Genomic DNA, 121,896 nt, shown 5'->3' on the forward strand with positions numbered 1-121,896 from the left:
GACACAATTGAGTAAAAGAGTTAAAACTCAAAACTATAATTATATTTATCTATGTTTACAAGACTCGAATAAGTTCAATTTATAAGCACAAAAATAACTTGTAATTCTACTAGAAAACGGAAACTTAATCTTGATCCCTTAGGGACTGACTCAACAAATAATTAAATAAACATCAGACGAACCAACTATGCTATGACAATTAAATTTAAACACTATAGATTTCAACTCTCATGCAAAGTCTTGGGCCTTGGCCTTGAAATTCTTACAAAACTTGCATATAGTCGATGAGCCATTATAGAGCATGGCCCAGTCTGATGAGACAGACACCACTAGTATTTAATTTTCTGTTTACCTACATCGCTAATACTCAACTCGTCCTCTAAAAACAGAAACTCTTTTTCTTTTTTTTTTCTTTTTTTTTTTTTATCATTTTCTTAAAAATAAAAACTGTCTATTTTCAAAAATTTTTTTCTCTCTAATGAGTTGGGTCCATTGACACATTTTCTTTTAACCTCTCTTACTTTACAAATTTTGCTTTAAAATTCATAGAGGAAGTAATTTATTTCAAATATACTTGATATGTTGTTCTCTCTTGCACCACTAATAACTTACTATTAGTTTCTTTTTTACATACACTAGTTGTAACTTATATCATGTATTACTCGATATATAGTAATATTAATAGGGCTGTGGCACCATTGATCAACTCTATTTCTTAAACTCATCAGTCCTGAGCGTCAAAATCATGGCATCATTTCTCGCCAAAGATGAAATTGAGTGACAGGTCTATCGCGGCCCACTAAAACTGGGCCTGTGCAATGCCCATTATTGAAGACATGTACGTTGAAATCTGGATAGAGGGGGGCTGTATCCATCCAATTTTTACTGCTCCCTCTGACCGCCGTCAGGAATATTATTTATGGACGACACATATTTTAATAAATGTTAAGAAAAGTAGATGGAAAAAAACTAATGGAATATGAGTCTCAATTGCATATATTAATTTTAAATAAAATAAGTGTGGAATGGATTAATGGAATGTGGGACCCTATTACCATTTATGAGAAAAGTTAACCAAAACTCCTATTCGCGGACGGACTAAAATGAAAAAACGGAGCTCCTATTAGCGGACGAGGGAGTACTAGCCACGCGCCGCGCGTCATTTTGTATCGATCGAAAAATCTAATTCAGTTTGTTTTCTTTCCGAGTTCTCTGTTCCGTCCAACTCAGTTCACATTTTGGTGGCATTCCTTCAGTATCGGCTACAAACTCCTGATTTTATTAATTTATTATTCACGACTGTAAATAATACAGAGTGCCGATAGATGGCGGCCTCTCCGCCTTTGTTTTACTCTTTCTCTCCTCGAATTATCAGCCGCCGGCATACCAATTCGGTCAATCCGCCGCCGTCGTCTTCTAGCTCTTGCTCCCCTTCTCCTTATTCTTCTTACTCTAATTTCTCGTCTCGTCGACCAGGGCGTTACTGGAATTGCATCACACATTCCGGTAGCCTCTTCCTCTCTCTAAAACTGTAATGTGTGGACGAGATTTTACAGATTTTCACTATTTTGTGATTTATTTACCGGCGATGGAATTGTAGAATTTCTGGAATTTGGTGATTGACTTGTTTTTTTCTTTACTGTAAAAACCTGGTGCTTAATCTCTTGCAATTTGATTGTGAAACTTGTTTATCTTAGCGGAATCGAGATCACGAATTTTGTGAAAAATATGCAATTTTTAATTATTGATTTTGAAATTTATGCTCTTGTTAGCCTGATGTATCCAAACTGAATTTGTTAATTTTAATTCCATTAACAGACAAAGCCACTTACTTGATTGGGTCACTCAATTATTCATCTGCAAATCTAATCATTAATCAATCATGCTTTGCTTAAACGTCATGTTCTAGCCTAATGGAATTAATCAATGCCTGTACTCCATGTTTGGTCAAATAAGCAAGATACATTCTTTGCTGACTCCATGTCAATGTACTTAATCATACAGCATGATAGCATATCTGCTGCAATTTCACTCGGTTAATTTACATATTGTAGGCTTAAAAGTTATCTGGAATCAACATAGCCTTAAGGCTGAAGCTATGAGTACCACTCAAGGAGATCTTTCTTCTTCAACGGCCATGATAAATTCGGAGGATAAACCCGATCATCTTCTTGTCCTTGTTCATGGAATCATGGGGAGGTATGCTGATTATTGTACATGGATTAAGTGAATACTGATAGCTATCTCGAGAATGTAAAGTAGATAGAAACAAATACTGTATTAAGTTGCACATGATTTTTATGTATGCTGAAGTTTCTGAGTATTGCAGTCCAAATGACTGGACGTATTGTGAAGCAGAATTGAAGAGGCGATTAGGCAAAAAGTTTTTGGTACATGGTATGTTTTCTTTTCTAATTGTTTCACATATATAAAGTCCACTCGATAAACAATAACTTCATTCCAATTTTAGTGTTTGTGTAGTAGTACCATTTTGTTGACATGGGGATGAAACTTTTTTGGAATAAAGAAAATGTATGGGGTAGCATTGCCACATTGTCATACCACTGATGATGCAGCAATATGCTATTTGGAGACTTGGACTATGTCTGAGAAGGTGGCCTTAGTGAAGGGTTTGGGGTTACAATATATGGCCTCATCATGTTTGTGGTATTGATAAAGTTTTCACTTTTTGTGAGTACATGTTCCCAATTTTGTTCTTTCCATACCTTTTGCATTATTCAACACATCATGGAGGTGGGGGTGGGGGTGAGGGTGAGGGTATATTTGAATATTACAATTGGGATAGATTATCCCTTATTGAGAACAATGTGTGGCAATGAATTAGAATAATGAGCCAATTTACAACTGCTAATAGTGCTTACTTTCCATGTATATGGGGATATAGATATACAGGGACTTTTCTTGGGGAACAACTGGAGATTTAATATGCAAAACAAAGCATCTTTTTGTCCTTGAGAATGCATGCAAAAGTCTGTCCGCATTTAATGTAGTACTCCCTCCGTTCCGCGGTAATTAAGTCATTTTGCCATTTCGGTACGTTCCATAGTAGTTGAGTCATTTCCTTTTATAGCAAAAGTCAACGCATTTCTTATCTCTTACTCCCTCCGCCCAAGATATTAGAGCCCTTTCTTTTGGGCACAGGAATTTAGGAGATGTTGTTCAGTGGTGTAAGTGGAGTTGGTAGTGAAGTAAATTTTTACCATAAATAGAAATGGCTCAAAATATGTTGGGACACCCCAAAAAGGAATAAGGGTCTAATATCTTGGTACGGAGGGAGTACTTTACTCTCTCTTAATTTATTCTTTCTTCATCTCTCTACCTTTTTCACTTTTTACTTTATTCTCCCATTATTTAACCCACTTAACACAATTTTTCTTAAATCCCGTGCCGAAAAGAAACGCCTCTACTACCGCGGAACGGAGGGAGTATAATCTTTAAGCTGCACTGTAATTTATTTTTGGTTTTTACTTCCTTTCTATTTGCAGTGAGTTCTTGTAATATGTACACCAAGACTTTCACAGGCATTGATGGTGCTGGTAGACGACTGGCTGATGAAGTAAGTTCTTTGGGTTATGCTCTTTCACACCTCTTTAATACTAGTGTGCATGGGTTGTGAACCACACTCATATGCCTGTGTCAAATGTCCTTCTACTACTCATTATGTAGAATCGTGTCTGAATTGACAACCAAAGTGTTTCTCTCATTTTGCTTTTCCTTTTCTCGAACAGGTCATGGAGGTCGTGAAGAAGGAAGATAGCTTAAAGATGATTTCCTTTCTAGCCCATTCATTTGGTGGATTAATTGCAAGATATGCAACTGCTGTGTTGTATACGCCTAATGTTTTTTCTGATTATCATGATGATACTGCTACAAACTCTGAAACCTCATCTTCCTCAAACGGTGGTTTGATTGCTGGCCTCAAAGCAATTAATTTTATCACTCTGGCAACACCTCATCTCGGAGTAAGAGGAAGAAAACAGGTATATTTTGCTGACTAAAAGATTGACTTGTAAATATATATTCTATTTGTGTTGATTTAAAACTAATAGTTTATAGTTAAGTGTAGAATATTACACAATTAGCTTATACTTGTGATATATAGTCATGTGGGATCTGACCTCCAGACAGTCAATTTTCTCCAATAATTCAGCTTCCATTTCTGTTGGGTGTGTCGTTCTTGGAGAAAATTGCTCCACCGATTGCTCCAATTTTTACTGGGCAAACTGGCAGTCAGCTGTTTCTCACTGATGAAGAGGCCGACAAACCTCCTCTATTATTACGAATGGTCTCAGACTGCGATGAAGGAAAATTTCTGTGAGGGAACTTGTTATGATGTTCTTCTGTTAACTTTTGTCTTGGTGTTCAGCTCTTAAGTTAATTTTTCTGAGTTACATTGCAGGTCTGCACTTGCTGCTTTCAGATGCCGGGTGCTTTATGCAAACGTCTCTTATGACCGTATGCTGATTTCAATTACTATAAATGGTTGTTTTCTGTTGCATTGATTACTCACATTCTTAATGATGTCCAGATATGGTTGGTTGGCGCACATCCTCCGTTAGAAGAGAAGAAGAACTTGTTAAAGTAAATTCACATTTCTTTGTTTTGTATAATTATCTTGATTAGTCAGAATTCTAATTTTGACACTGGCAGCCTACAAATGGGTCATTGGATGGCTACAAACACATTGTTAACGTGGAGCATTGCCCGCCAGTTTTATCCGAGAGCCCTAATTTCCCTTCAGAGGCAGCTGAAGCAAAGGAGGCTGCTCAAAATTATCTGAGCACACAGAACACCGTAGAATATCATGAGATTGTGGAAGGTACAATCCCAATTATGAATGAAAATCCCTACTCTATTAAGGTGTATCACTGTTCATCTTCTAGGAAATGAAAATTGTCTGTTACAGATGAAATGATACGTGGATTACAACGATTGGGATGGATGAAAGTTGATGTCAGCTTTCACTCGATATTCTGGCCGTTCTTTGCACACTTCAATATTCAGGTTAAGTAACAAACCAGCCTCATACATCATCCTACGTCTATGGCAACGATAGCTCTTTAATTTATACCTTTATTGTAATAAACAGGGGAAAAACGAAAGGTTTCATAATGCTGGAGCCGGAGTGGTGGCGCATGTTGCTGACACCATAAAGCAACAAGACTCTTCACCATGTATTGGTGTTAGCCGTTGTATACTCACAAGATGATGGAAATTCCAGTTTTTTCATTAGTTATATCATTCTCTCCCCTCAATGTGTATAAAAATTCTTAGGATACAATAATCTTTTATTGATAGATAACGATTATATTTCCATCCACCAATCAAAGAGAAGAAAGCATGGTTCCACATAATCTTAATTTTGGTATGTGAGGTTCCTATATCTGCTCTTATCAGTTTTTTGCAGCAACAGGAATGCGGAAGACGAAGGATAAAGGAGATGGAGGTGTTAAAAAGCAACTCTTACGAGTCCAAAATATAAGCATAGGTACAGAAACTGCACTCAGTAGCGTTGTTTTAATCACATTACAGAGCAACCAGTTGCGTTTTCGTCGCTGAAAATGGCTGCAGTGTGATTGTCAAGGACGTCCGACCCTGGTGGCTGCTGGTAGTAGCCGTGGTCATGGCCGTTGTAACCATGCTTACGGTAGTTGTAGGTGGAGGTCGTCTCAGCTGTGAAATAACTTGCTGGAGTGCTGTAGCCGTTCGTGTAGGCATAGTTGGCCGGACTCCCGGAGTAGTGGCTGTAGTAGGCGTGGTACTCCGGGTTGTACGGAAACGGCCAGAGCTCTGCCGTCCGGCCGGTCTTCCTTACAGTTTTGAGAACCTTTTTCTGATCTGCCCACCCTGTGACTGTCACCTTTTGCATGTCCATATCTATGTCTATGCTGTCCACACCTAATTCATATATTGCACCTCAATTAGTATATGATGATTCTGAATTTAATAAAGAATAATGTGAAATGGATGAATCAAAATAAATTTGATATGATAGGAATTGGAAGTAGAGGATTTGTACCATCTAATTTTGAAAGGGCTTTTGTTATTTTTCTTTCACATCCGGGACAATCCACGTGCACTCTCATCTCCACAATCTGAAACGACATTATTGATGTAAGATACATATTGAATAATAATATCACAATAATGAATAATGTCATGCATTAATAGCTTTGTCCCCACAATATATATTGTGATAATTGTTAGATAATAACATAACAAAGTTTGAAATATTACTCCAATTAATTTAAGCCTTCTCTTCAACTCTTAATTACATCAATTTCGTGATAAACGTACTCATATGTGACATAACAGTTACTTTTTGTAGAGTATAGATGATTTAGAGGGTATGTTTGGCCGAGATTACAAGTTCCTTAAAATAATTTATAAGATGTTTACGACTTTATAATTTTTGCAAAGTGTTTCAAAATAAGATTTTAACCATCTTTCAAAAATTAAGTTCCTCAACTGATTTTGTCATCATCTTACAAGCACCAATTCTTTTTTATAAACATAACCCTACTATGGACATATGTGTTATTTGTAATAATATTATATAGACACTTTCATTTTCATCTGTCTTTTATTTCCCCACTTTGATTATGATTTTTGTCTGGTTATGGAGCTACTATTAGAAAATAAAAGTATCAATAATTTTTAAACCCAATCACAGTAAAAGCGTTCATCCAAACTAAATTGCATGTAAATTGTTTGTCAAAATCATGACCTCGAAAATTAAATCACACAACATCTACAATGACCATTTTGTCTGTAGCTAGATGACTTAATGTAGAAGTCATATGCCTATGAATGTTACTTGTGTTATTAGTTGGTTGTGTTGCTTTCCATTTTTGTTCATTGTTGAAATAACGTTACGCGGGAAAGCTTGATTAAATTTCCATGAAACTTGCTAATTAGTACTTAATTACTTTATTGCCATTTTTGAAACTGGGAAAATTTTGTGTTCATATATTTCTAACAATGGAAAAAGAATTAATCCTTGATGGCTAAATAATTCATATTCTTTCACTTCTGAGTTTTGAATATAATTGGAATGTCTTGTATTAAGATGGAACACACAAAAAGCCTATGTTCTTATGTTTCATCTTATGCTTATACATATAAATGTATAATGTATTTGAAATGTATATTTAGACCTTGTACAGTTATACTAAACACATATTGATACATAAGATAAACAATGTAAAAAGCAAAAAGTTACCATGCATGCTCATGCACACATGTTCATCAATTCATACACATACATATGTATACACGACGGTACTAGATTGAAGAGAGGGAAACTAACCGACATGGCGAGACTTCACAAGAGATCAATTGGTATCTTCGTTCCCAAAATCTCCGATGTGTTAATATAAACAATGTAAATTATGAGATGATAGATGTTTTTGATAATTTGGCAATGTAAATTGTGAAATGATGTTTTTGATAATTTGGCAAGATCAGGTACACTGCATTTATATATAGCAACAGCTTCCCTAGCTGTAGTGTATATATATGTATGTATGTATATATATGATTAAATTGCAGAGCAAGTAACTTAAATAATGCAAGAAAAACTATTGTAATGCTTCTAATATTCAATTTGATCTGCCTACTGTTTTCCTACTGTTTTCCATCTGCCTACTATTATAATGCTTCTAGTAATAGAGGACCCAAAACATAAAATTACACTGAAATTATTACTAGTATTATTTTGCTTATTGCATATACTTTATTTTACTTTTTTCTATTTTTTGGTAAAAATGTGTATTTTTGACATAGTTTTTGGTGTTACAAAAAAAAATAGAAGAATAAAATGTGTGGTTTAGGTTGGGATGTTAATCTATAAGTCAAATAAACCACGTAAGTTGGGAGCGTCGGGCACTGTTGATGTCTCAACTTATATCGAGCTCTATCACTTATTATTATTAACAAAATATTATTGGGAATAGTTAGGGATGGGTACAATTTGGTCGATGGCCAAACCATCAAATAATGGAATTCAATTTTAAATTAGTTCAATACGTATTTTTTTCTTCTGTGCGTAGTATTATTGTCCATACATACATAGTGTTATTAATTATGTCCATAAAATACTTTTTAGTACAAAAAAAGTAAATGTATTTATCTCAAGATAATTAGGCCAATATTTGGAAAAAATTGTTTGGTTAAAGCTACAAAACCTCAATTAAGATATTTATATCGTTTAAATAATTTGATTAAAATTCTTACATCAGTACTCTAATAAATTAAATGAAGTTATGAAACGCTGATGACGCAATACTAATAAATTAAATGAAAATGTAGTGAAGTTTCGACAAAGTCAGATTGTTAGAAGCATCGGTGCAAATTAACACGGAAATGAGCTCCAGCTAATTGCTTTGAAATGTACACGAAAAATGAGCCCCAGCTAATTGCTTTGCAGTTACGAATATGACTGCTTAAACTTTTAATATTATAGTAGTAATTATATATGAAGACACACAATTTCAGGGTTTATTTTCAAGGCCAGTTGTTCGAAAATGTTTTCAAAAATAGCAACTTGGAATTTTCTGAATACCGACGAGTTAATTACAATGCTTCCCATGGTAGTTACTAGTTATGATTGCCCTCTTATTTTATTATTATTCCTTTTATAATTTCTGTATCCGATTAACTTTTTTACTCCCTCCGTTCCATAGTAATAGAGTCATTTGCCATTTTAGTACGTTCCATAGCAATAGAGTCATTCCCTTTTAAGTAAAAGTCAACATATTTTTCCATATCTACTTTGCTCTCTCTTACTTTTTTCTCTCTTCATCCTTCTACCTTTTTCATTTTCCACTTTATTCTCTCTTTACTTAACTCATCTAACACAATTTTTCTTAATCTCCATGCCAAAAAGAAACGTCTTCATTACTATGGAACGGAGGGAGTAGTTCGCTGCATTATTCCCTTGTTCCAACTCATTTTCCTTTTAGGAACGTCTCACTTAATTCTATCCCTTATTAATTGTCCACTTTTGTCATTTTTGTTGTCCACTATTAATTATCCAATTTTATTTTATTTACCATAAATAGTAAGTAGGTTTAATATTCCACTAACTCATTTCACTTACATTTTATTATAAAACTAATATAAAAAAATGAGACTCGTATTCCACTAACTTTTTCAATTCATTTTTCTTTATATTTCTTAAAATCCGTGCAAGAACCAAAGTGGACAATTAATAAAAGACTAAGAGGGTATTTTCTATTTTAGTATAATCTCTTCTTTATTCTGTATCATGATTTATCCTCACTCTTATCCACTCAACTCAATTCACAAAACAAAACAACACTACATAAAATCTTGTACCGGATAGGAAATGCTTCACTTTATGCGCGGGACGAGGGTGTACTATATATGTACATACTTATGTTGTTACTTAAAACCATTTTATACCAATTTGGACAGTTGCATCAAATTGATACTCTTTATTGAGCAAGAGAAACTTTCATGTTTGATCCATATGCTATAGAAGCCATAATCGAGAAAGATTACACAGTCGAATGAAAATGACGAGCAGCATTGTTGTGCAAAACACTAGTTCTTTTGATATAAACAAAGCTCATCACGTTGGTTTCTCCATTACAGTTTTGTTTCTAATGAGTGAATCCATTGTATAAATTCTGATCAATCAACTACTTCAAAACCCCACAAATCTCAAAACTAAAACAAACAAATCAAGAATGGCAGAAAGGGAAGGAGCAATAGTGAAGAAAGGCCATGAAGAAGGGCTAAAACAGGCGACAGCCCTCCTCGAAGAGTTCGAGCTGCCAGGAGGCCTCCTCCCACTGGCGGATGTGATCGAAGTAGGGTTCGTGAGGAGCAGCGGATACATGTGGATCCAGCAGAAGGCGAAGGTGGAGCACAACTTCAAGATGATAAGCAAGCTCGTGAGCTACGACACGGACATAACCGGGTACGTGGAGAAGAAGCAAATCAAGAAGCTCAAGGGAGTGAAGGCCAAGGAGCTGATTCTATGGCCTCCGGTGAGTCAGATAACTGTTGATGATCCACCCACTGGGAAGATTCACTTCAAGAGCCTTGCCGGTATCACCAAGACTTTCCCGGTCGAGGCGTTTGCTCCTGGCCAGTGATCGGATCAATCTTTGAATGCTTCCTCCTCTTCAACTTTCCTATGTTAATACACCAAATAATGAGCTCTGTTTGGATATGTCACCAAGCTTAAGAAGCATTTACACTATCTCACTGCAAACATGTTACAATGAACTCAAAATAAATGAAATTAGAAGTCGTAAGCAACCAAGCCAGTGCCACCTTGTGGTGAACTAGTAAGCAACATTTCAGCATTCCAAATACCTAAACTATAATTGATGCATTTACGGATTTAAAGATAGTCTAGATGTCTCATTATCAACTACTAAATCATAAAGATAAGTACTAATGTACTATATACAGTAATTAATACTAGTACTAATATATAGATTATCAAATAAATTATGTTTACAATGGCTTAAAAGTTCAAACAGAGGTAGGATTCCAGAAAGGTAAACACTAATTGGTGGAACTAAATTAAGCATTTTTCACATAGAGCGATTATCAGTTCAATAATTATGTTGGAATATAAAATGAGAGAAAAGAGAATAATAATTACAAAATACAAAAATATCTTCCAGTCTAAAAATAAAAGGAATAAAATATATTTTAAAAATTGCAAAAGTTATTTGAATTATCTTTGATTTGATGCGAGCTTCAAAAATATATTTGAATTTTGTGAAGAAAATTGAGTGACAAAAGTTAGTAAAATGTAAAATAAGCATATAAAAAGTGAGAAGTAATTAGATTTTTAAAATCGGATCTCAAAATGCAACATACGATCTTTAAATCATACGTAGAGTATATTAAATCAAAATCTCTATTTCTTTTAATAAATTAATTAAATAAAACATAAAAAATACCCCAAAAATGGGGTCGCTGACGTAAATATTTAAGCAATCGAGATGTTTTGTTTAACTATTCAAGAAACATGGATTTAACAGGTGTTGAAGCAGCGTATGGATCGGATTTGGAAGATACAGAAATCTACAAGACTTCAATCCAACTTTCTTCTCACCTCATCCAAACCCGAGAACGGCACAAACTCCATTAGTCCCAACTGTGTGCCCTAATTTTCTTCTAATTTTTCGCAGCGTTTGGGTATAGAGTTGTGCAAGTCGCAGATCCTTATGCGGCGTAGTTTTACCCCAATTGTCAATACTATTTGATCGATCAAAGCAAAGAGGAGCGTAGGAATTCATGTCGTCCAGTTCGGTGGATGAAGGGAATGAATCAGTTCTTCAATTCGCTCCTTTTCAAAGTGCAGTGGACGAGGGATTTTGGCACAGATTGTCATCACTGAAGCTCAACAAGCTTGGGATTGACGAATCTCCTATTCCTATCACTGGTACACTTTAAATTACACCTGGATTGCTTCCAATTTTCAAGCTTGTTTTGGATTGATTCATGACTTCCACAAATTAAAACTGCGTTGAGATCAGTGCATTGTGCTGTTATTTGTAGGCTGCAATCTCATCGGCATCACTAATTACTTTTAGGTTTATTCATCCAGTTATGTCTCATGGAATGTCATTGTTGCTTTACTGCTAAATTTGTTCTATCCCCTTTCAGGTGTGAATTTAAGTGTTTAGATATGATATTATAATTGTATGGCATCAGTAATGCTAATCAGATTGTAGGTATTAATTAAGGGGATAAAAATATATTGGGCATACAAATAAATCAGGGTTATGCAGTGATAATACTTCACAGGTCCTAGGTTCCCACTGAAATCCCCCCCTGAAAGTGTAGAAAATGTCTAATGTCAGATTGGAAATGTTTGGGCCATTGCTAATCCATTGCATGTTACTAACATTGCTGGTTTTCTTTTATTAGATGCTCCCTAAACTACATGCTTTCACTGTTAACCACTAATAAGCAGTGGTAACTACCTGACTTTTAGAGGTTAATGAGGATACCCTTTTTTCGCAAGCACTGTACTTTGAACTAATTGACTTCTAGGGACTAGGGAGTACCTGTAGCTATTTGAACCATGAAGACGTTTTCACTTCTATTGTAACTCTCATGGCAGGTTTCTATGCCCCTTCTTCACATCGGCAAGTATCCAATCATTTAACTCTTTTCACGGAATCATTACCTCCTGAGTCTAATGAACAATCACTTGAGCCTGTATTAAGTCGTGGGAACAGGAATAGATGTCCAATCCCTGGTATTCTTTACAATACAAACACATTGGAGGGGTTCCAGGCTCTCGACAAACAAAGCCTACTCAAAGCAGAAGCAAAAAAGGTCTAATTTTTATTAATTGTTTTATCTTTTTGACTCGCCTTATGCATAATTTATTGAGGTTGAGGCTTTTCTCTTCTGCTCCAAAGTCCGAACTCATATTTTGTTTGAATTGATCTTTATGACGAAAAATCTGCTTGAATTTGGGTATGTTCTCATTTCCATGTTTTGTGAAATGTCAGATATTGGAGGATATCATATCCGGCAAAGTCCAGGAGGACTGCAGCCTTCTATCAAGATTCCTCGTCATTTCATTTGCTGACTTGAAAAAATGGAGCTTTTATTATTGGTTTGCTTTCCCAGCATTGGTTCTTGACCCTCCAGCAACTGTTGTTAATCTTAAGCCGGCTACTCAATGGTTTAGTAAGAATGAGGTGCTTTAAATATCAAGCTGCTGGTATTACTCTCATCTTTTTGAGATGTTAAGTTTGATATATAAGATAACATTGTGCTTGTAGGTGGAGTCTGTGACGGCTGCTTGTAATGATTGGCGCAATATGTGCTCAACAACTGGTAAATGTCATCCTTAATAATTGTTAGGTAGGTGTCTTTACTTCCACTAAGTAACAGCTAAAGGTAAAGTCTTTTGCAGATATTCCTTTCTTCCTGGTATCCATTCCTTCAAATTCTGCTGCGACTATTAGGCATCTGGCTGAGTTTGAAGCCTGTCAGAGGGATGGTCATAAGGTTTGTCATATGTGTATTGAAAGGATTGTGATAATAAAATATCAACTTAAACCCAATTGCAGAAAAGACATATGTTGTTAATATCGATGTCTTTGCACGAATGAAGCTGAATGACCAATCACCGCTACATAATTGAACCACATGTCCAATTCCCTGCAGATCCTGTTTGGATTTTATGACCCTTGCCATCTTCCAAATAATCCTGGTTGGCCACTTCGAAACTTCTTATGGTATATTTTCAGAAGATGGTGTCTTCCTAAGGTTCATTTTTTCTGCTATCGTGAGAGTCGTGGTTTGGCTGATTTAGAATCATCGTTGGTGGGAGAAGCATCAGTATCAAATTCGCAAGGTAGATCTACCAGAATATCTGTCTTGTTTCAGAAGTTCCGTTTTTTATGCATTCTCATTCGAGCATCTTCATTTAGAGCTGAGAAATCATGAGAACGTGCCAAATGCTGTTGGCTGGGAACTCAATAACAGAGGGAGAAAGGCATCAAGGTGCATTAGTCTTGCCAAGACAATGGATCCAAATAGGTATTCTGCAAAATCTACTACTAGACAATTCAGAACCTCTTCACAGTGTCCAATTGTTAGTTTTACATGGATATTGACAGGTTAGCAGTTGAAGCTGCCGATTTAAACTTAAAGCTTATGAGATGGCGTCAGCTGCCATCACTAAATCTGACTGTCTTGTCATCTACAAGATGCCTTCTTTTAGGTGCAGGTACACTTGGATGCCAGGTTGCTAGGATGCTTATGGTATGGATTTTAGAAATCTATATATCACACAATATTTGTGTCGAGCTCACTTGCCTTTTATACTTTTATTAATTATTTCAGGCATGGGGTGTTAGGAAGATCACATTTGTTGATAGTGGTAGAGTTTCTATGTCTAATCCACTTCGGCAGTCGCTGTATACCTTGGATGATTGTCTGAATGGTGGTGAATTTAAGGCCATAGCAGCTGCTAAAAGTTTATCTAGAATATATCCAGCAGTGGTACATAGTGTTATCTTCTGTATTTCGTTCATGATGTCAATTTCTTCACACAAGGGCACGTTCTTTTTATTGTCTTTCTCACTATTTCATGTGCTATATATATCGCAGGAAACACAATCAGTTGTAATGGCTATTCCTATGCCTGGGCATCCTGTACTGAGCCAAGACGAGAATAGTGTGCTTGAAGACTGCAAACAGTTGCATAACTTAATAGATTCACATGATGTAATATTTTTGCTAACTGATACACGAGAAAGTAGGTGGCTTCCAACTCTTCTTAGTGCCAAAACCAACAAGGTTGATCCTCTTTCCTCCTTGAGTATGATTTTTCTGTAATCATCATCTGAATTCCTGTTATATGTTAGCCAATGAATTATAGTATCTGGTTACTGATTTATGAACTTGTTTGCTTTAAATGTAGATCGCTATTACTGCTGCTCTCGGGTTTGATAGCTTTCTAGTTATGCGCCATGGAGCTGGTCCTTTTAGTTCTTCTCATGAAATAAAGACAGAAGCTGTAAATGATTTATCTGCTGAAATCGCAACCATCTCGCTTGAGGGGGAGAATAGGGGGCAGAGATTGGGTTGTTACTTTTGCAATGACGTTGTTGCTCCAGTTGATGTAAGTATTTTGAAGTTACTGATCTCGGATATCACGCCCCCCACCCCAGCACACACACATCTATGTTTTCCTTTCTTTATTACAGAGAAAACAATCTTAACTGTTCTCGTCTGCTTGGCAGTCAACCTCTAACCGTACATTAGACCAGCAATGTACTGTCACACGTCCAGGACTTGCTCCTATTGCATCTTCTCTCGCAGTTGAGCTTCTCGTAGGTATTCTACATCATCCTTCTGGGTATGTCTATTCTGAACACTTTCTAGCTTTTATCCGTGAGTTCCTTTCCACGTTTTTCCTTATCTTTTCTATTATATCCATTATAGGATATCAGCAAAAGCTGAATTTTCCAGCACAATTGATAATGGCGGCGATCAACCTCTCGGAATTCTGCCCCATCAAGTGCGAGGCTCTCTGTCCCAGTTTTCTCAGATGATCCTCGTCGGCCATGCGTCTGCAAGTTGCACTGCTTGTAGCTCCATTGTAAGATTTATTTCACAGAATATTTGAATATAAGGCATGTAATTTGTTGATTAAGTTAAACATGCGCAGGTTGTGGAGGAGTATGAGAAGAGAGGATTGGATTTTATACTTGAAGCCATCAACCATCCGACGTATTTAGAAGATCTAACCGGACTAACTGAACTGATGAAATCAGCCGGCAAATTTGAAGTGGATTGGGCTGATGAAACTGGCGATGACGATGATGAATTTTCTCTCATTTGAGTTTTAATTAACGTTGGCAATAGAGGTTTGTTTTTATTAATTTCAAAATAAATTGAAAAAAGGATTGGTTTAGTTGAATGCATGTTAATTGCCTTATTCTAAAGGCTAACAACATCGTTTCCTTCTGCATAAATAACGAGTATATTATACATGGGTGTGTCAACATATACTCCCTCCGTCCGCGATTAGGAATCCCGGTCACTTTTGCGCAACTATTTTATAAAAATGATAAAAAATAGTTAAAGTGAAGAAATTATAAAGTAAAAGAGAGAATACTGTTGCTCAACAGTATTCTCTCTCTTACTTTACCATTTCTTCACTTTAACTATCTTTTATGATTTTTATAAAACGGGGGTGCAAAAGTGACCGGGACTCCTAATCGCGGACAGAGGGAGTATCATTTGTGACTATTTTCATTTTATATGTATAAAACCACAGAAACTCATCAAAAAAATAAATACGCTGTAGTAATAAAATAAATACTCTGTATATGGAATTTTAATAATAAAAACAGATAGCTTAGGCTAATACATTAGCACCAGTGGTCTAGTGGTAGAATAGTACCCTGCCACGGTACAGACCCGGGTTCGATTCCCGGCTGGTGCAGTTTTATTTAATTTTGTTTTTGAGAATTTTTTAGAATATTTATAGGCTGGTGCAACAATACGCAATTTTTCAGCTGGTGCAATTTTTCTTTTGTTCAAATAAAATGAATACGCAGGCCGTTATTCTTTGTTAGTTGTTAGACCATCTCCAACAATACATCAAAATTTCTCCAATCGTACACCAAAGGCAAACCCATTTTTGGGTTTTTGAATGGATTAACACCAAATATGGTGGTTTACTCCAAAATTTTGTTAGACAAATACTCAAAAATGGTGTAAATATAAATATGGCGTAAATGATTGAAGTAAAACTATTTTTTGATGTGACATATACTCAAAAATGAGTTTGAGTTTAGCGTAAATGGTCGGAGATTACGTTAGCAAGTTGGAAGTGACCATCTAATTAAGTGGATACAATTAGAAGAAATACTAATCACGTTACTTCTTGAAACAGGCTTAAATCAGATTTGCACCACATAAATTGAAAAGCCCAACACCATTAATTTATGAACTGTTTGGATTCCGTATGATAGAATTTGGAAGTCACGTTATATCCCAGCCAAGTGTTATATGGCATTTGCACGTGTACAAAATTTGGAGCACCATATAATATGGCATCATAGTTTGGGCCAAATATTGCCAACTTCAAATCCAAACACATGATGGCATTGATGGGTATAAAAAAACTTTGCAACTTCTCATCAATTGCTACTCCACGTGGCTGGTAAATGCTAAACTTGCCACCATCCCTTTTGCAAACATGGTGTGACTGTGACAAGTTTAGTTTTTGGGTATTGGTAATGAGGAGCAAGTTTGTAGACGTTTTAATTCAAGTAGAAGATATTTCTCCTCAATTATTCAGTTCAATTTGAAAGATTATATCATATGACTAAATATATTGAATTATTCAGTTCAATTTGAAAGATTATATCATATGACTAAATATATAGTACTATTACTTTCTATATTTAGTTCATAAAATTGAATCTCATAACTTAATTTTAGATAAATAATTATATGATAATAAGTTATAGTCACACCTATCCAATTAAAATAATCTCACAACTTAATCTTAAATTAAATTATGATAATCGTACGGCAACTAAATGGATTAGAGTTTCTTCTATATTGCATTCAATATTCTTTTCGCATAACTTAGATCTTGATCCAATGTTGTTTTTCCTTGAACTTAATTTACATTATTGCTCGATAAATATATCTAGGAGTATTTATTCTTTATTTAATCTTATTACACACTACGTAGGAAAGTCACGTAATTATATACACGATTAAAATTAGACTAACAAATTGTATTTCCATTTTTAAGATTTACGATTTTTTTTTTCCTTATTGCATTTATGAGAATTTAAGGGACCTATATGCAGATTATCTAATAAGAATTGAAAAAATAAATATATGCAGTAATTTATCCAGATTTCGAAGATATGGGAGACCAAACCAGTAGATAGAGCACACGTGTATTGCAATTTTCTATAAAATTTATTAAATGTATTTTATTGAATACAAATATTAAATAGAATCAATATGATGAGTAGTAACGTGGAAAGTTGGCTGGAGAATACGTATATTGATTTTGTTCTCTCAAGTCCAAAACAAAGGCAATACATATATGATTGCACTATAATATTATGAGGTACCAACTATAAATAGACTGGTAAATTAAACCAGACAATTTATGTGAATAATTGAATTTAATAAATTGATGAAAATGTTCACGAATTTCAAATGTAAGAACTCAATATTAAAGTATAATATATTTTAAATAGTAAAATAAGGAGTAATTTTATTTTATTAACAGGTAATCCGAATCTAACCCGACTCAATCTAAATATATCGAGTTCTTATTAGGTCTATTCAATAAGAACTCAAATCCAATAAAATTTGACCAAAGTTTTGCATCATTTGGAAATTTCTCAGCTATACATACCTACGTAGGTATATGAAAGCTGACTATCAAATACATGTAGGTATGTATACATACCTACATGTGTGAGGACAAGCCATCGCACATAGTGGCATATGGAAGCTGACTATCAGACATATTTCTCAGAATTCTGTTGTAACGAAGTAAGTGCAAATAATTTTAACAGATATGGAAAACAAAGTAGAAAAGCACCAGTGGTCTAGTGGTAGAATAGTACCCTGCCACGGTACAGACCCGGGTTCGATTCCCGGCTGGTGCAATAAATTTTTGAATATTTTTAGTAATAATATCCAATGAAAATGGGATTATCCATTGTCCTTTGCAAGCAAACACAAAATAACGATGATGAAAAAGATAAAATATAGATAAAGTTGTATAACCTTTGTGCTTTAATTCTGGCTTTCCTAACTATAACCTGCCAAATTCATGTAAACTTCATATTTGGGTCATTTCCACTAAGAAATTTATATTCACGTTTCCATATACGACCGAATTAAGACCTCGTTTTCCTTCAAAAAGATTAATTGAATTGGGAGGAAGAGCCACCATCTAAGTAGAAGCAAATAGTGGAAATCCTAATCACACCAGCTTAGATATGGACCATATAAATTCAAAGTCCAACGCAATTAATTTTTCATTAATAGAACTAATATTTTAACCATTTCTCTCTCTCTCTCTCTCTCTCTCTCTCTCTCTCTCTCTCTCTCTCTCTCTCTCTCTCTCTCTAACTCTTAGTTAATTTATCAAGTTGATTTTAAAAATTAAAATGCGTATAGTCTATTACCAAGATAATTTTTGGTGAATTATCTCGCAGCAACATTTTATTACATAAAACACGTTGCCATAATCTGTTATTGCATTTTGTGATATAATTGGAAGTTACATTTATTATTACTCCATGTAAAACTCTCACTGTATAGTTGTAATGTTATTAGATACATGTACTAATGTATATTTGTTGGATAATTGTGCATTGTAGTAATTCATTAGATTAGTCAAACAACGTTGAAACATGGAGTATAATTGAAGATGTTGAGATTTATTGACACAAGCATGTGTGTTTAGAGAAGTGGGCGTTATAGAGATTTATATAGGATTAGATGCAAATTTAGAAAGAGCCAAGTGTTGTATGAGAATTGCACGTGTACAAAATTTGAGTGCATGGAGCACACCATATTGTTCCACACATGAACATGTAAATTGATTAATAGTTGGAGCCAAATGCCAATGCCAACTTCAATTACATGATGAATTTAATTAATAAAGCTTTAAAAGTTCTTCATTAATGCAACTCCACATGGGTGGTAAATGGTAATGTTGCCACCGTCATATTTATCATATTTTTCCCTTTCCGATTATGTACGGGAATTCAATTTTCAAGTACGTTTTTTCTATTCTAATTAATATGCATATTTATAAAATAAAAGGAGAAGTTGTGATGCCGAGGATTATTTCTAATGTCGTGACAACAATTTTTAATTCTAATTATTTTCGGATCACTTTTGTGACCAATCTTTATTCTAGTTTATTCAATCTTGTGAAACAACGGAGGTGATCACGTAAATAAATGAAACTTTCCCTTCAGAAAAAGATTAAATAGAAAAAGGAGTGGTATTTTTCTAGGAATGGGAGATGAACTTGAACGGTATACTAACAAATTGTATTTCTTTTTTATGATTATGAATTTAATTTGGTCTGATTGCATTGATGAATTCAGGAGACCTACAAATCGAAATGCAAATTATCTCAAAAGAAATGCAAGTGAAAATAATGCAACACGGTGACTTATCTTGGTTATGAAATGTCCTTTTCTAATTTAGATATGGGAGACCAAACCGCTACATAGAGCACACGTGTCTTGCGATTTTCTATAGAAATTTATTGCCTAATAAATGAATCTTACAGTATTAAATGTTTATATATTACAAAAATAAATAGAATCAGTATGATTAGTGGTAACGTGGAAATTGGCCTGGACAATATATATCTAGATTTTGTTCCCTCAGAGTCCAAATTATAAGGAAACAAGACAACATGATAATAAATTAATAATAGCACTATAATATATCATGTGAAGTCGTTTGATATATGCATTCATCTATATATAGTTGGTAAACACCAGGCAATTCATGTGATTAACTGAATTTGTTTAAAAGATGAAAAGGCCATACCCACTTCTGAAAAATTGATTTTATGTATACATAAATGGGATAAAATAGAGGTAACTAGCCAGTACTCAATCTTCAAGTATTTTAGTAATTTATATCCATAAATTAAGAAGCAAGATTTATAAATCAGGAAGTAATTTTTTTTTTACTTTATATTATATAAATTCATATGATCATAAGCAAATACAAATGACAAAATATTTATAAGCTCTTATTAATTTTATCCCATTGCAGCCTACATGTGTGAGGACAACTGAACAAATAAGCGGTTTTGGTGGAATATGGAACCAGACGATCAAAGCATTACACCACAATAAGCAATTAATGTTGGTTCAGAATTATATTTTAACCATATAAACAAACTAATTCTTAATTAAAATAATAAATTCTGTAGCTTAACAATGGAACCACAAATCAGAGATAGTTTTTCTACTCATAAACAAATACATTCGATAATTATTAGAGGATGTAAAAGATGAATTAATAATCCCAACCGGATCTGTTAGGTATACCTGCGCGATATTGATCAGTATTATATCTTATAATGTAAGACTGTAAGTTTAAAAAAATAAAGTTGCATCCATTAATAAGTAACATTATGTTTAATTAGCCCTTGAGGAATTAAATTACATCAATGATTAGGTCATATCTCACTAATTCAGTGTCCCAAAACGCCAGCCAACTAAAATGCTGGATATCACATGGGCATTTGTGGGAGTTCCAAAATCTTTTATTAATTAAGCCTCCATTAAAATATTTAATAATCCCATTATCTAAATTCGTGAAATTGTACCGGAAAAAAATTAATAAAATTATATTTCTATTCATCCTACGAAAGAGACAGATTGCTTAAGCTGCATGTGCTATCTGCTTCTTTTGTATCTTCTCGCAAAGTCTCTGATTCTCTCTCAACAAAAAAAGTCAGACATAAATGATTATTCAATATTCAAATAATTGGTTAGGCAACTACAAATTCGACACATACTTCTTCAAATACATCATTCTTTTTCCATAACCAGCAAATTAAAAGATTTTTATCTAGCTCGAATTCGGCGGCGGCGGAGGAGGCTATTGTGATTGATACAGAGATGATTACGTGTGAAGAAGCGAAGATTGAAGATCGGGATTGGATGGCGGCGTTGAAGAAGTCGGTGAAGATGCTTCATTTCGGGGGGCGGGAAGAGAAGGAGGCGGCGGCGAGGGAGATGAAGAGGCTCGCGGCGGAAGATGTGAGTCGGCGGAGGACCATGGCGGAGTTCGGCGTTATTCCGCCGCTGGTTGCTATGGTTGGATCGGCGGCGGCGGCGGCGGCGGCGCATCAAAGATTGGCTGTGCAAGTGCTTATTGAACTCGCTAATGCATCTTTCACGTGAGTTTTAAATTTTAATTAATTTGTTTCAATTTCATTTGAAATTGGAGTTTAATTTTGAGGTCTTGGTCATCAATTTGAAAATTATTGTTGTTTTTTAGACGAATTAAATGGGATTAAGCAAATAGTCTCTAATCTAGTTGGATGATTGAATATATTTTATTGCGGGAGGGGCCGAAGCTATACTTATTCTTTATTAGTTGGAAAAATGTTACTCACAAATGGAAATTGCAACCATTATGGAGGCCTACTGCCCATTAATCACTTGTGGGGTGGGTGGAGTGGCCGGTGTCGTAGACGCCAACTGCGGTTTCCGGCAGCGCCACGGCTTCGGAGAAGTCTTCCCCGATATGTAGTAGCGGACACAAATGGAGCTAATTTTTAGAAAAAGAAAATATTTACATTTATTAAAGTTTTATATAAATTGTTATGCAAAAATCTCTATAATGATATGAATCACTTAAAAAATATACTCCCTCCGTCTCTGATTAAGAGTCACACTTTCTCATTTCGATCTGTCCTCAATTAAGAGTCACACTTCATTTTTATCATAAATAATAAGTAGGTCTCACATTCCACTATCTCAATTCACTCACATTTTATTATAAAACCAATATAAAAAAATAGGTCCCACATTCCACTAACTTTTTCAACCAACTTTTCTTTATATTTCTTAAAACTCCGGTCAAAGTTTGATTCTTAATCGAGGACGGATGTATTTAGGAATATAATTTAGAAAACATACTTGCTCTTACCAATTTTTTTCTGCATAATCCCCTGCCGATACGACTATATTCTAGGATTTTTTAATTAAAAGTTAGGTGCCTCAACAATAGGACTTGGACTTTGTTTGGTCGTATGTGGTGCTTGAAATTCTAGTTTTATAGGATGATACAGAGTGGAAATTGAAGTTCTTGGTGTAAGGATATGATTGACCCAGAAAATATAATACTATAACTTACAGGTATAGGTTGAAGATAACGATAGCTAACATCACTTTTAACTTTAGCATATAGTATAATATGTCATGAAGCATATTTTGCGTTTTAATAACTTAACAAGCCTAATAATTCGATCTCTCTTTTCCCCAAGTGGGAGTGGGTGGTCTCTTTTGGTGCGCTGACTCTGCACCAATCTCCACGGCTCAAGGACATTTCAAGTAGCATAATTCAAATTCATGTAAATGATCATAAAATAATGGGTTGCTGATTTTTGGCATGTTTGTTTGAATATGGACAATACAAAACTCTGATTTTCACATTTTTTCAATCTTGTTGACTTATAGTAGTTCTTGAATGACTAACATTTTTTTGTGCTTCTTATTTAGGAACAAGGCTTTAATGGTGGAGGCAGGAATTTTATCAAAATTGCCCAAGAATTTGAGTTTGTTAGAGGAAACAGATAAGAGAGACTTTGCAGAGCTCCTCCTATCTATATCAGGCCTAGCCAACACTCAATTTCCCCTAAACTCATCAAGAATCATTCCAACTGTAGTCTGCATTCTTGAATCAAGTTCAAGCATAGAGACAGAAGAGCTCTGCTTGAGCACATTGCACAACCTCTCTTCGGTTCTAGACAACGCGCCAGCCCTGATCTCAACGGGGATCGTGACCAGCCTAACGAAGCTAGCCTCGGTGAAGGAGACCTCGGAGAAAAGCCTAGCAACCTTAGGCAACTTGGTAGTGACCTCAGCCGGGAGGAAGGCGCTGGAGCAGAACCCCACGGTGCCCGAGGGGCTAATCGAGATCATGACATGGGAGGAGAAGCCCAAGTGCCAGGAGCTCTCTGCCTACATTTTGATGGTCTTGGCTCACCAGAGCTCCCTGCAGAGGCAGAAGATGGCCAAGGCCGGGATCGTGCAGGTGCTTCTAGAAGTGGCGCTGCTGGGGAGCCCGTTGGCGCAGAAGAGAGCGCTGAAGCTGCTGCAGTGGTTCAAGGATGAGCAGCAGACGAGGATGGGGCCACATTCGGGGCCCCTGCAGGTGGGGAGGGTGTCGATGGGATCGCCTCTGAGTGAGGAGGATGCCGAGCAAGGGAAGAGAATGATGACCAAGATTGTGAAACAGAGTTTGTATAAGAACATGGAGACCATCACGCGTCGTGCTAATGGAGCGGCCGGAGATGCTTCCAAGCTCAAGGCTTTGGTGGTTAGCACCAGTTCTAAGAGCTTACCATATTAGAAAATTCAGTCATAGTAGTACTTTTTTTTGGTATATACAAAGGAATGGGTACAACTGGTGGTTGCACCTCTGGTGCAACTACATGTTTGTGATTCTGATTGTAAATCCTGGATGATTTATTTTAATAGTAATAAATTTTTGGTGTATTTTTTAATTTTGATATGTGATTATCCTCTGTTTTAGCCTCAATTAGGCAAACAAGTTTAGAACATATGTGGCTGTGTTTGTGTCTAAGAACAATGCACATTCCAATTCCTCTACAAACTGAGCATCATCTCATCTAAAGGTTGAAAAATCATGTCTTTTAACTTATGAATTGTTAACATCATCTCTATATGGAACTTGTTAATGACATTTAAGCATAGACTCATCTAGACCTTGAAAAATTGTAATCAAGCATAATCTCGTCTCGAGTTTGAAAGATCAAAATTAAGTTTTCGTGTAGAGTTTTACGAGTTATTTCTTATTTCTGAGCATCATCTCGTATGGAGCTTGAAAAATCAAGAATTGATTTACGAGCCTAATCTCGTCATTAGTTTGAAATATTATGCATAAATTCAAAGCATAAGCTCATCTAAAGATTGAAAAATGATAGTAGTAACTAACTTGTGGGAATATTCCATTCTTACAATTAATGCTAAACTTTGGCACAAATCATCTTATTATTTGGAAATATTCACTACCCTTAACCGGTCAAATTCATATACATTTGTGATTTCTTTCCAAATAAAGCATAGAAATGTAGAATGGTGAATGAAATTTGTTTTTGGTGTACATAAAGTCTCAAAATATCATACAGCCGTAAAATAAAACAGCTAAACAAAACGCGCTTGGTTAATTAGCCTCATTATATATTCCCCTTTTTTCTTAGTTGTACAGGTATTTTTCTTCTCAAAAACCACTCAGTTCTTAGTTTGTTAGCCATGGATTTCTAAGATACTCAAGGCCGACGAGAAGGGCAGATCATATCAAAACCGCGGAACTAGGAAACCCATTGACACAGCTCCTCCCAATTAGGAAACCGCGGAAGACCATATCTTCGTGGTGAAACTCTTTTTCAGCTGCCAGAAATGAGAGAAAAAGAGGACGTCCGTTACACACCGCTGCCGGAGAATAAGGAGGGGCATATTACGCCAAAGAAGACGTACGCTTGCGTCCTTGTCAATTGTTGTGATTCGACATCACCGTTACGTCGAAACCAAGAGGGACGACGGAGAGCTGCCAGCGCCGGTACCATGGTGGCAATGAGCAACGGTCGACCTGCTGCCACGGAGGGCGCTGTAATTAGTGCCGTGACAGAGACAGAAGGAGGCATTAAAGTAGACGTTGCAAAAGTTAGTGAAGGAGCAACACAGCTTGAGGCCGTTGGAGGTAAGGTCGGCGGCGAGGAAAGCATCGATCAACACCCACCATCCAGAAGCTACAAAATTGAAGAAAAGGAAATAGGGGTGGCGGCGGATAGGGATCTGGAAAGGGGAGTATTGGAGTTAAATACTCCAAGTTTCTTCAAATTCCATAAACAACCCCTTAATTCCATTATTTCACAAAAGATACCCACCAAAATATTCCTACCCATTTGCTACCTCAAACTGTCCGGATTTTGCACAATACCTCCCAAAACTCAAGCTCTTTTTATTTTGACCCCTGTGAAACTGGATATTTACGGAATTCACCCCAATCTTCCAAAAATTCCAAATTTAAGGAGCTAAAATGTGAAAACCTTGAATTTCAACCCACCATCAAGTGCAAAAATTCCTTTGAAGCCTTGGCTTATTCCTCATCCTCAAACATCGGCCCCAAAGACTATCACTGGATCTTTGATTGTGGGGCAACCGACACAATGTCATTCGATAAATTCGATTTCCTTGACATATCCCAATCAAAAAAATCTTATGTCCAAACAGCCAGTGGGGAATTAGCATAAGTTGAGGGGGCGAGAACTATATCTATATCACCAACCCTTCGCCTCTCAAATTGTCTTTACGTTCCATCTTTGTCCCATAAATTGTTATCTGTGAGTCATGTCACGAAAGAACTTAACTGCAAACTCCTGATACAACCTCGTTTTTGCATGTTACAGGATATCGAGACAGGGACGATAGTTGGGCGTGGCACTGAGCGACATGGTCTGTACTATGTAGATGAGATTGCCCAGCAGAGTACTAGCTGCTAACTCATGGACTGAATGAAAGACAGATTTGGCTTCTACACCGTCGGTTAGGGCACTCATCTATAGGGTATCTCCATCTACTCTTTCCCGAATTTGTTTCGTCTTCACATGTTTTGAATTGTGAAACGTGTGTGTTGGCAAAAAGTCATAGACATTCCTTCAAGTTGAACAATACCAGAGAAAAATCTCCATTTGCTTTAGTTCACTCAGACGTTTGGTTGGTAAAGAATTCGTGGGGAACGAACTGGGGTGAGGCTGGATTTGGAAAGATTCAAAGGGAGAGTGGAATTGTGGAAGGACTCTGCGGCATTGCCAAGCGACCATCCTACCCTATTGCTTAATTACACTACTATCATTATAATTTCAAGCAAAAAAGTGTAACCATATTGTATGAATGCTTCCATTCTCTTCGGCTTATCGCAAGAAGATACTCCTACTATAAATTAAATCCTATATATGTAACCAATGAATTATGAAGTGATCTATCAAATTTGAGAACAACTATTGCTTGCAAATTAAGAATTGAATATTATAACTAATTATTTCGTAGTATATTTTTTACTTACTGAGGTTTACTTTATTATGAAGTAAACCACTAGATATGAAATTAACATTGTGTCATTTTGATCAAAATAGTCCAACTGAACTCAATAAATATGCTACTCCTCTGTTCCACTCTCAATTGAGTCTAACACGAGCTTTCAAAAATGTAAAGAAAAGTTTGGCCGAAAAAAGTTGTGAAACATGATTCTCATTTCTATATAAGTTTTACTACGATAACCCTATTACTACTACTACTATTTATGAAAAAGGTGACAAAATAACCCTTAAGAAATATCCACCAATAAAGCCCCTGAAAAATGAAGAAAAACGTTGGACGAGATCGAGGAAAATAGCATGGTTTTCGAGTTTCTCAATGTGGAAGTCACCTCCATTTCTGTTTAGGTATGATTCTATCATACCATTTGAGCCGTTTTTTCATGCTCACGAAGGTTGGGAAGAAGTGCAATCAATAGTTTTTCCTAATCCCCTCTCGAAAGGAAGAGCATGGAACTCTTTTTCCTTCCCATAGGGACCGGATCTAGCCATGCTTGGTATAAATAACTCACTCTTTGGTCTTCGGCACTTTCAATTACCGGGATGCGTTTTCACAGTGCTTGTGGAAATGCAATTGAAGTAAGTGAAAATGCTAGGTTGCAAGACCATCAAGCTGGCCGTTGATGCATTTGACGAGAAAAACATTTACATTTCAAACATAGCAGAGTCACAAAGTAGTAGACAACTAGAACTGAATCGAGGGAGAATTGTAAGCAAGAAACAAACTAGTGACAAGATCAGGCCCTTTTGCCGCTGCTGGGGTTGGTTTTACTGCAGAGCTTCCATCGGCCTTTGGCACGTCGGATCTTGAGCGCTCTCCCACTGGTGGTGCTCATCCACTTGCGGAAGCCATGCGTTCGAGCCAGCGATTTTCGTGATCTGTTCCTCTTGGTTTGACACGGCAAATATTTGGATGCTCTCACAACTAGCCCACGCCTCTTCTCACTTGCCTTGCCAATGCTACCACTCAGACACAACCCCAATGACAATCCTGGCATTTAAAAACACTTTCAACATATAACAACATGATCCAATTCTTTGAATCCAAAACATCAAATTTTATACTACCTCCGTCTCCCAAAATTTGTCCCACTTTGATCCGATACGGATTTTAAGAAATGTAATGGAAAGTTAGTTGAAAAAGTTAGTGGATTGTGAGTCTTACTTTTATATATTAGTTTTATAATAAAATGTGAGTAGGAATAAGTTAGTGGAATATAAGGTCCACTAGCAAATATGGTAAAAAGTTATATGAGACAAATTTTGGGGGACAGACGGAAATAAAAAAAATGGGACAAATTTTCAGGACGGAGGTAGTAATATTCATTATAAAGTTGGGCTTATAGGAATTACTGTCCTGCTTTGAGATAATGGGCCGAAAATTGGGCTGCTTTTGTATCATTCCTCCATAAAACCATTATTAGTATAACTCAATTTGATTCTGGGATTAAAGGCTTAGAGCTTTAAATTATGTCACTATCTATAATGTACCAAATCGTGCCTACACTGACCAAGTAAAATATAGACCAAAAATTCGAGATTGACTGAGTAGAAAGACATGTTCTTTCAACTTCAAGAATTAAATTTGACGTGTTCATTCCATGACCAATTAGCAACCGCATAATATCCTCAATGTCGTATTATTATAATGCATCGTGACTAAATGAAACATGACTTAATTTTTTTGTTTATTTTAGAAGAAATTATTATGCCCATCTAACAAAATTACAAAACAACAACAAAAAATAAGGTGGCCACACATGAGCAGAACATATTGGGTGGGCTCCGAAACTTTAACTCAATAGTATTGAAATACTAGATTATTTCCGATAATAATAGAATCCGTAGAAAGATTAATTAATCAGCACAGACCAATGTGCTTAGGTGAACTTATATTATTTGTGCATCCCATAAATTTCGTTTGTCACTCACCTTAATAGTTGACTATTGCTCCTTTGTCGCCATATACCAAATAATCTTATCTTGTAATTGAGAAATCACAAGTTCCATCTTCTATCACAAATATCAAACTCATTTTACTACCTAACATGTTGGAGAACACTTTTCAACTGGTTGCAATCAAACTCGATGACAAAATTTAGAATGTGAGTGCCACTTTGATTAAGGAAGCTTCTTGTTTTTACCCGTTTACCTCAAAATTGGACCACCCATATATATATAGATGTTGAAAACGTTGGCCTTATAGACTCTCACATGGCCAATGCCAATAGATTTCGGATGGTTTATGGTCATAATCGTGAGCCCAGTCAAATTCGGATTCGATTCTCAAAGTGTGAGGTGAATGCCAATTGTGCTCGGTATGGTTGAACAACAGCTAGTTGAGGGTTATCATCGATCCAACTTACAGTTAGTTTGTTTTTATGAGTATTTCTTTTTCATTTCTGTTTCAATTGCTTTGTTATTTCTTTCGATTCTAATAGTTAATTAGAGTACCACTAGCATTATTATTTCAAATAATAGAGATTAGAGTAGGTCGAGTCGCGCTATATTTGTCAATTCATAAAATAGTAAACTTTTAGATGGCTTAACTAATCCACTTTCATATGTCCCTCAAATTGTAAATGTAGGTGATGGGTCGAGTCTAATGATCATTTGGTTGAGTCCAAATAATTGATACAGTGCAACTACTCGAGTATCTTACAAAACAAGGCAGTCTTTTTTCTCTTTCTTTTTTAAATTAAGGGTTTCTTATTCGTAATGGAGTCATAAATATTGAATAAATTCTGCACCAAATTACAATCGAAGCTTAACAAAACTCAATCGGTAAAATAAGTTGTGATAAAACCATCTATAAAAACACCCAAGCTGATCACCAAAGTGAAACACTTTCTTGTAATTTAATGGTATTATTCTTTTTCAATTCAAAGAAAAAGGATTGATGATTCAAGAATTAAAATACACACGGAATAACATAAAGAAGTTTTAATAAATATAGAAATTTGTTGGAAAGTTATTAAGAAAATTAATAATTTTTCAAAAAGTATAAACTAGTGGATTAAAATATTTTTGAGGGGGGAAATGTGCATGCATATCAATTTACAAATTGGGACCATAGTTGGCGACAGAACTTGACCTAACTAGCCTATCAGTTTGATTAGCTAGTGCATATGGATAATATTAATACTACTAAGTCGTATTTTCAATTTAATCGGTTCTACTTTTATATTGAAAGCATTGTGGGTGGTCACCAATGGATCAAAATTATTAAAAATAAAAAGGAATAAAGAAAGAATATGTCTACTCTGAAATAGTCAAATATGCTGGCTTTGCTACTGAACATAATTGTTCGTTTAATAATATATTATATTATTTGCATGGAAGATTCATCATGATACATGTGATAGATAGCATAATATAACAAACTTTTGGACAGCTTAGTAGTTTTGATTGATTAGCTGAAGGCGGCGTTAATTAGTGTAGATTAAAGGACAGCCTTAACTTATTTACACTTAATTGTCATTACAGCTACACCGGATGAACTCAACTTAAATTCTCCTACTGTTAGGAATTTATTTTGCCCTTTTTGGGTAACAATTATAATCACCACTTTTGAACTCGCGTCCACTCTCATATACATACAACATTATATATGTAATACATATAACAATGTCTGTTCCATTAAATATAAAATATTTTTTTTAGTCTATAATTTAAATAATATTGTTTTGTGAGTAAAATGGAGAGGTAACTAAGTAAGAGAGAAAAAAACAGAAATAATATTATTTTTAATTTATAAAATATGTTACTTTTAGTGGAGCAATCCAAAGAAAACGTGTTATTTTTAATGAACAGAGGAAATATTTATGTTATATTTGTATTAAATACTCCCTCCGTTTCTTCGTAGTTGAGGCGGAATTTTTCGGCACGGAGTTTTAGAAATGAATGTTGAGTGTGTTAAATAAATAGATAAAAAAGTAAGAGAGAAGATAAAGTATAAAGTGAATAAAGTAGAGGGAATAAAGTAAGAGAGAGTAAAGTAAGAAAGAGGAAAAAGTTACCATATAAGGAAACGACTCAACTATAAAGAAACTTCTCAAAATGGTAAAATGACTAAATTATGAAGAAACGGAGGAAGTAATAAGTTAAGGGATGAGAGATATCATTACAACTTAATTGATTCATTATGGTATCATTTTATATATGAAAATATTCCTCGGTAGTACTATGAGCCTGAACAGTACTATAATAAAATCAATAGATGCATATCTAAGTCGCATAAAAATATACTACTATAGTACTAGTACTATATTCGTATATGTAAACATATATAGTTTTGAAGTCCTGCAATATTTCGCGGTTGATTGAGACTTTTCTTTTCGGAAGACGTTGGTAGTAGTACAAGCTAATATATCATCCCAAATTTGGCAACTGCTAGATATAATTCTATAATTAGAATTTTGGTGTTTACACAATCATAGACAAGGAGAATATTTTTTCCAAACAGCCGAGTATTCAGAAGTCAGAATGAATTAAAGTGTGATGCAAATGATTGACAGATCCCCAAAAATGTATATTTCATTCCTTGTAAAAAAAGTTATATTGGGAAATTGATTAGACTTGATGCACACCTCTAATGATTTCAACACTAAAAGTAATAGTAGAAAATAAACTAAATATATCTTTATTTGGAATCCTGTTAACTGAAATCGTCATTATAAATGATGTTTGGGTTAGATTAAGATATAGAAGCCCAATAATTAGGGTTTACGTCACTGTTAGATTGGTTAATTAAAATGATGGTTTTAATGTAATTCTTCTTTCCGCCACACATATACGATGATCTGTTAACTGCCAGCATTCGAATTGCTAATTTATTTGACACCACAAATAAATGGATTATTGATAAAATAAAAATAACAGAAATAAGTTTAGGCATAAGAAAAATAATAAAAATTAAGTAATCACCATGTGATCAATGAAAGATTCCAAAAATAATAAAGAATAAATAATTTTCACTGCGGCACGTATATTTTATTTAGTTAGAAATTCAACTTTTAAACGTATATATATGTTAAAATATTAATGGATTAGTACATAAACAACCTATAAGAATTTTCTCTTTATGTTAATTTAAGAATTAATAATTATTATGATTCCCTCCATAATTGATAAACTTTAAAATGTAACTATCATCTTCTTCTTTTTTCTGGAATAATCAATGTATCCAATCCAAAATGCAATAATAATACTTATCAAGGTATTGGCGTAATCATATACGTAAACGAGATAAGCGTCAATTAAAAAATAATTACGAAATAATGGACCCAGCTTATGATGTTGAATAGAACAGAACACATGGTGGCATTCCAATAAAGAAGCTACAATATTTGGACAAGTGGGAAAATCTATATGTTGAACTATCTTAGTTTGTTTCCTCCTCAATTTCACTGCCATCCTCTGCAACTTGTCACATTTATTTATTTATATATATTAACTTAAATTTTTGGGTAGCTTATAACTTTATATTTTATATTATATGTATAATGTGTATGGTATGATTGGTGGCGACGAGTCAATAATGAGTCTAATTCTAGGTGCGTTGGGCCATGCTACCCTCTCGCAATCACTACTTCATTAACAGCCACTTTGTTAACCGCATTCCCATCTTTGATTGCTTCAACAAAGATATAGTAGAAAGAATTAATTTTTGGTTGTGTACAAATCCATAAATGTATAATTATTGAATTTAAATAAATATATAAATGTGGGTGTTATTAATGCATAATAAATAACTACAGTATTTATGAATCACTAAACAATCAAATCTAATTGGTATAATTAAGTAGAGATGTCAGTGCAAGCTGATCCGAATAGCCTACTAAACTTAGAGGGTTTAGGACTGTAAATTTTCAACCAGATATAACTACAATCGGTTAGCCTGCACACAATTAGCCCGCTGTTTGAGTGGGCCAGGTGGGTTAGACTTAGATACAACTATAGTCTATCAGTGTTTTTTTACATAATTATCTTTTCTTAATTGAATTGAATTAATCAAATATAAATTACCAAATAATCTAAATATTTTGTCTGCAATATCAATCACATATAATTCATTCACAATAGATACTTCTTATCGACTTTGCATAATCTTACATCTGATGATCATAATATATAGTACTAGTATCACATAATGATCTGGAAAATTGAGTTGTTATATTTATTATTCTGCTATACGTACTTAAAAATATAATGCATTGCTTTGCATGTGTAATATTCTATGATCTCATGATTTTTTATTGATATTGTGTATTCTAATCGATTTCAAATGTTATTGATTTATAAATTTAATGATATACTTTATACTATGTACATCCGTCCTCAAAAAATAGAAATTTTTTAAACGTCATGAGTTTATTGATAAAGTAAGAGAGATAACAAATAAAAAAAAAATGATTGAAGTAAGAGAGGAGAAGAGAAAGGTAGCTAAAATAGTGTTGGTGGATTATGAAGTCTAGACTCTAATATAGAAAAATTCAAAAAGTTCTATTTTTAAGGGACCGTCCAAAATAAAATTAGTTTCTATTCTTAAAAGACAGAAGTAGTATTATGTAATGATCTACTCTCCCACGTTATGAATTATGGGAATCAAAATTATTTATAGAAAAAAAACAAATTGGTGTATCCTCATTTAATCATTAATTTAAAATATTTAACTAAACCAATTAACCAAATACCATCATAACTAATATATATACACATTCAATGACCTAAATATGCTACAAAATGATGATGATGATACATATAATCTAGTCGATTGATTTATTGATCAAATGGATTGGATTTGATATTTAGTTATGCAGGGGAGTGATCAATTGCTAACTCATCATTTAATTGCTAACTACAACTAATTTAAGGCCACATGATTTTAAAAAACGTGTGGTCTACAATTTGCCACGTGTAATTTTCGTTTTTATTAATTAAATAAAAAAAAATTAAAAAAAAAAACGCCAAATTAAGGTTTTGGATGAAAATGTCAATATAGTGTTTCGAAAATATCAACACAATGCTTTGAGAATGTCAACACAATGCTTTAAGAATGTTAACCCATTGCTTATATTGACATTCTACATCTATTATATTGACATATTTTATATTACATGTTGACATTTTCTGCTATACGAAAAAATTAAAAAATTTTGAATTTTTTTTTCAAATTTTGACGTCGAAACATATGCATGTATGATATCATTGGAATTCTTCTGAAATTATCTTTAATTTGGTATATGTTATATGAATTAAAAGTTTTGGGGTTTCTTTTAAAAGTTAATTATAATTAAACATGTAGTTAATTGACATTAATACCCCTAGTGATATTTTTTGGAATTAATACTATGGCTTTATTGACATTTTTCGTTAATCGTATTGACATTTATGGATTAATGATCTAAGCCCTTAATTTAAATATCTAATGGCTATTATTTAGTTGTAGTTAGCAATTAAGTTATGAGTTAGCAATATAACACTCCCCTAGTTATGCATTACAAAAATCATGCTTATGGTGACAGTTATTTTCGGAACTTTTCTTAAAATTGAACACAGTATGACTCAATATCAAACACTGATATATTTTCTGATGACAACTGATTTTCAGTTCTCAAAATTCTTATTTTTAAAAAAAAATTCACTGAAACCGCCCTTCATGCTTATAGTACAAGCCTACAACCCTATATAAATATATATAAATATCATAATTTTTTTGCTAAATTGGATACATAAGATTCTTATCTTAAAAGTACAAACAATATATTACTCCTATAAAAATACAGTCATAAATTTATTATATTGGATACAAACGATTTTTTCATAAAAGAAGACTCTTTTACATCATGAATACAGGGGAGTGATCAATTGCTAACTCATCATTTAATTGCTAACTACAACTAATTTAAGGCCACATGATTTTAGAAAACGTGTGGTCTACAATTTGCCACGTGTAATTTTCGTTTTTATTAATTAAATCGAAAAAAATTAAAAAAAAACGCCAAATTAAGGTTTTGGATAAAAATGTCGATATAGTGTTTCGAAAATATCAACACAATGCTTTGAGAATGTCAACACAATGCTTTAAGAATGTTAACCCATTGCTTATATTGACATTCTACATATATTATATTGACATATTTTATATTACATGTTGACATTTTCTGCTATACGAAAAAATTAAAAAATTTTGAAATTTTTTTCAAATTTTGACGTCGAAACATATGCATGTATGATACCATTGGAATCCTTATGAAATTATCTTTAATTTGGTATATATGTTGTATGAATTAAAAGTTTTGGGGTTTCTTTGAAAAGTTAATTATAATTAAACATGTAGTTAATTGACATTAATACCCCTAGTGATATTTTTTGGAATTAATACTATGGCTTTATTGACGTTTTTCGTTAATCGTATTGACATTTATGGATTAATGATCTAAGCCCTTAATTTAAATATCTAATGGCTATTATTTAGTTGTAGTTATCAATTAAGTTATGAGTTAGCAATATAACACTCCCCCACAAATACATATATATTATATTTGTTATAATTCCTTGGCCCTCTGCCCACCAAAAAGTATGAAAGAAGTTAATTAAGGATGTAGAGGTCACTTATTAGTTTTAATTATTGCGTCGTCCTAACTCATAATATTAAGTTTTATTGGCATTTGGCTTTTCATTTGATGAATTGATAATAATAGGACTACGTACCGCACGCACACTGTTTACAAAGGTAATGGAGTATGCTATGAATTTAATCACACATAAACGGAAAATGAAAAAAGTACACGAACAACTGTTGGTAGATAATGCAATGATAAGAAATCGTATAGTAAAAAAATCACAAATTTAAAATGACTAATAACCGGGAGTAGAAAGCAAAACACAATAAAGAGATCATAACTAATTTAGTCTATAGCTATATTTTAAGATTTTATTCTGAATTAAAGATCTTTCCATTATCTTTAATTTAATTAAGATACATCTGAGATTCTGAAATATTATTCCATGAATTGATTTACTGATTTTCAAGAAAATTTTTTAATTTGATTTTTATTCGTACTAATAATAATCACATGTATAGGGATTAGGGATTGATTCAGTTGAGAACTATCTTAGAATGAGAATCAGTTGAAAACATAAAATATATATTACTCATATAGTTGTTAATTGTTATTAGCTGGCTGCATATTTTGCATAAATGTCATTTGTCAAAAATGTTTATGGGATAATACATGTATCTATAATTAATGTGGATATCATCTATTTTAGTATAATTAATACTTTAAAAACGGAAAGGACAAATTATTAACATATTATACGTAATATTTATACATAAAATCCAGAGCTACTACATCTTAGTTTGATTCAGTTTGATATTCTTATTTTAATATTGTATAAATATGTTGAGACATTTATTATTTATTGATATTTGTAATATTGAGTTGGATAAATATAATACGATTTTCATTATTTAATTTAACTATGGAAAAATATAAGTGCATTATGAACAGTGTATCAACAAATCATTTTTCTAAAAAATAATTACATATAAAAGACGGAAATTGTTACTTCTGACCAAATATATTTATTCTCTTAACAAAATTTTAAAAAAGTCGAAAATTAAAGCTTTTACTATTCAAGAATGAAAAGAGCATATTTCTTTTTTAATATACTTAATAGAATTCCAAGAAAAACAAACGTGAAATAGAATGTTAGAATTGAAAATCCCGTGAGCTGCGCGCCCATGAAATACAAAACAAATTATTATTTTATTTATATTTTTATAGAATGGAGTTACTTATGTTATTAATTTATTATTCATGTTATTAGCATCCAAAAATGTTGAATAGTCTGAGAAAACAAATGTAGAAAAAGACACCTCTGCATCCCCCACTCAGAATACATTACATTCCATCTCGATTTCATCCTCGTTATTGCGCTTAATAAACCATGTGAGTGAACCCACCCCTCTCTCTCTCTCTCTCCCTATATATATAATGAGCTGAGATAGAACAATCAAACAACACACCAACACAATGCTCTCCTCTTTGAATCACCGCCATTCCCTCATCTTGCTTTCAGCGTTGCTCGTTTCGCTGCTGCCACTCCCGGCTGCATCCGAGCTCGTTAACGCTACCCGAAGCAAAGAATTACCCACTTCTTGCAATCTCTTCCATGGAAAATGGGTCCCGGACCCTTCTTACCCGCTCTACCAATCCTCCGGCTGCCCCTTCATCGACCCCGAATTCGACTGCATTAAATACGGCCGACCCGATAAGCAGTTCCTCAAGTTCTCATGGAAGCCCGACTCCTGCAACCTCCCTAGGTACACATCCATCCATCTTTCTGTGGTGTTTTTGGAATAGATTTGAAATCATTCTTTCTAATTAAATCAGGTTTGATGGGGTGGATTTTCTCAAGAGATGGAGTGGGAAGAAGATCATGTTTGTGGGAGACTCGCTGAGTTTGAATCAGTGGCAGTCTCTGGCTTGTATGATCCATGCTGCTTCTCCCAATTCTAAATACAACTACATCAGACAGGGCACCCTCTCTTCTGTTACATTCCAGGTAAAATAAATTTTTTTCTAATTAGTACTATAATCAATGTTAAATCCTCTGTTTTCCATGTTATTAAGCTAAGTCACTCCCTAAGATAAGATTTTTATAGAATTTCTGCTTTTTTTTTTTAATGTTTGACCGTTGTTGTTAGCATCTTTCTTTAGTCACGGATGCTTCACTCAACAATTTAAATGATTGCCTCGCACTTTAACTTTTAAGAGGCAATACTATTAATAATCAAAAGTGGAACACTATTAATGGGATTGTAGCTGAAGAATCATTTTTCTGTTATAACAAATTTACAACAAGCAGTTAGCAGAATCAGATGCTATACTTCTTTAAACAGTCATTCTTAATGGTAATGGATTAATACAAGATTTGGAGAAATGGCTATCCTACAAAGTTTAACAAGCCTTTTTTAAGCTTCTCCTACATGTATCTATAACCTTAGAACTTGGTAAAAACGTGAAAATCGTCAACTGAATAAACTAAATGTATTGAACAAAATAAATGAATGTCCTGTCACATGGGCCACAGTGGCCTAATCTCCAGCTATGTAACAATAAATATTTCTCCGTTGCCAGCCTAAGCCCAAACACCATTTAATACACCTCTGATTTATTGAGTTCTAGTAGCCGCCGCCATAGTGACTATTCTTGATTACTAATTTCAGGATTATGGAGTCACGATACTGCTGTACCGATCCCCATATTTAGTGGACATAACGAGGGAGAAGATAGGGAGAGTGCTGAAGCTGGACTCGATTCAGCAAGGGAACGCGTGGAGAGGAATGGATATGCTAGTGTTCAACACATGGCATTGGTGGACTCACAAAGGAAGCGCTCAATCGTATGAAATGAATCAAGTCTTTTTCGACCACTTTAATCGTGCAGTAGGGAAGGCATGATAACTGATAATATGTGGCTGTGGTTGCAGATGGGACTACATACAGTATGGCTCCACCATGTCAAAAGACATGAACCGCCTCGAGGCCTTTTTCAAAGGGATGACAACGTGGGGACGCTGGGTTGACCTCAACGTCGATCCCACCAAGACCAGAGTGTTCTTCCAAGGGATCTCTCCCACTCACTATCAGTAAGTTGTTAGTTTAGACAATGCAATGTTGAAATTATGGCTGCTAAAAGTGTTGGTTTTTTGTGATGTTGGCAGAGGTAGGGACTGGATGGCGTCGTCAAAGACTTGCAACGGGGAGCAGCAGCCTCTGGAAGGGTCGACGTATCCAGGGGGGACGCCAAAAGAGGTGGAGGTTGTTAAGAGCGTGTTGAGCAAGATGCAGAAGCGCGTTTATTTGTTAGACATTACGTTTCTGTCTCAGTTGAGGAAGGATGCTCATCCATCGGCTTATAGTGGCGATCATGCAGGGGTCGATTGCAGCCATTGGTGCCTTCCCGGGTTGCCGGATACATGGAACCAGCTGCTCTATGCAGCTCTGGTTATGTGATCTGCCCTTTCTTTGTCTGTGTATAATTAATTGTCTTTTTTTTTTTTGTTTTGTTTTAGGGTGACTATAAACCAATTGTGATTAGTTTGATTGAAGCACTAAGGGAGAAGATCATATTCAAATGTAAAAATGTTCACTGATTGAATGAAAAGGAAAGTGTAGTTGTTGTTTTTTGGTTAAGGACCCGTTCGGTTTCCCAGATATGCCCAGTTATGGGCTGAAAACTGAGTAAATTCATGCGTTCAGTGTATATGATAATAAACTTGAAAGCCCAAGCAAATAAGCAGGCCCGCACTATTTGGTTCAATTTTGGCCAGATATAATTCTGCTAAAAAACGTGATATACAAATCTGGTAAGGCAAGTAATGGCTGAATTGTTGACAAAATGACCTATTTACCTCTGCCAAAAATCAAACATCCCCAAATTGGTTACAATTTGTTTCAGATTGCTTTGATTCATTTCAATTTTCATCTCTCTATTCGAAACTTGCCTTTCCTCTACTCTTCTACTTGTTGCGATTTCATGCTCTCTCTCTTCCACCAGAATGTTGCCAGAGCTCGATTTCTCACTTCTGCCGGCAATAGGTGAGCAATAGGATTCTACACCACAGAAACAGAAAAACCTGGTTTTCTAAGCGCCATTGACGGAAAAGAAGCAAACCGAGAGAGAAAGCCACAAAAAAATCGATTTAAATGGCTACGGAGTGATGCATTTACGGCAACGGCGATTACTACGAGGGGCAGTGGAAAAGGAATTTGAGGGGTTTTTTGTCATTTAGCTTCATACAGAGTCCCAAATCTGATGGCAAACAGGATCAGTGAACACCATATTAATTTTAGCTTTGGTGGGCCATACCTACCTCAAATTTGCTCCAAATCTGCTCGAGTAATATATCATGCAAAATGAAATATGTCTAACTGAACGGGTCCTAAATGTTTATTGTTCAGTGTAAACTTGGATATACACTGGAAATAACATAGTCCAACTATATTCACAACTTTAGACCATCTCCGATCATTTACACCAAACTCAAACCCATTTTTGAGTATATATCACTCCAAAACGTAGTTTTACTCCAGTCATTTATACCAAATTCAAAATTTACACCATTTTTTAGTTTTTGTATCACAAAATTTTTGCAGTTACACCATATTTGGTGTTATTTCACAAAAAACACCAAAAATGGGTTTGAGTTTGGTGTATGGTTGGAGAAGATTTCTACACTAAAACTCATTTTTGGAGTATGGTTGGAGATGGTAAATGCAGAAAAACTTGTTGGATAGAGTATAAGATACTACCAATAACAAATTCAAAGTGATGCAGCATACACATATTTTACTAAGGCCAAAATTTTGTAATGGAGAAATTATAGTACAAAAAATCATCATTCTATATGCGTATCCCTGATGTTTCTAAAGTTGAAATGTCAAATCATCACAAGAAATTGAAAAGGGAATCAAACTTAAGAGGATAGCAATTTCAAAATGAACAGCAAACAAAAAAGTAAAAAAGAAAAGAAGTTGAGAGAGAGAGACGCACCCATGCTGATTGTGTCCGACTCCAATTTCAACAAAGAGGAGCTTCATAGAAGAATAGGGAGGAAAGGTAACCGCTTCATCACAACTCTGCTCAATCGCCATGGGACCAATTTCAGATAAAAAAGAGGGAGATTTGAAAGTTAAGGAAGCAAAATCTGGAATTGGGGCTTCACAATGATGACCTCGGTTGCAATTATTGGGCTGAATATACTCGGCAATTAACAACAAAACATCTAAGTTTAGCGTTTTGGGCCGTCTCCCATATTTCAAATTCTAATGGGCCTTTACATGATTCTGAAAACAGATTCAATTCTAGTTTTTGTTTTTAATGCCAACTACTATGTCTGTTTTTCAGCTTTCTCTAACCCTTACATTCAAAGGATCTTGTATATTTTGCTTAATAGTTAAACATGAAGGACGATATCCATGAGAAATTTTTTTAGTTAAGAACTTTGAACATTGAAATTGCTATATTAATATCAGTTGGCATCGCAAAACATACCGGGTCTAATATTGAGTCAGGAATGATATTCAAGAAATTACTTTTTTTTTTTTAATCTGAAACGAACCATCTCCTTATATATCATGCATATCTTTGCTACACTTAAAATATGTCCAGTGTTTGCAGGAATATAAAATTTGTCCAGTGCTTGCAGGAATATTAAATATGTACAACATTTAACAACGAACAAAAAAGTAGAACACTTGAATCCATACTGGAAAAAAGAAATGAAGACCTCAACAAACAATTTCAATAAATTTGACAGACAAGGCATCACTCCAAATTAATTTTATCTTCAAATAAATTTCATTCAAATCATAGTGTTATATTTTAAATAGTTGAAGCTTATACATCAATAAGTTTGCACAAAATTAATGCAGCTGAAACCGCCAATCATATTCACATCCTCACCCTATCTTCAACCCTATTTTACACAAAAAAAATAGCGGCAATCATCTAGTCTACAGACAAACAGCCGACGCACAGGACCTCGAAACATACTTCTGCTGCTGCTGCTGTGTTTGGCACTGCACGTTACTAAGTCGAGCTTTATCCCTCAGCTCCTCAAAAGCCTTCATAGTTTCCACATCAAAACCGCCCGCAAACTAAGAAACACAATTGGAATTAGTACTGATCACTTTGCAATATATGAAGTTCAAAAGATGCAGTAGAAAAATTTAAACAAGAAACAATCAATCACCTGATGTATTCGGAAAGCAAACTTGACACCTTGAACTATGAGCTCTTCTTCTTCGGGGATGCCACCAGCCATTTCAAGCTCCCCCGACACTCTCTTCATGTACTTCATTGCTAATTTCACGGACGCCAGCTTGATCTGCAAACACATTTCATCACAACTGTCAGCCCCTCCTCTGCTATTTAACACAGTAAAACCCGAGCGTAGTAGAACAGTCCAATGTGGTAAAAAGTAAGCTTCTCACATTAGAGTTTCCCAAAAAATGGGATGATACATTGTGGTAAAGCAAACAGAAGCAAGCAAAAAAGTACCCAAGTGACATAAATTCATGGGATAAGGTTAAGGTCAACTTAATGAATATACTAAATTCCAATCAAAAGAGACAAAATAGAGGCACCTTAAAGATTTGAGAGCCCTGCACATGTTCAGTGCTTCTCACGCAGTAGTTGGACAAAACAAAATGAGGCATTCTTTTTCACCTACCATAACTTTAATTTTGTGTATGTCATGATGCTTCCCCATAAATTTCCAGTTGCAAAATAACCTCGTGGGACCACAAATGAACTTCCTATACTAAATTACCAAGTAAAAAATTGATCATTCAACTACCTATATGCATCTTTTTCATTTAATCATTGTTCCTTTGGTTTCTCATGTTTATCAACAGATTCCACTAATAAGGCTTAATTTTCAGAAAAATTTGCAGTTAACAGATATACTCCCTCAAAGCGACACGTTTCTTGTTCAACATTTGATTTTATGCAGTGGTGTTTCCTTTTTTTCAGAAATGCGTCACTTTGAGTGGGATGGAGGTAGTACTAAATATGCAATCAGTGACATGTGAAATGCATGCAATATGTCTGCAGTTGAAGTGAGTTATTGCTAATCCTTAATTGACACAGACCTATTTCCGAAATCCACCTGAGATGGATGAACTTGGACAAGGCCAGTGTATTAATCCATTTGAAGGGATTAATATGAATTAACTAACAAAAGTTATGTCAGTTGTTTCCTATTACAACTTCATATGAGTTTGGATAGTCAGCCAAGATCACACGAGTGTATGGCAGTAAAAGGGGGACTTCTTGCTACTAGTGTCAAGACATCGGAACATAATTAACAGCCTATAGATTCAAATATATAGGCTATAATTCAATCTGTGCATAATTTTGATAGAAAAATCGATTTTTTCTGAATGCTTGCATAATTGTTTAGAGTTGACCTTGACTAACTCCGCAAAATAATACAGTTGTTTATGAAGGATGTGAAATTTTGTCTAAATGACAGATTCAGAGAAGATCTTCTCCACCATAACAAGTCAAAGTGGAAGTATTAAGCAATCCCATAATAACACTAGTATAAATCAAGTCAACATTATAAACAACTAATTAGATGAATCTATAGCCCTTTAACAATGTACTTATCAACACTCAAAAAGATCAAAACAAGCATCACAACTTGTGAGAATGAGATCATTTACCTGACTAACATAACCGGAATCGAGCATCCAGTCCACAGGAATGTGGAAACCTTTGTACCTGTCCGTCGCTGACTCTCTCAATCTCGACAAATTATACACAGCATGCTCCAATCTGCAACAAAGCAAAGCAGCACATTAGTTTATTACAAAATGAAAATTCCAGTAATTAATTAGGTAGAGTCCACACTTCTCAAACAAAGACTGTATTTTCTTGAGAGCATGAGCACAAGGTTGCCTAGGATCGTCGCGAAACGACGAGACTTCACATTCCAGCTTCTTCAGATCAGAGTAACCGAATGCAGCTTCTCTCAACGCATCAGCTCTCTTCTCAGGCCACTCAAAGTGTTTCAGCACTGCTCTCTCATCCACCTTTATACATAATAAGAAATAACAATTAGAAAATAATCACCAAACACAAAATAACAAGCATTGGGAGAAATTAAGGGATGTACTTACCAGGTAAGACAGCTCATCATCAAGCCATTTGACAAAAGACACAACATCCTCAATATCAGTGAATGCTGCAGCCTCAACTTCTTTAATCAAGAACCTTATGAAATCCCCTTGAGTCTCTATATCAGTCTTAATCTGTGATTAAAGCAGTAATAAATCAGATAATGATAAACATTTGGAAATGGGAGAGCACAATCAATAGAGGGTATGAATGGTCATTTTTGGCCACGTGGTTTGTTCAGTTTACTACACTTTCTGCTCTACCAATTTTGATCTCGAATCTTAACACTGTCTTATCCTGAAAAAAGTCTGGCAAAATTCCAATGGCACAGTGGCAGTGTTGGTAAATAACCACCCATACCCTGACCAAAATAGTAAACAGAGGACTCACGGCTAGTAAATGAGCTGAGCGGTTCTCGATTTCGCCGATCATGTCCTTCGCCGTTGCACCGGCAGCCTGCGGATCGCCGGCGGCGGAGTCCTTCCGGCAAGTGGTGTCCCGCCGCATTAGAGAGTGGTAAAACTCAGCCACCTCCGGAACTCTCCTGACCTTCGCCGGCGACGGATTCGACCCCCTTTTCGGAGGCGGAGGAGGAGGAGGAGGCGCCGCTGCCGCTTTCTTTGGCAGTGACGGAGCGGAGCCTCTAATCGGAGGCGGCGGGGGAGGTGGAGGCGGCGGATTGGAAATCTCCGATAATGCGCGGTGCGCTGAATCGGACAAGGACCCGTAAGAAGGCAACGAGACGGATGACAAACATTCGGGAGAAGATGAACGAACCATCGAGAGAAGCGACGCGGACGGCCGGGGAGGCGGTTTCGGCACGCGCGGGGCACGTGATCTTATCCCGATAAATACATCGGAAGCTTCTGGAATCTCCTCCGAATTCCCCGTTGCCGCTGGATTCCTCTCACAGATTTCGTCTCTCCTCGCGTCAGTTTCGGTTTTATTAGTAATTTGAGCCGCGCATTTTCTCAAACACTTGGTAGGTATGTTTGGTTTACGAGCGTCGCTGGGCTTCACGGCCGCCGTGGATGAAGACGAGGCCTCCTCGTACTCGGTAACGGCTATCTTGATCTCAGCTAGCTCGGCCTGCATGTATCGGATCTTCTCTTCGTATATCTGATTTTGTTTGGATAGTTCCATGTGGAGAAACTCGTTGTCGCTCCTGAGCTGCTCGTTCTCGGCTTCCAAGCATCCGATCTTCCTTCTAGAGAGTTCGATTTCGGAGTCTTTGTTGGAGATGACGCTCTCCAAAACGGGGACAATGGCGACGGACTCTCTGACGAGCTTCTGCTCCAGGAGCTCGGTCTTCAAGCGGGACTCGCTCTCTCGCAGCTCCTCGACGAGGCGGAGGAGCTCGGAGACGTCGGGGGGGCGGGGCTGGACCTGAGCGGACGCGCGAGGGAAGTAGCGGGAGAAGGGGGCGGCGGAGGCCTTCTGCTGCTTGCCGGAAGACCACGGCGGCCTGGCGGAGGCGTCGGGCTTGGGCTTTGGTGGCGCGGCTGATTTCTGAAGCCCCATTACGGATTTTACTTTGCCAGCAACCATTGTTGCCTTAAATTGAAGATAACTCGGCTGCTCTCTCTCTTTCCACCAACGCTATCGTGTTGAATTGAGATGTTGGAGAAGGACGATTCTACTACATGCGTCACTCTCTTCTTCACGCAGCTTTGCATAGGTAGTTTTGTTTTAGGATGATAAAATAAAAATAATATTAATAGGAGTAATAAAAATAAAAAACTATTGTAAGTAGAGAACCATGTTTTTGTAGCTTCAATTCGCTAAGATTATTTATCGACAAGTACTTTAGAAAATAATATCCAGATTTATTGTAATTTTAATTTAAAATAAAAGCATTAAATAAAATAATTGATGGAGTATATTAATTTCTTACCAGCCACAATATTTCTACCCATACCTCTATTCTATCGATAATAAAGTTTTGAGAATGTTACTCGTGATGTAATTCGTGATAGTATTTACAATTTTTGAATTTCAATTAAAAATTTAAAACCCACGGGATTATCAAAAGTAGCAAGGGCTATTGGCCAACTGAGTAGAATGTGATACAATTAAAATTTTTGGCTGAGATTTTTCAAGAGTATTTAAAGTGCGGTATTATTTATTACTATTGTATTAATTTATTAATTATTAAATGAACTAAAATCATATTATAAAATAAATTGAATTAATGGAAAGAAATTTGGAGACTTGTAGGAGTTTATTGCTACTTTTAATTTTTATTATACCTGCGGATTTTATTGTGGAAAGTTGAATGTGGTGGTGGTTAAAGTTATTAAAGTTGGAAGATTTCTACAACGGTCAGGTTCTGAAATTATGAGAAAATGATGATACATTGTGTAAAAGAGATTATTTGTTTGAATCAGATTGGATGCAACTTTAATTTTAGAGCATTCCCAATGGAGGTGGCGAATTCTCGGCGATAAATCGCCGGTTATCGCCGAATTATCGCCGGCCATTGTGGCGAAGTCGGCGATAATTCGGCGATAATGTTGCCGTTGCTTCGCCGAGTGGCGTTCTAACGCCGGATTATCGCCGAGCGATCGCCGGCCACTGTGGCGACGCTCGGCGATAATCGGCGATAATTAAAATTTTTTTTTTTTTTTTTTGAACCCAACGGCTATTTTACATTCCACCCCTATAAATATTTCCTCCACTTCCTCCATTCATCACCCACAATCTTCATTCTCTCCATTTTCAATCTCTTCTCCCAATCTTCAATTTTCATCAAAATTATGAGCTTTTGGAAGAAAAGTTCCCGATCGGGTAAGGATAAGGGTAAGGGGAAAGAGTCGAGTTCACAAATTCCCAACACGGATGAAGCAAACGAGCAGTGGATGCAGTCGTTGTTGGCGATGGGTTCTCCTCCCGGCCAACTTCCATACGGGGGTCCGTCTCCTTTGCAGACTCCTCCGGCGCGGAGACTTTCTCCGTACTTCAACTCTGCCGGCAGAATGCCCTTTCCAGCCGACGATGTGTATCGGCCCCAGTTCGACACCCCCGGATCAACCCCAGGCGACCAAGAATCTCAGGCCGCGACACTGAGCGCGGAGGACTTCGAGGTGGAAGAAACGCCCACCGAGCCGCCTTCTAGGAGCGGGAGGGGGAAGGCGCCGGCGTCGTCGGCTGCGACTGATACGGGTTCCGATGAGAGGCCGAAGCGGGTAAGGACTACTTACACTCTGCAAGAGTCCGAGCTGATAGCCGACTGCTGGGCGGACACGTCACAGGACGCGGAGCGCAGCAACTACCAGACTGAGATCATATTCTGGGAGCGGATTGCCGCGAAGTACAGGAGCCACAAGACTGCCTCAATGAAGGACCATGGCAGCGAGGCGATCCGTCGGCATTGGGAGCGCCTCATGAGGGACTGCGGGCACTTCAACGGTATTTATTCTAACTTGATGACTCACATGACGAGTGGCCAGAACGAGCACATGGTCCGAGATGAGGCCATCCGGATGTATAGTAGCCAGTACTTGTCGACGAAGGGCTTCAAGTATTGGAACATCTACGATAAGCTGAAGGATCTCCCCAAATTCCGGACGGGAATGCACGACGCGCTGCACGGGAAATCGGTGCGCTCGCGACTTAGCGTTTCGGAGAGCGAGGGGAGCGCGGCCCACATCGACTTGAGTGGGGATGGTCCGCACGAGCGCCCGGAGGGAGTGAAGAAGGCGAAGGGGAGGCGGAAGGGGAAGGGCGCAACGTCGGAAGTCGCGTCGGAATCCGTCATCGACTTAGAAAAAGCCACTTATTCGAGCAATGTCGCCAATCTGACCCAGATGTACACGCTGTACTTCACCGGCGGCGGGACCCCTGAAGAAAAGGCGGCCCTCTGGAAATGCATCCAACACCTGCAGAGTACGCTGGGGCTCGATCCCGACGCCCCTCCGGCCCCTCCGTCTTAGATTTTTTTTTTTTAAATCTTTGTTTATTTGCGTTTTTTATTTGTAGTTTTTTTTTTCTCGTTGTATTATATTTTCCAATGATTAATACAACGATGAATTGTTCATTATTAGTCTATTTATTAAATACATTTGTAGGGAAAATTAAATAATATAAAAAATAATGATGTAAAAATGAAATGTTGAGTTAGGGAGAAATAAGGGAGAAATAAGGGAGAAACCAATGTAGCACTTGGCTAAAAACTGGGGATAAATTTTGGTGCTGATGTGGCGCTGATGTGGCAGGAGTTAGGGAGAAATAAGGGAGTTTTTAGGGAACTCCATTGGGAGTGCTCTTACCTTTTGTGTGGCTAAAATGGAGTTCAAATTACTCAATCTCCAATTTACTAGCCTTGGACTTTATAGCTACAAGGAGTCATAATTAACATTAATGCCTCAAAAGAGCGAATTAAATATTTAATAAATATTTGATTTATAAATTGTGTTATTTCATTGTAAAGCAATAGTAAAAATATAGTAGTGCTTAAATTTTTCAAATAGATTTAAATATTAAAAGCTTATTATAATAGAGATCACGGTAATAGGGTATGAAAAAAAAATCATATTGATTGTAAAATATTAATAGCAATATTTCGATATGAGTGAGGACGAGATCTCGATTTTAATAATTTAAGTTGTGCGACATGTCCCTATATATAATTTCCAAATGGAACACGTAACTAATTAGCGTGAAAATAAATAAACTTCAACTCAATTGAACTTGCTCAGTAATAAAAAATTGAATACCTGAAATATTCGTGCTCTTTTCTGGAAAAGTCTGTTAACGTTAGCTAAAATTTTACTCACAAATATTCTGACTGTGGTACACGTTATAAAGAAATACTTCCTCCGTAGGTGAAGCATTTTTATTTTGTGAGTTAAGTGAAAAAAATAAAGAGACTCTATCATTTAAATTGAAACATTTCAAAAGAAAAATAATTCATGTAGGATGGAACAAGTCGCTAGAGAGTAGAGTTCGAACACTATTTCATATAGTACTAATAAATATCTCATCATCATTATGATTATCATCATCGTCGTCATCATTATCAATTCATCACAATTATTATTATTGTTATAGCTATAATAATTAGGAGTAATTTATTAGTACTACTGGCTCGATAGTTGATTAGTGTACATATTTTACTGAAATCGATACAGAGAAACCTACACATATTACAAACAAATCTTGGAAACAATTTTCTTTTGGTCACGTGAATAAGATTCTTCACAAGAGATGCAAGTCAATGCGTCTTATAAAAAATGAATTTGCTAATTAGATTGAAATAATAATTAACAACTAGAATATAAAAAATGAATTTGCTAATCAGATTGAAATAATAATTAACAACTAGAATGATGCTCCCACCATCCCACAAGAATATGAATTTTCTCATTTTGAAAAGTCATTTCTCTCTAACGAAGTGTGACGCATTCTCCACTAACAATACGTTAATTACTTTTTCTCTCAACCTCTCTCTTATTTTACCAATTTTATATTAAAACTCGTGTCTAACCCAAAGTGCATATTCTTTGGGGACGGAAGGAGTATATAATAATAATAATAGTAATAATAATAATAATAATAATAATATACTTAATTTTCCATTTTCCTTCAAATAATAATAAATTAATTAAAACACATGCATAATAACATTTTTCTTAGGAGGCATATGTGTATAACATTTATGAGATTAAACTTAAGAACTAGACAAATGACACATGAAGTCATACTCAAATTAGTAAATATACTAGTGTTTGATATTAATATTAAGTAAAGTCATGTGGACAAGGAATGCACACATACATATATGCTTTGTATAATGAAAATTTTAAATGTTATTATATGCTTCTAAGTATATTTACTTATCAATATTTAATATATTCAGTTACGATTACTTAGTTTTAGGTGAGGGATGTAGTTTAGTAAATTTCATGGCTGATATATCACTTTCAGAAAAGGGCCCTGAGCAAAACGAATATGACCATTAACCAACCTTGCTCCTTCATTTTCACATTTTTATTTGTCTTCGCAAAGGGCTCCTTTGTCACTATGCACAATATATAAACAAACAAATTAATTATCATTTAGTAAATCGTTTCTTGTTCTGGTGAATTGGCTTCTCTGCTTCAATCAACAAAGATGCCCATATGAATTATCACGTAAACAGTACTTTATTTTGATTAAAGTTCATTTTTTCTGTTAAACATATAATATAACTATTTTACGATTTTGATCAAAAATATTGTGTTTAATACATAGATTTTTTATCTTTAATATTATCATTTGGTATGTTTATCATACAAGCGACGGTCCCATTAATCTGGCATTTAAAATAATTTTGACCCAATTAGAAACTCAAACAAGAATGGTCCATTTTTGTACTCCTTCCGTCTCACAAAGATTGTTCCACTTTAATATTATCATTTGATAGTTTATCATACAAACGATGGTCCCATTAATCTAACAGTTAAACTAACTTTGACCCAATTAGTAACTTAAACAAGAATGGTCCATTTTTGTACTCCTTCCGTCCCACAAAGATTGTTCCACTTTGATCGGGCACCAATTTTAAGAAATGTAATGAAAGGTGAGTTGAAAAAGTTAGTGGAATGTGGGTCCTACTTTTATATATCTAGTTTTATAATAAAATGTGAGTAGAAATAAGTTAGTGGAATATGAGGTCCATTACCAAAAATGGTAAAAAGTGAAATGGGATAAATTTTATGGGACGGACTGAAATGGAAAAATGGGACAAACTTTGTGGGACGGATGGAGTAGTAAACATATAAGTATTTTATAATCTTACATTAAAATAACTTTAGTCTATTATTTAAATATTGCAGTAAAATACTAAGTTTTGACTGTCAAATTTAATGACCCTGTCATTTTTAGGACTAAAAGTGTTCAAAATTATAATGTTAATATTCATTTTACCGCACGGACAATAATAATTTATAATCATATCACGGAATTGTTATGAATTTATGATGGTATATATAATATTCAACATTAACCATCTATTTTCGAATTTTATGAGTAGGTTTTATAAATATATGTAGAAATATAAAAATTAAGACTTATTTAACAAGTGGTGAAGTTGATGTGTGAACTCCCTACTCGATTTTCTTGCTTGATTGCCCTTTTCATAGGACACAATCTCTTTCTTCTATTATTTGCTACGTTCGGTATCCATCATTTTAAGGACATCTAATTAGTCTAAACGCTTCAAATATAAATATGGAATAAAAGAAATAAAAGAAATCATAACTAGTCTCGAGTTTATTTATTAAGATATAATACAACAACTTTCCGAGTCTTAATAATATCTAGAAGAGTATTAATATAATTGTATTAGCTAGTGTATATCTTATTTTTCCCAGAGTTAATTAACTGTAGCGATCATTAAAGATTTAGCGGTTGACACACCACTAGTCGCTAATTTTTTCAATATTATAATAATAATTCAACAATTATTATATGTGAATTTTTATACCATAGAGTATAGCACCAATACTTGACAAAAACCAGTAATTATTCCATAGATATATTCAGCTGGTGTTCAGTTTTTAAGATAAAATATTATTAAGATACAATTTGGGATTGAGTTATGAAATTATTTTAATAATAGAGGATTAGTTATGACTAATTATCACATGCATAATTATTCATCTAAGATTGAGTTATGGGGTTGAATCTCATAAATCAAACACACTACAAATTTAATCTCGGATACAATCTTGCAAACCAAACACTCTTTGATGATGCCGCTTTGTTATCCGAAATGGTATATTTAAATATTCTTTTTTCTCGTGGTAATACTCTCATACTCCCAGAATTAATAAATTAACTCTCGTGACTTCTGCAAAATTAATTTTATGGCCAATGCTTCACTTTCAAAGCCAAAAATATTTGTCATGCAAAGATTCATACCCACGTTTACAATCACCTTTGGCATTATATTCGGAGGAAAAGAACAATTGGCTTCGAGAAGCAAACCCAACGAATAGTACGTACGTGTCTTTAATGAATCTTGCATTATCAAAGTTAATTATTTTTGTCTTTTATTTTTTGGAATTTTTCTGTCTCGTTTTACTTTATGGTCCAAGTCATTTATCTATGAGTTTACTTTTCTCGGTCACCATGCTCTCAGATTTTGAGGCACATTATACTAATATAGTACTCCATGTCTTAGTTAAAAAGTTCTAAATGGTAGAGTAATACAACCTCCGTCCCACAATAAAAATTCATATTTGACTCAATACGGATTTTAAGAAATATAAATAAGAGTGAGTTGAAAAAGTTAGTGGAGTAAAAGTCTCTCTTTTATTTATTAGTTTCATAATTAATGTAAGTGGAATGAGTTAGTGGAATATGAAACATACTTACTATTTATAGTAAAAGTAAAAGTAAACTCTTATTGTGGGACGGACTAAAATGACAAAATTGGATTCTTATTGTGGGACAGAGGTAGTATTCATTACTCCCTCCGTTCTCAAAGAATATGAACTTTGGGTTCAGCACGAATTTTAATGTAGAATATGTAAAATATAAGATAGAGAGAAAGAGTAATTAAAGTATTGCAAGTGGAGAATGAATCTCACCTCATTAGAGAGAGAAAAGACTTTTTAAAATTAGAAAGTGTATATTCTTGTGAGACAGATTAAAAAGGAAAGAGTATATATTCTTGTAGGATGGATAAAGTATTAGTTTGTTGAAGCCTTAAATATATCAGTATCAAATTAAATTTAATGGACAATCCTATGTAAATTGAAGCAAAAACATAGCTTTAATTACATTTTTATATATTTCGGAACTAAGATAGCAATCCATCTTAACAATTTTAGTTGAGTGTAGCTAATGCATAGTGTTTTTTTGGTGGTTGAGTGAGTTTAGAGGTGTATTTCACGCTTAAATACTGATGCAATGAGTCTTAAACGTGGAGATTAGAATTTCATTGTTTAAAAGTTGAGTATATAGTTATGTGAACACATGCAGATAATGATTATGGTTGAAGCCTTGAAGATGAAAATATTTTAATTGTAGGATATTTTCAAATTTAAGATGAAACTTTTTTTCCTTCACATAATTTGGTTTGGTACAACCACTTCTATAATCCATAGTAACTTATAGTAGGAAAAATCTTTTCAATGATTAAATTTTTTCGGCCAGATTTACTTTAAAGATGGTGTCATATTAACGTCAGATATATTTCACATATAGTTTGATGTCTCAAGAGTTAATATCTAGTGCTTTAAAAATCGGATCGGACCGGTCGGTTTGATCGGTTCGGCCGCGAATCAGTGAGTGGTCTGGTCCGGTTCTCTCTGTAAAGCTGCCAGCATGTTGGGCCGCTGCGAACTGCCGAAATCGGCGGGTCGAACCGGTCTAGCTAGGAACTGGAAATCGGTTTTCTTTATTGTTAGGAACTGGAAATCGGTTTTCTTCATTGTTTAAAATTTTTGTAAAGTAAGTGTTTTTGGAGGGGGTCGAACTCATGATCTCTTGCCACTCCACCACAAGCATTTCTTGTTAATAACATGAACATTAGTTATTATTATTAAAACAATTTTTTTTATTTACTCAAACAAATCATTCAAGTTTAAATTTATATTCTAGTGAGTAGGTATTAACATGATAATATATTTATCATAAAAAATTCACTCTTTTTTACTAAAATTAACTATTATTTATATAATATAGGTACTTATGTAAATATATGTAGTTATACCTAAGGTTTATAATATATTATTTACTATATAGTATATTTTCATCAAAACTGATTAATAATTCTTATTTATTTATATATTTTCTCATATCATTTTTTTGAATTATTATGAATTATCTTTTTTTATATCTAAAATATTAAAAAATTTATCCACACTAACTTGTAATTTGTATATTTAATTATATTTATTGATAAAAAATTTAATAAAGTTTATCATTCATTTAAATTGAATATATTTTATATATTATATATAATTTGTCACAGTAAAACGGTTCGACCAGTGATTGAACCGGTAGGACCGGTTGAATCGTGAACCAGTAGCTTCGCTGGTTCACTGGCCGATCCGGTTTTTAAAACATTGGTTATATCAAAATTGATTAGAGAAAAAAAAAAATCTGATGCATCGGTTGAGATTTAGATATGGCGGTGCATTGATGTGACCATAAATTAGATTTTGCAAGAAAAATTGTCGAAAATCAACTAAGAAATTATGTGTAATCAAATCCAATTGAAACAGAATTTGGGCCATGAGTCGATACTATGTCTATATATTGCATATCTCACACGACATACTCACAATAAAAGAAATAAATGTTAGTTGAGAGCTGTCATATGTCATTTAATTAATTAGACTAATAAATTGTCAAGGTCTTGGGCTACTTTTCATTTTTATTAATTGCACATCTCTCTTTTTGTCTATTTTTCACAATCATTAATTTTATTAATAAATGTGGGATGCTTTATTATTGTAAAACATAATTATGTGAACTAAAGTTGGACGAATTAAACTAGAATTCCGACGCCGGGCACACAATATTAATATAACAGTGCATGTAATGCTCAATATAATTGTAATCGTAATGCATATAATGTTGAAGACAATATTGTGTAGATTTTTTGAACGTGTTGGTTAAAAGACATTGAGGATCAAATGGTGGTTGCAGTGGTATGTATCCACATGAACCACTAGCTGAATGAATAGTTTATTGATACGAGTGATACATATGACATGTCATGTGTTATAAAAATGAGTTGTTCTATTCACAAGTTTCTTAGACGTAGAAAGTTATGAGAAACCAAACCTCATCTAAGATAGTTGTTGTAGATAATTTGTATTTAAAATTATAATAGAGAAAAAGTTCTTATCTATATGGATGTGATGCATATCAGCATATCCATTATCGACACTGGTGTTAGACTCCTAGTGAATGATCATTTGAAGCCGAATGTAAAGGTATGCATTGTGAAAACAAATAAGTAGTCTTTTTGTCCCAATTTAAGTGAGACGTTTTCCTTTTTGATAAATCTCAACCTAAGTGAGACGTTTTCTTTAATTTATAGCAATAATTAACATATTCATCTCTCCTACTTTATCCTCTTGTGTCTCATTATCTCTTTTATTTTATTCTCTTTCTTTTTTCTTACCACTTTATTATCTCTCATTCTCTTTGTTACTTTTTTGTCTCTCTTGCTTTACTATAAATAATTTAATTCACTAAACATCACTACCTAAATTTCTATGTCAAAATAAATACGTCTCGCTTAGGTTGGTACGAAAAGAATATAAGGAAGATGATACATCACCTTATTTGCTGATAATTTATGACATTGTGGATTGAAATATGTAAATCTAAATGCAATAAAAAAAATTTATTATTAAACCTTGTTTTATTAAACATACATGAACTAAACTCACACGAAAGACGTGAAGTATGTGTTCGAAGAAAAAAAAGTGAAAGTAGTTGTTTCACTTGATAGAGCTGACCATGAAATCCATAGAATTCATCCATATCAACGTATACAATTTGGAGGTGTTTGGTTTGCAAGATTGTATCCGGGATTAAATTTGTAGTGCGTTTGGTTCATGAGATTCAATCTCACAACTCAATCCTAGATGGATAATCATGGGATAATTAGTTCTAGCGAACCTCCTATGACTAAAATAATCTCACAACTCAATCCTAGATTATATTTTAGTATAATTTTATCTTGACAACCGAAAACCACCTTTAAAAATTTGCAAGCTAGATGGTAAAAGTACTTCATCACGTTTTCTATTGATTACATAAGAGTATTTTTGATACCTTTTCATGTTTGGGCTAAAGTATGCAATCATAGATTTTTTTTAAAATAAAGAATAAAATTAACTTAACTATAGAAGCAAAATGTATTTGAAGTGGTAAAAGTAACAAGTATGTAGCACAGCTAGCATGCATAATTATGCCACAAAACTGATACTATGATTCATCAAATCACAATTTCATATTCTTCCAGTCGAATGACATTGATGAAGAAAAAAAACAAACAGTTAAATATACTACTAATGATATGTTGATTAATTCAGAGTTACCCTCGGAACATATGGGCATATGGGCAGATGCTTTGTTAACAACGAACTATATCCCGAATAAGATACCATTTAAAAGTAAGGATGTGCATCTTTACGAGCTGTGGAGAACATTAGAAAAATCTATGTATTCATGCCTTGTCTTCTCTGAAACAAGATGCAATTGACCTAAAATATTCATATTCATATGGTTAGACCTTTGGCCATTCATCATGATGATACCTCCAACTCCTTATCTAGTGTGTTGAAGGCTATACTTATTGAAGTTCTACTAGAACTTATAAATAGGTACCAAGTTTGTATGAGAAGAAAACACACAAAATAATTTGTTCAATTTTTATGCAAGACTGTTTTCTCCAAGCCCAATCATGCAAACTTCAATTGACAGACATTTCTTTGATCACTTATTGGAACCCCGTCAAATTTATCGTTATCTAGCAGGCTTGAGGTAATTTATTGATACAATTAATTTTACAAAGTACATAAAAATTTAACCTTGGTTTATTTATTATTATACTCAGTTTAAAGTTATAGAGAAATTGAATAAATTAAGTTTTCATTTTTATAAATTTATAAAATTAATGATATCAACAATAATTTTTAAGATATTAGAATAAAGAAATACAGAGTATATAATAGAAAATAAATAATACTTCCTCCGTCCCGGCTAAGATGACACATTGCTTAACGGCACAGGATTTTAGGAGTTTTTGGTTAAAGTGTTTAATTGGTGAGAAAAAAGGTGGGTGTAAGTACTAAAGTAGAGAGATAAAGAAAAATAGATATTTTAATAGGAGTGAGAAAAAGTGGTTGGGTGTATTAATTGGAGAGAGAAAGTTTCCAAAAAAAGGAAATGTGTCATTTTAGTTGGGGCAAACTAAAAAGGAAAACGTGTCATCTTATGTAGGACAGAGGGAGTACTAGTAATTGTACGAAGAAAGTAGCGTTAAGGCAGATAGTTGTAGATGATGAAAGGTACGTGAAAGGAAGATAGCAGAAGCTGGGGAAACTAGTGAATAAATGAAATGTGGTCCTTGAAAGTTCTGTTTTCCCTAATTTATGGGATAAATAATCATAATTTATTAATTGCCAACACATCCATTGCTCCCGCAATTAATATAAAAACAGCTTTCCACGCTCATAACCAACATTTATTCTTCTGCCAACCCCAATATTTTTCCTTAATTAGTTTTAGCCTCCATCTCTATATTATTAATTCGGTCATATATGCATGAGGAATTGAGAGGAAAATATGCGAATAAGGCCGAAACAAAAAAGGCCTAACAAAATTCAGTAATTATTGCGATCAAAATGGGCTATTTAGAATTCTAGAAATAACTCACCAAGCCCAATTTGATTTACCTATTTTTGATTCATTTACAATTCGTTTTGAATTTATATCTCATACCATTGTCTTCTAGATTAGACAAAAATAATTACAATGTATTAGGCATATAACCCATTTTTGTTCTTATTTTCTGATTTACCTATTTTACAATACATTTTTTTTAGTACTTATAATATGTTTTTCTTCCACCATTGTGGAATGTATTAGGTATATAACTCATTTTTTATTACTATTTTTTTTATTTACCTACGTTTTTATTTTACTTCTAATTAATTTTATTTAAATAATGATTTACACTTTTTTTTTGTTTTACTTCTATTTTTATTTTACCTGTTATCTACATAGGTTTTACTTTTATCTAATTTACCCTTAATTTTATCTTTACTTACACTCGCTTTTGTTTTTTGTTTTACACGCTTTTTCATATACATATCCGATTTTTTTTTTCTTATTTTCTCATTTACTTATGGTTTTTTCTAATTTACTTTCATATGATTTATATTTCTCTTATTTCTTCTATTTTCATTATACTTTAATTTTACTTAAACACATGAATTTCTCTTTTATTTTCTATTTTACTTTCATTTTTATTTTACGTGATTTTTACTTTCTTCTTCTCTTATCTTCTAGTTTATTCTCAATTTTATTTTCTAATTTACTTACACTAGCTTTTTCTTATTTTTTTTTTGTTTCACACACTTTTTATATACACTTTGAAGAATAACTTTCAAACATGTAATTTAATGACAACCATCATATGTATCCATCACTCATTGTTTTATTATTTGTTTCTATGTTATTTTTTTATCTCTCGCATTCCTCTACTACTGAATGCTAATATTCTAATAATACAATTACTTATGACGATATTGACTCCAAAAATACTATATAAATTTTAAGAGAAATTTGGACCCCAGCTTCAAATTCCTAGCTCGTCAATGGCCGTAATGGAATTCAGATTCATAATTTACGTATATTTGGAGTAATGATTTATACTTTTTGCACATTGCAGATCTTTATCCAAGATTCAAGAAGAAGACCTCGAGAATTCAAATTTTAATCCGTCGTCAATAAATATTCCAAAAATCGCAGCTTGCTGGAAATTAAGTTGTAGAATTGGTAATAACTTTCTACACGCAATTTCAATCGTTTGTATACTCATGACTCCGACTTTACCGCAACTCCTGTGTAGACTAGAAAAATATAATTAAATAAGTAACACATGTCTCTCTAAGAAATGCTAACGTATTAAACCAAACTACAAATAATTAATGGAAAATGGGGCTGACAGTATTCGGGTCATTATCGTGTTAATATAATCTGATGAGCCCAAATTTGATCACAAACATAACTCTTTCATTCAAATATAAACATGAGGACTAAATAAACTATAATCTCGGAATTAAAACAATTAATTAATAAAAAAATAATATTAATGCTAATGGACTACATAAACCCAGCACGAAAGTAACGTCAACATGAATAACATACGAATACGATAATGTGTTACACTAATATGTTAATTTTATACGTGTTTGTATCGTGTCCAAAATTGTAAATTATACTAAATGACAAAATATAGTCATATAACCACTATATTCGCCTCATTTAAGATGATTATAGAGTTATGAAATGAAGTAAAGTTGATAGAAAAAATATTTGAATATATTATTAAGGGAAGAGAGAATAAGATTTACTATTTTATTATAAAAAAAGAATATTAACTAACGTGACAAGCTGACAAATATATGAACCAATTAAGCCTCTTTCATTATAAGAAGTAGGAAGTCAGCTCTCAATCAATAATAATTTAGGTTCACTAATAGTTTTCCCTATTTATAAATGGAAATAGACTAAATTATGGTAAATAATTCGACCCGTTATCGGTGGCCCAAATTGTCATTAAAAGTTTGCAACTTGCCCACTACGGTGAACAGCCCAAATACTATTAAATTCGTTATTTAAATTTGGAAACAGTATCATAAATTAACCACCAAATTAACAATTGCTTAAAAGTTATATTCTAATAGCATCTCGTGAATTTTTCTTCCACCTTCTCATTTTGTGGATTTTCTAATTCCTACCAACTACACCTGAAATAGTAGTTACTACGATCACGGTCCCTATTCAATCCTTCACCGCGTTCATAAATATAAACTTAGTATTAACGTCCACAAAATAATGTCTCATTCCGTTCATAACTGGACTTCCATGATTTAAAGTTTTATATACTCTTTTTTAGGTACTTTCTCTATCCACGAGTAATTGATAATACTTTTCTTTTTTTATCCGTCCATAATTAATTAATGCCCACATTCCAGTAACTTACACACTCACATTTTATTATAATACTAATACTAATACTAATACTAATACTAATACTAATATATAAAAGGATGAACTACATCCTACTAATTTTTCAACTAACTTTCCACTATATATTTTTTAAAATTCAAGTCAAACAGACTAAATTAATCGTAGACGAAAGGAATACCTGGACCATATTCTCCTAAATTGTTCCAATCACATTCAGTTATAAAACTAATACTCCGTACACAATAAATAGTCTCTTTTATCATTATTTTCAGAACATTAACATCAATCCATGTGTATCAATGTCTTATCATGTACTACTGCTACTAATTTAATAATTTTTTTCTCTCGTAATTTAGTTATTAATTACTCCCCCTAACTATAAAATTATGTGTTTTTGAAATGATATGAAAATTAATGCACATAGATAAAAATAAGAGAAATAAGAATAATGGTAGTTAAAATAGTGTTAGTCGATAGTGAAATTCATTTTATTATTAGTTGTTAATGAGCTGTAATGGCAGGTCATAGTAGTATAAGTTGTAAATAAATTGATGTATACGGGTAATGTGTCGGGGACAACATCCATAAATGGAAATACACATACTTTTATGGGATTGACAGAAATAAAAATTGCACATATTTTTATTGGATGAAGAGAGTATAATTCTATTTCTTGTGGTTAGAGAGAGTATATAAAAGTGAATGTCATATTCAACTAATGTTTTCACTAATTCTATTTCTTGTGGTTAGAGAGAGTATATAAAAAGTGAATGTCATATTAGACTAATGTTTTCATTATAGTTTCCTAAAATACGCACCGAATCAGAATAAAATTTTAAATCATTGATGAAAAAAGTTTGTCATGGTCATTCAATATAAGTTGTTTTCGACGGGTTTTCAGAAAAATGAGAGCAGGGTAAACTAATCAGGAATATGCATGAAACAGAGTCCAGAATCAAGGAATGTAATAATACTGAATGGTTCAATAGTTTTATTCCATAATTCCATAATTATTTGTTATTAATATTTATATGGAATCAATTATTGTTATAACACCGTGTATAGGAGAGACTTTGTTAAAGTAAACGGAATATGAAATTGGAAATCAACTCCAACTCCAATGTGACAATCGCATAATATAAGACAACTTGAGGCAAACATGAAATTAATTAACAATGAATTTGAGCATATTTTATACGTAATTTTTGCGCGTCCATGGTTTTTTGTTCTATAATTACAGTCATAAATACAATAATAATAGTAATAATATACGATCAATAGTTCTCTTACGATTTATCAAGAGCTTAATGTCATGAATGATTGCACTTCCAGCAACATTTTAAACGAGACTTGCAATTAAAAAAGGTATTCCCTGCTGCATGATATATACATAATTTAATTAAGTAACTAAACAAACTTGTAAAATTAGAGGTATATTTTTTATTTGAGCGCGGTATGCGAGTAATCATTATTTCTGTAAATAGTTGACCTTAAACATTTACTAACAAAAATTATGAGATTTTTAAAATAAAAATATTAGTATTATTAAATAGCTTGCCAGCGGTTATAACTTATAAGCAGAATGATGGTTTTATTTTCGGAGAAAATGGGCATAAATCGATATTTCCGCATCTCATCCCATCATCAAATTAATTACTAGCAATATGAATTAGTACTCCATAAAATTGAAAATTTGTATCAAGATTTAGAAAAACAGATCTTAAAATATGTCGTTTTGCGATGCATCTTCTTGGAATTTCAATAGTGATCAAGAAGACTGTGGAGTCATATTGGTGGAGTGAAAACTGAAACTGAATGGATGGGTTGACCTTGACTTTAGTAGACAGAGTCAGCTCTTACAAGAGAATTAGGAAGTGAGTTGATTATTAGAACACCATTGTAGATAAATATACATTCCCAAGGTCTTTTCTGACTTTATGCTGAGTAGGCGCGCTCTCTTTCCGCTCCTTCCGTCTTATAGAAATAAATCAATTTAAAATAACACAAATTTTAATGTATAATTGATAAAATAAAAGAGAATGAGATAAATGAGAGTTTTTTTTTTTAGACATAGGTGGTCATGGAGAAAAATGAGTTAAAATAACATAGTGGATTGATAGTAGACTCCATAAATGATAAAGTAAAAAAAAAAGAGAAACAATTTCCATAAATAGATATGAACAATACATATGAGACGGGGCGAAAAAAATAATTAAGCCTATTTATATGGGACGAAGGAAGTAGGTAACTAACACGACCTAAATATAAATAACATATTTTTAAAGTTGGATTAACAGCTATTTATATTTTATTTATATTACTTACTCTAGATGTTTAGCGATGACTCCAATTTTAAATAAAATTAAAGTTAATCTTATCAATATTTTGTCATTAGTTTTGCAAAATATATGACAAACTTGCTCAATTCGTAATTCCGTCGTTACTATTGTGTTTTCTTGTAAGTAATTTACAATTAAAATGTTACTCCCTCAGTTCCATAGTAATAGAGACATTTCATTTTGTGTACTCATTTTGAAAAAAATATTATAAATATTTGAAGTGGTGAAAAAGTAAAGTAAGAGAAAGAATAATGTAGAGAAAAGTCTTATCTATAATATTCTCTCTCTTACTTTACTTTTTCTTCACTTTAACTATTTATAATTTCAAAACGAGTGCGCAAAATGAAATGCCTCTATTACTATTGAACGGAGGGAGTACCATATAATAATACAATTAAATAATAGAGTAATACTCCATATACTTTGTACAACATAAAAACAAATCTACAAGGTATGATACATTTGCAGACTGCAGTTGAACATAAAGCAATAATAATGCTTTTTTCTATAATGAGGTCAATAAATTTCCAAAGTTTGAAGTATGAGTATTACTGTATTTGTTAGCCCGAAAAGTTAAGCTTACTATTTGTACTAGAGCCTGCACATTGGGTTTGAATATTTATATAGATGAATCCATTATCTCAAGTTCATTATTAATTGCCCTAATTAAACCTATACACGCAATAGGGTGGCAAAAGATCCTATGAAGGATAATTCATCTCTAAATTTAACAAATCTAAGCAAATATAATTGATTATATAACAATAAAATATCACCATCAAATTAAAATAACTCAATTTCTCATATTTTTGGTAGGCAGTAATCGAGTATATCCGACTACATGATGTGAATTAACTGATCAAAGGTAGTACCTTCTGGCGGCTGCTGATGACCTACACTATATCCCTATATGGCTATATATACTTCAAGTACATATCAGCAATTAATATAGTATTATTCGATTGACAAATTTATGGGTACACCTATAATTGTAATACTCATCCTTTACCACAATAATAATCAAGTTTCACTTTTACTATAAATCCTAATTAGGTCTCAAATTTCACTAACTCTCTTCACTTGTACTTTCTTCGTCCTACAAGAATATACACCATTTCTCTTTTAGACCGTCCTACAAAAATATATACTTTCCTATTTTGGAAACTATTTTCTCTTTAATAAGGTGGGTCCTATTTCCTACTAACAAAACTTTAATTACTTTTTTTCCCTATCTCTCTCTTACTTTACCAATTTTACATAAAAAGTCGAATCCAAAGTGTATATTATTTGAGGGACTGAGGTAGTATATATTCTATGTTAGTATAAACTAATATAAAAAATGGACACATATTCTACTAACTTTTACAATATAATATTTTTTACGTTTCTTAAAACTCGTGACAATACCGGATGTGACTTCTAATGTAGAAAGAGGGGAGTATATTTTTCTCACTGTAATTAATGATAATTACAGCATTACTAGTCGTACTTCACATTCATGAAGCACTCAATGTAGCGAATGTCGGCATGGGGTGTGGATACAACTAACGTACGTACATAAACTTTTAATAGGTTTCAGCCTAGGGCATTCCATCAAATTGTGGTAATGGATTGATATCACGTATTTGGATAATGAACCTCTTAATTATCCCCAAATTATAACTTATCACATAATTATTGTGATTGTAATAATTTCGGTCAACTAGAGCTAACAACGAGGGTTTCTTAGAAAATCATTAAAAAATATTGGAATTTATAAATGTATAGTACTACTTAGCTATTAAAAAGATGGCTAAATAAATTTGGCAAATGTAGAGATCATGCGCGGACCCTTGACGCGGAATTATTTTGCAAATGGCCGCGAGTCACCAGTCAAACCTTTCTGACTTTTCATTACCTACCATCAACTAGCCATTTTTTTCTCCGAATATTGAAGCTTAATTTGGAAACAATATTTTTTTTTGCATTTACCCGTGTAATATCAGATAGTTTTCACATATAGGTACGTAGGGATATATGATGTCATGATGAGAGTATGATTTTTCTACGAGAAATGAGAATGCCAACAAACATATAACATCAATGAACGAGCACATGATTAAATCACTGTAGATGGATCTTTATGACCAAAGAGGTGACCAAGATTTTTCCTTTTGTTATAGTTTCAGTTGCCACTCTCATCCGATCAGTTTTTCTATATAGTAGTAGTTGTAAGAGCATAATTTGTATGGACATGACATTTTTAGTTACTAACACTGTTCAATGACCTGATAATATATCACATGCATGTAATTGAGTAGTACTTAATTAATTAATGTCCTTAACATTAATTACCAGATTATCAGACAGAACTAATACCACGGTTCAAAACGTTTTTCATTGAAACCTTGATCTATATTTCCTCATTAAAGTATCCAATTAAAATATGTTTTAAGGCTCGTTCTAAAATCTAAACCGTGAAACCCTTTTTCAGAGAACATATCTTATTTTGTAAAGCCTTCTGCCATAGTACTCCTCCCTTATCTATAACTGAAAATTCATTCGGTCTAGTTTATAATGGTATATTAAAATAATGTCCTCAGAATATTAAAAATCTATCTGTAATTAATGCAAATATCCGTGTCTTTTATTCTTTTTTTTTAATAACATGTTGCGTCTTTTTTCAATAGTACCCGACCGATTCAAATCCAAATAATTCGAGAATAATACTAGTAATAAACACTTCCAAACAAGTGGGCATCGATAAGTTTCGATTTTGGGACCTATAAATAGACATAATACTCCACTTCACAAACACCAATCACAATCTCCCCTCCAATATTTCAGCTCTCTTTTCCCACAAAAAAACACACACTAAAAAATGGGAAAAACTGATAATTTGGAGAGGTTTTCGAGCTGCAGAGGCGTAGCTTTTGAAATAAAACCCCATTCCGACCTCTTCGCCATCCCGGCCCCGCCTGCTAACACTCCTCGCAACGGCAGCAGCCGCCGATCCTGGGCCCGATGGGGCAGCTTCGCCCGAATCGTCCCATCCTCCGACCTCTTGGACCGTTCCATGAGCCGCACCAGCAGCCATTTCTGCGACCTCGACGACGACGAAGACGATGCCGATCAAACCCTCGCCGACATTGAAGAAGGCCACGAAGAAGGCAAACACGACCACCACCCTCCCCCTCCTCCACCACCTCAATCCGCCGCCAAGAAGAAACCCCCTCCGTCGCGGCTCTCCATCATCCTCCTCGATCAAGGCCTCTTCACCGTCTACAAGCGCCTCTTCGCAGTCTGCCTCGCGCTGAACACCACCGCGCTAGTCCTCGCCGCCGCTGGCGAATTCCCCTACGCCAGAGACCGCGCCGCGCTCTTCTCCATCGCGAATATCTTCGCGCTGGTCCTCTGCCGGAGCGAGGCGGCTCTGAGGGTCGTTTTCTGGCTTGCGGTGAATGTTCTGGGCTATTCATGGGTCCCACTTGGTCTCAAAACTATGACGACCGCTTTGCTTCAATCCCTCGGCGGAATCCACAGCGGCTGTGGGATTTCCTCCGTCGCGTGGCTTGTCTACGCATTAGTCCTCACTCTCCACGACAGAGACAACACTACACCCGAAATCATCGCTGTTGCAGCCGTGATCCTTGGCCTTCTCTGCCTCTCCTCCTTAGCAGCGTTCCCTCTCGTCCGCCACCTCCACCACAACGTCTTCGAGCGGACCCACCGCTTCGCCGGCTGGACTGCGCTAGGCCTCCTCTGGGCCTTCATCACCCTCACCATTTCATACGACCCCTCAACAAAAACCTACACCCATAATCTCGGCTCCAAGCTAGCAAAAACCCAAGAATTCTGGTTCACGACCGGAATCACCGCCTTAATCATCATCCCGTGGCTCACCGTGAGGCGGGTCCCGGTCCGCGTCTCGTCTCCATCCGGCCACGCCGCGATCATAAAATTCGACGGAGGTGTCAAAGCCGGAATCCTCGGCAGGATCAGCCCGTCGCCATTCTCTGAATGGCACGCGTTCGGGATCATCTCGGACAACAAGACGGAGCACATGATGCTCGCAGGAGCTGTGGGAGACTTCACGAAATCTCTGGTGTCAAACCCGCCGAGGCATCTCTGGGTGAGGCAGGTGCACTTTGCGGGTCTTCCGTACTTGACCAACATGTACGGGCGGGTCCTTCTGGTGGCGACCGGGTCGGGTATATGCGTGTTTTTGTCGTTTCTGCTGCAGCCGTGCAAGGCCGACGTGTGCTTGCTTTGGGTGACCAAAGGGGTGGAGCAGAATTTTGGGAAAGAGATTAAGGAGTGGATGAGCGGGCACCCGAAGGAGAAGGTGATCGTTCACGACACCGCGGTGCTGGGCCGGCCCAACGTGTCGGAGATGAGCGTGGATGCGGCGAAGAGGTTTGGGGCGGAGGTGGTGATTGTGACGAGTAATCCGGAGGGGAGTAGGGATGTGGTTGATGCATGCAAGGCTAATGGGATTGCTGCTTTTGGACCTATTTGGGATTCTTAACTTGTTCTCTTCATTTTTACTATATGGTTATTTAAGTGTAACTATGCATATGTTTGTTTATTGTATGTGTCTTTGTAGATGAGGATGTCAAAATTAAGTTTTCTATGTGTTTCCAAAGTATCGGATGTGTCGGTTGAATCCTAAGAAGTTGGGATATGTACTAGTAGTAGTTAATCATGATTGATGTACTACTCTCATTGTGTAAAACTACTACTTAACTTTGTTGATCATGTTTATGGTGCTTTGGTTTATTTCCTTTATAGTGATTGATCGATGATCACATGGATATTAATTATACATATCTCATGCCACTACTTAATCACAATTTTCTAAAAAAATAATTCTAAATGAATGTTTGACCATCTACAATAATTTATTAGGCGACTGGAAAAGTGAATATAGCGTATATATATGACCATATCGAAGATATATTGTGCATTTACGTTTATATTTATATTGACTGAATATGTCAAGGTATAGCGTGTAAGTAAAACAAGTATTGACTGGGTATGTCAAGCCGTCAAGGTCCAATAAGAAGATCAATTTTAAAATTCCAGAGTTGGAATTAAGTTAAAATGGTGTGAGTGTTCTAAAAATTCGAGGCCTTCAACAATAATTAGGCAGTTGTTTTTGATTTTTTTTAAAAAAAAACTATTGAACTTTAAGTGTTAATTACTCCATCCGTTCCATAGTAATGGATGCGTTTCTTTTCGGCACGAAAATTAAGGAAAATTGTATTAGGTGAGTTAAGTAAAAGGAGAATAAAGTGGAAAATAAAAAAAGTAGAGATATGAAGAGAGAAAAAAGTAAGAGAAAGTAAAGTAGGTGTGTAAAAATGTGTTGACTTTTACTAATAAGGAAAATGACTCTATTACAATGGAACGTACCAAAATGGCAAAATGACTCTATTACTATGGAACGGAGGGAGTATTAAATGTGAAAAATACATCAAATATGGATCAAACGGAACCGGTGCGCACAAGAAAACTCAAGATCATGTACGTTCCGGTGCGCACAAGCAAACTCAAGATCATGTACTTTCCACAAATTAAGTAGAGTCATTTCATTTTCTGCACTCGTTTTGAAATAATAATAATAAATAAATAGTTAAAGTGGAGAAAGAATAAAGTAAAAATATAAATACTGTAGATACCCTCTATTGCTCAATTAGCATTGGCATAATTTGGTACTCTCACAAGTAGGAACAGAGTATATGATATTTCATTCGTCCATGAAAAATAGTCTTATATGTGGACGACACATGTTTTAATGAGAAGTTGGTAAAGTAAGAAAGTAGAATAAAAGGAGAGTAAAATACGAGAGAGATGAGAAAATGTGGGTAAAATATAAGAAAAATACTTTCCACTTTTTGAAATGCGACTATTTTCGTGGATACTCTCACGGTAAAATGCGACTATTTTTTTTTGGACTAGTATTCCATGTTTTATTTCAATTCTTGTTGTAAATATAAGTTTAGTTGATTATTTCAAATTAAATTAATACTAATTGCTAGGATTTATGGTCGTGGTGAGAAACAAATCATCCGAGATATTTGGAATACTAGTTTGACCCAAAACGAAAGGATTTCGCCGAATTGAGGTGAAAAAAAAGTTTCATAAACTATGAAATCCAATTTTGTACGCTACTCTGGTTGAAAATACGTGTTTCTTATATATAAATATTGACATTGTCATTTGAAGTAAGTATAGTTATTAATATTGAAAACATCAATATAATTTGACTTCATACTTTGTAGTAGACTTCCCAAAACAAAGCCGCCTAATAAAGTTGCTTGAAGCTATAAAATTATATTCCAAATAAGAGAAATACCACTCCCTCCGTTCCATTTTAGGAGTTCCGATTGATCAATTTCGGACATCCTGCTTTAGGAATCCAGATTGGGATAAACTAATAAAAAATGCATACAAAGTAAGTAAAAAAGTGTTGAAAATGAATCTCAATATCCACTACAACATTTATTTATTACACATATAATTAAAAGTGGATCACAACGTCCCTATAATATTTACTTCCGTCCCGCTTTTTTATAGTGGAGTTGTGGGCTGAGGTGTGCAACGAGAATGGGAGATGGATCAAGGCCCGAACAAAAGTAGCGATTAGCGGCGTAAGTTAAATAGATCCCGGCCCAATATGCATAAGCTTTTGGTTCTGTATTATCGTTGAATTACTAAAACTTACATGATTCCATACACTATAACTTTTTATTTTTATTTTTATAGTAGTTCTTTATTTAACAAATTATATGATCGATGCACTTTTGAAAAAAAAGATGCAATATTTAAACCCTACATATTTCTAAGTTAAATTTGCAATAAAATAATAGTAATATCATTATTATTACTTACTGCCTTCGTCTCCGATTAATCGTTATTCTTTTCCATTTCGGTCCGTCCTTCAATAATTATCACACTTCATTTTTACCATAAATGGTAAGTAGATCCCACATTCCACTAACTCACTTCACTCACATTTTATATAAAATCAATATAAAAAACTGAACCCCACGTTCCACTAAATTTTTCAACCAATTTTTCTTTACATTTTTTAAAATTCATATCCGTCAAAAAGTGATAATTAATTAGAGACGGAGGAAGTATTACTTATCGCTCACTAAAAAAACGGAAGAGATACAGATCCAACTTTACCTATATCCAAACTTAATACTCGCGGTCCATGTTCACGAGGTTTCTGGCCGATGTATATAGGTACTTTTACTAGTGTTTTTCACACTAATATGGGGTTTGATTGTTTCATGTGCTAACAAAATCTAGAGGACAACCTCAACATTCCCGGCATTCTTTCCTTTTAAAAAAAATGGTATTCAATCTTTTATTTTTGCAAATGCAAAAATAATATCGGATCTTTGTTTTATGTTATTTTTTATATTTTGTCACTATAATACCTCTTTTTAAATACTAAATGACATCCATATCTCGTGAGGGTAATTTTGAATTCCAGATACTGTTATTATTATTGTGTAGGAATGGGATATGGATGTCATTTAGTATTTAAAAAATGAGTAAACTACATAAACAATATACGATCTTTGACTTTTGCACAAAAATAGTATAATTTTTACCTAAAATTCACATTTTGAGTACCTGTTTATGATTTTCACCCCAAATTACCCCATAAAAATCACATTTTCACATTTTTGCCATGGAGGGAATTTTTGGGCATACATGAAAAAGGACCTAAAATGATATACTTCCTCCATCCCATGAAAATATGACCACATAAATAATACGAAAATTAATGCAAAATTGGTAAAGTAAGAGAAATGGGGAGAAGAGTAGTTAAAATAATGTTAGTGGATAGTAGAACACCCATTATTATTAGTGTTTAATGAGATGTAATAGTGAGAAATAGTGGTATAAGTTGTACACATAAATTGATGTATATGGATAATGAGTTGATGACAACTTTCTATAAATGGAAATGCCCATATTTTTATGGGACAAATGGAAATGGAAATGGAAAGTGTGCATATTTTTATAGGATAGAAGAAGTATATACATTCCCTGTCTTTCTGTTCTATACTATTATTACTAATTATTATTAATAATATTATTATTATGTTACTATAAATTAATAATTAATTTGTATTTAATATTATTTAAATTATAACTCAAAAAATATTATCTTAAGCGAGACAGAGAGAGTGGATTATATTTTGTTTATATCTAGGAAAATGTATCCTTTGTACTCCCCGATTTTTGAAAACGATACTGTATTTTGGTATCGCTAGGCGAGCATTGAGCCACAACAGTTGGCGCCGTTGCCAAGTAATATTTGAAGTTTCCATTACAAGAATAAACATATACACATCCATGGGGTCCGAAGGGGTCTACCGACCCATGTTACACATGAGCGGTTAAAACGCGGTCTTCTTGCTAGAGAGTCCTACTTTTATATATTAGTTTTAAAATAAAATGTGAGTGAGAATGAGTTAATGGAATGTGGTGTCCAATACAAAAAATGGTAAAAGTGAAAGGTGACAAATTTTTAGGTACGGATGAAAAAAGAAATACTCCCTCCGTTCCTTCATAATTGAGTCATTTTTTCATTTCGGGAGTCATTTCCATACATAGTAACTTTTTCCTCTTTCTTACTTTACTCTCTCATACTTTATTCTTTCTACTTTATTCACTTTTTACTTTATTCTCTCTACCTTTTTTCTCTTTCTTACTTTTTTATCTATTTATTTAACATACTCAATATTCATTTCTTAAACTCCGTGTCGAAAAGTTCCGTTTTAACTATGAGGAAACGGAGGGAGTAGGTGACAAATTTTCAGGGACGGAAGGAGTAGTACTATATGTCATACCGTACCAAACGATGACTAATTTTTTAGTCAGTGGCGGACGCAGGATTTTTATACTGGGGGGTCCAAATTACATTAACGGTAGTTGCATATTTTTTAGCGTCGACGATTATAGCAATAACCCGAGACATTATGAAGCTGCGAGAGAGATGAATAGTTTGAGATGCAGTTTTCTCCTCTTATGTGCTGCTTCGTATTTAGCAGTTACATTTTCTCTTCTCCGATACATTTTATATTCTCTCCATCCCTAAAAAATAGTCTCATCTGTGGGCGAAACTAAGAGAGATGAGAGAAAAAGTAGATAAAGTAGAAGAGGAAATGTAAAAAAACAAGAGAGAAAATGTGAAAAAGTGGATAAAGCATGAAAGAAAGTTTCTATTTTTGAAATGAGATTATTTTTTGTGGATAGATGGAGTAATTTTATTTGATTTCTATTATGCTTTTACTTCTTTTATTCAACACCACATTTTTTGCTTTGGATGTCTAGGTGAAAAAATTGCTCACAATAAAAAAAATAGAGAATTCAACTGAAGGAGCCATTTTAAGAATGCTAGCAATGGGATTCAAACACACAATCAAGTACTTAAATAACCAGATCACAAACAACTGATCAGCTAACTAAATACTTGAACAATGTAGTTTAACTATACATAGTATAGTAAATAGCAAAATGGGTGGGGTTCCAAGGAACCCCCGTACCCCCACATAGGTCCGTCTCTGTTTTTAGTAACTGTCCTATTAAACAATGTTGTTAAATAATTGAAGACCCATGTATTGGTGTTTATTGACAAGATAAAATGATAAACAATAATGAAGTAGCTGCAGATCTAGCTCCAACAATAGGAGACACCATTGCCTTAAGCTGAGTAATGGTACCTGCCACCATTAAAGGATGGGTCAATTAAAAGACTCAATACCACCAGTCCCCACCCCACACCACCTCTAATTATATGCGCAATTTGTTCCCTTTCTTTGATAGACTGTCATCTTTACTTCTTCTTTCCATACAATGAGGAACCCTAATGAAGCGTAAAGCTGATTCCTCTTCGTTAATTGATATACAAATATACTTCCAACGAGCACCATGAACCCTATATTTATAATTATTGATCGGAAAGGTTGACAGCACCATAGTTGGAAGACAAAGCCCATGAATAATTGATTCGAGGAATGGTATAAGATTCTTTGATCAAACCCGTTGCCACCACTTTGTATGCTGCTTCAGTCAAGTGCAAGCCATCCCAACCCACATATTCATATGGATTCTCACACACTTGACTCCCTCGTAGCGACGGGTCTATGTTATATGGTCCGCACCCTCCGCAACAAGTTGCAAGCCCTCCTTTTGTGAACCCTAAAAAAATTTAAAGAATAAATACTAATATAGTTTAAACTTATAGTGCTTAAGTGAATAGTATAAGTGAAGTGCTTCTTAGTGCTCTGTCTTACCATATTCTAGTGGGGAGCCATAGAAGCGCATTGCAGCATTGTAATAGTCCGCGTAGATAATTTTGGTGGTGGGATTCTCCTCTTGGATGCGGTTAAGTTCGGATTGAAGTAGGTTATTGTGGTGAGTAGCAAACTCGTTTAACCAATCAATACAACCGGTTTTTGGGTCGTAATCATTTTGGTTCAAGCTTTTGAACATTGTGAGATATGCGGCTAAACATCCAATGGGAAAGTTGCCTGGAACCATTAGTGTCACTGCTCCAAGTTTAATCAGTTCCTGCATATTGTATTAATTAAATATCCACATTTATATTAGTACTGGGTAGTGATAAAATGCAAACTTATATATTGTACAAATTCAAAACTTCTCAACACGGCTTCAACACAGTTTCAATACAATATCAACACAGTGTAAAATTTCAAGATTTTAATGTCAACACAGTATCAACATAATATCAACACAACATCAATCATTGATTACCGTTGAAATTCTGTTGACATTTTCCTGTTGATACTTTTTTGTGATCTGTTGACATTTTTCAATGGTACAGATCATAGTTTTGAATTTGTACAATATTTAGAGTTTTCATTTGATCACATTCCTATTAGTACTGGATTTTGTTTTCTTTTGTGAAGTACTCCTAAATGAGTGCTCGTGGTGAAATAAGTAGTAGCATAATTAATTACATTGATTGCTGAAGTGATTTCACCAACAACTTGAGGTACGAAATTTTTGACTGACTCCATGCTTTTTCCATCAAGTAAAGCGTGATTATAGTCGTTGCCTCCTATCTCTCCAACTATCACCAATGATTCCTCCATAAATCTCTTAAGCTCTGCATATCAATGCCATTAATTTCACGATCTCTTGAAGCTTTTATAATAAAATAAAATAAAATTAAATTAACATATCTAAATATTAACATGTGCAATTAACTAGCTTTTCGGTGGGTGTAACAAAAAATATTTATGACTTGAGTGTCATATGAATAATTGAGAGTCCTTTTTCTATGACGTTCACGTTTAATTATCATGTTCTATGGTCCTTTTGTCATTGAGTGGTGAGTAACTGAGTGTCCTATGAATAACTGAGTCCACACAATTTTGATGTGTCAACCACATATCACTACCAATCTTATAGTATCCCTTTTTATTTATATTTAATCTGAAGTAGCCTATTTTTTAATTTAAATATTTTATCCTTCAATATCTAGTACTTGTATATAATAGTATTAACTTTTAATATTGTATTTTAAATAGTAATAATATTAAAATACTAAGCTAGTCGGGAAACACTTTAAACATACAGATATATGAAAACCAGTTATCCGAAGTGACTGTGAATCATCTGATCAAGTTAATAGGCTGCAGAAACCTTTTGTATGCAAACACTCTATATTAAAATTGCATGACATCCTTAATTTATTCCGTCCCATGTGTTCCACTATAAATAGTTATTATTTCAAAAATATTAATTTATTATTCTTTTTATTTTCGATCAAATGTGCGCAACATTGAAAATGAATGAATTTTTGTAAAAATTTAGATAGATAATTGTTTAGTGGAGAAAGTATCGAATCAAGAATAAATGTTCACTAAAGTTTTGTGCAATATTATTTTAATCTAAGATTCTGCAAGATTCGGCTATTATAGGTTTTCAATATGTGCGTATCAAATTTTTAGAGACTAATTGTAATTCCTAATTCATCAAGCACATCATTAATTAGACTCCTCAGATGAAGATATAAGCAGTGGCGGATCTAGGATTCATAAACGGAGGGGGCGAAATATATATTAGTAGGTTGGTTTAGGGCGAAAATAACAAATTTTTTTCGATTTAAGGAACGACGTTGGAACAAACGAAGGGGGCGGACATGGTAATTTTAAGACCGGATCAGAGGAAATTAGTCGCACGGAGGGGGCGATAGCCCTCTCCTGCCCCCTAGATCCGCCGGTGGAAATAAGATCATGTTAAACTAATAGCTTAAGAAATTTGATAAAATCAGAAAAGAAAGAGAATAATATAAATCTTTCCTGACCTGAATGTTTGCGATAGAATTTTGGCAAAAATAATTCCTTAAACCAACGCAACTGATCGGAGAGAGAAATATTTGCATTACGCACTTTGATGCCTTTGCTCATAAAAAAGTAGTCCGGCAGCGCATTCGCCGATGCCGTCGCAAAATTCACGCTACTTCCGCCGCTCAAATTCTTCCCACCATAAAACGGCGGCACCAAAGGAAGCCCCAAATATTCAGCTGCATAACCACTTCATGAAATAAATATTCAAAAAATACAAAACAAATAAAAAATACTCCATCCGTCCATAAAATACAATCCAAGTTTGATTCGGGGCGGATTTTAAGAAATGTGAAGAAAAGTGAATTGAAAAAGTTATGGAATGAGCGGAGGGAGTAGTAAGTACTACTAGTAATAGTTAATCCATACCAATGAAGTCGATAATGAGGCGGCCGTCGGAGCATCTTCCAGTGGGACGATGGAAGAATGTTTCACCGTACGGCGGCACCTGAAAAAAGAGGGGAGGGTCCGATTGATGCAGGTGCTGCAGGTTGCCTGTATCAGCTATTGAATCACCGAACCCAATTATGGATTTGAAGCATGAACAGGAAGCTTGTTTGGTTTGTGTTAATAACAAAATAATCAAGAAGAAATAAACTATAGTACATGTGAAAATGGAAGAAAAATTTGACGGGGCCATTATGGTTGACACAATTTAGTCTAGTGATATTCTCGTATAGAGTTATAGAAAAAAAAAATATCTACACTGGTTTTTTTAACACGTTTCGAAAAATAAATGACAATTAAATTTTTGGACCAAAGGGACCCCTCCTTTCAGAAATAGCGATGTTGAAACCTCTTATGACTTTGTCGGTAGGTATCCATCCTATACAGTTGAGTTAATATCAATTACTAGTATTAAAGTGATTTGTCATAACATTTTGTATACAATATCAGTTAAGGAAACGTTGTGCCGCGGCGGGGGGAAGAGGGGGTGGGGGTGCAAACGCGGCGTGGAAGGGACGGCAGGGGTGGCACTACAAAAAAATCGTTCATTAGTGACGGCGAAAAACAGCTCAAGAACTACTAACGGATGAATGACTGAAATTAGCCAGTCACTAATTAGTACTCCCTATGTCCCACTTAAAATGAAACATTTGAGAATCGGCACGAGATTTATGCTGTGTTGTTTTTGTGAGTTAATGAAGATAGAGTAAAGTAAGGGGTTTGGATCCCCTGCTGTGCAATCAACCACAGCAAGGGATGCTGTTACAAACACACCATTATTATACTTATAAATTTTAACATTAAAATATTAATCATTATGTATTTTGAGTAACAGCATCCCCTGTTGTGGTTGATTGCACAGTAGGGGATCCAAATCCTAAAGTAAGAGAGATGAAAAAGTAGAGATGGAGTTGTTTCCAATTTAGGAAACGTTTCATTTTTAATGGGACAATTCAAAAAGAAAAACGCTTCATTTTTAATGGGACAATTCAAAAAGGAAAACGCTTCATTTTTAATGGGATAGAGGGAGTATCAGATAAGTCCGTCACTAATATGTGGCAGCCACCTACTTTTCCGTCATTGAGTGGGCTAGTAACTTGGGTGACGGACAAATCCGTCACTAAAGTTTTTAGTGACAAGCTTGTTTTTGACGGATCTGTCGGTACTTTATCTGTCAATAAGTTGCAATCCCTCCTTTTGTAAACCCAAATAAAAATTATAAATATTAATCTAGTGTGAACTTATAGTAGTTGTCAGAGAGTGAAGTGCTTCTTAGTGCTCTGTCGTACCATATTCGAGTGGGGAGCGATAGAAGCGCATTGCAACATTGTAATAATCCGCGTAGATAATTTTGGTGGTGGGATTCTCTTTTTGGATGCGGTTAAGTTCGGATTGAAGCAGGTTATTGTGGTGAGCAGCAAACTCGTTTAAACCAATTAATACAACCGGTTTTTGGATCGTAATCATTTTGATTCGAGCTTTTGAACATTGTGAGATATGCGGCTGAGCATCCAATAGGGAAGTTGCCTGGGACCATTAGTGTCACTGCTCCAAGTTTAATCAGTTCCTGCACGTTTTAATCGAAAATTTATTACAGTATTTGAATATTGTTTCTTTAGCATATACTCATAATTGACTACTCATGGTCAAATAAGTAGTAGCATAATTAGTTACATTGATTGTTGAAGTAATGACACTGACAACGAGAGAAAGAAACGTTTCAACCGATTCTATCCTCTCTCCTTGAAGTAAAGCGTGATTATAGTCGTTGCCTCCTATCTCTCCAACTATCACCAATGATTCCTCCATAAATCTCTTACGATCTGTACATTTAATTTCATTAATTTCATCATCTCTTTAAAACTCCCATATTTTACAATAGAACTAAATTAATTTCATTCTCTCTTTAAAACTTCCATTAAATTTGATGATTTTTGCTAATAATATTGTATCAATCCATAAGTACGCATAACATATAATCACTCAATATCTAGTAAGAAATATGTTACTAAAACATATGAATATATATAGAATTTATAATTTTATATTAATTATAATTAAAATAGTAAATTTAATAGTGAAACACTTTAAAACATAGTACTACATAAAATCATGAAAACAAATTACCGAACTGATTATGAATATATTTCGAGGATATAGGGTCCACAACCATTTGCATGTTCCAATATTAATTTCACAATTGTAATAATCATATCATTAATTAGGATACACAGTTGAAGATATAAGATCATGACAAGATAATAAGTTAAGAAATTTGATCAAATCAAAGAAGAAAAAAGAATAATGCATCTTCGCTGACCTGAAGGTTTCCGATAAAATTTTGGTAAAAATAATTCTTTAAACCAACGCAACTGATCGATGAGAGAAATATTTGCATTAGGAACTTGGATCCCTTTACTCATATAAAAGGAGTCCGGCAGCGCATTAGCCGACGCCGTCGCAAAATTAACGCTACTTACGCCGCCCAAATTCTTTCCACCGTAAAATGCCGGCACCAATGGAAGCCCCAAATATTCAGCTGCAAATCCACGTGAACTAAATATTCAAAACATAAAAATGATTTAAAATTTTGATCGGTCATACATTACCATACTAATGATTTAGGCATTACTATCCACTATCACAATTTCAACTATTTTTTACCGATTTGAATTAAAACTCGTATAATAAGTACATGTACCAATGAAGTCGATAATGAGGCGCCCATCAGAGCATATTCCGGAGGGATGATGGAAGAATGTTTCTCCGTACGGTGGCACCGTAAAAAAGAAGGGAGGGTCCGATTTATAGAGATGGATTAGGTTTCCAGTATCAGCTAGTGAATCACCGAACCCAATTATGGATTTGAAGCATGAAGAAGAGGCTTGTTTGGTTTGTGTTGATGATAAATTAATTAAGAGAAAAATATATGCGATAATGAGTCGGTTTTGGGTAGAAAAAGCCATGTGTAGACCTGAGATAGTACATTGTGTTGGTTTTATGGAGTTACAAGAGATAACCGGGCGTAATACGACCCAAGAAGGAATACAGAAAAGAACTGAAACAAAAAATACAAACGGAAATCAAAACTATAAACCGTAGGAAAAGGAAATAGCCGAGTCGAGGAGACCTTGGATTCTAGTTTCCAGGACGTGGACCCACTAGCCTTGGGCCAAGCCCAAGCACCAAGCCCACGACCAGGCCCAATGAACAGCCCAAAGACCAATTGCCAAGGGCACGGGCTCGAGGCTCGCGGCGGGGCGGGCGGCGCGCGCGTGTGGGCTCTTACATCACATCTTAGTCCACTATAATTATTACAGGTAATAATCCTTCTTATTAAATACTAGTTTAATAAGGGTGTAACTTCCAATGTGTGGGATAATTAACTCTCTTAATTATTCTCTAAGCTTCTCTCATAGCTCATTAAGTTTGCAATTTTGCACAACTTTAATCCATTATTTCTCACTCACCGGGAATTGGATTTGAGAAAATAAATATACCGCGGTCATCTACTCCGAACGTAGATCGACGCTATATTATTTAATTTCACAAAATTAAATATCTCGTTGAAATTATAATTGGTCAAGGTCCATTGACCGGGCATAGATTCCAAACACATTGTGAGAGGGAGACATTCATCTTATATATAGTTAATATATTAGGTGATGAGCAAAGGGAGCCTGATCTCGGAATAAGATGATGAAATCCTCTTATGACTTTTCGAAATCAATATATATTTCCATATATTTCGGATAATGATATGCATTAGCAAATGCAGGGCACAAATATAGCTTTCTCCTAAATTAATTATACAAAGTAAACGCTCTGCATCAATGATTAAACCCGGTCTTTCCATATTAATAATCATTAACATAGTACCAACATATATAGTAGTACTATTGTATAAAACTAACACGAGTTTGTCCACTCTTTTAAGATTGCAAACAGTCTCTTTACAAATCGAAATTTCCAGCACGTCATGTAATATAGTATTACTAGCTGGTATTGTTGACCTATTAATAATAGTACTAATTAATTAATTGTTACAAGAGCAGAAGTGACAAAAAAAAATAGACAATGCACCCCAAGACTAGTAATAGTTCCATTACCTAACTAGTAGTATTAATTAAACATTGTTATCTAAGGTCTAATTTGTGTGTGCTCTCCACTTTTAATGTATTGTAATTGTAATTATTTAGTCTAGATTCATACAACCGCATATATATACATGCATTTATAGGGAATATTGTCAAATAAATCATTTGGTTAAATTCTGATTAGTCACATACTTCTCAAAAACAGAATAATAAATCACCAGGTTTAAAAATTAACAATTATTCCAAATTATGTAATTTGGGTGAAATCGATACTAATATGCCCACCGGAATATCCATGTGGACAAAACGACGAGAAACATAACGCAGACATTTGATAACATTTTGCCAAATAAATCATTAATTTTAATTAAATTTTGACTAATTAAACAAGAAAATGGATGCAAATTTTGACGAGCCATTGGTACATGTACAAAAATAGTTGTACTTTGTACACACATTCTTATAGTGAGAAACTATGATCACGGTAATATTCAATTCAACTCGCCTTATTAACCAATATTTATAGTCATTGATAAATAATTGAAGACCCATGTATTGGTTTTATTGACAAGATAAACAATAATGAAGTAGCTACAGTCTACAGATCTAGCTCCAAAAATAGGAGACACCATTGCCTCCATTAATAAAGGATGTGTAGTTGTAGTCAATACCACCATTCTCCCCCATCACTAATTAATTATGAGTAGTGATTTAGAGACATAATGTCTCCAAGCCATAATAATATTGTGATTAATTTACCCTAACATTAAAGTATTAAATAGATATAGAAAAATGTTTTGGAGACATAATGTCTCCAAGCCATAATGCTTAAAATGGTAAGTATATATTATATCATATTTTTAATTAAATTTATATTTTGTATATGTACTTTATTACCCCTACATTAATTTGTTTACTAAATACACCTATTTAAGGATATAAATTTTGATTATGCATAGATGATGCATGCATTTAATAACATGTTGCAATCATCTAATTGTTTAAAACATGATTTGATAACTTTTTTTATATATGTCCATTTTAATGCATTTACTTAAAGATATTTCTTTAAAATTTTAAATATTAATTTTATTAGCTTTATATATTTAGTGTACATTTTGTCTATAAATAAAATAAGATTTATCAACAAACAAATAATTTCAGACTTCTTAATGAATTAGTCTTTATAAATGTGAATTTAAATAATTTTTAACAAATAATTAGCGCTATAAAATATAAATAATTAGTTATCTAATATTTTTGAACCGTAAATACTTAGAGTTACTATAACATGTGACAAAAAATAATTACTTTGTAATTATAATACTATAATCTTCAATATTGATAAACTTATTCTTTTAATCACTTTTTATTCACAATAATCTTTAAAAAATAATAAATTTTTTAGCTCACTTTAATATAACACCCAACACATTAAAATTTGATAATACTATATTATATATTAATACTACTAATTAAGTGAGTATATGGTTTTGATTTTAAGAATTCTCTAGTTCTAATTTTTTATTTTTTTATTTTGATTTTTTTAAATTCTTAAATCTTGGACCATTATAGTTGAACCTCGATAAAATCATATGTTCTTATATCATTTATTTCATATTTTAAATATATTAAAATATTTAACTATAACATGCAATAAATTAAATTTGATACATGGTGTACGAATGCTAATTGAGTCTAGTGTTTATGATTTTAAGTTTAATTCTTTATTTTACAAAATTATAATTTCTTTAATTTATAATTTTTGAAAGATTATGTTTAACAGTGATCAATAAATAATCGCATGTTCTTAACTTATATATTTAACATTTTAAAGCTACATATTTAATATTCCCTCACTCTTTTTTTTGCAAATATTAGAATTCCTAACTCTAAACAAATAATACTCCGCACTATCTTATAATATTAGCAGAGTTTATGATTCTTATTACTTTTAATTATTAATCAATTAGTAGTAGTTGACATGTGGTATATTAAAATAATCTAAAATGAGAAAAGTAGATTCATCCAATTATTTTTGTATTAAATTAATAATTTCTTTGATTTTTAACATTTAAAACGATAGATTTGAATCTGAATAAAAATTAATTGTATTTTCTTAACTCATCTATTTAATATTTTAAAACTAAATAGTTATATTAAAATATTAGACGCCCTAGCTTAATTAAATAAAAAATATTAAATTTAGTTAAAGCAAAGAAAAATAACAAAAAAATTGAAAAGATAATGAAAAAATAGTATATTATTTTATTATATAAACCAATTTGAATAAGATAAATGTTTAATTTTTTACATATTTTTTCATATACTATTAAATGAATGATTTCATTGTTACTATATTGACAAAATGTTTCAGAAAATTTAAGGAAAAAAATAAGTTATGAAAGAATAGCACAACGTAAAATCTATTTGAAAAAGCATATGATGCTATTTAAGTAATAAAATTATTTTACAATTAAATATAATAATTTAGTTATGTAGTGTGTTAATTAATACTGGTAATCTAAATTACTGATTTTTTAATTAATTGTTTTAAAAATTTATAGGACAAGAATGGTTTTGATTGAAAAAATTTTAAATTCATTACTCTAGTTGTATGATTAAGTTTATCTCCAATTAACATATATGCATTTAGATAAGAATAATTAATTTGGTTAAATTTTCCTTAATTAGGTATATATCTATGAGTAGTGATTTAGAGACATAATGTCTCCAAGCCATAATAACATTGTGACTAATTTACCCTAACATTAAAGTATTAAATAGATATATACCTAATTAAGGAAAATTTAACCAAATTAATTATTCTTATCTAAATGCATATATGTTAATTGGAGATAAACTTAATCATGCAACTAGAGTAATGAATTTAAAATTTTTTCAATCAAAACCATTCTTGTCCTGTAAATTTTTAAAACAATTAATTAAAAAATCAGTAATTTAGATTACCAGTATTAATTAACACACTACATAACTAAATTATTATATTTAATTGTATAATAATTTGATTACTTAAATAGCATCATATGCTTTTTCAAATAGATTTTACGTTGTGCTATTCTTTCATAACTTATTTTTTTCCTTAAATTTTCTGAAACATTTTGTCAATATAGTAACAATGAAATCATTCATTTAATAGTATATGAAAATTGAGTCTAGTGTTTATGATTTCATTATATGCTCAATTTGTTCTCTTTCTTTGATATACTCCATTTGGAAGTGTCATCTTTACTTCTTCTTTCCAATTACATATAATGAGGAACCCTACTGAAGCTTAAAGCTGATTTTGTCAGTTAATTGATGTACAAATATACTTCCAACGAGCACCACAAACCCTATATTTATAATTATTGGTCGGAAAGGTTGACAGAAGACAAAACACATGAACAATTGATTCGAGGAATCATGTAAGATTCTTTGACCAAGCCTGTTGCCACAACTCTGCTGCTTCAGTCAAGTGCACGCCATCCCAACCCACATATTCAGATGGATTCTCACAAGCTTGATTCCCTCGTAGCAACGGGTCTATGTTATATGGTCCGCAGCCTCCGCAACAAGTTGCAAGCCCTCCTTTTGTAAACCCTAAAAAAATTCAAGAATAAATACTAATCTAACATAAACTTATAGTGCTTAAGAGTAGTTGTAGGACTCCGATCAATATAAGTGAAATGCTTCTTAGTGCTCTGTGTTAATTACCAAATTCGAGTGGGGAGCGATAGAAGCGCATTGCAGCATTGTAATAATCCGCATAGATAATTTTGGTGGTGGGATTCTCTTTTTGGATGCGGTTAAGTTCGGATTGAAGTAGGTTAATGTGGCGAGTAGCAAACTCGTTTAACCAATTACTACAACCGGTTTTAGGATCGTAATCATTTTGGTTTGAGCTTTTGAACTGTGTGAGATATATCCTTGTACTACTCCCCAATTTTTGAAAACGATCCTTGTATTTTTTGAACTAGAGTTAAAAATACACACATCCATGCAAACCGAAGGGCTCGACCGACCCCACCACCGGCCAAGGAAATTTCGCTACTTTCAATATATAGAATTTACAGAAGCGGATAAAAAGCGGTCTTCTTGCTATGTGATCTCAGCGTGTATTGTGAGAAATTTGTGACATAAAAGAGGGGAGCTATTTGAGGATGTGCAGGAAGAATTGAAAATTCTAGTTGCAGAGGATGGCTGTGAGAAGAAGATTTACAGTTCAGAGTTCAGATAGTAGCATGAAAGAGAATGAGTGTTAATGTTGTTGGGGTGGGGCCCATGTCTTTTTCTCCCTTTTCAAAAAGGTTGGAGATCTCCAATCATTTATAGTACTACTCATTTTTTATACTCAATGCAACTGTCCTATTAAACGAGGTTGATAAATAATTGAAGACCCATGCATGTATTGGTTTTATTAAGAAGATAAACAATAATGAAATCGCTGCAGATCTAGCTCCAACAATAGGAGACACCATATATTGCCTCCATTAAAGGATGGGTAGTTGTACTTAATTCCACCAGTCTCCCCATCACTAATTATATGCTCAATTTGTTCTCTTTCTTTGATAGACTCCATTTGGAAGTGGTCATCTACTCATCTTTACTTCTTTCCAGTTACATATAATGAGGAACACTACTGAATCCTTCAGTTAATTGATGTACAAATATACTTCCAACGGGCACCATGAACCCTATATTTATAATTATTATTGGTCGGAAAGGTTGACAGAAGACAAAACCCATGAACAATTGATTCGAGGAATCGTGTAAGATTCTTTGATCAAACCCATTGCCACCACTTTGTATGCAGCTTCCGTCAAGTGCAAGCCATCCCAACCCACATATTCAGATGGATTCTCACAAGCTTGATTCCCGCGTAGCAACGGGTCCACATTATAAGGTCCGCACCCTCCGCAACAAGTTGCAAGCCCTCCTTTTGTAAACCCTAATAAAAATTATCAATATTAATCTAGTGTGAACTTATAGTGCTTAAGAGAAGTTGTGGGATTCGTGATCAACAAAAGTGAAGTGCTTCTTAGTGCTCTGTCTTAATTACCAAATTCGAGCGGGGAGCGATAGAAGCGCATTGCAGCATTGTAATAATCCGCGTAGATAATTTTAGTGGTGGGATTCTCTTTTTGGATGCGGTTAAGTTCGGATTGAAGTAGGTTATTGTGGCGAGTAGCAAACTCGTTTAACCAATTAATACAACCGGTTTTAGGATCGTAATCATTTTGGTTTGAGCTTTTGAACTGTGTGAGATATGTGGCTGAGCATCCAATAGGGAAGTTGCCTGGGACCAATAGTGTCACTGCTCCAAGTTTAGTCAGTTCCTGCATATTGTCCACATCAAATTATCACCATTTAACTCGTATTTTATTTTTTAAGTAACATTGATTGGTCGTGGTGAAATAAGTAGTAGCATAGATAATTACATTGATTGTAGAAGTGATGACACCAACAACGAGAGGAAGGAACGTTTCAACCGATTCCATGCTCTCTCCGTCAAGTAAAGCATGATTATAGTCGTTGCCTCCTATCTCTCCCACTATCACTAATGACGCCTCCATAAATCTCTTACGATCTGTAAATTTAATGCCATTAATTTCATAATCTCTTAAACCATTTTTGCTGGTTCACAACACATCCTTTTTAATTGTTACTACTAGAACTAAAGTGGATGGTGGGACGAAGTTTTTTTGTCCGTGTAACAACCTTTTTTCATGATCTCTTACTTTTCCTATTAACTTATAGAATAAAACTAAAACTAAAATTAAAATATAAATATTAATTGAATCCACCTCGCTTTGGAACCGTCCACAAATGAGTCTATTTTTTTGGACTAATTAGTATAGTTAACATAGTGAAGCTAGTCCTAATTAAAACAATTTAAAACACACATAATATTATGAAACCAATTATCCGAACTGACTATGCATATCTCAACTCTGAATGATATATGCTAACACAAAATATATTCCCAAACTATTTTTTAAAACAAGTACTATCAAAAGTGTGCACTACGTTTTAGTTCATCAATTGATGGCAAATTAATTGTTTTAATCTAAGATTCCGCAAGATTCGATCAGCGACCATTTCTTTTAAATTGTAGAGTACTAAAAGTATGTCCGTATCAAATATTTTAGTCACTATCATTCCTTAAACCAAGATCATGTTCAAAAACAATACGAGTAGCTTAAGAAATTTGATAAAACCAGAGACCAAAGAGAATAATAAATCTTCCCTGACCTGAATGTTTGCGATAGAATTTTGGCAAAAATAATTCCTTAAACCAACGCAACTGATCGGAGAGAGAAATATTTGCATTACGCACTTGGATGCCTTTGCTAATAAAAAAGGAGTCCGGCAGCGCATTTGCCGACGCCGCCGCAAAATTCACGCTACTTCCGCCGCTTAAATTCTTCCCACCATAAAACGGCGGCACCAAAGGAAGCCCCAAATATTCAGCTGCATAACCACTTCATGAACTAAATATTTAAAAAGAATAAAAAAAATTATAAATAATAGTACTTCATTCGTCCCCCTGTACGTGTCTCAATTATCCGTTTTGGGATGATGTCCCTTATTATCCTACTTTGATTTTACTATTTTTGGTAATCTGACTTACATTTTACTAACTCATTCTACTAACTTTTTCTATATGTCCATATTTTTTAAAACTCAAGCTTAGTAAAAATGGAACACATAACAAGGGACGGAGGGATTACTACTAGTAACGTACCAATGAAGTCGATAATGAGGCGCCCGTCGGAGCATCTTCCGGTGGGACGATGGAAGAATGTTTCACCATACGGCGGCACCTGAAAAAAGAGGGGAGGGTCCGATTGATATAGGTGCTGCAGGTTTCCGGTATCAGCTATTGAATCACCGAACCCAATTATGGATTTGAAGCATGAACAAGAAGCTTGTTTGGTTTGTGTTAATAACAAAATAATCAAGAAAAAATAAAATATAGTACATGTAAAAATGGGAGAAAAAATTGACGGGGCCATTATGGTTAACAAAATTTAGTGTAGTGATGGTGTGTATATGTGATACTCTCTTATAGGAAAAAAAAAAAATTATTCACACTGCAGGTTTCATGTTTCAAAAAAATAATTGACATAAATTTTGTACCCAAAGGACCCCAGATCCCTCAATAAAGAATGAGGGATAATGAAATCCTCTTATAACTTGTCGGCAGGTATCGTGTCTCATTCAAGATAAATCGCTATATCATTTCACGAAAAAATTGAATTAGGCAATCAACTTCCAACTAAAAGATTACTTTTTCTATAAGAGCCCATGCACGGAATTCAAAACTATATCATTCTTAATTATTTATGGAGACTTCATATCATTTTTAAACAAATGCAGAAAATCTCACCAACGTCATGTTCGAGTGTATTATCAATTTATCATGCACAATATGGTAATTGTAGACAAAGGGTCAAATGCAGAAAATGATTCTATAATAATGAGTGATCTCATTGCTATTTACTAAAATATTTATTTATTCTTCATTTTTAAATCAATTTCTTTGATTCATGATTTGTGACAGTGATGGAGATACTCCATAAGGCTGATTCATGATTTGTAACAGTGAGATAGGCACTCCATAAGGCTGATTCATGATTTGTAACAGTGAAAGGATGACAAAGTGTCATGGTCATTGGTCGACGATGCCGATACAAATACATAATTGAAAGGACTTATTCAAGGGATCAAAGTTAAATTAATCGTGCATTTATTTTGGAATTTAGAAATATTAAACTTGGAGTTGGAGGTTTTCTTTTGAATATTTGAACTTTGAATGTTTGCTGGACTGACTAGATTGTAAACTCTGTTGGATTGATCCTTGTTGTTTTGAATCTTTGAACTTGAAGGTGTTTACTTTTTTGAATATTTCAACTTTTGGTATTATAAAACTAATAAGTTGTAAACTTTGTTGAATTGAGCAGATTATAATAGGTTATTTGTATATTTTTTTATTAGGAAATATACACATAATTATGTCTACAAACATAAGAAAAATAAAGAGAATGGCAGCATAAGTGGTTGGTTGGCCATTTTTCTCACGCGTTGACCCTGGATCTAATCTCGTTCGTCCAACTATTTCATTGCTACCCTAGTATATATAGGATAATCCTTGTATTCATTTTCATTCAAGTATTCAACGAGAGTTCTCTACGCAATATTCAACTTGATGTTCCAGTTATAGCAATATATTGAGTTGGCAATTGAATTTTGATTTTTTGAGCACATATTAAATGAAGAATGAACCTTAAAGCTAATTTCTCTCTAGCTAATTGGCTGATTAAATAAGAAAATTAATAAAAACATGTGTAGAGAGTAGTCGTTACATGTACATAAAGTAGTTGCACTTTGGGCACACATAGTGAGCACTCTCATTATTCAAATCAACTCGCCAAATTACACCCTTTTTATGATCATTGGTCGGAAAGGCCGACGACACCATACTTGGAAGAAGATGAAGCACATGAACAATTGATTCGAGGAATGGTATAAGATTCTTTGATCAAACCTGTTGCCACCGCTCTGTATGCTGCTTCAGTCAAGTGCAAGCCATCCCAACCCACATATTCAGATGGATTCTCACACACATGATTCCCGCTTAGCAACGGGTCTATGTTATATGGTCCGCATCCTCCGCAACAAGTTGCAAGCCCTCCTTTTGTAAACCCTAAACCAAATTCAAGTGTGAACTTATATAGTGCTTAAAAGAAGTTGCAAGACTTGAATTCATAAACAGTGTAAGTGAAGTGCTTCTTAGTGCTCAGTCTTACCATATTCCAATGGGGAGCGAAGGAACCGCATTGTAACATTGTAATAGTCCGCGTAGATAATTTTGGTGGTGGGATTCTCCTCTTGGATACGCTTAAGTTCGGATTGGAGTAGGTTATTGTGGTGAGTAGCAAACTCGTTTAACCAATTAATACAACCGGTTTTTGGGTCGTAATTATTTTGGTTCGAGCTTTTGAACAGTGTGAGATATGCGGCTAAACATCCAATGGGGAAGTTGCCTGGGACCATTAGTGTCACTGCTCCATGTTTAATCAGTTCCTGCATATTGTATTAATCAAATATCCACATGTGTGTTAGATTTTGTTTTCTTTTGTGGTGTATAATTAATTGAGTGGTCGGGGTGATATAAGTAGTAGTAGCATAGTTAATTACATTGATTGCTGAAGTGATAGCACCCACAACTTGAGGTACGAAATTTTTGACTGACTCCATGCTTTTTCCATCAAGTAAAGCGTGATTATAGTCGTTGCCTCCTATCTCTCCAACTATCACCAATGATGCCTCCATAAATCTCTTAAGCTCTGCATATCAATGCCATTAATTTCATGATCTCTTTAAGCTTTTATAATAAAATAAAATTAAATTAACATATCTAATATATTAACATGTGCAATTAACTAGCTCTTCGGTGGGTGTAACAAATTTTTTATGACTTGAGTGTCATTTGAATAATTGAGTCCTTTTTCTATGTCGTTCACATCTAATTATCATGTTCTATGGTCCTTTTAATTTATGACATGGGTGTCATATGAGTACTTTGGGATGGAGTACAATTTTGATGTGTCAACCACATATTACTACCACTCTTGTAGTATCCCTTTATCTGAAGTAGACTATTTTTTAATTTAAATATTTTATCCTTCAATATCCAGTAGTTGTATATAATAGTATGGTAAATAGTCATTTAAATTACCAAGTTTGATCAAAATTTGATTTATCTCATAAAGTTTAAAATCCACTAATTAAATTATAAAGTTTCAATTTTTTTAGTTTATTCCGTGGGTCGAATTTTAAGTGGAATCTTGCATCTCTATATTGAAATCTATCTTGAAATTTCAATCCAACTTTAAGATCAAGTTCCTTACGATTACACTTTGGATTATACACGCATCATTTTTGTGATTTAAATCTCAGTCCATCTTGAAATTTCAATCACGTCAACATAGATTCCACCTAAAATTCGACTCCTGAGATAAACTAGAAAAATTGAAACTTCGTGATTTAACTAGCGGATTTCAAACTTTGTGAAATAGACCAGACTTTGACCAAACTTAGCGATTTAAATGTCTATTTACCTTAACTTTTAATATTGTATTAATTAAATAGTGATATTACTAAAATAGTAAAGCTAGTTGGGAAACACTTTAAACACACAGATATATGAAAGCCAGTTATCGGAACTGACTGTGAATCATCTGATCAAGTTAATAGGCTACAGACACCTTTTGCATGCAAACACTCTATATTAGAATTGCATGACATCCTTAATTTATTCCGTCGCATGTGTTTTTCACTATAAACTTTTATTATTTCAAAAATATTATTATTCTTTTTGTTTTCTATCCAATTGTGCGCAACATTGAAAATGAATGAATTTTTGTAAAAATTTAGATGGATAATTGGTTAGTGGAGAAAGTATCGAATCAAGAATAAAAGCTCACCAAAGTTTTATGCAATACTGTATTATTTTAATCTAAGATTAGGCTATTATTGATTTTTAAAATGTACGTATCAAATTTTTAGAGACTAAATGTAATTCCTAATTCATCAAGCACGTCATTAATTAGACTCATCAGATGAAGATATAAGATCATGTTAAACTAATAGCTTAAGAAGTTTGATAAAATCAGAAAGGAAAGAGAATAATAAATCTTCCCTGACCTGAATGTTTGCGATAGAATTTTGGCAAAAATAATTCCTTAAACCAACGCAACTGATCGGAGAGAGAAATATTTGCATTAGGTACTTTGATGCCTTTGCTCATAAAAAAGGAGTCCGGCAGCGCATTCGCCGACGCCGCCGCAAAATTCACGCTACTTCCGCCGCTCAAATTCTTCCCGCCATAAAACGGTGGCACCAAAGGAAGCCCCAAATATTCAGCTGCATAACCACTTCATCAACTAAATATTCAAAAAAAAAAAATTAAATAAAAATAGTAGTTCTAGTAATTAATAGTTAATCCATACCAATGAAGTCGATAATGAGGCGGCCGTCGGAGCATCTTCCGGTGGGACGATGGAAGAATGTGTCACCGTACGGCGGCACCTGAAAAAAGAGGGGAGGGTCCGATTGATGCAGGTGCTGCAGGTTGCCTGTATCAGCTATTGAATCACCGAATCCAATTATGGATTCGAAGCATGTACAAGAGGCTTGTTTGGTTTGTATTGATAATAAAATAATCAAGAAAAAATAAAATATAGTACATGTGAAAATGGGAGAAAAATTTGACGGGGCCATTATGGTTTACACAATTTAGTCTAGTGATGGTGTATATGTGATACTCTCTTATAGAAAGAAAAAAATTTCTTCACACTGGTTTTTTTAACACGTTTCGAAAAATAATTGATACTCAAATTTTTGGACCAAAGGGACTCCTTCCATAATTAGCGATGTTGAAATCCTCTTATGACTTTATCGGCAGGCATCCATCCTATTCAGTGGAGTTAATATCAATTAGTATTAAAGTGATTTGTCATAACATTTTATAGACAATATTTGTTTATAATTATACGAAAAATTATGTATACAAATTGTGTTAGTACAACCCTATCCCACATCGGATATTTGAGGGATTTGAGGCATTTTGGGAGTGACCCAAAAATAAATCCGTGCGGGCTTGATCCAAAGCGGACAATATCACACTAATGTTTGCCGACACCGACAATCCTGACAAGTGGTATCAGAGCCAGGTTAGGTGGCTATGGGTCGGGCCGCGACCCATGTTTGTGTCGATTGCGTCTGTCCTGATGTGATCTGGTTTGAGGGGGTGTTTGTTATGTCTGTTATGTACAAACTCCATCCCACATCGGGAGTCTGACGGAAGTTGGAAGGTGTATATAATTTCTGTCCAACTCCAATTAGTTTGAGATTTTTTGGGAGTGACCCAAAAACAAATCCGTGCAGGCTTGACCCAAAGCGGACAATATCAAACTAATGTTTGCCGACGATCCTGACAAATTGAGTTATTGAGTTATCAATTTTATGGTCTGGAAAATAATCTTACAACACTAATTTTATTATTAAAATAATAGTGCAAATTGTTTTGAGATCAATAAAATATCTACGGTCACTATCTCAACAACAATTAATAAATTCACACAATTTCGACGCTGTTTTGTTAGGGGAGTGGATTCTCTAGCTGCTATGGATGAAACACACGAAACAAATTAAAATACTACTATATCGAAACTATTTAATTAGAAATTTTTGCAAGATTAGATAATTTATGAGCTTAATTGTATACTGTATTAAATAAGTTGTAAGCAAATACAATAATAATTAGTTACACTATATAAGTTATTAATCCGTGAAAAAAAGAAAACAAAAAACCGAAAGAAATTTAATAACAGGATAAAGGGATTAAAACACTGGTAGCACCTTTATTAATGAATAAAATCTCCATGGTTACAAAGAAGTAAAAGAGAGAAACTCATATTTGGATTAAAACTCAGTTATTTCACTCCACAACATCTTATGCGGAGTTTTATCCATAGCAGAGGATCCATTCCCATGTGTTAAACACACGAGACTATGTTTACAATTTAGTAGCACGTGATAATAAATAAATATGTATGAAATGATTATTTTAAAATATTTAGTAAACTGTTTTGTATAAAAATAACTTAATCAATGGAAAAATATCTTTACTTTGCTTTTTTTTTTTTTCTTTCAACCGTAAAAACACATCCGCAAGTAGTTTTTAAGTTGTACACCATTTACAAAGAGGAGGGATGGGGCTTGAATCCCATTATTTTCTTCGTCCCTCTGTAGCTCACGAGTAGTATTTCTTTTTGGATTATCCAATTATAGCTGAATCATTTCTTATTTTGGCAAAAAGTACTTTACTATCTCTTTGTCTTTCTATCTTTTTCCTTTCTACTTATTCTCCTTTTTACTTAGAGAGGGGTAATTACATGTTTCATACAAAATGTTTTTATCTTTATTTCAATTTAGTACAAAAAGTATTAAGTTTACATATTTCATACAAAAAGTTACATTAGTATTTCAAATTAATACATTCCGTTAAGTCCCTACTAACACCATTACTTCCAATTACATCATACATACAAAAAGTTTCATAATGTTTCAAATTCGTACAAATTTTTTTTAATGAAAAATGAAAAACACATTAAAAAAATCACCACTCTTCACCATCAAATTAGCGAATTGCATTTTATTATCGAAGCTTTCTCATGTAACAATGGAGAATACAACTAAAAAGATATTGAATCTTTTTTGTAAAGATGAAATATGACCTAATTTTATACTGTGTACTATAAAGAATATAATAAAAAAAAATAGAGTATATTGAGAGATAGAATTTTTTTTTAAACCACGATCAATTGCTGAAGTATTGATATTGACTGATACTATTTTTTAAAGTGATTAATTGTATTAAATCTCTAATTATTCTTTTATTATGATGATAAGTTGGACAAATTATAAAGTAACTAGCGGTGTTTAAAATATTTAACGGAATGTATTAATTTAAAACAGTAATGTAACTTTTTGTATGAAATATGCAAACTTAATACTCCCTCCGTCCCAAGGTATTAGACCAACTTTCCTTTTTGGGATGTCCCAACATATTAGACTCATTTCCTTTTTTAGCAAAAAACATCTATCTTATTTTATTCTCCACCTATTTTTTTCTCTCTTCTCTCCCCTACTTTTTCCCTCTCTCATACTTTACTCTCTCCACTTTAACTATTTAAATATTAATTCCTTAAATCATGTGCCCAAAAGAAGTGAGTCTAATACTCCGGGACGGAGGAAATAGTACTTTTTGTACTACTAAATTAAAATGAAGGTAAAATATTTTGGACCGCACATAGAAACGGATGGAGTACTAGTTTTATTTTACTAGCTAAACTTCCTCTATTCCAAAGAACATGCACTGGGACATACTAATGGGGTTCAAACCCAATCCCTCACGTCTATAATTGAGCTTGACAACCAATAGCTTGACAACTCAACTTAATAAAAATGTTGCAACGTCTCTTTCACTCTCCGTACAAAACGTCTCTATCATGTGTAACTCGATACATTTTCTTTACTAACTTCTTTTTTTAGAAAATTAGATAAATTTTCGTTCATTAAATTAGATTAATATACAAGTTATGATTAAATTTATTTGTTATGGAGTAATTAATTACCAATCACCTTATGTAACGTCAAATATGAAGAACTTACATGAAAATAAATTAACTAACAATTATACATCTGAAGAAAATCTGTTCGTTTGGCTTTTCTTCAATTTATGAAATTGGTATTTATAATAGTACGAAGATTCTTAGGAAAGCCAACGCTGTTATTATCTTGTGATTAATTCTATTTATTTTGGATGTTGATTTATTGAAAATCACTAAATTGATCATTCATATCTATTTATTTGAGATGCTAATGTATTCACGAGGAGAAAAAAGAGATTGAATATAAGCTCTGTCAAATGTAGACACGTAGGTAATTGCAGATCTGAGATGTCAATGTTAGGAAAGTAAGAAATGTTAAAATGGCTGAACTCATACAAGTGAAAATGACAAGACTATTTAATACTCTAGTGCTTAAAATTAGACTACATCAAACAGGACGTCCAGGCAAATTTTTCCTTCAAGGACCACAAAATTAAGAACCTGAAAACTCAATTTTCCACGAATATTTTTTTTAGTTCACTCTTAAAACTGTATATAATATGAGAGTTTTATTGATATAATATAAAATGACCATGTCCAATATATCAATTTCATTCTTAAATGTTGATAGATCCACTCTTTTAAATTTTATACAGTCACATGGGAATCGTAATGGCCTGTTAATACTTTGTCGCTTTAGCCAATACGAAATTGCAGTAATGTTCTGAATTAAAATTAAACTCGTTGAAAACAAAATTATTTATTAATTAATACTACTTCCATCAGTAGGAGAGACTTTCGATTACTCACTCATATCTACACTATTATCTCTATGTGTCATGCCCGCATTTTCTAAGAATATAAATAGAAACAGAAAAACAACAAAACTCGATATAATAGAAATAGCTAAAATAAATCAGAGTATTATTTCGACAATCAAAACTCAAAATGAATATTATCTCAACTAGGGATGTCAATCGGGTCAGCCCACCGGGATTTCGGGCCAACCCTATTCGGATTGCGGGTCAATCGGGTGCGGGCTAATCAGGTTGTGATTTTTTCGGGTTATAAAAGTTCAATCCTAACCCTAAAAGTTAGGATTTCGGGCTAGCCCAGCGGGCTAATGGGGTTGCTACCGATAAAATTAAGATGCGATCAATCCAATATATAATGGTGAAAATTAGTTATATTTATAAAATGTAAAATATTTAATTATGATATATTTGAGATATATGCTTAAACATAAACATAAACACGATCATATACTAATATTTGATATTTATGCAAAATAAAACATAAACATCAAGAAATTTTAAAGCATGTTTTAGAAATTTAAATATATTTTTAGTGAATTTGAAGTTTCTAATTTATATATCTATTATTATGCTAATAAAAATTTAATATATAATTTATATATATTTAATATATAAAATTGAAAGTTATTTTTTTAGTAATCTATATCATAAAATATCCAATGAAGTGTCGAATTAGAGTCAAACAAATAGAACGATATAAATTTTTTTAGTAATCTACATTGACATCCCTAATTTCAACAATCCTTGAACTCAAAAGAAATACTGTTTAGCGGAAGTATTCGAGAGTAAAATAATGCTATGTATGAAGACACAATATATTCAAAACATTTTATTTGTCATCTTCTTCACTTTTATGCTCAACATCCACCGCGCTCGTCACAATGTGCAAAACATATGCAGGGTTGAGTACTTGATGCATTCAGCGGACTAATGCCGAAAACATTTTATAAAAGTTATTTATCATGCCATAAACGAGCAACCTCGGGGTTTTTAACTTTGAAAAGGTCTGAGTCACTAAATTATTTCAACGTACCATCCATCAACATCAACACCACCATCATCACCATACCATATCTGAACATACATGACAAGGAATGTGGCCACATTTCAAATCACTAGACCGGCCAACTCGAAAATATTGCGCACGATCTACGATGTGTACACTATTCTGGGTAGGGATTCACTTCCTAGTCAGACCCGAATTCAATTAAAAGTACATGGCAAAATCCGCTTCATATAGACTACTTGTTAGACTATAATTCCCTTTCCCTTCATTTCAAATCCATACTGCCTGAGACTTACAAAATAAATATTCTTATCAAACGAGCTCAAAAATCAGAACTCACCCACTCCATTTCCATGTGCTTAACAATAAATTAGATGCTCCAGCAAGCCATTAAATTAGTCTCATTCCCAGAGGAAAGGAATGCTCGATCAACACATCACCATTCTCTCTCAATTCTCAATTTCTATTTCTTACCACTGCTGCTATCTCTCTTCTAACTCCAAATTGAAACCCCTAAACGCCGATTCTCTCTCTTGCTCACGCCATCTCTAAAGACCTCCATCTCTCTCTCTCTCTCTAAAACTCATCAGTCGACAATCTGATGAGAAATTTGCCATCGTCCTTGATTCTTGCCTGTTATAGCCGCTACCGCCGCTGCTGCCTCTCTTCTCTGTCACAGCGCCACTGCTGCCCTCCTCTTCACGGCGGTGCAGCGCTTCCACTGCCTCGCACCGTCTCTCTTTTCCTCTCTCGGTCGAAGGTAAGGCTGCACTTTCCCCGGTCAGAACGCAGCGCTGCTGCTGTTCGCACCCAACGCCGGCACCGCTGATCCCACCTCGTCACTAGTGTGATATAGAAACGTGGGATCATGGAGCGATATGTATGTAACTGCTGTTGAGATTTTGTCTGAGAAAATAGACAAAATCTGACGTGATTCAAAACTAATTTGGGCTCAAACAATTAAGTGGGTATTATAAATAAAAGAATTAGGCTTTTTAAGAATGAAAAGACTCTAGCCCAAATTCAATAATTAAAACTCCAGCCTATTACATCAAACAACAAAAAGAATTGAAGGCAAAAAAAAATTTGGACGTTCTGTCAAAACAAATTTGAAAGGATTCAAAAGTTAAGGTATCACAGTAGGGGTGGGTCGGAACGGTATATCATACCGAAAACACCATACTATATACCGTATTGAAAACTGCGGTATGACAAAATAAGATACCGCATGATTAGTTTTTTATACTGTTATCATAATGTTATTGTGGTATACCGCACATTTACGATGTACTGAACGGTATATTGTAATATCGTTATGCACAAAAATCTATTTTGTACACAAAATATTTAAAATTAGGATTTTCGGAGATTTTTCAAATTCTATGTTATATATAGTATATAATAATATTTATAATAATATTTTAACATGCCGATTTTTTAGTATGCACCAACGATTCGGTATAGTGATGTGTCGAATCTACGGTATATACTGAATATTCGGTATACCACGGTATATCGCAGTATAGAAAAATTGACATCGTTACCGTACCGATAGATTATTGTACGATAGATTTTGGTACGGTATCATACCATATCAAAAATTGCGGTATACCGAAAAACCAGTATTTTCGGTATTTTTTCGTACGGTAAGTGCGATATATCGGCATTAAGTATTTTTCTCAACTCCTAATTATCTCTTTTATTTTACTCTCTCCACTTTAATTATTTATCATATTTTTCTAAAACGAGTGCTCAAAACGAAACGCATCTACTACAGGTAGACAGAATAAGAACTTTGTACTTTATTAGAAATGAATTGTATCCCTTTCTAAATCATTTATGACACAAAATGAATAGACGCATAATTAATAGAGTAAAAGATAAAACATAAATTTGTATATATGTCCCATAATAAGAGTCATATTTTGTTATTTCCACAATAAAAATCATATTTTACTTTTATCATAAATAGTAAATAGATCTCTCATTCCATTAACCGACTTTACTCTCATTTTATTATAAAATATATATAAGAAAATGGACTTCATATTCCATTAACTTTTTTAACTCACTATTTTTTACGTTTTTTAAATTCCGTACTCAGGTACTAGTAGTTCAGTACTCCGATTACTGAGATTCCCATTTGCCTTACTATTTTATTTTGGTCATACATAATGATTAATAAGGTGTGAAATTCTGAAACCTTAAAATTGATTCATCTGTTGTTGGGCTTTATCTCGTTTAGTAATGGGCTGTTGTTTCTAATATGGGACATAGAGAACATTTGTTTATTATAAATGTGTACGGTAGAGGGATTGGGGGTCTAGCCTATATATTGTAATGTATAATTTTATTTTTTATTTTTTAATTTTAAAAAGATAATTACAACTATTAATTTAGGATTTAAAAATATAATATCAATATAATGTATTAAATATATCAATGTGAAGACCTGACAATGTCAACATAATTTCATGTTAATATTGTACAGGCATTATATTGACATATTATGTAAGGTATATTGACATAAGCTGCTTTACGAAATTTATGAGTATTCACGAAAATTTTATTAAATTTAGGATCTCGTTAGAATTCTTATAAGATTATCTTTAATTTGATATAAGTTGTGCGAAAAAATAATTTAAGTTAAGATAGTTATATGCATTTAAAGTTTTGAGATATTTTTCAAAAGTTAGTTATAACTAATTTGTTGCTAATTGACACACCTCATAATTAATAAAGTTAAATATGTAACATAAAATATATACGTTCTATAACAAGAGTCATATTTTGTCATTTCAATAATAAGAATTATATTTTATTTTTACATTCCACTAACCTACTTCACCCTCATTTTATTATAAAATTTATGTAAAAAAATTGGTCTCATATTCCATTAATTTTTTCAACTCACTATTTTTTACATATTCTTAAATCTCTTACCCACGTCAAATATGATCCTTATTATGGGACCGTGGGACCGAGGTACTATATTAGTAGTAGTTTCTATCATCGATTGTTGAGATTGCCATTTGCCTTACTATTTTATTTTGGTCGTATATAATGATTAATGTGGGGTGAAATTCTGTAACCTTAAAATTGATTCATCTGTTGCTAGGCTTTATCTCCTTTACTGATGGGCTGCTGTCTTGCTGCTGGGCTCGGCCCCTTTATGCCGCCACACTCTTTAGTTGGTTTGTTACTGTTTCAGAATTTCAGCGAATAGAGTATTAAATGTACATGTATATTAATTTCTGATTAATATAAATTATTTAAACAATATTTGAATAGGGAATGAGATTTTAACAGGGCTAATAAATTTTATTCTGTTGCTTTTGCTTATTACTAGTATTAACACTCGTGTTATGCACGCACGGGACGTAAAAGTTTTAAATAATGAAATACAAAATATAATAAATATATAGAAAATAAGAATTCAAAGCAATGTGTAGATTTAAAAAAAAATAGAAATGTACTTATCTTCAGTGCGGATCACCTACTACTTATCTCACACCATCCCCTACTCAACCCCTTACACACATAAGTAATGGGTCCATCATCATGTTTTATGTTTGTGAGGGGTGGAGTAGGGATGTAGGATAAGTAGTAGGTGATCCCATCCGATCTTATCTTGTATCACTCTAAATGAAGAATTTACTACTCTCTAGTGAATGAAACATTTAGAGTGAACTACAAAAATAGTCCCTGGACTATGTGTTTATCTCGCCAATGAACCCTGGACTTTAAAAATATCCCCAGACAACCCTAGATTAAGCGTTTATCTCGAAAATGGTCATTTTTCACTGTTTCGTGACGGAAATACCCTTTTAGGGGGTTTTGGAGGGTTTGGGCAATTTGGTCTTTTTACATTTTAAATCTGATATTATTTCAGTTATGTACTAAATCTGATATTATTTCAAAATTATCATTCTCTTTCCCTTTTGTCATCCTTCACCTTATTTCAATATTAGATTTAATTTTATAAAATTAAATTTTAAATTTTAATTTTTAAATATCAATAATTTTTTTAATTATGAAAATTACTATTAAATAACAAATTAATAGTTTTAATCAATATTTGATAGTGTCTAATATTTAATCAATAAGGTACGACGACACCTTAGATTTAATCAATATTTAATAATTTTAATCATAAATAGATCATATAACACGATTTATTCCGAAATAAATATGCATCTAATGTATAGGAGAATTTGACTAAAAATATTATGAAGTTGACTAAATCGTGTTATATGATCTATTTATGATTAAAACTATTAAATATTAATTAAAACTAAGGTGTCGTCATACCATATTGGTTAAATATTAGACACTATCAAATATTGATTAAAACTATTAATTTTTTATTCAATAGTAATTTTAATAATTAAAAAAATTTATTGATATTTAAAAATTTAATTTTAAAATTTAATTTTATAAAATTAAATCTAATATTGAAATAAAGAAACAAAGTGAAGGATGCCAAAAGGGAAGAAGAATGATAATTTTGAAATAATATCAGATTTAGTACATAATTGAAATAATATCAGATTTAAAATGTAAAAAGATCAAATTGCCCAAACCCCCCAAAAGGGTATTTTCGTCACGAAACAGTGAAAAATGACCATTTTCGAGATAAGCGCTTAGTCCAGGGACTATTTTTGTAGTTCACTCAAACATTTATACTCCCCCCATCCCAAGTTACTTGAGTCGTATACTCGTATTCCATTTTGGGTTGTCCCAAGTTACTTGAGTCGTTTCTCTTTTTGGTTAAAAACAAAACATCTAATCAAACATATTTTATTCTTTCTTTTACTTTACTCTCTCTTCTATTTCTTACTTTATTCTTTCATCTACTTTATTTAACTCATTTAACACAACTTTCTTAACTCTCGTGCCGAAAAGAAACGCCTCAATTAACGTGGGCGGTGAGAGTACAATTTTAATTTATGATCTAAGTGGAGTAAAAACAATAAAATTAATGACAAAAATACGTGTGACTAATGATCAAAGAGTATGAATTAATTAGAATAAGATATGCAAATAAAGAAAATATGTGTGAATAAAGATCAAAGAGTAGAAATCAGATAATTTAAATAAAAAATGTACTTACAATAACAATATATTAGATAAATAAAAAAATATTTTAATTAAGTAAATATAAATTTTAAAAAGTATATTAATTAAAAAAACACTTTAAAATATCTAATACAAGCATAGCAATCACACTTCAATGACATACTCCAACACTGATAAAAATAAGAAAATTATCATTAAAGAGACTTTTAAGAAATTGTGTTAAATGAAAAAATAAAATAGATATGATAGATGAAGAAATTATGCAAGATAAAAAGAGAAAGTAAGTGATAGAAAAAAAATAAGAGAATTATCTAAAATTAATGATGGGACTCTTAATATGTAAAGAATAAACTTTTTTACTATGAGCATAGAATGAAGAGTGAACTACAAAAATGGTTCCTAGACTATGGGTTTATCTTGTCTATAGTTCCTGGACTTTAAAAATATCGCCAGTAGTCCCTGGACTAAGGGTTTATCTCGAAATTGGTCCTTTTGACTTTTTTTTGTACGAAAATATCCTTTGATATTATTTTGGGAGGTTTGGGCAATTTGGTCTTTTTACACTTTTAACATTTTAAATCTGATATTATTTTAGTTATGTACTAACTTTGATATTATTTCAAATTTATCATCCTTTTTCCCTTTTGTCATCCTTCACTTTGTTTCTTTATTTCAATATTAGATTTAATTTTATAAAATTTTAAATATTAATTTTTAAATATCAATAAATTTTTTTAATTATAAAAATTATTAAATAGCAAAAATTAATAATTATAATCAATATTTGATAGTGTATAGTACTATGTAATCAATAAGGTATGACAACGCCTTAGTTTTAATCAATATTATTATTTAATACTCCCTCTGTCACACGTTACTTGAGTCATTTCTTTTTTGCACTCGTTTTGGAAAAATAATAATAAATAGTTAAAATGGAGAGAAAAAAAAGTAAGAGAGAGAATAATGTAGAGAAGAGTCTTAACTATATTATTCTTTTTTTCACTTTATTTTCTCTTCACTTTAATTATTTATTATTATTTTTTCAAAACGAGTGCAAAAAAGAAGTGACTCAAGTAACGTGGGACGGAGGGAGTAGCTTTAATCATAAATAGATTATATAACACAATTTATTCTGAAATAAATATGCATCTAATGTAAGACTAATATAATTTTCGTTTATTAATTTGAAAACAATCAAAATTTACTAGAAAATTTCAACAAAAATACTCCTATATAAAATTTTAAGTAGGATCAAATTTTTAGTCAACTTCATAATATTTAATCACAAGCAATTATAACAACCGAACGGAGGCTAAATAGAATAACTCTTATTTTTCCATCATGATTAATATTATTTTTCTGTACTTCTTCAATTCAATTGAATATTATATTAAATAACAAAAATTAATAGTTTTAATCAATATTTGTAGTGTCCATGAATTAATAGTTTTCATTAAAAAAATTTATTGATATTTAAAAATCTAAATGTTAAATTTAATTTTATAAAATTAAATTTAATATTGAAATAAAAAAAAACAAATTCACTGAAGGATAACAAAATGGAAGAAGAATGATAATTTTGAAATAATATCAAAGTTAGTACATAACTAAAATAATATCAGATTTAAAATGTTAAAAGTGTAAAAAGACCAAATTGCTCAAACCCCCCAAAATAATATCAAAGGGTATTTTCGTACCAAAAAAAGCCAAAAGGACCAATTTTGAGATAAACCCTAAATCCAGGGACTACTGGCGATATTTTTAAAGTCCAAGGACTATGGACGAGATAAACCCATAGTCCAGGGACCATTTTTATAGTTCACTCTAAAATGAAAGATCCAAACTGCATCTTTTTAAATCCAGTAAAAGGGTTTCACAATATTCAGTGTTCTGTCATAAATTGTCTACACAAATGCTGATTCAATTAGTGGTATTACCCTATTTAAAAGTGTTTCAAAATTTCTTCAAGAAGCTAGCATTTTATTGGACCATTATTTGTCTAATTATTTTTGTCTTCAAAAATTAATTAATTAATTATTTTGTCTGAAAATATTTTGGAAACTCAAAATAAAGTAATAAAATAAAAGACGCTCCATCTGTATACTCCATCTTTCCATTTTCCTTTGAAAAAGGGCATCAAAGACTTTTTACCCAACTGACACTTTAGATAGGATAGATTTTATGAGATAGGGATAGTGATAATCTGCAAATTGGAGTACATCTATTTTTCAAACTCCAAATTATGATCTAGACTATTAGATTTTAAGATTTGATATCAACAAAGGATAAATAACGTCAACAAAAAATGTCAACACAACATCAATCGGTTGCCAATGTTGACACTTGTTGACATTTTCTGCTGACATTAAATATTGTGGGTCCCACTATCCACCGACACTACTTTTATTATCCTTCTTTTCCTTTCTCTTACTTTATTAATTGCGCATTAATTCTCATACTATTTCAAATGTTTATATTTTTATGCGATGGAGAGAGTATAAAATTCGTGTAAGTATGCATGGATAAGGAGAAAAGGAGAAAAAATTCCCTACTCATAGAATACCATGGTAACAATCCTATTTGGTATGTCTTTCCAATAAATATTTAATAAATGAAAATATATGTAACACACTTCCAACTAGATATATATACAATGGAAACTCTCTAAATATAACAACATATTATTAATTTATATACTCCCTCCGTCCCGCTTAAGATAACACGTTTTCCTTTTTAGTTTGTCCAACTAAGATGACACATTTCCTTTTTTGGAAACTTTCTCTCTTCAATTAATACAGTCAACCGCTTTTTCTCACTCCTATTAAAATATCTCTCTTTCTTTATCTCTCTACTATAATACTTACACCCACCTTTTCTCTCTCTAATTAAACATTTTGACCAATAACTCCTAAAATCTCGTGTCGGCTAAGGAATATGTCATCTTAGTCGGGACGGAAAGTATTAGTTTTATAACAAAAGTATGAATGAATTAGTGGAATATGAGGTTCACTACCAAAAATGGTAAAAAGTGAAGTGTGTCAAAATTTCAGGGACGGAGGGAGTATCAAAATTTTCTTTTACTTAGATGTAGACAAATAATCACACTACCCACTTCATTACCTTTTTTCTCTTTATATACAACCAATATAAATACATATAAATGTATTATAATTTTAATTTTGTTAACATTGAATATTATAAAATTCAATTACAATATGAATGATTGTATAATGTATAAATTTTTACTAACCATATGACTAACACTAAGATATAGCATATAAGTTAAATTAATTATATAGTAGAATTATATATATAGTTAATTTAATTTACACTAGCATTATTTGTATAGTTAATTTAATTTATAGTATGATTACTTATATTTTCAATTTAATTTATAATATTCAATGAAAACAAAAGTTAAAGTTATAAGTAATTACACTTTATATTTGTCTAGAACTTTTTTGTATATAGATGACGTGATATTATTCTCTATTTATTTATATGCAAGATGACTTTGATAATGATTATGAAAAAAATTGAATATATAAATATATAGTAAAATGAAACACTTTTGTATATAGATTTATTATGTGCTTGAATATACTTATGTATTTGTTATACATTCCTGGTGAAATTTTCTATGTAAATTAATAATATATTATTATATTTAGAGAGTTTTTATTGTATATATATCTGGTTGGAAGTGTGCTATATATATTTCCACTTGTTAACATTTATTGTTGTAAGGACATATGTGCGAACCAATATACAAATAGGATTGCCACCTTAGTATTTCTTGAGTTGGAATTCTTTTTTTCATGGATAGGTGGAGCCATGTATATTGGTTCGCACATCTTATTTTTTAGGTATATCATATTTATGCAACAATGTTTTTTTTTTGGTTAAATCCGTTGTCCATTTATAGATGCAGAGATGCAGACGACATTCTTTAACTTATTTTGAGACGTCATCGCAACAAAAATAGTTTGTGAAATACATACAATAGCATAAGTATGGATTTTAGATCATTGAAATTTATATTTCATTAGTATAAATTTGTATACTTTGTTCGCGCGAGACCTAAAATATATTCAAATTAGTGACACAATACACATAATCAAATAATCAATATAAACTCTTATCAGATTAGTGCTACAAATGTAATAGTAGTGTACTAATTGTTTATGTCTTCTCAAAAAAGTTATTTTATTTTATATTTAAATTGAATGTCGGACTTGACTTAAATGTACAATAGAAACATATTGATTAGTCAAACTTTACGAATTGACTTTATTATTTGCACTTAGTGCCAATGCTTGGCACGGTTAGTAATTAATATTCCAAGAGTCTAACCAATCATCTATCTATGTCATAAAAATTAAAAGTGAAAAATGTTATTTTGGGGGCATTATAGGAAATCATTAAAGACATGTTCTCTCTTATTTCATTCTCAATTTAGTGAGAAATATAAATGAATTTCAAATAGCAGACTGTTTTGGCCAATTAAAATATGCCATTTCGTGCTCTCATGATCTCATCACTTCGAAATTTAGTCTAAATTTGGGTAATTATATGAAATTAATATTCAACTTTTATACCACTTACTAGTGCCATTACGTTAGTTCAAGCTCTCGTCACTTAAAATTTTGAGCCGAAAATTTGGTAAATTAAGTAAGGGCCAAAACATGAATTCAATATCCATCTTTTATTCCCATTAATTAGCAAGAATTAAACATGTGGACTCTACGTTATTTTTCTACATAATATTGCCTCAATAAATAGAAGAGGCAAATTCAAATCACATACAAATAAGCACCACATTTTGAATGTTGATGATTAATAGTGATAAAGTTGATCATCATCCCTGTTGAAGGCAGGACAAGCAGTGGTGATATGAGGAATGGCGTAAGGTCCTTGAAGCAAACCTTGCGCTATGAGTCGGTAAGCTGCTTCCGTCAAGTGTATGCCGTCCCAACTAGCATATGAAGCCGGATCATCACATGATCTCGCCGGAGGAATGCCGCACTTCCCCGTTCCGTTGTAGTTGTACGGCCCTCCCCCTCCACAGCAAGCGCTCAGAATAATATCCTTTGAAAATCCTGCACTCACAACTCAACTAATCAAAGCCCATCTAATTACCGTAGATAAATAAACATTAGATAAACGGTTTCCGAAATGCACCGTATTCGGCTGGTGAGAGATAGAAACGCATTGCAGCATTGTAATAATCCGCGTAGATCAGGACTGCGTGAGGATAAAGCTCTCGAATGCGGCTTAGTTCCTTCTGGAGGAGCTGGTTGTGGTAGATGGTGAAGTCGTTAGGCCAATTGAGGCATCCTGTTTTGGGGTCGTAGTCTTGGGCACTGCTACTATCCTTATATGCTGCTAAACAAAATGGAAAGCAGCCTATTGGTAGATTCCCAGGGACCATCAACGTCTCGGCACCAAGCTTAATCAGTTCCTGCATTTGATTGCATCGGAAAATAAGTTAATTTGCAAGCAATATATTAAGGAATTTAGGACTATATAAAGCTGGCAATATAATACTAATGTGGAGTTTGGGATATTAGTACTTCAATGGTGGAGCCGATGTAGTGAATCACTAGTTGAACGAGCGGTTGCATCTCCTCCAAACTCGACCCTTGCATAATCGGATGGTTGTAATCGTTTCCGCCGATCTCTCCCATCAGAACCAGAGACTTTTGCAGAAACTTTCTCCCATCTTACGTCAATGATAAATCAGAAAACCAAGTGAAATTTTTCTGTTGTGACAGAATAGAGCAATTGTGTAATCGAGATAAACAGAAACTTAAAGAGACACAGAATTTACGTGGTTCACCAACGTTGCATTGGCTATGTCCACGGGCGCGGAGAACAGATTTTCAGATTACAGAGTTGTATGCCCTACTTCTATATAAATAGGCACGCAGACGACGGGCCGTTCGGCTAGCGGCAAATTATACGGATTCAAGACATACTAAAATCTTCTAATTAGATAGTGATTAGGATTGGGGAAGAGATATTTTATACCTGGAATTGTGGCTAAAAATTCTTTGAGCCAATCAATTTGAGTTCCAAGAGACACATTGGTAAAAGTATTAGGGAATCCAATACTCCCCAAAAAGTCAAAATCAAGAGCTGTAGCTCCGATAACCGCAAAATTGACTCCTTTGCTGAAGCTCCGATCTCTTCCAGTAATGTACGGCTGCACCAACGGCAGCCCCAAGCTTTGAGCTGGCCGGCCGGAATGTTGAGATCTATTCAACTACTTTAAAAAAACAACAAAATTACTTGTATATAATAGCATACCGATGAAGTCAATGACGAGACGGCCGTCGGAGCATCGTCCGGTGGGGCGGTGGAAGAAAGTCCGGCCGTAAGGCGGCAGAACATAGCTCGGCGTATGGGTGTCGGCTCCGAAGAGCATTGGATAGTTGCCGGTATCGGCAAGCGAATCGCCGAAGCTGACGATGGATTCATAGCATCCGGCCAGCGATTGGGTGCTAGCTGACCGGATTAATGCGATGATTATGGTTGCAAGTACAAGGAACATTTTGGGGAGCAGGAGGTAGGTAAGGGCCAGGGGGATTCTAGTATCTACTCATTTCTGCTTATGTGTAAATTTCCAAATCGAGTGTATTTTTCACTTTCCAAATATAGAGTGTTTAATTGATGAGTATATTGAGTATTTAAAATGTCAGTGTTAATTTTTAAATGTAGAACTGTTACGATCTTCCAGGCACGAAAATTTTTATATGCATTAATTTTAAAAGAATAATTTGTATGAAAAAATTATTGGTGTTGAGCTTTTTTTTTTCTTACTTATTTTGCGTCTTCGAGAATTCAATTTTGATAATAAATTAGAGTGAACTATAAAAATAGTCTCTGGACTATGTGTTTATCTCGCCAATGAATCCTCGACTTTAAAAATATGCCCAGACAATCTTGGACTAAGCGTTTATTTCGAAAATGGTCCTTTTTTCACTATTTCGTGACGAAAATACCCTTTTGGGGGTTTGGACAATTTAGTCCTTTTACATTTTAAATCTGATATTATTTTAGTGATGTACTAAATTTGATATTATTTCAAAATTATCATTCTTCTCACTTTTGACATCCTTCACTTTGTTTCTTTATTTCAATATTAAATTTAATTTTATAAAATTAAATTTTAAATTTCTATTTTTAAATATCAATAATTTTTTTAATTATTAATATTACTACTCCCTCCGTCCCGCTCAAGATGACACGTTTTCCTTTTTAGTTTGTCCCAACTAAGATGACACATTTCCTTTTTTGGTAACTTTCTCTATCCAATTAATACACTCAACCACTTTTTCTCACTCCTATTAAAATATTCATCTTTCTTTATCTCTCTACTTTAATACTTACACCCACCTTCTCTCTCTCTAATTAAACACTTTAACCAATAACTCCTAAAACCCCGTGCCAGCTAAGCAATGTGTCATCTTATCCGGGACGGAGAGAGTATTAAATAACAAATTAATTGTATTAATCAAATATGATAGTGTTTAATATTTAGAGTGAACTGCCTAATTAGGCCCTAGACTTGTAACGTCTCACCTTTGCGGTACCTAAACAAAAAAAATATCACCAGCGGTATCCAGACTTGTAGTTATGCACGTTTGAAGGTTTTTTGCATTTTTTTATACAGTTTTTGGACCTTTAAACCCCCAAAAGGGTGAAGGGCAAATTTGTTAATTCATTCTTCATTTTGCTGACATCACACTCTCTTTCACAGTTCCATTTTTATTTTGTAATTTTGCATTCACTCTCTCTCCTGGGACGGATCTCCTCCTATCCAGAGCCATAACAATAAAAAATGGGTTGAAAGCTGTATCAATATATGGAGAGAAAGGAATAAGGAGAGAAGAGATACATTGAGCTCATTCTTGGTTGGCGAGCTCATTCTTGGTATTGGAGGAGAGCTGAAGAAGGTGCTAAAATATTGTATGGAAGGAGAAATCACAAGTTTCATCAAGGTATGGCTCTCCACTTATCTATCTCTAACCTATTGTTACATCGCCGCCACGATGTTGCGGAGCTCCGGCGCCGGGCTTGCCTCGTTCCTTCCAGTGGTATGCCTATTTACCACCGGCTTCTTCCTCGCCTGGCTTGCAACCTTCAAACTCCTCATGCTCGCCTTCCACCAAGTCCCTTTCTCTCCCTCCCAAGAATTCTAGCCGTTGCTTGTCTCCCAAACAAGCTCCGTCAAGATGACTAAAAAAAAAAGACACCGAAAGGGGCTCCAAATCACTGACTTATTAACAGAGAGAGTGAATGAGTGCAAAAATACAAAATTAAATGAGAATTGTGTGAGAGAGAGATTGATGTCAGCAAAATGGAGAATGTATGGACAAATTTGCCCTTTACCTCTTTGGGGGTTTAAAAGTCCAAAAACAATGCTAAAAAGTGTAAAAACCCTTCAAACGTGCATAACTACAAGTTTGAATACCGCTGGTGATATTTTTTTTGTTTAGATACCGCAAAGGTGAGACACTACAAGTTTAGGACCTAATTAGGCAGTTCACTCTATTTAGGTACAACGACGCCTTAGTTTAAATCAATATTTAATAGTTTTAATCATAAATAAATCATATAACACGATTTATTCTTAAATAAATATGCATCTAATGTAAGACTAATATAGTTTTCGTTTATTAATTTAAAAACGATCAAAATTAACTAGAAAATTTCAACAAAAATTCTCTTATATCAAATTTTTAGTCAACTTCATAATATTTTTAGTCAAATTCTCCTATACATTAGATGCATATTTATTTAATTGTGTTAATATGATCTATTTATGATTAAAACTATTAAATATTTATTAAAACTAAGGCGTCTGTCGTACCTTATTGATTAAATATTAGACACTATCAAATATTGATTAAAACTATTACTTCCTCCATCCCAGATAATTCGTCCTAGTTTTCCATTTCGGTCCGTCCCACATAATTTGTCTCACTTCACTTTTACCATTTTTGGCAGTGGACCCCATATTCCACTAACTCATTCATACTCACATTTTATTATGAAACTAATATATAAAGGTAGGATCCACATTTTACTAACTTTTTCAACCCACTTTTCATTACAATTCTTAAAACTCGTGCCTTGTCAAAGTGACCCGAATTATCCGGGACGGAGGGAGTAATTTGTTATTTAATAGTAATTTTAATAATTAAAAAAATTTATTGATATTTAAAAATTAAAATTTAAAATTTAATTTTATAAAATCAAATCTAATATTGAAATAAAGAAATAAAGTGAAGGATGACAAAAGGGAAGAAGAATGATAATTTTGAAATAATATCAGATTTAGTACATCATTGAAATAATATCAAATTTAAAATGTAAAAAGACCAAATTGTCCAAACCCCCTAAAAGGGTATTTTCGTCACGAAACAGTGAAAAATGACCATTTTCGAGATAAAAGCTTAGTCCAGGGTTGTCTGGGGATATTTTTAAAGTCCAGGGTTCATTGGTGAGATAATCGCATAGTCCAGTGACTATTTTTGTAGTTCACACAATAAATTATATTGTGACCGTGTATTCAATTTGTATGCGTTACACATGTTGATTTATGGACAATTGCATATTTTGGTGAATTCACAAAATCTAGGATTGTGTTTTGTGGGTTTTTTTGGTTGTTTTGATGTTGCTTTGGCTAATTATGTTCGATGGTTTCGTTATTGGAACCATCAAAATTTGGATTTTGTCGATTTTAGTTAAAATCGGATTTGGAAAATTAAATGGAATCACATTCGGAGTCAGCAATTTGCGATTTGCTGGGGAGCTATTGTGCTAGCCGTAAGGATTTAATGTCTTGCTGAGTTCGCGAGATACGGGAACCTAGTGACTCGTTGACTAGCCACTGTACTCCAGAAAGTTAACAACGACTTGCTTGCAAACATTTGTATTCGGTTTAAAAATTGCAAAATTCAATCATTAACAATTCTTTACAGTTAATACAGAAACATGTAACAAGAATTCTTAATCATCATCCAAACATATTGAGTTCAACTAATCCACAAATTTCATTCCATGTACATAATGAATTGCCACGAATTGAAACTTATTTAATACATCAAATTCAGCAACCCAAATAAAACACGTATTGGAATGTGTGCAACAATATTTTGACAATTTAATATGCGTAAATGATAACAGAAATATTTCACTTGATTCACAATCAATTTAACGCATTAAAAAAAAGTTAAAACACCAACATGAATAATCATAAGTCATAACAATCTCGCCGCCAAACACAATAAAAAATTAACCGCATGATTTTAATCATAAAAACGAAAAACCTAATTCCCCTTTTCCCAATTCTAGAATCGTCAATAGAGTGACTCTGATACTACTCATTGAAATAATTGAGTGAACAATTACATAAAGTTCTATATGATGATTAACCGAGAACGACGGAGAAGGAGCATAAACTGTAAAGCGGAAGCGTATCTTGATCTATCTAGAATTGAACGAACGACGGATTTGTTTTACAGTCTGCCGAGAGAATACAGAGATATTGAATGTTCTTCTGACATTTGGGGACCATAACCCTAACTTATATTTATAATAAATATAAATCCCTTTATTTTTTATTCGGTCCCTCATCAAATAGAAAATCTCATATGGTATTTACACTTATTTTATTTATTATGGAAATAAGTGTAGATACCATATGAGATTTTCTATTTGATGAGGGATCGAATAGAAAATAAATGGGTTTATATTTATAATAAATATAAGTTAGGGTTATAGTGTACAGACGTTAGAAGAACATTCGATATCTCTATGTCGTTATATGAAATTAATATTCAGCTTTTATACCACTGACTCGTGCCATTACGTTAGTCCAAGCTCTCTCGTCACTTAAAAATTTTGAGCCGAAAATTTGGCTAATTATGAAAAGGCAAAAATATGAATTCAATATCCATCTTTTATTCCATTTAATTAGCAAGAATTAATTAGGAAACAATGTGGGCTCTACATATTTTCTCTACATACTCTAATTTTCTTAAATATTCGTACTAAACATGTGACCAATTCTCACTTCTTTATTCCCATTCAATAATTTTCATTTATTAAATACACGAATAAATACAACCTGAGTAAATTAAGCTATTGCCTCAATAAATAATTAAATAGAAGAGGCAAATTAAAATCACATACAAATAAGCACCACATTTGAATGTTGATGATTAATAGTGATAAACTTGATCATCATCCCTGTTGAAGGCAGGACAAGCAGTGGTGATATGAGGAATGGTGTAGGGTCCTTGAAGCAAGCCTTGCGCTATGAGTCGGTAAGCTGCTTCCGTCAAGTGTAAGCCATCCCAACTAGCATATGAAGCCGGATCATCACATGATCTCGCCGGAGGAATGCCGCACTTCGCCGTTCCGTTGAAGTTGTACGGCCCTCCCCCTCCACAGCAAGCGCTCAGAATAATATCCTTTGAAAATCCTGCACTCACAACTCAACTAATCAAATCCAATTTAATTACTCTAGATAAATAAACATTAGATTAGTATGGTTTCGAAAATGCACCGTATTCGGCTGGTGAGAGATAGAAGCGCATTGCAGCATTGTAATAATCCGCGTAGATCAGGACTGCGTGAGGATAAAGCTCTCGAATGCGGCTTAGTTCCTCCTGGAGGAGCTGGTTGTGGTAGATAGCGAAGTCGTTAGGCCCATTGAGGCATCCTGTTTTGGGATCATAGTCTTGGGCATTGCTACTATCCTTATATGCTGCTAAACAAAATGGAAAGCAGCCTATTGGTAGATTCCCAGGGACCATCAACGTCTTGGCACCAAGCTTAATCAGTTCCTGCATTTGATTGCATCGGAAAATAAGTTAAGTTGCAAGCAATATACTCCCTCCGTCCCGCTTTAGCAGTCCCATTGACTTTTCTGCACTCGTTTTATAAAAATGATAATAAATAGTTAAAGTGGAGAAATAATAAAGTAAAAAAGAGAATAATGTAGATACGACTCTTCTCTATATTATTCTCTTTTTTACTTTATTATTTCTCCACTTTAACTATTTATTATCATTTTTATAAAACGAGTGCAGAAAAATCAATGGGACTGCTAAAGTGGGACGGAGGGAGTATTAAGGAATTTAGGACTATATAAAGCTGGCAATATAATACTAATGTGGAGTTCGAGATATTAGTACTTCAATGGTGGAGCCGATATAGTGAATCACTAGTTGAATGAGCGGTTGCATCTCCTCCAAACTCGACCCTTGCATGATCGGATGGTTGTAATCGTTTCCACCGATCTCTCCCATCAGAACCAGAGACTTTTGCATTAACTTTCTCCCATCTTATGTCAGTGATAAATCAGAAAACCAAGTGAAATTCTTCTAATTAGATACTTCCTTTTTTTCCCTTATTTTGCGAAGACGAAGATGATATACTAAATAGTTAAAATGGAAAGAAAATAAAGTAAGAAATAGAATAATATAAAAAAAAGTGTATATACATTATTCTATTAATTACTTTCCTTTCTCGCCACTTTAATTATTTACTGATTAATGTTGGGGATGAGTATTTTATAGTACCTGGAACTGTGGCTAAAAATTGTTTGAGCCAATCAATTTGAGTTCCAAGAGAGACATTGGTAACAATATTAGGGAATCCAATATTCCCCAAAAATTCAGAATCAAGAGCAGTAGCTCCGATAACCGCAAAATTGACTCCTTTGCTGAAGCTCCGATCTCTTCCAGTAATGTACGGCTGCACCAACGGCAGCCCCAAGCTTTGAGCTGGCCGGCCAGAATGTTGAGATCTTTTCAACTACTTCAAAAAAAAACAACAAAATAATGTGTATATAATAGCATACCGATGAAGTCAATGACGAGACGGCCGTCGGAGCATCGTCCGGTGGGGCGGTGGAAGAAAGTCCGGCCGTAAGGCGGCAGAATACAGGCCGGCGTATGGGTGTCGGATACGAGAATTGGATAGTTACCGGTATCAGCAAGCGAATCGCCGAAGCTGACGATGGATTCATAGCATCCGGCCGGCGATTGGCTGCTAGCTGACCGGATTAATGCGATGATTATGGTTGCAAGTGCAATGACCATTTTGGAGAGAACGAGTTTGGTAGGGGATTCTAGTCCACTCATATCTGCTTATGTGCGTATTCCCAAATAGAGTGTACTATATTTTTCACTTTCCAAAAAAGGAGTGTCTATTGATATGTTCTTGAAAATGATATAGTGCATCATATATTTATGGAGTATAAAAATCATCATTATTACCGATATAAATCAATAAATGTAATGTAATACCAAATTCATCTTAATAAATATGAAATATTTGTTTATTAACACAAGATTTATTAGTATTAGTTTTGAGAGTTAATGAATAAAAAGTAAAGTAAGAGACAGTAAAATAGAGATGATGTTGTTTCCATTTTGAAAAATATTTAATTTTTATTGAAACAATCCAAAAGAAGGAAAAAATAGTTCTTCCAAGCACGAATATTTTTATATGCATTTGATTTTAAAAGACTAATTTATTTGAGAAAATTATTGGTGTTGACATGTCATTTATGCTTTTTTTTTCTTACTTATTTTGCGTTTTCTTCTAACAAAACACTGAAAATGAAAAATATTATTAAGTCATTTAATTTTTGTGCAACAAATATGATTTATATTTATATAATTTCAATTTACTTAATTTGGTGCAAGACAGATTGTTCTTGTCGTTAAAAGTGCACATGATGTACAAAACTTTACACTGTATTACTCCACGTCATACAATTCTAAAACATTTTCACATCAAAAAGGTCACCAATAAGGTGATTTTTCTAACAAAGAAAACATGAAATTTCGTCAAAAGAGTATGTACCAATATAACCAAATGACTAGTTAATGATTTCGATATATTTAACATCCGATTCGTAATTCAAGTTTGATGATTCGATTATACTATATGATTATCATTTCACTTAAATAGAACAGTAATTTTAAAAGCATCAATAGTTAAGTATTACTCTATAATGCAGTATTACTCTATAATGCAGTATCAATAGTTAAGTATTACTCTATAATGCAGTATTCCCAAATAACTCTTTCTTCATTATACACTGGCTTAGTTGCATATGAACCGAAGAAATAAAAACGACACGCTCCTATTACAAAAGAGCAACGCAAATTCAGAGCAAGCAGATTTTTATTTTGTCCATTGATTATCTTATTGAGGATTGGGAGGTCGACTATTAGCAGCAGAGACACGAGATCCCCATTCCAGCAGCTCTTTGCTCGTGTCATCCTTGTGAACAAACACTTCAATGAAGCACAACGACTCCTTGTGCGTCTCTGTCGCCGTTGCTATGGCTTCCACCAACTCATCTTCCGTTTTCACCTGCTCCCAACAACATGTTAGACACACAACTACTCTAATTCACATTGATCATGAATGTATGTGTGATTACCTTTGCAGTCCAGCATTTGCCTTCTCCATTGTGAATAGCATCCACAAGGCCTGTGTAGTCCCAGTTCTTGATCACATTGTACGGCCCGTCGTGTATCTCGACTTCAATCGTGTATCCACCGTTGTTGATTAGGAATATGATGCTCTTCTGCCCACATCTTATCATGGTGGATATATCCTGAGCCGTCACCTGGAAACTTCCATCGCCTATGCAGGCAATGACGCGCTTATCGTTAGCAGCCTGCGCATAGCCAAGAGTTGCACCAACTGACCACCCGATTGATCCATACTGCATCTGAAACTCGTACCCACAATTCTCCGGGAGACGAAGCTTCTGACAGTTGAACCATGAATCCCCTGTCTCTGAGATCACTGCACTATTGCCACTCAGCATTTCCTGTTGTGCAATTCAATGATTGATGTCAAGGATTTCTACTTCAACTTAGTACTAGTGTTAATGTTTATTAGTAATATTACCTGGATGTGCTTGAAGAGGATGTTAACCCTCAATGGCTCATCCTTATCGTGTCTCAGAGCAATGCCAGGAGGGACATATATCCTTCGGTAGTTCTCCATAGCCGTGGTGTTTCTCTTCAGCCTCTTGGCCAATGCGGTCAGGAAATCAGTCATGAAAACCCAACCAAAGGAAGGGCCGTTGCCTATGGTCACGCGGTTGGGCTGCACGATCACAGATTTCTCCTTCTTGATCAACAGAGAGTAGCCGACCGAGCTGTAGTCGTTGAAGATAGGGCCAAGGAAGATGTATGCATCAGCCGATTCCACAATCTCGCCACAGAAGGAGGTGCTCACCGCTCCCCAGTAGGTGCCTATGAAGTGCGGATGACTCTCCGGGACGAGTCCCTTGCCCGAGGGCATCACGGCTATCGGATAGCCACAAGCATCTGCGAGTTCAACGAAAGCCTTTTGCGCCTTTGAAAACCTCAGCTTTGGTCCTCCTATAATCACTGGCTTGACTGCTTTATTCAGAAACTCGGCCGTTGCTTCCACTGCTGCTTCAAGACCAAGCTGATTGCTAACCCTGTCCAAATCAACAGAAATGAGATTGCTGTTGTTACAGACCAAACAGAAGAACGCATCCCAAAATGACTACGCTACATTCCGAAATCAAGAAAAATATAAATAAATAAAATGAGACGGGACTTACTTTGGAGCAAGAAAAAATGGGACAGGCTCTCTGGCAAAAGTAGGATGAGGAATGGCAGGCAAATTGCAGCTTATGCTTATATAAACAGGCTTACTCTCTTTCAGAGCAGTGGAAATGGCGGTATCGATCAACTCATGGGCATCATCCAGGTTATTAACCACGGCCTGAAAACAAGTGACGGTCTGAAAACAGCGGAGCTCCTGGGTGAAATCGGGCAGGCCGATGGTGTGATGCAGGATCCGATTGGTTCCGTAATCGTTGGAGTTGGGGCCGCCGACGATGCAGATGACAGGCAAGTTCTCGCTGTAGGCCCCGGCGATGGCGTTGAGCACGCTGAGGCCGCCCACGGTGAAGGTGACGGCGCAGGCGCCGACACCCTTTGCCCGGGCGTAGCCGTCGGCGGCGTACCCGGCGTTGAGCTCGTTGCAGCAGCCGATGAGGTTGAGGCCGGGCTCGTCGATGAGGTGGTCGAGGAGGGTGAGGTTGAAGTCCCCTGGGACGGAGAAGACGTCCGTCGCGCCTATCTGGACCAGCCGCCGCGCCAGGTGTCGGCCTAGAGTGCCCGATGACGCGGCGGCGGATGGGGCGGCGGGGCAAATCGCGTTGCTGGAATTCATTTTTGATCTGTTTGTTATGGTTCAGTTGTAAGAGAAGTGATTGGTTTGGAGATAGAAAGATGGCAGAGTTGAGGGGATTTATAGGGGGGAGGTTTTGGTGGAAGTGAATAAACACTGTGGGCAGTGTGTGAGGAGAAGATGCAGTGTGGAATTTAGTGTTGACGGTATTGTTTGTCGCCAAGGAGGCGATTGATTGAAATGTTTATGATTGTTTACAACTTATTGGGTGAATAATGTTGCTTTATGGGTTATAAAATGTGGAAAATAGTGGTGGATTAGCAAAGCATCTCCGAAAACAAGAGGCGTTACTTTTTGTGGTATCCAATAAGCGCAGGTGGTTTAATACTATCAACTGCTGCTTATGCGATTCCGAGGTTATGTCTCTAAATTTCTGCTAGATACTACTAATATCAAATGGTGAGCTTTATTTTTAACTTTATCTTCATAAGGAGATGGTATTAATGGCGTGGAGAACCTCCTCTGGTATCGTATTTGTTAAATAATTTCTTCTTGACCAATACATATGCAACTGGCAAGTGGGTGGGTCACCATAAAATATTGTACAATTACAGAAAAGGCAGTTTAGGCCCAATGGGCTTTAATTAATATATACCAAAAGAGTGGACTGGGAAAACAGAAGAAGATTTTGAAAACTTTTCATGATTGGCCTACTCATTACTGTTCATCTCGATTAATATTTTGGCATGGTGAAAACTTTTCAAACGCCAAATTCATGGAATATAACTGAAATGAGAAGTATTCAGACTTCAGGTGATGCTCTATATCCTACCTTTTTTTTTCTTTTTCTTTGGGGGGGGGGGGGGTTGCAAAGTTGAAATTTATAAATGGTCCATATATAACTATTAAGTTGCCCACACACGGCTCATATTATCGTCAATACCTTAAACTAACCATATAATAATCACATATGCGTCCTTTATCACTTTTAATTTACTTCACCGTTCTATGTTTATAATAGATGCATATCAGGCAAAAATATTGAAAAATAAATATTTAATAGTATATAAAGTTAAGATAATAAAGTAAAAAAGAGGATAAAATATGAGAGATAGCGTGTATTGATTTATGGCAATTGTAGAAGTGTATTTATTATATTGGAATGATGAAAAAAAAATATGACTTTATTAACGTGGAACAAAGCGAGTACTATTTTGAATAAAAATGATTCTAAATCCCTTAAAGTATATCTAGATTTTATATTAAAGCTAGAATACTTGTATTCTACATTTTTATTAAATACTAATCTGTTATTCTCTTTGTTCTAAGATAGTATCGACATTTCTATTGAGCATGGAGCTTAAAAGATTGATATTTTCAAGCTTATATTGGAGAGAACAAAGTAGGAGAAGAAATAAAGTATAAAAGAGAGAAAAGCTTTTGCCAATAATTCATAATTTATATATATATATATTTTTTTTTCTAGTGTAATATTATTTTTTTATAGTATAAATCTTTTAGAATTAATATCAGTTTATCTATTTTTATATATAAGTATTAAAAAAATTTCTACATTAACTTATAAGTAATTTATACATTTAAATATATTTATCGATAAAAATCATTCACTAATTTTTAATAATTTTTATATTTATATACTCCAGTAGATAAAGGTTTAATATATTTTGTTATGTATATTATTTATTAAATTGAATATATTTTGTATATTGTGTATTGTATATGTTTGTAATAGGACAACGGTTTCATCAGTGATTCACTCGATCTGACCGGTTGAACTATAAACAAATAGCTTCGTCGGTTTATTTATTGATTCGGTTTTTAAAATATTGATAAGGTTTTAAAAATTTAAAGAGAGGGATAAAATGTGACATCCCTAACCCGAAACTTACATTATTTTGCATATTATCATATTATTTTGTCATTGCATAATAAATTGTCATTTATACTATATAGATATTAAGTGTGCCATAAAAGATATATTTATGGTTATGATCGACTCACTATAATCGAATATATAGATAGTTTTCATATACGGAAATCATTAAATAGATGTATATATATATTGTATTATAGTATAAAATACCACGTATATATAAATAATTATGTAAATGTGTGTGCATGTGTACTATATAGTACTACTAATTATGTACGTACATATATATATTAGTACATAGAAAATGATAGTAATCCTAAATCAATATAATATAAATAATAGTTGTAACATTGCTTGAAATAAAATGTGTTAGTATGTACGTGGCTACTAATTAATAGTGCCACTAATCTTATAGGACAAATGTCAAATAAATGGACTATAATTTGCATGTTGCTATTTATTTTAATATTTATAATTATTATCAGTAGCTTTAAGTTATTACTTTTCAATAATCACTTTTGCCTACTTATATAATCACACATATAGTCAGTGAGCAAAGAAAAAAATAAAAAGAGAAAGGGAAACAGAATGATACATAGTTAGTAGAGGAAAATTAGAAGAAGAAAGGAAATAAGAATTGTGGATCGCAAAACCAGAATCAGAATTTAGTTCAATTATTTATCAGGTGTGTATAAATCACACTTTTAATTTTATATGTGATATTTGAGTGATTGTTAATTATTGAATTTGATTGAGTAATTGAATTATATGGTGTGAAATTTACATGGATATGTTTTATATATCATGTTGGAATTATTTGATTGAATATAATATAGATATGTAGTTGATGACATTGATATATGTTACATGTGGTTTTGAAAGTACATGAATCATGTGATTAAAGAGGATCTGTGACAGCCTTGCACTGGATCTGAAATTTTAGAGGGACCTATGAGTCCAATACAGAGGGACCTTCGGGTCGAATACAGAGGGACCTATGAGTCCAATACAGAGGGACCTTCGGGTCATAGAGGAATCCCGGGCAGATACCAGACTTGATTTGTCACATAATAATAAACTGCGCAGAGTGGCATAATGCATATTTATATGAATTATTTTTAATATATGTTGTTTATTGTTGAATATTTTGGCTAGAGAATATGTTTGATTTTCGTGATGTGAAATTAAAGGTATGGTTTATATATACTGAGTTGTGGCTCATATAAACCACTAATATTTTTTAGGAATAAGAGATTAGTGAAGTTTTTGGTTGACGTTGGTCGTAGGAACTCCACATGTTATCAGGGTCGGCGGCTGACACGTTTTGGCAACCTTCTCCTCCTCATCATTTTTGCATATAAATAAATGTGTAGTATATAGAGTGGTGAGAGGGTACCACTACGGTTTAGAATGTTTTGAAACATGTACTTGTTAAATATTGGTTTTTGAAATTATATAAAATGTGCATTTCATTTACTTGGCGGGTGGATTATTTATTTAAAATCTTGAATTTATCTATAGTAAATGCATACGTCATAAGGGTTGAGGTGTGACATAAAAGATTGGATAAAAGATTGTTGGCGGGTTGTTGAGTATTTAAAAGAAAAGGATAAGAATAACGTAAGAAAAAATAAGTTTATGACTTTTAAGATAATTTGTCTTTAAAAATATGAAAAAGGAAATAAAATAAAAGAAAGAAAGATAGTAAAATATTTTATTTATTTTCTAGATAAGGGAACAGATAAAATAATAAAGAAAGTGAATTTATCTATTACTCTTTCAGACCCACATAATTTGACTTAGTATTTCATTTTGGACTGTCGCACAATCATTTTTAATAGTAGACCTCATATTTCACTAACTTATTCCTACTCATATTTTATTATAAAATTAATATTTTAAAAATAGGACTCATATCCCACCAACTTTTTTAACTCACTTTCCATTAGATTTCTTAAAATTTGTGTCAGGTCAAGGTGTCCCAAATTATGTGGGATGGAGGGAGCAGAGGGTAATTTGCCGATTTCTTATCAATCCAATTTCGAAAGGTTATTAAAAACAGCCCATGGAAATGCGCAAAGAGCACACGGTCTACGCATACTACAATTAAATACAGAACCAACCAAATTTACTAGTCTAAAAAGTCCTACACAAAATCCAGCAACCACCTCCCATTACCTAATAAACTAGAATTCTAAATCGAAACTGCTGAAAACGTTTGATTGGGAGAGATTAGGATTTAAATAGCGCATTGGAAATAACAAGAATAGAGAGTGTGATCGGAGAAATGAGACCCAAGATTTATCTGTTCGGCGACTCAATCACCGAAGGCTCCTTCTCCAACGGCGGATGGGGTGCTTCCCTCGCACATCACTTCGCTCGCAAGGTAATATTATAGTACTACAGTTATATGTATGGCTGTGGTTGGTTTTGACTTTTGACTACTTGACGATTGAAGGCGGATGTGGCGTTGAGAGGCTATAGCGGTTACAACACCAGATGGGCTCTCAAGGTCATTAACAAACTGTTTCCGGCGGCCGGCGACGCTCCGCTGGCGGTGACGGTCTTCTTCGGCGCCAATGATGCCGCGCTACCGGACAGAGACAGCGGCTTTCAGCACGTGCCGCTTGATGAGTACAAGCAGAATCTTCTCGCCATTGTTGCTTATTTCAAGGTATCCACATAAATTATCTAATAATAATTCAACTGCACCCTGCACGTGGCCGCCCCACCACCGGCACGCGCGTGCCGATTTGGAAATAGAGAAACTTTCTTTTTGAGTTGTCTTGATTCATTAATGTATTACACCTAGATTGTTTGGAAAAATAAATAATGTGGAGTAGTTTATGGGAGTGTTACTTGTATCTTAATGAATGTGTAAAGAATTTTACTCCCATATTCAACAAATCAAAATAAAGGAGCCGATATGTTTAGGAGATCATTCCAATTTAATATGAGCAGCATGGCCCTTTCAAAAAAAAAGCAATATTGGCCGCACGCGGCCATCATTGATTGGACAATGGATGATTTTGCTCTCTCCTAGTGTATATATGCCTATTAGAAACAGTGGTGGTAATTACTTTGAACATATGTTGGATAATGACACTTTACCTATATTGATGATGTGACAATGACTCATCAACTATCATACTACCATATATGAGTTGTATATACTATAAATGTGGAGAAATGTTACTAAAACAAAGTAGTAGCTTTTGTGGCACTTATTGCTATCATTATGCATGGACTTGCCTGTCATTTTCACTACCTTTAACTTATTGGTTTCTCTTGTTCTTACTCTTTCTTGATTAATCCCCTCACCAATTTGTCACTTGGGAAATGTGGTATTAACTGTTATAGAGATATTTTAACACTGATGATCAGTACATAAGTTGATGCAAATGCAATGTAAGGGCCTTGCTTTTTCAATATAGAATGTAGTGCTTATGCTATGTGGTGATTAATGCTGATGATGACTGCAGAAGCAATGGCCGTCCACTCGCATCATCCTCATCACACCTCCTCCAGTCGATGACAATGCACGTCTCATGTAATACGCTCCTTGCTGAGTAATTCTATTACATAGATAGCTAGCATTTTGAAGATGCTTGATGTCTATGATTCAATCATTTAGCGTATTGCAGGTACCCGTTTGTTGAGAAACCTCTTGGGCTTCCGGAGAGGACAAATGAGGCTGCTTGCCAATACGCCAAACAGTGCCTCGACGTTGCAGCTGAATGTGGGCTCCCAGCTATCCCTCTCTGCGAAAAAATGCAGCAACTTCCTGACTGGAAGTCTCTTTTGAGGTTCTCTTCTCTCAAGTCTCATCATATTTTCTCTACCTATAACTGCCACTATTTTCCGACCCTGAAAAATATCCCTCTTCCAAAATGCAGTGATGGCCTGCACCTCAGTCAGAAAGGCAATAAGTTTGTATTCGAAGAAGTGATTAGTCTTCTAGCTAAAGAAAAAATAAGTCTCGAGACGCTACCAGCAGATCTCCCACTCATCTCTGAGATCGACCCTAACGATCCGCTCAAGTCGTTTGCGAACTAAATGGAAGAGGACGACCTTTTGCGCAAGCTTTCAGTTCACTACAATAATATATCTCTATACCAAAACTAAACCAAGACCATTATCCTGGATCCAAAATCTTATATATATGTGTTGCTCTTGTCTTCTTCTATTTAAGTTGCTACTTATCACAAGTTCTATATATGGTGTACGTTGAACGTTATGAACATATTTATAATAATCCCTTGATAGCAATACTATTAAAATTTTTCTAACTCAATGTACACATGATAAAATGAAGAGTGATCAAAATATGACCTTCACTAAGATCAGCATTGAGATGCATGTGGAAACTGAAACTGCAGCCATCTTTTTAATTCTTTCGCAAATCTTTGGAAGGAAAAACAGTAACATCAACTAGAGCTAGAAGATGGTTTAAGTAGCAAGCATACAAAAATGGTTGGAGTATGTATCGAATATATCAAAAAAATATGAGAGAAAAAGTTGTTGATTTGGGTCTTGTTGAAGATCCAGGAAGATATATAGAGATGCAGGTCATGTTGTTGGCGCCGGCAGTACATGCAAATGGATATACTTCACACGTGA

The 121,896-nt window shown here is 33.8% G+C and overlaps 16 protein-coding genes, 2 long non-coding RNA genes, 2 other non-coding genes and 1 pseudogene across 23 annotated transcripts; 10 read left to right on the top strand and 11 right to left on the bottom strand.

Moving 5' to 3' along the window:
• The first annotated feature begins 1,207 nt into the window (after positions 1–1,207).
• On the top strand, positions 1,208–5,337 carry LOC125209164 (uncharacterized). The gene is made up of 11 exons (XM_048108772.2): positions 1,208–1,506; positions 2,055–2,199; positions 2,330–2,397; positions 3,507–3,577; positions 3,750–4,001; positions 4,172–4,335; positions 4,421–4,476; positions 4,550–4,602; positions 4,672–4,840; positions 4,928–5,025; positions 5,111–5,337. Exons 1-11 carry the CDS (start codon positions 1,326–1,328, stop codon positions 5,228–5,230), a joined length of 1,377 nt encoding a protein of 458 aa, XP_047964729.2. The 5' UTR covers positions 1,208–1,325; the 3' UTR covers positions 5,231–5,337.
• A 131-nt stretch (positions 5,338–5,468) lies between these two features.
• On the bottom strand, positions 5,469–7,453 carry LOC125212197 (heavy metal-associated isoprenylated plant protein 28-like). Of its 2 annotated transcripts, XM_089069333.1 has the most exons (3): positions 7,331–7,453; positions 6,041–6,116; positions 5,469–5,919 (listed from the first exon to the last, which is right to left on the bottom strand). In XM_089069333.1, exons 1-3 carry the CDS (start codon positions 7,334–7,336, stop codon positions 5,543–5,545), a joined length of 459 nt encoding a protein of 152 aa, XP_088925459.1. In that variant the 5' UTR covers positions 7,337–7,453; the 3' UTR covers positions 5,469–5,542. The 2 variants fall into 2 exon arrangements, with proteins under 2 accessions (XP_088925459.1, XP_088925458.1); XM_089069332.1 differs by lacking the exon at positions 7,331–7,453 and having other exon boundaries at positions 6,041–6,128.
• A 2,279-nt stretch (positions 7,454–9,732) lies between these two features.
• Positions 9,733–10,255, top strand: LOC125209165 (uncharacterized). Its single transcript, XM_048108773.2, has one exon. The coding sequence runs from the start codon at positions 9,735–9,737 to the stop codon at positions 10,143–10,145; it is 411 nt and encodes a 136-aa protein (XP_047964730.1). The 5' UTR covers positions 9,733–9,734; the 3' UTR covers positions 10,146–10,255.
• Positions 10,256–11,020: 765 nt separating this feature from the next.
• APG7 (ThiF family protein) lies at positions 11,021–15,494 on the top strand. The gene is made up of 14 exons (XM_048118534.2): positions 11,021–11,452; positions 12,137–12,354; positions 12,534–12,725; positions 12,810–12,864; positions 12,944–13,038; positions 13,198–13,387; positions 13,464–13,572; positions 13,653–13,797; positions 13,879–14,037; positions 14,146–14,334; positions 14,459–14,659; positions 14,781–14,896; positions 14,983–15,139; positions 15,209–15,494. Exons 1-14 carry the CDS (start codon positions 11,305–11,307, stop codon positions 15,380–15,382), a joined length of 2,148 nt encoding a protein of 715 aa, XP_047974491.1. The 5' UTR covers positions 11,021–11,304; the 3' UTR covers positions 15,383–15,494.
• Positions 15,495–15,917: 423 nt separating this feature from the next.
• TRNAG-GCC (transfer RNA glycine (anticodon GCC)) lies at positions 15,918–15,988 on the top strand. The gene has a single exon. It is a non-coding gene; the product is annotated as a tRNA-Gly (tRNA).
• Positions 15,989–18,120: 2,132 nt separating this feature from the next.
• TRNAG-GCC (transfer RNA glycine (anticodon GCC)) lies at positions 18,121–18,191 on the top strand. Its single transcript has one exon. It is a non-coding gene; the product is annotated as a tRNA-Gly (tRNA).
• A 2,772-nt stretch (positions 18,192–20,963) lies between these two features.
• On the top strand, positions 20,964–23,803 carry LOC125211069 (U-box domain-containing protein 45). The gene is made up of 2 exons (XM_048110754.2): positions 20,964–21,469; positions 22,797–23,803. Exons 1-2 carry the CDS (start codon positions 21,189–21,191, stop codon positions 23,647–23,649), a joined length of 1,134 nt encoding a protein of 377 aa, XP_047966711.1. The 5' UTR covers positions 20,964–21,188; the 3' UTR covers positions 23,650–23,803.
• Positions 23,804–24,391: 588 nt separating this feature from the next.
• LOC125215792 (uncharacterized) lies at positions 24,392–25,189 on the bottom strand. Its single transcript, XR_007175305.2, has 2 exons — positions 24,798–25,189; positions 24,392–24,710 (listed from the first exon to the last, which is right to left on the bottom strand). It is a non-coding gene; the product is annotated as an uncharacterized LOC125215792 (long non-coding RNA).
• Positions 25,190–27,131: 1,942 nt separating this feature from the next.
• Positions 27,132–27,414, bottom strand: LOC148930128 (large ribosomal subunit protein bL34c-like). The gene has a single exon (XM_089066363.1). The coding sequence runs from the start codon at positions 27,412–27,414 to the stop codon at positions 27,154–27,156; it is 261 nt and encodes an 86-aa protein (XP_088922489.1). The 3' UTR covers positions 27,132–27,153.
• An 8,982-nt stretch (positions 27,415–36,396) lies between these two features.
• Positions 36,397–38,624, top strand: LOC125213796 (protein trichome birefringence-like 38). Its single transcript, XM_048114534.2, has 5 exons — positions 36,397–36,749; positions 36,820–36,991; positions 37,656–37,831; positions 37,919–38,077; positions 38,153–38,624. The coding sequence occupies exons 1-5, from the start codon at positions 36,460–36,462 to the stop codon at positions 38,442–38,444; spliced, it is 1,089 nt and encodes a 362-aa protein (XP_047970491.1). The 5' UTR covers positions 36,397–36,459; the 3' UTR covers positions 38,445–38,624.
• Positions 38,625–40,758: 2,134 nt separating this feature from the next.
• LOC125213795 (protein INCREASED PETAL GROWTH ANISOTROPY 1-like) lies at positions 40,759–44,821 on the bottom strand. Its single transcript, XM_048114533.2, has 6 exons — positions 43,507–44,821; positions 43,119–43,250; positions 42,850–43,031; positions 42,663–42,774; positions 41,186–41,320; positions 40,759–41,090 (listed from the first exon to the last, which is right to left on the bottom strand). Exons 1-6 carry the CDS (start codon positions 44,662–44,664, stop codon positions 40,947–40,949), a joined length of 1,863 nt encoding a protein of 620 aa, XP_047970490.2. The 5' UTR covers positions 44,665–44,821; the 3' UTR covers positions 40,759–40,946.
• A 19,167-nt stretch (positions 44,822–63,988) lies between these two features.
• LOC125216197 (adenylate-forming reductase 03009) lies at positions 63,989–65,900 on the top strand. Its single transcript, XM_048117854.2, has one exon. The coding sequence runs from the start codon at positions 64,024–64,026 to the stop codon at positions 65,668–65,670; it is 1,647 nt and encodes a 548-aa protein (XP_047973811.1). The 5' UTR covers positions 63,989–64,023; the 3' UTR covers positions 65,671–65,900.
• A 4,863-nt stretch (positions 65,901–70,763) lies between these two features.
• On the bottom strand, positions 70,764–74,189 carry LOC125209166 (GDSL esterase/lipase At1g28590-like). The gene is made up of 5 exons (XM_089067543.1): positions 73,913–74,189; positions 73,504–73,722; positions 72,152–72,300; positions 71,465–71,741; positions 70,764–71,369 (listed from the first exon to the last, which is right to left on the bottom strand). Exons 1-5 carry the CDS (start codon positions 74,181–74,183, stop codon positions 71,119–71,121), a joined length of 1,167 nt encoding a protein of 388 aa, XP_088923669.1. The 5' UTR covers positions 74,184–74,189; the 3' UTR covers positions 70,764–71,118.
• Positions 74,190–75,262: 1,073 nt separating this feature from the next.
• On the bottom strand, positions 75,263–76,956 carry LOC148930129 (GDSL esterase/lipase At1g28570-like; annotated as a pseudogene).
• Positions 76,957–82,502: 5,546 nt separating this feature from the next.
• Positions 82,503–85,122, bottom strand: LOC125212997 (GDSL esterase/lipase At1g28590-like). Its single transcript, XM_048113323.2, has 5 exons — positions 84,836–85,122; positions 84,343–84,561; positions 83,529–83,677; positions 83,150–83,426; positions 82,503–83,038 (listed from the first exon to the last, which is right to left on the bottom strand). Exons 1-5 carry the CDS (start codon positions 85,104–85,106, stop codon positions 82,800–82,802), a joined length of 1,155 nt encoding a protein of 384 aa, XP_047969280.1. The 5' UTR covers positions 85,107–85,122; the 3' UTR covers positions 82,503–82,799.
• A 1,285-nt stretch (positions 85,123–86,407) lies between these two features.
• LOC125216309 (GDSL esterase/lipase At1g28570-like) lies at positions 86,408–89,397 on the bottom strand. The gene is made up of 5 exons (XM_048117993.2): positions 89,106–89,397; positions 88,801–89,019; positions 87,292–87,440; positions 86,901–87,177; positions 86,408–86,797 (listed from the first exon to the last, which is right to left on the bottom strand). Exons 1-5 carry the CDS (start codon positions 89,374–89,376, stop codon positions 86,544–86,546), a joined length of 1,170 nt encoding a protein of 389 aa, XP_047973950.1. The 5' UTR covers positions 89,377–89,397; the 3' UTR covers positions 86,408–86,543.
• Positions 89,398–94,355: 4,958 nt separating this feature from the next.
• Positions 94,356–97,373, top strand: LOC148930130 (uncharacterized). 2 transcript variants are annotated; one of them, XR_016136882.1, is made up of 2 exons: positions 94,356–94,984; positions 97,210–97,373. It is a non-coding gene; the product is annotated as an uncharacterized LOC148930130 (long non-coding RNA). The 2 variants fall into 2 exon arrangements; XR_016136883.1 differs by having other exon boundaries at positions 94,356–94,971.
• Positions 97,374–103,856: 6,483 nt separating this feature from the next.
• Positions 103,857–105,821, bottom strand: LOC125212286 (GDSL esterase/lipase At1g28580-like). 2 transcript variants are annotated; one of them, XM_048112406.2, is made up of 5 exons: positions 105,480–105,821; positions 105,201–105,404; positions 104,744–104,892; positions 104,352–104,631; positions 103,857–104,269 (listed from the first exon to the last, which is right to left on the bottom strand). In XM_048112406.2, the coding sequence occupies exons 1-5, from the start codon at positions 105,721–105,723 to the stop codon at positions 104,007–104,009; spliced, it is 1,140 nt and encodes a 379-aa protein (XP_047968363.1). In that variant the 5' UTR covers positions 105,724–105,821; the 3' UTR covers positions 103,857–104,006. The 2 variants fall into 2 exon arrangements, with proteins under 2 accessions (XP_047968363.1, XP_088923450.1); XM_089067324.1 differs by having other exon boundaries at positions 105,201–105,375; positions 105,480–105,798.
• A 4,418-nt stretch (positions 105,822–110,239) lies between these two features.
• LOC125212780 (GDSL esterase/lipase At1g28590-like) lies at positions 110,240–112,383 on the bottom strand. Its single transcript, XM_048113038.2, has 5 exons — positions 112,048–112,383; positions 111,767–111,970; positions 111,380–111,528; positions 110,749–111,028; positions 110,240–110,664 (listed from the first exon to the last, which is right to left on the bottom strand). The coding sequence occupies exons 1-5, from the start codon at positions 112,328–112,330 to the stop codon at positions 110,402–110,404; spliced, it is 1,179 nt and encodes a 392-aa protein (XP_047968995.1). The 5' UTR covers positions 112,331–112,383; the 3' UTR covers positions 110,240–110,401.
• An 883-nt stretch (positions 112,384–113,266) lies between these two features.
• LOC125210582 (pyruvate decarboxylase 1) lies at positions 113,267–115,613 on the bottom strand. The gene is made up of 4 exons (XM_048110120.2): positions 114,808–115,613; positions 114,120–114,681; positions 113,644–114,039; positions 113,267–113,573 (listed from the first exon to the last, which is right to left on the bottom strand). The coding sequence occupies exons 1-4, from the start codon at positions 115,422–115,424 to the stop codon at positions 113,403–113,405; spliced, it is 1,746 nt and encodes a 581-aa protein (XP_047966077.1). The 5' UTR covers positions 115,425–115,613; the 3' UTR covers positions 113,267–113,402.
• Positions 115,614–119,359: 3,746 nt separating this feature from the next.
• LOC125212002 (SGNH hydrolase-type esterase superfamily protein) lies at positions 119,360–121,545 on the top strand. Its single transcript, XM_048112002.2, has 5 exons — positions 119,360–119,662; positions 119,735–119,950; positions 120,759–120,826; positions 120,921–121,082; positions 121,173–121,545. Exons 1-5 carry the CDS (start codon positions 119,564–119,566, stop codon positions 121,330–121,332), a joined length of 705 nt encoding a protein of 234 aa, XP_047967959.1. The 5' UTR covers positions 119,360–119,563; the 3' UTR covers positions 121,333–121,545.
• The last annotated feature ends 351 nt before the right edge of the window (positions 121,546–121,896 follow it).

Source organism: Salvia hispanica, chromosome 3, assembly GCF_029641045.1.
Source record: "Salvia hispanica isolate PSC_SH4W2 chromosome 3, Shi_PSC_v1, whole genome shotgun sequence".
Classification (NCBI taxonomy): Eukaryota; Viridiplantae; Streptophyta; class Magnoliopsida; order Lamiales; family Lamiaceae; genus Salvia; species Salvia hispanica.

Bases quoted from the DNA above. Each gene is read 5' to 3' on its own strand.
- LOC148930128 (XM_089066363.1), bottom strand. From the start codon at position 27,414: ATGCCAGGATTGTCATTGGGGTTGTGTCTGAGTGGTAGCATTGGCAAG.
- LOC125216309 (XM_048117993.2), bottom strand. From the start codon at position 89,376: ATGGCCCCGTCAAATTTTTCTCCCATTTTCACATGTACTATATTTTAT. The intron at 87,441-88,800 runs GTCAGGGAAGAT...ATTGATATGCAG, and splicing joins ATTCTATCGCAAACATTCAG to AGCTTAAGAGATTTATGGAG. The intron at 87,178-87,291 runs GTAATTAACTAT...TACAATATGCAG, and splicing joins CTATCACTTCAGCAATCAAT to GAACTGATTAAACATGGAGC.
- LOC125209165 (XM_048108773.2), top strand. From the start codon at position 9,735: ATGGCAGAAAGGGAAGGAGCAATAGTGAAGAAAGGCCATGAAGAAGGG.
- LOC125216197 (XM_048117854.2), top strand. From the start codon at position 64,024: ATGGGAAAAACTGATAATTTGGAGAGGTTTTCGAGCTGCAGAGGCGTA.
- LOC125212197 (XM_089069332.1), bottom strand. From the start codon at position 6,128: ATGTCGTTTCAGATTGTGGAGATGAGAGTGCACGTGGATTGTCCCGGA. The intron at 5,920-6,040 runs GTACAAATCCTC...TATATGAATTAG, and splicing joins AGCCCTTTCAAAATTAGATG to GTGTGGACAGCATAGACATA.
- LOC125209166 (XM_089067543.1), bottom strand. From the start codon at position 74,183: ATGGCCCCGTCAAATTTTTCTTCCATTTTCACATGTACTATAGTTTAT. The intron at 72,301-73,503 runs GTCAGGAAAGAT...ATTGATATGCAG, and splicing joins ATTCTATCGCAAACATTCAG to AGCTTAAGAGATTTATGGAG. The intron at 71,370-71,464 runs GTAAGACAGAGC...AAATTTTTTTAG, and splicing joins TGGCTCCCCACTAGAATATG to GGTTCACAAAAGGAGGGCTT.
- LOC125212997 (XM_048113323.2), bottom strand. From the start codon at position 85,106: ATGGCCCCGTCAATTTTTTCTCCCATTTTTACATGTACTATATTTTAT. The intron at 83,678-84,342 runs GTCAGGGAAGAT...TTAAATTTACAG, and splicing joins ATTCTATCGCAAACATTCAG to ATCGTAAGAGATTTATGGAG. The intron at 83,427-83,528 runs GTAATTATCTAT...GACAATATGCAG, and splicing joins TCATCACTTCTACAATCAAT to GAACTGACTAAACTTGGAGC.
- LOC125210582 (XM_048110120.2), bottom strand. From the start codon at position 115,424: ATGAATTCCAGCAACGCGATTTGCCCCGCCGCCCCATCCGCCGCCGCG. The intron at 114,040-114,119 runs GTAATATTACTA...ATTGCACAACAG, and splicing joins TCCTCTTCAAGCACATCCAG to GAAATGCTGAGTGGCAATAG. The intron at 113,574-113,643 runs GTAATCACACAT...TGTTGGGAGCAG, and splicing joins GCAAATGCTGGACTGCAAAG to GTGAAAACGGAAGATGAGTT.
- LOC125213795 (XM_048114533.2), bottom strand. From the start codon at position 44,664: ATGGTTGCTGGCAAAGTAAAATCCGTAATGGGGCTTCAGAAATCAGCC. The intron at 42,775-42,849 runs GTGTGGACTCTA...GCTTTGTTGCAG, and splicing joins ATACAGTCTTTGTTTGAGAA to ATTGGAGCATGCTGTGTATA. The intron at 41,091-41,185 runs GTGATTGATTGT...TGTGTTTCTTAG, and splicing joins TTGCTTTCCGAATACATCAG to TTTGCGGGCGGTTTTGATGT.
- LOC125213796 (XM_048114534.2), top strand. From the start codon at position 36,460: ATGCTCTCCTCTTTGAATCACCGCCATTCCCTCATCTTGCTTTCAGCG. The intron at 36,992-37,655 runs GTAAAATAAATT...TACTAATTTCAG, and splicing joins TCTCTTCTGTTACATTCCAG to GATTATGGAGTCACGATACT. The intron at 38,078-38,152 runs GTAAGTTGTTAG...TGATGTTGGCAG, and splicing joins ATCTCTCCCACTCACTATCA to AGGTAGGGACTGGATGGCGT.
- LOC125212286 (XM_048112406.2), bottom strand. From the start codon at position 105,723: ATGTTCCTTGTACTTGCAACCATAATCATCGCATTAATCCGGTCAGCT. The intron at 105,405-105,479 runs GTATGCTATTAT...CCGGCCGGCCAG, and splicing joins TCTCGTCATTGACTTCATCG to CTCAAAGCTTGGGGCTGCCG. The intron at 104,893-105,200 runs GTATAAAATATC...CATTGACGTAAG, and splicing joins ATTTTTAGCCACAATTCCAG to ATGGGAGAAAGTTTCTGCAA.
- APG7 (XM_048118534.2), top strand. From the start codon at position 11,305: ATGTCGTCCAGTTCGGTGGATGAAGGGAATGAATCAGTTCTTCAATTC. The intron at 13,039-13,197 runs GTTTGTCATATG...AATTCCCTGCAG, and splicing joins GTCAGAGGGATGGTCATAAG to ATCCTGTTTGGATTTTATGA. The intron at 14,660-14,780 runs GTAAGTATTTTG...TCTGCTTGGCAG, and splicing joins ACGTTGTTGCTCCAGTTGAT to TCAACCTCTAACCGTACATT.
- LOC125212780 (XM_048113038.2), bottom strand. From the start codon at position 112,330: ATGAGTGGACTAGAATCCCCTACCAAACTCGTTCTCTCCAAAATGGTC. The intron at 111,971-112,047 runs GTATGCTATTAT...CTGGCCGGCCAG, and splicing joins TCTCGTCATTGACTTCATCG to CTCAAAGCTTGGGGCTGCCG. The intron at 111,029-111,379 runs GTACTAATATCT...AATCAAATGCAG, and splicing joins ATATCGGCTCCACCATTGAA to GAACTGATTAAGCTTGGTGC.
- LOC125212002 (XM_048112002.2), top strand. From the start codon at position 119,564: ATGAGACCCAAGATTTATCTGTTCGGCGACTCAATCACCGAAGGCTCC. The intron at 120,827-120,920 runs GTAATACGCTCC...AGCGTATTGCAG, and splicing joins GATGACAATGCACGTCTCAT to GTACCCGTTTGTTGAGAAAC. The intron at 121,083-121,172 runs GTTCTCTTCTCT...TCCAAAATGCAG, and splicing joins GACTGGAAGTCTCTTTTGAG to TGATGGCCTGCACCTCAGTC.
- LOC125211069 (XM_048110754.2), top strand. From the start codon at position 21,189: ATGATTACGTGTGAAGAAGCGAAGATTGAAGATCGGGATTGGATGGCG. The intron at 21,470-22,796 runs GTGAGTTTTAAA...CTTCTTATTTAG, and splicing joins CTCGCTAATGCATCTTTCAC to GAACAAGGCTTTAATGGTGG.
- LOC125209164 (XM_048108772.2), top strand. From the start codon at position 1,326: ATGGCGGCCTCTCCGCCTTTGTTTTACTCTTTCTCTCCTCGAATTATC. The intron at 4,336-4,420 runs GTGAGGGAACTT...GTTACATTGCAG, and splicing joins TGCGATGAAGGAAAATTTCT to GTCTGCACTTGCTGCTTTCA. The intron at 4,603-4,671 runs GTAAATTCACAT...TGACACTGGCAG, and splicing joins GAGAAGAAGAACTTGTTAAA to CCTACAAATGGGTCATTGGA.